The sequence below is a fragment of the Silurus meridionalis genome, chromosome 4, assembly GCF_014805685.1.
Source record: "Silurus meridionalis isolate SWU-2019-XX chromosome 4, ASM1480568v1, whole genome shotgun sequence".
In the NCBI taxonomy this organism is placed as follows: domain Eukaryota; kingdom Metazoa; phylum Chordata; class Actinopteri; order Siluriformes; family Siluridae; genus Silurus; species Silurus meridionalis.
In genome coordinates, this window is record NC_060887.1 from 21,630,266 (window position 1) to 21,774,444 (window position 144,179).

A 144,179-nucleotide genomic window follows, 5' to 3' on the forward strand; every position below is an offset into this window, starting at 1 on the left:
AAACTGTTCGAAATCACACATTGGAGACTTTTCTCTTTACGGATTACTGAATGGATCTGAGCAAAAGCACTTTCTCTTTAGTCACTGCTCGCAACTCAAGAAAAACAGGAACAGATGCATTGCTTATGTGGTTTTATATCTTGAAGATTGTGATGACCGCTTCAGAAAATTGTGTGTGTGTGTGAGGTGGTTGCTTCACAAAGCTGATTTGCTGCACTGAACCAGTGAATGTGGTATTTTGCCTTTGTCACTTGTGCTTTTTGCAGGTATGCGGCTAAAAAAAGTTGACGCAGAAAAATGGAGTATGTAAAATGCATAGAAGCCCAAGTCTCCATGCTGAAGCTGCAGAACAAAAAACTCAAGGAAATTATGAATATTTTAAAGGAAAATAAAGGGAATTTGTGCTGAGATGTCAAGTTCTGTCTTAACAGTTACTGCCTAATTGCTTATTTATAGATTTCTTTTATTTTTAATATTCATTATTCTGCATTTTAATCTTCTGCTTTAGTTTTTATATCTTTGTGATAAAAGAAAAATACCAGCAAATAAATGCTTTCCTGAGTTTTAACAAAAGAAATGTATCATCTATTGATTTATCAATATTTCAGTTTGACTATATAATAAAGAAGCTGTTTGTGTATGTTTGAATGTAACTATCTAACACGTATTAGGACTCAATGTTATGAGCCTACTGAATATTGAAGTATACGGAATATTGAATATTTACACAAACATCCCCGGTGCGTACTGTTCGGAGCCCCGCCCCCACCTCGGCTACTCAGACCACATCTGTCATGCTATTTCCAGTATACAGACCGCTCCTGAGGTGCTCTACACCAATTCTGAAACAGGTGAAAACCTGGCCAGCTGGAGCCACCTCTGCTCTTCTGGATTGTTTTCATTGCAATGACTGAAACATGTTTAGGGAAGCGGCAACCAACAGCGACTCAATCAACTTGGAGGAGCACACGACTATTGACCAGCTACATCAACAAGTCCATTGATGACATGACCATCTCCAAGTCCATCACCACACGTTCCAACCAGAAGCCATGGATGACCATAAAGGTGCATGTGCAATTAAAGTCCGCCTTCAGAGCAGGGGACAAGACGCCCGTAAGAACAGCAAGGGCCAGACTGTCCTATGGAATGCCAATGGAAGAAGAAATAGTATGTCAAATGTCTTGAGAATCGTCCTCGAAAATCAAAACAGGACACCCATTGAAGAATTTAAGGCCTTGAAAGATGTGTACTTTTGCAAATCTAAATTAGAAAAAAATGTTCGAAATCACACATTGGAGCCTTTTTTTTTTTTTGTTTTTTTTTGTTTTTTTTTTACGGATTACTGAATGGATCTGAGCAAAAGCACTTTCTCTTTAGTCACTGCTCACAACTCAAGAAAAACAGGCACAGATGCATTGCTTCTATAGTTTTATATCTTGAAGATTGTAAAGACCGCTTAAGAAAATTGTGTGTGTGTGTGTGTGTGTGTGTGTGTGTGTGTGTGTGTGTGTGTGTGTAAGGTGGTTGTCTTACAGAGCTGATTTGCTGCATTGAACTAGTGAATGTGGTATTTTGCCTTTGTCACTTTTTTTGTTGCTTTTTGCAGGTATGCGTCTAAAGAAAGTCGACACAGAAAAAATTAGTATGTTAAATGCATAGAAGACCAAGTCTCCATGCTGAATATGCAGAACAAAGAACTCAAAGAAATTATAAATATCTTAAAGGAAATTAAAGGGAATTTGTGCTGAGATGTCAAGTTCTGTCTTAACAGTTACTGCCTAATTGCTTGTTTATACTTTTTCTTTTCCTTTTTTTTCATTTTCTTGTTTTAGTTTTTATATCTTTGTGATAAAAGAAATACACCAGCAAATGTTCTGATTTTCTGAGTTTTAACAAAAGAACTGTATTATCTATTATTAATATTTCAGTTTGACTATATGATACAGAATGTGTATATTTGACTGTAACTATCTAACAGATGTATTCGAACTGAATGTCATCAGCCAACTAAATATTGAAGTGATGTTGGGTTTATGTAGTAAATTTCAATCCAGAATAAATATATTTTTGACACTTATCTTTTTCTGATTTGGTTGAAAGTCTTTTTAGTGTGTGTGTGTGTGTGTGTGTGTGTGTGAGAGAGAGAGATGTACAGTTTTGATACCTTAAAGATTATTGATTGAGATGCCATTCTATCACTGAGTTCAGAATACATCAATTTATCATTGCCATTCTAATTTATATTTTGGAAGAAACCAACATGTACATGTGGATAAGAAACCCCAAATATACAATAGTATGAGGTTAGGATTGACGCTGTGGGTTCATCTTTGGATGTGTTTTTGGTTCCAAAATGTATACAGCAGCACGCAGCGGCCTCTTCGGATACAAAATTGTGTTTTTCGCGTTTTTAGCCGGACTTTTCCCAAGTATATTTACATGGGCGTAAATTTTGGGCGCAAACAGTAGGGGGGACAATTAATATAAAATTTCTCATGAGCAATTCTTGAGTGGGGGACACAAATAATACAGTCAAATTGTACTTACAGTATAAAGACACAGTACATTATTATTGTAGCATGGAGACTGCGTCAATTACAATGGTAATTCAAACTGCTTTACACAAAGAAAGTAAAACTATCATAAAAAATAACCACAACAATAAAAACAAGTAATAATAAAAGTTTAACATTTTATTTACAAATTAATGAAGACACTTAAGAACAGAATATAAATTGATTATACAAAAAAATAAAGTGGGGTCAGTTCGGACGTAGCACAGTGATCATTTAGTAAATGCACAGATAAACAATATGCTCCTTGTGTGTTAATGTTAACATTATTCCAAGTCGTCCCAAATAAAACACTGCATGTGAAACGGCTTTGGTGTGTTAGTGTCACTGCACTATGCTACAAGCTATTGTACACAAGCTAACGTTCACTAGATAAGTAATATTTTAATCACTAATAGAGCAGATTCATGGAAAATTACATCCGTAATCAGCATTTTTGCCGCAACTAATTTATGAATGAGTCTGCATCAACTACATTAAAGAGAATTGCTTTATTTAGTGAATAAAATAAGTGAATAAAATACCCTACTTAATGGAGTTGAACATTAATTGAGCCGCAGTCACACACCTGACTCGTGTGTGTAGGTGAGATAAACTGAGAAAACAGGCAGTGGGTCAAACCACTGTGAGGAAGGGGAGGGGGAACTCAACTGTTTCTAAATGCATTTTTGCGGGTTTTTTTCTACTTACACAATTATTTTAGTTATACACACGTATTTTTTATATAATAGAGAATACATATGTGAGTGCGATATAGAGTGCGATTTTTTAAAATATTTTTATCCCTCGGATGGGGGGGGACATGTCCCCTCCGTCCCCCCCGGGATTTACGCCCATGTATATTTACACCAAAGACAGTTGTGATATTTTATACGACTGCCAGATGCTGTACAGAAAGCACGCAGCCACCAATCTGCATGATGACGTACTCGAGAAGTCCGGGGGGGCGGGGCGTCGGAAGCGGTGCACGAGAAAGGGGAAGTCCGTGCTTGGCTACAAACAAACCCAAACCGGCTGACTTTCATGTCCGCTCCCTGGGCAATAAATTGGACTACTCCGAATCCAGCGGACCACACGGCCATAGTTTAAAGACTGCAGCGTCTTAAAGGCTAAATAGTTTAAAGGCTCGCGGTGGTGGCGTGTGTGTTTACATCAACACGGAATTATGCAAGAGCTCTGTGCTTGTTTCCAGCTACTGCTCGTCGCTACTGCAGTTCGTAAGACGCAGGCCATTTTATTTAACACGGGAATTGACCACAGTGTTCATTGTCGAAGTGTACATTCTCACCAGTGCTAAGGACAAGGAGGCACTATGTGATCTCTACGGGGCTATTAGCGACCTGCAGAATGTTCACCCTGACGGACTGTTCATTATCGCCGGAGATTTCAAACATATAAATTTAAACCATTGGTCCGCAGATTCCATCAGCATGTGAACTTTGCTACGAAAGAGGCGAACACGCCGGATCTTGGATTTGCACTGAACCAGTGAATGTGGTATTTTGCCTTTGTCGCTTGTGCTTTTTGCAGGTATGCGGCTAAAGAAAGTCGACTCAGAAAAAACGAGTATGTAAAATGCATAGAAGCCCAAGTCTCCATGCTGAAGAGGCAGAACAAAGAACTTAAGGAAATTATAATCAAATCAAATTTTATTTGTCACATACATACAGGGTACGACATGCAGTGAAATTAAAGAGACGTGCTGAGTTCTGTCTTAAGTTACTGCCTATTTGCTTGTTTATACTTTTTCTTTTAATTTTGTTTTACTTTTTTATATCTTTGTGATAAAAATATACCAGCAAATTTTCTGAGTTTTAACAAAAGAACTGTATTATCTTTTGATTTATCAATATTTCAGTTTGACTATATAAAAAGAAGCTGTTTTATGTGATTGATTCTATTTGATTGTAACTATCTAACAGATGCAGTCAAACTGAATGTCATCAGCCAACTAAATATTGAAGTGATCAATCCAGAATAAATATTTTTTTGACACATCTTTTTCTGATTTTTGTGTGTGTGTGTGAGAGAGAGAGAGAGATTTACAGTTTTAATACCTTAAAAATTATTGATTAAGATGCCATTCTATTACTGGTGTTCAGAATACATCAATTTATCATTGCCATTCTAATTTATCTTGAAAGAAACCAACATGGGCATGTGGATAAGAAACACCAAATATACAATAATCTGAGGTTAGGATTGACGCTTCCTGGTTCCTGGACTGCACTTTTTTGTCTTCAGGAGGACATATCTTCCGATCAGCCTCCGCCGGACGTGCAGGTCCTCAGCCAGGTTAGCTTCGCGAGCCGCCCACGCTTGCACTCTCTTGTCTATAGGCTGCCCGCCTGCTTCTTTCTCCTTTTTCATGGCGTTTTCTAAAGCGGCTCCAGCTACACCGGTGGACTACCTATTGCGAGCCTGCCCGGCCGCGTGCGGTGCTCTCATTGCCGCCAGGGATGCCCATCCCTTCTGCGTTGTCTGTATGGGTCTCAAGCATGCACAAGATGCTATCGACCTCCCGGAGAACTGTAGCCACTGCCTGGCGCTCCCGGAAAAACTCCTGCGTCGAAAAAGGCGACGCCGCGGCGCACCCGGGGGCCTCCCACAGTGCGACTTCCTCTGACTGGGCCGACCTGTGTCCTTCCCCGTTCGAGGATTTGCTACCGGCCGACAACCGTTTCCCCGAAGGACTGACAGGTTCCGAGCTCTCAATGTCTCCTCGCTGTTGTCCCTGGGGTAAGATGTCCTTCGCCGCGGCGAGGAGACCCCCCTACTCCGCTCCTTCTGGTCCTGATAGGAAGCGGCCGACCTGATGCTCTTACACAGGATGTTTTTTGATCCGCGTTCATGGGCGGTCAGCCCTCCGGACTCCTGTTCTTCCCTCCATGTTCGCCCGTCCAAAAGACGGAGGTTATTTTTCAGTAAGGTCGGCCCCACCGGCGAGGATCATTCTCTGTTCCGCACAGGCTTTACAGTTCCCCGTGTCGCCCAGAGTTCGTTTCCCTGTTCTAGTTGGGAAAAATGTGGGATCAAGTGCAGAAGCAGTGTCACCAAACACTCCCCTTCACACTCCTCTCACAAATTTAATAAAGGCACTGCCTCAGTTTTCCATAATAAATAAATAAATGAATAAATAAATAAATAAATAAAATTAAAAGTAATCCAAAAAAGAAAAAAAAAAAAGAAAGAAACGTCATTAATCAAACGAATCTAATACAATAGTTTCTGGGAGAGTTTTTCCCCAGATCCCTGCATGTCGTCTCTGGTTTGACCACTAGATGGCGGCATTGCCCCATTAATGAGCGATCTGGCCGGTTCCGCTCTTGGCATTCCACCGCACTGTGTGGGGACCGCTCCGGGGTCACGTGACAGGCTGTCTGCCTGGCTCGGCCCGCGATTGGGTGATCCACACAGTCACGAGGGGTTACAGATTTCAGTTTGCCATAACACCCCCGCGGTTCAACGGAGTGGTAGGGTCCTATACGGACTAGAGCTCCGCTCACATTCTGAATGTCGTAATATCTTATTGCGAAGTGAGCGATTTGAGTTGTACCCTCTCGGGGCGATCATGCTGTGGAAAGTGGTAACCACAGATGCCTCCTTCACGGGGTGAAGGGCCTTCTGTCGAGGGGAAACCCACTCTACTAGAGTGGCAGATCCACCCTCGGATAGGGGGCTGCTATGTGAAAGGTTCGGCCAAGCACCCTTTGTGCGGAACCTTGGCCCCTCCCGTTGCGCACGGACCTTGCAGCCCGAGCGGTCGGGGAAATCTATTGTCCTCGCCCAGACAAAGTGTTTTTTCTGGGCTGGCCCCTATGAGGGCGTATTTGGACGCCTTGGGGCGTCCTTATCGCCACAATTCAGAATGCCAGGACCTCTTCCACGCGTTCTCTTTACGAGTGCGCGGGGCGTGTGTTTGAGGCGCGGTGCAGGTGACACCGGCTCGTTTCGTATCTGTGCGCGGTCTCTGACATTCTGTGTTTTTTGGCGGGACCTTATCGATCGCGGCGGAACTTCTTCCACAATCAAGGTCGATTTAGCGGCTATCGCTGCATGTCACGCCACTATGGCGGCGCCGCCCCATCCCGGTCTTCAAAGATGTAGTCCCAGATTGGGTTCTGGGGATATCTCCCTCAGGCTTGGTTTTTGGCTTCCGCCGGGCGTGCCTGTCATTTGCATGCGCTCTCGGTTCATTCCTCGTGCTCTAAATTCTCATTCCAAGGGGATAGGGTTTGCTTAGGCCTAACCCGGCCTTCATGCCAGAATGCTTTCCAGCCTTCGCTGGTGAGGTGTTTGTGCTCCACGCCTTTCATACTCTGCCTTTTCCTTTGCGGAGGACCTGGGGTTGGATGCTTTGTGCCCTGTGAGTGCCCTACAGGTTTACTTGGACAGGACAAACTCTTTTCTAAGAACGACCAGCTCTTCATCTCTTGGGCCCCACCGGGAACACGGGAACCCCTTTTCTTGAGACCCAGGTTGGTCCATTCACATGTCTATGGACATGTTTTTCCTTCCTACAGGCGGCCCACTTGTAGGCCATCATTAGGGTTCTGACATGCATGTTGCCACATGTCTTGTTTCGTTCCATGGCTGGGTTTTTATCCCGAGCAGTATATTGTGTATTCTGCTTTGTGACGTGCCGTGCACCACCTGTTTGGCCGTCCTCTGGCTTACAGAGCCTCGCTGTGAGTGTATTGGGCAACCGGGGAGTTGTCTATATCTCCCATAGGTGGATCTCGAACATGAGATGGTGAAAGAGAACAATAGGTTACTTTCATAACCCTGGTTCTCTGAATCATCGAGTGGAGAGATCCACCAAGTTTGCCCCGCTTGCTGCACGAGAAGCGAATATGCTCACTGAGGAGAGGGAGCGCGTGCAGGTGCCTTATGCACTCGGGTAAGGTGCGTTGCCTTACCTGCCATTGGCACGCGCTCCTGTCTGTCAAGCCAGACTTGGTGCAATTGGATGCTTCTGCAGAGGTCAGGTACGGATGTCCTTCCCATAGGTGGATCTCTCCACTCGATGATTCAGAGAACCGGGGTTACGAAAGTAACCTATTGGTTCCGGTAATTTCACGTTATCGTCTAATTGTAGTTTTTAGACTTTTAGAAATATCGCAACTGTTTTGTTTTAGCTAGACTATCATAGCATTTGTTATTGTTTACATTCTAGAATTGTAAACGTCACAGTAGTTTAAGTGGGCGGAGCTTACACAACCTAAATAATAGCGGTTAAACAAAATCTTATATTCCTTGCTGAACAATCCTCTGTGTCACGTTCAAGATTTTTCTCATACTGAGGAAGACAAATTCCCTTTTCACCACTGGTAACATCTGATATACTAAGGTGAGGTTAAGTCCTGATGAACCTGTTTGATCTTCATTTACAGTATCTAGCTACTCATTTTGATGCGTTCCCCTGGTTGCATAAAACTTTCCTGTATCATCAATTAAAAATCTTAGTATTTTTGTTGTTGTTTTAGTTTCTCTCTGAATTTCTTTTGCGTGCATCCATTAAGAAACAGGAAAATGACTTTTTATTCATTTATTTTTTTTAGTGCGGTCCTGGACCGTTAAAAAAAAAATAAATAAAATTTAAATGTAATGACCAGAGGGTATTGTTAGTTTTACTAATCGTACAGTATTACACTTATGGTAAGGTGTATAACTTTCTTTTTTTCCCCATGATTGTTTTCATAATAATATGAACTGTATCTTATTTATTTATATATATATATATATATATATATATAAAACTCTTCTAACAGGTGTTTAGTCAAATTTGGTTTTGAATCTTTGTTTTATTACGAATAATTTTTACTTTTAACACGATGAATAAAAATTTACAAAAAGCTTTTTTTATTGCCATTGTTAATTTAGTAGAATTTATATTACAATACTAAGCTAGCTTGCCAATTTAGTTACTGTTACCAATCACTTCTCTATTAGTCATATACTGTGGTAGACAAAACTTCATTATACATGAGCATTATTTGTTTTACTTTTAATTTACTAGATTTACTGTCCATATGTTTTCTTACAAAGCTTTTAAAAAATCAAGTCAATTCTGACGCACACACACACACACACACACACACACACACACACACACAGATGTATTAATCAGCTTAGTTTACATTATATGTACATGCAAACAAACTTGTCACACAATAATAATAATAATAATAATAATAATAATAATAATAATAATAATAATGTTTCTTGTCTTCTCTTTTATTATAGAAGAATACATCGATGAGTTCAAATATTTGTAGTGAACAAATTCGTATAGAAAGTCAATCTGCCATGGCTCAAGATCATCAGGTAATTTAAACCAAACACTTATTGCAGTTTGACATGGAAGTCAAATATTGGCAAATTTTCACTCTACAAACTAAATATTTAGGTTGCTTTAACATGAAGCTTTTTCTTCTACCTGAAACCTACAAGTTCAATAGGCAATCAGGTATATTTTCTGCTCTTTCCTATTAATAACTTCAGACTTTGTTGGCAGCCGACTCTGGGCTTTTAACTATACTTGTCCTCCTTGACTTGAGCGCTGCCTTTGATACTGTCTCACATAAGATACTTCTTGACAGGTTAGCTTCCATTGGTATTACTGGCACTGCTCTGTCTTGGTTTATGTCATATTTATCTGGACGCAGTCAGCGTATTCAATTAAAAGGTTTTAGTTCAAGATTATCAACAGTCACCACTGGTGTACCCCAGGGCTCTGTTTTGGGCCCGCTTCTTTTTATTATATATATATGCTCCCTCTTGGTTACATTTTAAGGAAATATGGTGTTAATTTTCACTGCTATGCGGATGACACCCAACTCTACCTGTCTGCCAAACCCACCGGTTCTTTTCCTTCACCATCCTTAACAAGCTGTCTATCTGAAATTAAAGACTGGCTTTCAGCGAACTTCTTAAAGGTAAATGGCAACAAAACTGAGGCTTTGCTGGTTGGCACTAAATCTGTTATGTCTAAACCTAACTGCTTCTCTCTCACCATTTATAATACCACAATCTGTCCTTCCTCTCAGGTTAAAAGCTTGGGTGTCATCATGGATAGTACACTGTCTTTTTAAGCACAAATTAATAATATCACGCGGACTGCATACTTTCATTTGCGGAATATTAACCGTCTTCGTCCCTTTCTTTCAAATAATAATACTGCTGTTCTTATTCACGCACTAGTCACTTCGCGTATAGACTACTGCAGTCTGAAGCCCGAGGTTAATAACAGTATTTTGGGGTTACTTTGGTAGCAAACAGATTACACCAAGTAAATTTAGATGTGCCTCTCACGTGTAAAATTACCTATACCGTAGACATAATTTGAGCCAGTGAATCAGTGAGAGGGCTACATTTGTGGGGGCTCGTCCGGGATTTCAGATCACTGTGTTTTTTTTCTTCTTTCTTGGTATATTATTTGAAGGGCAAAACCTATAAAGTCATTGTTTGTTTGATGCATGTCATTTTCTTTTGTTGAATAAGTGGGCAAGACAGTGAAGGTTGAGCAGTTATTATTCATTTAAGTTACCTAAAGATACAGATGAGCAATATGGATGTAAAAAAGGTCATCACGTGGTGTAGTGAAAAAAATGTTCAGCTTGAAAACACCCTCATTTTGAGCAATGTACCTTTGGATTGTGAAGATATGATGGTGTACAATGTGCTTGATACAGTCGAAGGTATGGGTAAATGTAAAGTGCGTGGGCGTCGTCCTGATCCGACTGAGCAGCAGCATTTTGTTTTGATAGAAACTGCTAGGAAGGTTTCTGAGATACCTCTCCCTGCTGAAATTGGAGGATCTGATGTAGGTACTTGGTATACCCAGATTGTAAATGTCACAACTCAGACACCTGAACAAAATAGGGGGGATGAGTTTCATACTAAACTGTTTTCTTTTCTAGAGAAAGAGGGTAAATCTTTAGCTGACGTTCAGAGTATGGTTTCTCCTTCACTTAGCCTGAGCACTGAGCTTGTTGGTGCCATTAACTCTTTGGTTCAGAAGTGTAATGTGGCTACGCCTGCTGAGGGCCCAAGCTATAGGAAACTGCGTACGTTTTCCGGGATAACACCTACACCCAGTGGTGAGGATGAGTATGAAGCATGAGCTGAACAGACCACTCACATTCTTGAAGAGTGGCAGTGTTCTGACAACATTAAGAAACAACGACTTGTTGAGTGTCTAAGGGGTCCTGCAGCCGATATAGTGAGATTTGAAAAGATGACAAATCCAACAGCTTCCTCCGGTGATTATCTCAGTGCATTAGAGACAGCCTTTGGTACCACGGAAAGTGCTGCAGATCTAATGGTGAGGTTTAGGAGTACTTTTCAGAATGAGGGTGAAAAACTCTCAGCATACATATTGAGGTTGGATAAATTGCTGCACAGTGTTTTACGCAAAAGGGGCATTAAACTCTCTGAAATGAATCAGCTTCGTATGCAGCAGATAATCAGAGGAGCACTTCCAACTGACATGGTAGCTTTACGGTTCAGGATGACACACAAGCTATGTGACCCACTTTCTTTCACGGATCTTTTGAAAGAGGTCAGAGAAGAAGAGAATATGATGCACAGCAGGAACTCAGTTCAGGTCAACGTGGCTTTGTCTGCTGCCTCCTCTGTCAAGAGTGAGACCTCGGTTAAAGCAAATCCTACTGAGTCTGAGATTGAGAGACTAAAGAAGGAAGTTAGGGGGTTAAAGAGTGAGATGTCTCGGTTATTGACTGCAACAACTGAAACTGTAACTCATGGTTCTTCTGAAAACCATAGCTCAGCAACTGTTGAGAGACGATCAACAAACAGAGCAGGGGGTAGCACAAACTATTTCTGCTATAGGTGTGGCGAAGACGGGCACTTAAAGCGGAATTGCGTAAATGAGGAAAATTTGAGAAAAGTAAATGAACGCTTCATTAAACTCAAACGCCAGACGGGAAACTTCCCCGGGGCTTGGTAGAGGAACGGACTGATGCTCCGGGTAGGAAACGTTCCAACAAGTGCAAGCAAGTAAAAATTGGAAAGGATGTTCTCCCAGCAGGGCTAGTTGGTCCTAGCTCTATCCTTCCCATTCAGATAGAAGGAATTTATGCCAAAGCCTTGCTTGACAGTGGGTCGCAAGTCACTCTGCTATACAGATCCTTTTATAACAAGTATCTTAAGCACCTGCCCTTAACGCCAATTGAGAATTTGGAAATATGGGGTCTAAGTTCCCAGCAGTATCCATATGACGGCTGTGTGTCGCTAAGGCTTGAATTTCCAGGGTCTGTAGCTGGAGTGTTTGAGACCATTGATGCGCTCGTGTTGGTTTGTCCTGATCCGGCTGTGAGAGGTGAAGTGAATATTTTGGTGGGAACAAACACCTCTGTGGTGAAAAGACTCGTTGAGGCATGTAAAAAGAAGATGGGGAATGATTTTCTTCATACCTTGACAGTGCATCCTGAAATCAAAGATGCATACGAACGGGTCGTTGCTGGTGCTGATGGTAAAGTTGACAACAGTCAAGGTACTGTGTGGTTTCCGGGGTTTAAGCCTGTGAAAATCTGTCCAGGTGAAAGTAGGCGAATTAGAGGAATCTTAAGATACCCAGGAGAGCTTTCTGCTAAAACATTCTTGGTGGATCAGCCCGAAGAGTTCTGTTTTCCAGAAGAGCTACTGGTAAGAGCAGAAGTGCAACCTGCTACAGCTGCACACTCTAAAAGACTTGGGGTCACAGTCAGAAACGTCTCCAGTCGCCCTGTCACTTTGAAACGAGGTATGCGCATTGCCCATGTGTTTCCAGTTGATGTTGTACACTCTGTTTCTTCATCTAAAGGAAGTAGCGCTGAAAAAGAATTGACTCTGGACTCTTTTGAATTTGGTGATTCTCCAGTACCTGAGGAGTGGAAAAGAAAGCTGGCTAAAGAGATGCTAAAAAGGAAAGATGTTTTCTCCTGTAGTGAGTTCGATGTAGGTTGTTCAAAAGCACCCAACATAACATTAGGGTTAACGATGATAGACCTTTTCGTGAAAGATCAAGACGACTTGCTCCAGCTGACATTGAAGATGTCAGACAACACTTGGAGAAGTTAAAGGAAGCTGGTATTATCTCCGAGTCCCGCAGTCCTTATGCCTCGCCGATTGTGGTAGTGAGGAAAAAGAACGGGCAGGTAAGGATGTGCGTGGACTACAGAACCCTGAATCGTCGCACCATCCCAGACCAATACACAGTCCCCAGAATTGAAGATGCTCTAGCCTGTCTGAATGGAAGTCAGTGGTTCAGTGTATTAGATCTCAGAAGTGGATACTATCAGATTCCACTGTGTGAAGCTGACAAAGAAAAGACAGCTTTTATCTGTCCAGTGGGGTTCTATCAATTTCAAAGGATGCCTCAGGGCATTTCTGGGGCTCCTGCGACCTTTCAAAGGGTCATGGAAAAGACGGTTGGTGATATGAACCTGTTGGAAGTGTTGGTATATTTGGATGACATCATTATTTTTGGAAGGACTCTGGAGGAACATGAGCAACGGCTCCTCAAAGTGATTGACCGTTTGCAAGGTGAAGGACTCAAATTGTCGTTAGACAAGTGCATCTTCTGTCAGCCTTCTGTTACTTACGTTGGTCACATTGTCTCTCAGGAAGGTGTGTCAACTGATCCCTCTAAGATAGAAGCAGTAAAGTCCTGGCCCAGACCGCAGAATGTTTCTGAACTTCGCTCTTTCTTAGGGTTCAGCGGTTATTACAGAAGGTTTGTAAAGGACTATTCTAAAGTATCTCACCCCTTGAACCAGTTGCTGCAGGGTTGTTTGCCAAACAAAAACCTAAAAAAGACCAGAATTGAAAATCCTGAAAAGGTATTTTACAAAGCATCAGACCCCTTTGGAACTAGGTGGAATGAAAGTTGTGAAACTGCGTTCAAGGAGTTGAAGGAAAGGCTTACCCAAGCTCCTGTGTTGGCGTTCAGAGATCCCAAGCTACCGTAGGTGTTACATGTAGACGCATGTTGCGAAGGTTTGGGAGGGGTGTTGTATCAAGATCAGGGTCAGGGACTGCGTCCTGTAGCATTTATCAGCAGAAGCCTTACACCTTCAGAAAAGAACTATCCTGTGCACAAACTTGAATTTTTGGCTCTAAAATGGGCTGTGGTAGACAAACTACATGACTATCTCTATGGGGCAAAGTTTGAGGTACAGACTGATAATAATCCGTTAACATATGTGTTGACCACTGCTAAACTAGACGCTGCAGGGCATAGGTGGTTGGCAGCTTTGTCATCATATGATTTCAGTCTGAAATATAGGCCTGGGAACCAAAACATAGATGCTGATGCTTTATCCCGCCGTCTTCACCCCAGAAAGGAAGAAGAGAATAGATGGGCAAACCTATCATCTTCTGGTGCTAAAGCCTTGTGCAACTTTCAAATGTTGGGTAATTCTGGTAAATTTGGGAACTGTAGCAGGGTTATTACTTTCTTGGGTGGGTCTCCAAAATCTGTCCCTGTAGCTTACTGTAATCCAGCTACCTTAGACCTTGCTCTTACTCCTAAAATGAGTTCCTCTGATCTGTCATGTGTTCAGCAGGATGATCCTTGTTTTGGTGAAGTGTGGAGGGCTTTTAAGGAAGGAGATCCAAGCAGGGTTAATAAGGGCATCCATAAGGACCTTCCCCTTGTCATGAGAGAGTGGGAAAGGTTAGAGATGGAGGATGGGGTGATGTTTCGTTGCACACAAGTTCCAAATAAACCCAGACGAAAACAGTTGCTACTGCAGAAATTTCAAGTGACCGTTCTCAAGTCATTGCATGATGACTCTGGGCACTTAGGGTTTGATAAAACCTATGGGTTCATTAGAGAGAGGTTTTATTGGCCTCGGATGAAGACCGGCGTGGAGCGGTATTGTCAGACATGTGCTCGGTGTGTCCAGAGGAAGACACTGCCTAAAACAGTTGCACCATTATCACACATGACTAGCAGTGGCCCAATGGACTTAGTGTGTATGGATTTTCTATCTATTGAACCTGACTCCAGTAACACCTGTAATGTTCTTGTCATCACTGATCATTACACCAGATACGCGCAGGCTTTTCCCACCAAGGACCAGAAGGCGTCCACTGTAGCTAAAGTATTGTGGGAGAAGTATTTTATGCACTATGGACTGCCGAGACGCATGCACTCAGATCAAGGGAGAGATTTTGAGAGTCGGCTCATACATGAGTTGTTGAATATGTTGGGGGTTCAGAAGTCCAGAACGACTCCATATCATCCCCAGGGGGACCCGCAACCAGAGCGGTTTAATCGAACGCTGCTGGACATGTTGGGGACCCTAGATCCAAAACAAAAGCAACATTGGAGCCGACACATTGCCCATCTTGTGCACGTTTATAACTGCAGCCAGAATGAAGCCACAGGGTTCTCTCCATACTTCCTAATGTTTGGACGGAAGCCAGATTGCCTATTGATCTAAATTTTGGTGTTTCTAGCGATGGTACCTCTACTAAGTCTTACCTGCGGTATGTTAAGAACATGCAGAGAGAATTAAAGGCTGCCTTTCAACTGGCTGAGGCCGCTGCTGAAAAAAAAAAATGATGGTAATAAGAGGAGGTATGACCAGAGAATTCACTACTCACATCTCACTCCAGGTGATCGAGTTCTAATAAGGAATTTGGGCCTGCAAGGGAAGCATAAATTGGCAGATAGATGGGGTTCTGTGCCATACATTGTCCAAAGTCAGATGCCAAACTTACCTGTGTTTCGGTTGAAGCCTGAATTCGGTGATGGGCCGGTCAAGATTCTCCATCGTAATCATCTTCTTCCTATTGGTCAAAAACTGAGACAGCAGCCTACGGCTGATGATGTTCTGGAGCCCAAGAGAAGGGTTTTGAGAAACCGAAGGCAAACAGAGCAAAATACGAACTTGAGACCTGAGGCTGGTAGTGCAATTAAGATACAGGAAGAGCAAACCACAGATATTCAGAGTTCTGATTCAGATAGCGATGACTATGTTTATGAAACTCCGATTTATATGCCTGAAGAACCTTCTCTGTTTCCTGAGAAAGAACTTTTTCAGACAGATGTTGATGTTCATGATAGTGTTGAGCTTTCTGATGATATGGTTGAAGTTGCTGATGCATCTAGAGAGTCTGATCTAGGTCCTTTACCTGAGAAACCTACTGATGATTTGCAGAATGTAGTTAAAGTTCCAGATATCTGTAATGATGTTGATGTACAAGAGCTCTCAGAGGAGCAAGTGAGTGTAACAAATCCAGAGGTTACTATTGAAGTGGATGAAAAGAATAGAAGGCCGCAGAGGATAAGAACAGTTCCTAAGCGTTTTACTTATGATACTTTTGGGGAGCCAAAGTTTGAACCTAACCTTGCTCAAGTAAAAGCTTCAAGTCCTGTTAGATACTGTTCTACTGTATTTTTATGGATGAATATGCCTTCATGTAGAAATACCTGTCCGGTTAGACAAACTGTACTATCTTAAATGTGGTCATTACCTGTGCAGATGGTTCTCTAGTGACAGTGTCTTATTTTATGTATGTGTTTCTTTTTGAAAATGTTACGATGAATGTATGCTGATGTCACAGTGTGTTACTTTAGTAATGTGACGTAACTTTTGTTTCGCTATTCCTTTCCCTCGTTATGAGGACATAACGAATTGTGGTGGGGGGAGAGTGTAGAGCCCTGTTAAATTAGGGTCTAATAATTATTTGGTTTTTATTTTCTTTTACACTACAGAGTTCAAACTTGTTCATTTAAAAAAAAAATATATATATAACTAAGGAAAAAAAACTGTTATAAAAATTGTTGTTTAAAGAATAAGGTGTTTTCTGACTGACCTCTGAGGTCAGAGGTGAGAGGGGGGGGAGGAAGTGAAGTGTGAGAGAGAAGGACGACACGAGGAGTCCGGGGAAAAAAAGAGGGGTGCGCTAATCGTTCGGTGCAGGTGTAAAGTCTGACTACTGGGTTGTGGACTATATACAGGAACACTGAACAGAGAAAAGACTGTTTAGAAACAATGTGGATGAACTCTATGTAGAGAGTGTGAGTTTAAGAGTGACGGGACTCAGGTGCACGCGTTAATGTGAAGGACAAACCTGACGCAGTTATCTTAATCACAGGACTACGTTAGCTTCACGTGAGTCGAACATTTTGCAAAGTCATAAAGTTTGAATGTTCAAACGTGTGGAACGATTTGCAACGCGAATGGTCATGCAGTGAGTGAGACCGAGGACACGTGGTGGCCTATGCTGCATCTCTTCCATGTTCAAATCATCAGATGTATGAGTCGTACAGTGCATGTTCGTGGATAAACACAAGGGAAAACTGAATCGAGTGAACGGATAATCCAAGTGTGTGTGTCGTGTACAAGTTTCACTGTTCCATTGGATTTCGTGAGTACTAGCAACTGCACACATTTTCACATGAGCTCCAACGTAGCGCGCCAACCAGAGACTTAAATCCCAGCTGTGTACTATTTCTTTTGTGGGGTTTTATTTTCTTTTGTCTTCTTTACATTTGTTTGTGTTAATAAATGTTTGTCCATACAATATATTCTCAAGTTATTTCTGAATGATATGTCTGTTATTTCTGAATGAAGAGAATGTCTAAAAGAAACACTGAAGTCTGAAGCCCGAGGTTAATAACAGTATTTTGGGGTTACTTTGGTAGCAAACAGATTACACCAAGTAAATTTAGATGTGCCTCTCACGTGTAAAATTACCTATACCTTAGACATAATTTGAGCCAGTGAATCAGTGAGAGGGCTACATGTGTATAATTGTTTGTACCTTTCTAATATGGCATCTCCAAAACAGCTGTTGTGGGATGTTCCCGGTCTGCAGCGGGCAGTATCTATCAAAAGTGGTCCAACGAAGAAAAAGTAGTAAACTCAGCAACAGGGTCATGGGTGGCCAAGGCTCACTGATCCATGTTCAAGTTCAAGTTTATTTCTAAAACACGTTTTACAATGGCCATTGCCTCAAAGCAGCTTTACAGAATGTAAAATTTTATGAGTTAATGATGCAATGTTTATCCCTGATGAGCAAGCAACTGTGGCAAGGAAAAACTCCCTTAGATCGTATGAGGACGAAACCTTGAGAGGAACCAGACTCAAAAGGGGAACCCATCCTCATTTGGGTGATATCAAGATTGTTATAAATCTTAAAACAATACAAAACACCAGAGAGAAAGAACGACCATGAGCACTGGAGTGTGTGATTATGAGCAATGCACTTTCTACAGTCTTATACAGTCAGTTGACGTTGTGGAACCAGGAGCTACAGAGCAACTCATAAAATAGCTAAACATCTGAGATCATCACAGATCCAACACCAGCTCCTCTATGCCAGAGCCTTTAAATGTTTAAAGAAGTCCAATGTCAAAGCTCATGATGTGGGATCCCAAGGAGGCTGGTTCATCTGTAGATGGTTCGGGATGTTTGCGGGCTCGGCTTCTACACTTTAAAGGCCTATAATCTTTATGAGGAGGGACACAACTGATGCTGGAGCAACTTCATGATGACTCTGAATGGGTAGAGCTCCGTGTGGGGCGTGAACGCTGGCCTGTGTGGTCAGATCCAACAGATGACTTAATCTAGCTAAAAAAAAAAAATCCTGTTAATGCTCGACAGGTCAGGACCAGTGTTGGGCAATAATGCGTTACTGTAACACAGTTACTTTTGAGAGTAACTAATACTGTAACACATTACTTTTTAAATAAACTAACTCCGTTACCGTTACCATATGGTATGTTGTCCATTACCTTTTTAAATAAATTGATTTTGGCTGAAGTGTAGCCTACAGTCTAACCTGTTTACAGCAGCGACGCATTGTAGGATTGGTGGATGGGAACCACTGTAAACATGAAGAAGACGCACTGTGTTCATGTTTCCATTTATTCAGGTCTGTGCGGCAGTAATGGCGAGTCAAGGAGAAAGCAAGACGAGTTTCTTAAAGTGGAAATATGCTCATTATTTCACTTTAGTTGAGCATAAAGACAAAAACATTTCGGTCAAATGTAAGCTGTGTCTTTCTGGTTCGAAGGTTGTATCTACTGCGACTGTAATAAGACATAAGTAATTTGACAATGTAACATGCAGCAGCAAGCCCAAAAATCATTTTATTCAATTGTAATTTTTATAATATTTTTTTTCCAAGTGATACCATAATCGTCCCTAAGCAGTTATTTTTACAGCACTGAAATTACAACACAAAAACAGCTGTTTCCTACTTTGTTAAATCATTGTTGTTACTTGATACTTAATTATTAGAAACCATTAACATGATCAGTGTCTTCACATAGATAAATATCATTAATTATTAATAATAACATATAATTAAAGGTAAATTGAGCAAATCTGTTATTTCAGATCAAACTGAAAACTGTGTCTATCAAACTGGTAGCCCTTCACATTAATGGTACCCAAGAAGTAGCTCTCAGTTTCAAAAAGGCTGGTGACCCCTGATTTAGGGCCTTGCTCAAGAGCCCAGCAGCTTGGTGATGGAAGTTAAATCTGTAACCTAATGATGCAAAGACCAATGCCTTAACCACTAAGCTACCACCTCCAACAGCTGCTTGCAAAGAAGCATTTATGGGTGATACTGTAAAGATTTTGATAATTTAACTGCCACTATGTTTTCTTTTACAGGATTCTTCTTTTATAAACGATAAAAGTTGGACGTACTGCTCATTAATGAACCACGGACGATTTTGCTTTAATTTGTCGCCTAAAATTATTGCAGGCAGAGCAAGACATGACTACACCTCTGCACTGAGACCTACTGCCAAACGCCCACAAAACATGCAGTCTGCACATATGCACTGTCAATTAGAGAATCTGCTCTGTGATTTGTGCTGAAATAAAGTACAAGATTTCCGAGACTGACAATGGGCAAAATACTCAGCATATTTTATCTTTCCATCCTCACAGCAGCAGTCGATTCACCATATTCGACATTCACCATAACAAAAAAGTGTGAAACAACTGAAAATATGTCATATTGTAGGTTCTTCAAAATAGCCACCTTTTGCTTAGATTACTGCTTTGCACATTCTTGGCATTCTCTTGATGCCTACTTTGAAGAACCTACAATATGACATATTTTCAGTTTTTTTACTTTTTTGTTATGTATATAATTCCACGTGTTAATTCATAGTTTTGATGCCTTCAGTGTGACTACAATTTTCATAGTCATGAAAATAAAGATAACTCTTTGAATGAGAAGGTGTGTCCAAACTTTTGGTCTGTACTGTATATATATATAATTTATATGATTTATTGATTGCTTATCATGCTTATTTTGTGTATCTGCTTTATGCAGTCCACCACCAGATATTTTTTATCTGTTTTGTATTTCACAGCACGAGTGGGATGTTTTCTTTTTTGGTTGTTGCATATGTGTGGTTATGTGTGTAATGCCTCCTACTTTCTACTGTATTAACAACTCACTCCCCAACTCCAGTAGCTCCCCGCCCAGTCACAGTGCCCACATATCAAACCCCTGGCACACCCACCCACAGCTATGTGCCCCCTCAGTGGTGAACAGAAAGCACTGTAAGTATAAACCCATATTTTAGTTCCCACTATTATACATGTGTTACATATGAAGCATTTTATCCTCTAACAGTCCCTGTGTTGTTCAGAGGTTAGATGATGATAGATATGCATTTGCACAGTCCAGTATTTTACATGCCACGTGTGTTCACGTGCACACAACATGACGCATGGATTACAGAAGTGAAGGCTGGATACTGATTAGCAACTCAGGGATATCTACTGTTATCTAAAACCAACAACACATGATGAATTACAATTTGATATTAATAAAATAATAAGACACGTTAGCCAGCATTGCATTGCACCTTCTTGTTTATTATTACACATAATCTGAGATGGAGAATTCAAACCCCCTTTCACACACTGGATCACACACACCACAAGGATCACAGCAGCATGGATACACACATACCCTGTTATATTTTTATCATGCCCAAACAAAACTTAATTCTTGGGGAGGTTTTCCATATGAACTGCGATGCCCGTAGTGCCTTTTTTTTGATCAGGGAAGAATCACACAGCACATGTTCTTCTTCGGTTTATTGCAGGCAGCAGACACGTGTATATATACACACATTGGAGAGAAAGCTGACCTAAAGTTGTTTCCTGTTTAGACAAGAGGATATACTAGCCGGAGATGTGTGAGACCAGATAAAGACCCCCCTGTATACCTTACATACGAACATCGTAAATATCCTATAGACACTGAACAGACAAAGGAATGTGTGCAAAGCAGTGTGAGAATCGTCTTAACAATAACAATGGCCACTTTAAATCATTTATGATTTAGCATCACACACACAAAACATAGGATGTTCTTCCTGGGAACAGAATCGGTGACATAAACTGCAAAATGAAAAGATAAAGATAAAGACATGGATTAAGATAAAGATAAAGATACTGATTCCATTTCATTTTGTCCCTACATGCATATAATCCTTCATCATCACCACTCCAATCGAGGCCTTTATGGCCTGTCTTTCCATCGTCATCAAACATGGCAACATACAAAGTACAATTCCAACAATCAATACAAGAATCAATCCTAAAATAAAATAGTGTTTAACAATAGTGAACACTTAATCTTTGTTCAGCAGTTTTTTCACGTTCTTAAAGACATCATTAAACAATTGTTTGTCAGTGCTTGTTCAATATGTCTATAAGCAGTATTATCAGGTATACATAACAGCTTCTTCTTTGAATTATGTGTTCAAAGAGAATAAAAAAAGATTCAGAGTCTAATTACAACTATGCACATATAGTTATAGAATTTAGACCTAGAGCAGGTATCAGGGAAAGCTAAATAAACAGTTAAGTGAGTCAGATCTTCACCCCGGAGGTGGCCCCCTTTCTACTATAAAGAAAGGATCTTTCCATGGGCTCTCAACTGTTTCAGCCCTGAATACTCACTTAGGTAGGCTTCTTAGGCCAACAGACCAATTAGTGCATAGAATAAGTGGGTGCTGATTTGATCCTGCTTGCGTGTATCCACTGTGGCTGATAATCAGTCAGAACTCCAGTTCTGGTTACAGCTAGAACAGTCGCTGGACCCAGATACTTCGGCTCACAGACCTTGGTAGGCTTCAGACTTCCTATCAGGACCTGCTGATTAGGCACAAAAGGGTGTGTTGGCTTATTTAAAGGCAGAGGAAGAGTTAGTGAGACATCAGCACTGATAGAATTCAATTTCTCAACCAGGGCAGAAACGTAGTCGTCCACCATCACTTCCAGGTTACCTAAGGAAGAAATGCCAGTGCATCCCCTGACCCATGGGGTTGGGAATGGTTAGAACATAAAACTTTCAAAAGGTTAGTTTTGTTGAAGATAGGGTCATTCTCACATGAAGTACTAACAGGAGAACAACAGTCCAATTTCAGCCTGTTTTAATGCAGGCTTTAGTAACACGTTCCTTAATGGTTCTGTTTGTTCTCTCTACCACTCCAGCTGACTGTGGGTGATAGGGAATATTAAAATGCCAGTCAATTGCTAAGCTTTTAGCCAAAAGTTGTGTTACCTTCGAAGCAAAAGGCGTGCCGTTATCACTTTCAATCACACAAGGAATACCAAACCCAGAGATGATCTCTTTCGTTAATATTTTGACAACCGTTTTAGCATTCTCTGTCGCACATGCAAATGCTTCTGGCCACTTACTGAATCTGTCAACTATAACCAACAGGTATCTCAAACTTCTTACAGGTGGCATATGTGTAAAATCTATCTGTAGGTGTTGGAAAGGGGCTTCAGGAAAAGTAAGCGTAGTATGTTGTACAGGTCTACTTTATCCGCTAACGTGTTTCCCTGAATTTCCTCTGAATCACCTACGGCATGTCCTTTAACCTTAACTATGGCCACTTTGGCAGGGAGTTAAACAGCTTTTAAAAGGGAGATTAAAATATGATATGGGCTTTCCATCAGCTGTTTTAAAGTCTCTTTGCTTCCATGTTTCGGCAAAATCATGCACAACACCATAAGCATACTTAGAATCAGTGTATATAGTTACTACTTTACCTTCAGACAACTGACATGCTCTTGTAAGCAGCTTGTGCTGATGTGTATGGTAATGATTTAGCTTCAACTATTACATCAGGTAATCTTACAACCGCATATCCACATAAATACACACCATCAGAAGGTTTTGAACATGAACCATCTACATATAGGCAATCCCCCTCTTCCAGGGCCGTATCTAAAAGATCGGGCCTACAAGAGGTCTCTTGTTCAATGTGTTTAAGGCAATCATGTGCATCGTCAAAACCATCTAAGTCAATATCGTCTAGCAGATCACGCAGAGCTACTACAGCTGAATGCGGCTGAGAAGAAGCCGTAATAGTCAAGTTGTCCGTTGCCAAGAGTGTGGTTTCATATCCAGATCTACGTTGTGCTGTCATATGTCGTGTGTTGAGGTTGTGTAAAATAGCTGTTACCTGATGTGAGGTGTACAGTACCAAAGGATGTGACAGCAACGTTTTCTCAGCATCCCGGACCATCAGAGCCACAGCAGCCACTGCACGCAAGCACGAGGGCAACCCTTGTGCTATGTTGTCTAAAGATTTGGAAAGATACACAACAGGGCGATATCTGTCACTGTGTTCCTGGGCCAGGGTCCCCGCAGCCGTACCACCACGTTCGTGCACATAAAAGTGAAAAGGCTTAGCATAATTCGGAAGACCTAGAGCTGGAGCAGACTTTATAGCCTTCTTGAGGGCAGCAAAACTGTCAGTCATTTCATGAGTCCACAGAATGAGATTTGATGGAGGAGCTTTGTGATCAATAGCACTACGCAAAACTTTATCATGCTGTACGCAGTCAGGGATCCATGCTCGGCAGTAGTAGGTCTTGAAAACCTAGTCACAAGCTGTACTCGGTCCTGCGATATCTTACGTTGGCCTTCTGAGATCACATGGCCCAGATATGAGACCTTTCTCTTCACCCACTGTAGTTTCTGGTGTGAAGCTTTAAATCCAGCCTGAGCCAGGACATTGCAGACAATCACTGACGCTTTGTGGCAGTCCTGCTCAGTCAGTCCTGTGACAAGGATGTCATCTGCGTATTGAAGAATGCAGGTTGTTTCTGGCAGTTGGATATCAGCCAGAGTTCTGTGCACTACAGCAGAGAATACGGCTGGCAAGTCAACAAAACCCTGAGACGTGTCCAGGTGAATTGACGTCCCCTATAAGTAAACACAAAAGCGACTGCGTCTCTGAGGCCAAAGGAACACTGAAACAAGCAAAACAAAGATCAATCACACTAAAAAAAATCTGTGAGTCGCTGGTATAGAGTTAACAATGGTAGCTACATCGGGCACTAAAAGAGCTAACGGAATAACTTTTATTAATCACATGTAAATCTTGTGTTAGCCTCCGGCATTTTTTAGTCTGCCTTTAAGACGGGATTAATCGGTGTGTTATAAGGTGAATGTGTCTCGATCAAAACACCTTGTGGCAATAAATTGTCAACAACTGGAGCAATGCCAACATTCTTCTCTTTCGACAATGGATATTGTTTAACAAAAATCGGATTGTGTGTTTTCATGAGTGCATGATACGGTTTTACCTGGATTAAACCTGCCTCGTCTTTGTGAGAGGCCCATAATTTAGGGTTAACTTTACCTAAATTTGGTTCATCAGGCAGATCTCTGTACTACCCTGGAAGAAATCTTCCAGATGTGGCTGTGGCTCAGTTGAGAGCATGAGGACAGAAGGAAAAGACAGTGAAACATTGATTTTAAAAAACAGAATTTCCATTCCCATCTTATGCATCATATCTCTTCCTTAAAGGTTTAAAGGCAGGTTTGGAAATATTGTAAAGCTATGATAACAATTTGTACCAGTCGGTGTCACCACAGGCAAAAGGTGAGTCACGGGACATGAAATTGGAACTCTATCTATTCCCTAATAGATTAACTTCAGCTTTCTCCTAGGACCTAATCCTTGAGTTCTGTGCTGAGGCTGGAATGCACCACTTCCTGTTGCAGTAAAGAGCATAACGGGTTAACTTAACCTGGAGCATAGTAGAAACCTCTAGCAGAATGTAAATCTCTAGGAAAACGTATCTAGATGTGACAATTTCACTCCATAATGCCAAATGATCTAAATAAGGATTAGTTCCATAACCAGCACAATTTCTATACATCCAATCTTTGGGATTTTCTTCCGGCAGTAAGCGAGAAATGTCATGACCCAACTTCTTAACACAGAACAAAGAACAGACACACAACACTTAACACACAGACAATACAGCTGCGCTAGGCACCAGGAGGATCGCAGTCTTCAAACAAAAAAGTAATCCAGTCCCCCAATTGAATCAAAAATTTTGTAAGTTAGGAGAAAAAAAAAGACTGTAAAGACAAAACAAGATTCAAGTCAATGTCCCTTTTTCTTTAGTTCCTTTTCTCTTTTCTCTCTATTTTAAATTCATTTATTCAATTTCTTATGAACAATTGTTGAAGGGGACACAAATAATAGTCAAATTGTACTTATAAAGACACAGTGTGAAAAGCATTTATTATTATTATTGTAGCATGGAGACTGCGTCACTATGGTTATTTTCAAAGTTTTTCTCAGGTTCAATCACAAAGCAAAACAAGGAAATAAGAGGTTTAAAATTGTATTTAAAATTAATGAAGACACTTAAGAGCAGAATAGAAATTGATTATCCATAAAAATACAGTGGGGTCAGTTCAGACGTAGCACAGTGATCATTTAGTAAATGCACAGAAACTATATGCTAATTGTGGCCGTTCATGTAAATTAACATTATGCCAAGTCCCAAACAAAACACTGCATGGGAAAATGAGGCGCAGCCACACACCTGACTCGTGTGTGTAGAGTAGGTGAGATGAACTGGGAACGCAGGCAGTGGGTCAAACCACTGTGAGGAAGGGGAGGGGGGAACTCAACGGTTTCTAAATGCATTTTTTGCGGGGGGTTTTTCTACTTACACAATTATTTAGGTATACATACATATTTTTCACAATAGAGTGCGCGATATTTTTTTTTATATTTTTTTTGGGGGGGTGGAAATGACAATCCTCGGACATATCCCCCCTGTCCCCCCCGTGATTTACGCCCATGGTAGGCACTCGGACTCAACCAGATAATAATACTCATCTGGATACGGTACTTCCGGTACATCTTTAATGTTCTGTGTAAAAAGTGTTTTCTCGTCTAATTGTAGTTTTTAGAATTTTAGAAATATCGTAACTGTTTTGTTTTAGCTAGACTATCATAGCATTTGTTATTGTTTACATCCTAGAATTGTAAACGTCACAGTAGTTTAAGTGGGCGGAGCTTACACAAACTATATAATAGCGTTCGGTTAAACAAAATCTTATATTCCTTGCTGAACAATCCACTGTGTGACGTACAAGATTTTTCTCATACTTAGGAAAACAAATTCCCTTTTCACCACTGGTAACATCTGATATACTAAGGTGAGGTTAAGTCCTGATGAACGTGTTTGATCTTCAGATACAGTATCTAGCTACTCATTTTGATGCGTTCCCCTGGTTGCATAAAAAGTCACTTTCCTGTATCATAAATTAAAAATCTTAGTATTTTTTTTTTTTAGTTTTTCTCTGAATTTCTTTTGCGTGCATCCATTAAGAAACAGGAAAATGACTTTTTATTTATTTTATTTTTTTTAGTGTGGTCCTGGACTATTAAAAACCCCCAAACAAATATAAATGTAATGACCAGAGGGTATTGTTAGTTTTACTAATTTTTCAGTATCACACATATGGTAATATGGTCTAGTATTTACTCGTTTACTGTCCATATGTTTTTACAAAGCTTTAAAAAAAAATCAAGTCAATTCTGACGCACACGCGCACCCACACACACACAGATGTACATGCAAACAAACTTGTCACAATATAATAATAAATGTTTGTCTTTTTTATTTTAGAGGAATAAAACGATGAATTCAAATATTTATAGTGAACAAATTCATATAGGAAGTCAGTCTGCCATGGCTCAAGATCATCAGGTAATTTAAACCAAACACTAATTGCAGTTTGACATGGAAGTCAAATATTGGCAAATTTTGTTTAAAACCATATTTTAATGTCAGAAGAATCCTAGGGTTCTTGATCACCTGATCATAACATCCAAATGTGCTTCTACCCCCAACTGTTGCCACAATGTTTGAAGCACACAGTGTCTTTGTATGTTGTATCAATTGGAATTAACCGGACAACTAACTACACCCAAGTCTTCAGAGGCACAGAGGCACAGACGTTTGGCCATGTAGTATTTCTAAGTTCACAGTTGTTTTCTTTAGATTCTCTTGAAACGAGAAAACAAATAACAATATATAATTAAATGCACTAATTTAGCCATATATTCATATCATAGTGTTTTTTAGGAATTAAACCCATGCTCATGAATTTGTTATTTGTCTTCATGGTTGTTGACATAATGACAAGAGAGAACTCAAATATTAATTGCCACACAGCCCTATTGTTGTCAGGCTGACGACCATGACGTGGAAGCGGAAGTAAGTCAATCATGGTTTATTGAAAACAGTTCAACCAAACAACACTCACATATGCCAAGGAGAGAAGCAAACTAAGATATCCGCTCGAGACGAGTAATCCACAACGGAAGTTAAAGTCCAACGGAAAGCAAAACGAAAGTAAACCTCCTATGGCCAAGAGTAGTCCACCACGGAACGGGGTTGGGGAAACGGAACCAGCGGGGAATGCTGGCGGTCGAGCAGCCACGGGGAATCACCAGCAAGACATTTAAGAACCGACAGCCTGTGACTCGAGAACGTGAGTCTATATAGTCTGATCCGTAACGAGCCACAGCTGTCGGTCGTTCAGGCAGGCACGGGATAACGAGGAACCATGAGAGATACTGGGGTGTGGCAGAGTGAATCTCTGACAGCTACTGAGGGGGCGTGGCAGGGTGGATCTCTGACAGCGGCCGAGAGGGGCGTGGCAGGGGAATCCCTGACAATTGTTTAGGTGAAGGAGAAAAGCCTACTGAACTTGTACTGTATTGTGAAATAAGGCTTTGATTTGAAAAGAAATTGCACAATTTTTGAGCAACTGATTTATTCAACTAATCAATAGTAAAATATGGAGAGACTGCAAAACATTTTATGTGCCAATTTCTGAGACTTAACACCAGATTTACTCCACACGAAAAAAAAATGTATGTGCATGTAAAAAGAATTAATAGAGACATTTTTAAATAGTGGTGAATAAAACTGATAAAGAATACAGATGTAATTATTTGTGAAGCTTTTAGATTTCGAAATTTCGAAATGTAATTTTAATTTAAAAAAAAAATATTTTAATTGGTTTTGCTCTGGTCATGCATTTTCATGTTCTAATAGCCTAACAATTAATTATAAATTTGAAGCATTATTACATTTTGTGTACATTTTATCAGGTGAAAGTATTTTGTATTTTGTGATTCTACAAAAGAAAAACTCATAAAGCATTAAATGTGTTTTTAGGCAGCATATGAGATGTGTTCTACCAACACCAGCCTGCAAAAGGATGCAGTGATGGCGAGCTCACCAGCCCCTCTGCACAACTCTCAGCAACCTTGTGAGAATGATTCACAGAAGAGGGAGCTCCGCCTGATGAAGAACAGGTAAGACTCGAGTACTAGTCTTAGCAACAAAATCAAAATACTGTTTTGAACCTGCCAAGAAGGCTTTGCTTACTCATATTGAGGCAGATGAACAATTAAAGCAGATCACATAGGATCCACTCCTGTGAGCCAAGAAATGAAAAAAAAAAAAAACCCTGACCTCCAACCAGCTTGCTAGAGACAAAAGTTCAAGCCACTGTAAAGTTCACTGAGATCACAGTTAAAGTTTGTTATGGGCATTAACAGAAGGTCATCTTCTGTATATAGAAGACATTATGCATTCTGCTGCTTCCACATAATTGACTGATCCACTGAAATTGTATATAATGTACAATATTGTAAAGTTTTTAAATTCCTGTCAGAGGCTAGGGTTTATTTTACTTAGTTAAATATATATTTAAACAATTATTATAATTCACCCGAGGTTCCTAGAAAATGCTCTATAAGTCAATGAAAAAAAAAATGGTCAAATCTGAAGTGAAACTCCCTCTTTAGTAAATTAGTTTTAAAGTACTGTGTATTTTTTAAAAGATACAGTACTTTTAAACCACTTACTAAAAGGAGTAAACGCACGGAATGCCACTGGAAGAAGAAAGAGCATGTCAAATGTCTCAAGAATCGTGTTGCCGTGCTCGAAAATGAAAACAAGTCACCCTTTGAAGAACTCAAAGCCTTAAAAGACTTGTAGTGTCGCAAAAAGAACAAACATTTAGAAATCACACATTGGAGACTTTTCTCTTTACAGATTACTGAATGGATCCGAGCAGAAGCACTTTTTGTTTAGTCACTGCTCGCAACTCCAGAAAAACAGGCACAGATGCATTGCTTATGTAGTTTAATATCTTCAACATTGTGAAGACAGTTTAAGAAAATTGTGTGTGTGTGTGTGTGTGTGTGTGTGTGTGTGTGTGTGTGTGTGTGTGTGTGCAAAGTGGTTGTCTTACAGAACTGATTTGCTGCATTGAAAGATGAATGTTGTATTTTACTTTTGTCACTTGTGCTTTTTGCAGGTATGCGGCTAAAGAAAGTCGACGCAGAAAAAAAGAGTATATAAAAAACTTAGAAGACCAAGTCGCCATGATGACAATGCAGATCAAAGAACTCAAAGAGATGATTAATTTCTTAAAGGGAAATGTAAAATTATAATAAACATCTATTTGGGTCTTAACATTTACTGCCTCATTGCTTGTCTATACTTTTTCTTTTTTATTCATTTGATTTTCATAAAGATTTTAATCTTCTGCTTTAGTTTTTATGTCTTTGCGATAATAGAAATATACAAGTAAATAAATGCTTCCCTGAGTTTTAACAAAAGAAATTTATTATCTATTTATTTACAAAAGTGTCAGTTTGACTATATAATAAAGAAGCTGTTTTATGTGTATATTTGATTGTACCTTTCTAATATGGCATCTCCAAAACAGCTGTTGTGGGATGTTCCCGGTCTGCAGCGGGCAGTATCTATCAAAAGTGGTCCAACGAAGAAAAAGTAGTAAACTTGGCAACAGGGTCATGGGTGGCCAAGGCTCACTGATCCATGTTCAAGTTCAAGTTTATTTCTATAACACTTTTTACAATGGCTAGTGCCTCAAAGCAGCTTTACAGAATGTAAAATTTTATATGAGTGAATGATGCGTGTTTATCCCTGATGAACAAGTAACTGTGGCAAGGAAAAACTCCCTTAGATCGTATGAGGAAGAAACCTTGAGAGAAACCAGACTCAAAAGGGGAACCCATCGTCATTTGGGTGATATCAAGAATGTGATTATAATTCTTAAAACAATACAAAACACCAGAGAGAAAGAAGACCATGAGCACTGGAGTCTTATACAGTCAGTTGACGTTGTGGAACCAGGAGCTACAGAGCAACTCATAAAATAGTTAAACAACTGAGATCATCACAGATCCAACACCAGCTCCCTTTATGCCAGAGCCTCTAAATGTTCAAAGAAGTCCAATGTCAAAGCTCATGATGTGGGATCCCAAGGAGGCTGGTTCATCTGTAGATGGTTCGGGATGTTTGCAGGCTCGGCTTCTACTCTTTAAAGGCCTATAATCTTTATGAGGTGGGACACAACTGATGCTGGCGCAACCTCATGATGCCTCTGGATGGGTAGAGCTCCATATGGGGCGTGAACGCTGGCCTGTGAGGTCAGATCCAACAGATGACTTACTCTAGCTAAAAAAAAAAAATCCTTTTAATGCTCGACAGGTCAGGACCAGTATTGGGCAATAACACGTTACTGTAACGCAATTTCTTTTGACAGTAACTAATATTGTAACGCATTACTTTTTAAATGAAGTAACTCTGTTACCGTTACCGTATGGTATGTTGTCCATTACTTTTTTCAATGAATTGATTTTGGCTGAAGTGTAGCCTACAGTCTAACCTGTTTACAGCAGTGACACATTGTAGGATTGGTGGATGAACCACTATAAACATGAAGAAGACGCACTGTGGGCGTGTTTCTGTTTATTCAGGTCTGTGCGGCAGTAATGGCAAGAGTCAATATGCTCATTATTTCACTTTAGTTGAGCATAAAGACAAAAACATTTAAGTCAAATGTAAGCTGTGTCTTTCTGGTTCGAAGGTCGTATCTACTGCGATAAAAAGCAACTCCAATCTGTCAAAGCTCCTCCAGAAACTCCATGCCTCGATGAAGCTAGAAGCTAACCCGGTGTTCTGTTCGACATTGTTTATAGTTTTCATACTTAAGCTGTGAAAGGAACATTTTTAGGAGCTCAACACAACAGCTTTTATGATGCAGAAGCCACTTTAGTTTTTGATTCTGAATATATTATTCAGCTTGTTTTGTTATTTATTTCAGAAATCCTTGTGATATATTCAGTAATTGAGTAATTGTAACTTTTTGAATTAAGTAACTAGTAATTGTAACTAGTTACTATTTCTTAGTAACTAGCACAACACTGGTCAGGACTGTTTTTACAGCAAAAGGGGGACCAGAACAATATTAAACAGGTGGTTATAATGTTATGCCTGTCTGTGAGATGTCATTGGTCAGTGAGATGCTATTCTAATACTGAGGTCAGAATATACCAGTCCAGGGGCAATTTATCATTCTACCTATCAGTATGTTTTGGTAAACAGGAGAACATGGAGGAAACCCACATGGATGACATGTTTAGAAACCCTAAATATACAATAATTTGTTCTTGAGACTAAACCTGGGATGTAATTGTGTCATGTTTTGTAAAATGCTGTTGTATAACAAATGTAATAAGACATAAGTACACTTGACATTGTAAAGTAGAGCCTTCAGAGGACTTTGCACAAAATATTTACTCGAGAGAGAAATAATGGGGAAAAGAACGATATACAGTAAACTATCAGGGATTCTATAGAGGATACGAAAAAATACACATTAACTATAAATGTACAGCTTATAAACAAATAATTTTATTATTTTTATTATTATATATAATTGCATTATTTGACAAACTGTTATAAGAAAATCATTGTACCATTACACTATTTTGCTTTAGTTTGTCAAGGATAATGACTGCCGGCCAGTGCTGGGGGAAGTACACAAAGCATTTACTAGAGTAAAAGTAGAGATACAGTAGGTAAAATATTACTCCAGTAAAAGTGCTCCTTTTAAAATTTCACGTGAGCAAAAATACAAAAGTATTTGCCTTCAAATGTACTTCAGTATTCAAGTACTATGATTTATTATGGCTATATGTTCCTATTATCATCATCACAAGACTCTTTCTTAATGTACTCAGTTCATGTGAAAAGACTCTGTTATTCTCAGCACACCAATCTATTAATTCTACTAATTTTATTAATATTAATCTAATAATATAATGATATTAATGAGTCAAACACTGATTGCTATCTAATAAATTATCATGAGCCCAAAACCTCTTTTTCCAGGACTTAAAAAAAATGGTTGTTGTGGCAAGTTAGAGTCAGGAGTTTATTTTATCATTTATTCCTCTCTAAATTTTAACTCACACTGAACTGTATGTTCGTGCTAAGTAGGTACCACCAAGCGGCAATTGTGGCTCTACCTTGAATGACGTCCTGGGTGAACCACGCCATGACCAAACGTCTTCCTCATTAATCAATTTCAGCTCTGAAAAGCTCCTCTCATTATTAGTGCTATTATTAGTATTAATATTGTTGTCATGTTTATTTATTTATTATGATATAGTTTCCCTGGACGATGTCTGATCCTGAAGTTGTACGGCTGCAAGGAGAGGTACCACCTGGTCACCCGAGCATTGTGGTCCTTCATGGTGTGGATCCAGGTTAATGCTCTGTGGTCTGTTTCCAGGGTGAATTCTCTCCCTAGCAGATAGTACTTCAGGCTCTCCAGGGCCCACTTGATTGCCAGGCATTCCTTTTTAATAGTGGAGTACCGGGTTTCACGTGGCAGCAGTTTCCGACTCAGAAAGGCGACTGGTCTCTGGTTGCCTTCCTCACCCTGGGTCAAGACTGCTCCAATGCCCACCGCAGATGCATCAACCTGGACGGTGAACCGCTTTGTGAAGTCTGGACTGCGTAGGACAGGCTCTGCACACATTCTTTCCTTCAGTGTGACGAAGGCTGTCTCACAGTCGTCAGTCCACCTTATAGGGTTCTTCACCGCCTTTCCCAGCAGGTTGGTCAGCGGTCCTGCAGTGGTGGAGAAATTTGGGATGAACCGTCGGTACCATCCCACCAGACCTAAAAAGGACCTGACCTCCTTCTTAGTTGTAGGCCTCGGGCTGTTGCGAATAGCTTCTACCTTGTCCACTTGCGGCCTCAGCTCTCCGTCACCCAAGCGGTAACCCAGGTAGTCTGCCTCAGCCTTGGCCCACACACATTTAGCCACGTTCAGTGTCAGGCCCGCCTCCTGGATCCTCCTCAGGGTCTGTTCGAGGTGGTTAAGGTGATCAGCCCAGGTCTCGCTGTGAACCACCACATCGTCCAGATACGCGGCCGACCATTCTTCCCCACCTTGCAGCACTTGGTCCATCAACCTCTGGAATGTTGCTGGTGCCCCATGTAGGCCGAAGGGAAGAACCGTGAACTGGAACAGTCCAAGTGGGGTCCTGAACGCTGTGTAAGGTCTGGACGTCTTTTTTTACTTGAGCAGTACCGGGTCTGCCTTTTCGCTGGGAGGCTCTTTCCACTCCTTCAGCAGGTTAATATGGTACGTTTGCTTTGCCTTGCCTTTGTCAGGATGATAGATCTCGTACGATGTCTGTCCCATCCGCCGTACCACACTGTAGGGCCCCTGCCACTTCATAAGGAGCTTACTCATGGACGTGGGCAGCAACAACAGTACTTTCTTTCCTGGTCGTAGCTCTCTGCTATGGGCTTGCTGGTCATACCACGTCTTCTGGTACTTTTGCGCCTTTTGGAGGTTCTCCGCTGCCAGCTTCCTGTAGTTTTCCAAACGATCCCTCATCTCTAGGCTGTACTGGACTATGCCCTTTTCAGCCTTATTTCCTGAACAAGGGTCCTCCCAGTTCCGATACTGCTGGGCAAGTTTTGCAGCAGCTAGCCCAGTTCTCGGCTCCCGTTCCTTTACCCATATCCTGATCTCGTATGGCAGGACACGGAGAAACTGCTCCAGGATGACCATCTCCCCAATCTCCTCCTTGGTGTGTAGTTCTGGCCGCACCCAACGGCGATACAGGTGCCTCAGCTGTTTATACGTCTCTGAGGGAGTCTCTGCAACTGGGGTCGTAGTCGCACGAAACCGCTGACGATAGGTTTCAGGAGAAACATTAAACTTCTCCAACAGCGCCTTCTTCAGCTCACTGTAGACCACTGCTTGGTCTTCATCCATCGCCAGGTAAGCCTCCAGTGCTTGCCCGGTCAACAGCGGAACCAGCTGGTAGCTCCATTCGTCCTCCGGCCACTTCCAGGTTCTGGCAAGCCACTCGAACCGATGCAGATAGTTCTCAATGTCTTCCCCATGCTGGAAGCTTGGCAACTTGGGCTCGGTTCTGAGCATTGGCTGACTGGTGGGCGTCGGTGTGCTCTGGGCCCTCAGTGCAGTAGCACTTCCACGGGGAGCTGGTGCAGGAAGCTTCAGTTGTGGGCTTCCTGTTGGAGTGTGCGGGACCCTTGGGGACAGGCTAATTCTCCGGGGTGCTGGTGTGGGCAGCTCGATTCGTGGGCTCTCCAGGCCCAGTAATGAAGAAGCTGGTTGGATGGCTTGCTGCATGGTCACCTGCAGAGTCTGCAGCGCTTGGAGGTAGCGTTGCTCTTGCTGCTCCTGTGCGTGCATAAACTGCCGGAACACCTCAGCCATCCCTTCTTCGAATGGTTTAATGGGCGGCCCTGCTCCAGTCCTGGATGCCGTACCCTTGGGTCGTACAGGAGGCAACCAATCCTCCTCTCTTTCTTCCTCAGTTGAATCCACTGTTCCCCAGGCTCCATCTTCATCAGTGGCTGCCTGGGTCTGGGAACGAAGCACCATCCTGGCCTTGCGTCCTTTTGGCACTGTCTTGCGAGTAGCCTATGGTCAGCATGACAATACACACAACACTTTCACTTCTCCTCTGGTTCTTGCTACAGCGCTGTGGGTGCACACGCATGCCAGCTAGCACGCCGCTCGCAAACACACACACACACACACACACACACACACACTCACTTTATTCTTTCATCTCTCATCCCGGACAATAAACGCACACACACACACACACCCCCACACACAAACGGAAGGACTTCCTAAAACTTTGTGTGCTCACCTGTTAGCTGCGTCGGTCTTCCGGGTTGGGTTTGGATGGCAGCCAACCGGAGCGCGCTGAATAGCGGCCGGCTTTAAAGGGCCAGCGCTGCGTCGCGCATGCGCAGTAAACCCGAAGTCGGCAGGCTTATGTTGAAGGACACTTTTTTGTGTGATTATTATTATTGTTATTATTATTAATTTCTTAATTTCTGTTATTAGCATTATTAGTGCTATTATTAGTATTAATATTGTTGTCATGTTTATTTATTTATTATAATATTCACAATGTTATTAAGCCATTTTGTGACTGGCTACAAAATACCAAACCCCTTTGGGTAAAATGGTTGAGTCCAAGGGGAGGGGTTTACACTATATAAACCAGCCTCCCACTATAATTCAGGGTGGAGTCGTAGGAGTGGTGCATTGTGGAGATAACAGAGGCTGAGAACTATTGTGGTGAATGCACATGAGCAGGTGCGCCTATTTGGTGGATAGTTTTCTTTACTTTCCCTGTAATTGTCTTTGTTTTGTTATTTTGCCACTTATTCTTTTCTGGGGTATTATATCTATGTTTTGGACTTTGCACTTGAGCACGCTGTAAATAAACACCACTTTACACGGAACATCACAGCGAGTATTGCCATCATTTGGGTAGAAGGCGAACCCGTAAGGCCGCTCTACCACAGATACATACAACATCTATATCCATAAAATATATATCTTTTTTAAATATGCCTTTTAAGCTGCACTAGAGATTCCCCCTTACTGAATTCAGTTCAGGACCTTCTCAGTACAACCACAGAAAACCTTTCTGAAATCACCTCAATTAAAGGTAACCAAATAAATAAATGCTATAAATCAGTTATGCAGCAAAACATATTGTTGCGAAATGCATAAAAGCATAGCAGTCACCACAGCATAACCTAAGTGATATACAGTTATTAGCCTGTTTCATTAATTGTATTAGATTATATAATCATTGACGCAAATGAGTGATAAAAAAAGCCTCAAAACCAAACCAAAACAATAATCTATTATTTTTGCGTGGAAGCCCTGTGCAGCCCCCTAGAAAGATTCACATGTTGCCTAAATCCACCACTGCCAAGTGCCAATCAAAACAAGTTTAAAACAGCGCGCTCTCTACTCTGATTGGTGGCTCGCTGTGCGCTTGACCTGTTACGTTTTTATTCACTCATAAATAAAAAGGAACGACTGATTTTGCTAAATGTATTTGAGTAAAAAGTAAAACATTTGAATTTGAAATGTAGTGGAGTAAAAGTAAAAGTCTGCCGGAATGGTAACCGTTGAGTAAAGTACAAATACGAGAAAAAAACTACTTAAGGACAGTAACAAATTACATTTACTTCATTACTGTCCACCAGTACACACACTCTTCACCCTCCTGCCATCGGGAAAGCGGTTCCGAAGCATTTGGGCCGTCACATCCAGACTGTGCAACAGCTTTTCCCCGCAAGTCATCAGGCTCCTCAACACAGAACTAAACTGAAGCCCACAAAGCATGTTGTCTGCGCATGTGTTCTATCAATAAGGGAGTCTGCTCTGTGAACAGGAAGTTGAAATCTTTTTCTTCAGAAAACAAAAACATTTACACTGATAATTAGTTAAGCAACTAGCTGCATCTTTAGTGTATTTATGTATTTAATAAGTGTGTTGAGTCAATATGATGAAAATAAATATTAACAATTTCATAATAATTAAGGTCATTGAGGCTGAGACTATGGTATGGAGCAAAGGGTTAGGGTAATGTGGTGCTGCATTATCATACTGGAAGACGCCAAATTCTGACCCTACCATCTGTGCCTCATCAGAAATCCAAAATCATCAGAACAAAATGTGCATTCTGAGTTGCTTTTCTGCTCACCACAGTTGTACAGAATGATTGTCTGAGTTAGTTTAGCTTTAATGCCAACTCAACATTCACATTTATTTCAGTGACTGTATGTATATAATATAGTTAAATTATGATTAATGATTTTTAAATGTTGGAGATATATATAGTTACATATGCATTTCTAATTTTTTAAATAATGTGCCAATTCTTGCAATACTTGACTCATTTATTGTCTAAATAAAAAATGAAAAGTGCCTCTTTTGATAAAACTGCTGCATACACATTAGCCAAAGGCCATAATACATTTGGCTCAGACGTTTTAATTGCATTTAATGCACTTAAAGATGCCTTTAATAAAGTGGTTGTTCAGTTGAGTTTTAATATATTACATGGATTAACTTTAATGTTCTTAAATGTGTTTCCACTAGAGCAGTTATTTCATTTTTCTTGCATTGATATTTTAACACTGTCCTTAATTGTGTCGCCATGGGAATGGTAGCAGGAACTACCATGGCAATGTCTTATGGGTAAGCGAACAAAATTGTGACATACTGTAATGCTCAGTAATGTTATACAACATCAACATTATAATCAATTGTACGATGTCACAAGTATTTTTCTTTTAAGATTTTTACTGCATGTTTAAGATTTGTAATTTTACAACATTTTTACACAATTAGTTTTATAATAGGCAACATTTTTGTTTTGCTGGTAGTTTGTAGGCAAACTCGTATCACTCCTAACATATGTAAAAAAACAACGTAGTTGACTAGCCTTTTTTCCCAGATGAAGCAAAGTCTGTTTCAGGAGATCAGAAGGCTTCAAATAACATTTACTGTTGTATATATGCCACACTGTTTAAGTACTAAAATAATGAATATGTATATGATACAATTATTTTTTAAACCCTCTGTAAGTGGGAACACTTTACTTGAGATGTACATTAGGAGTGAGATCCTGCACAATCCAGTAAAAAAGGGTGGAAAGGGAGAAAGAAAGACATGATTAAGACATTGATTTATATGCTTGTGTCCTGGATACAGTATGATGCTTGCAACTGGAACTGGAATTTACTCATTCGTTCAGTAGTTTGAGCATCTTAAATGAGTGCTTTGTCCAGGTCAGAGTCAATGTGTTTTGAATTATTTATTTAGTATCATTCAGAAAAAAATATGGTTTATTTCAAATAGACAAGTACCAACAAAAAGAAACAGGTAGAGTTGAAATTAAAATTCATAAACAAAATTAATATTAAAGCAAAAGGAAGGCTGTTTTCAGGATAATGCTAACCGGTGTGTAGTTCAATTCATTTTTATTTGTATAGCGCTTTTAACAATGAACATTGTCTCAAAGCAGCTTTACACAGATAATGTGTTGAAAAAAAAATAATATGTTCTTTATAAGTGTAAGTGTTATGCAGCGAAGAACGGAGGCAGAAGCCGGAGTACAGTTCACTTTGGTTTATTGCTGAGTGGCACACAAATATACACTCGACAGTCTTTAGAATTAGAGATGGCAATATCCATAGTACGCCCTGGAAGGGCGAGGTCCACACAGTCCAAGAATGAATATGAAGGATGAATGAGTAATCCGAGGCGCGCTTGGGAGAAGGCGCAGTCGTGGAGAGAATGTAGAGTCCAACCGAAGGGGAAGCATACAGTAACAATAACGGACGGTGAGTGAGAGCGAGTGAGAGGCAGAAGGAAGAAACCTTGAGAGGAACCAGACTCAAGAGGAACTCAAAATCCATCCTTAAAGCTCCTGTTCTTACTCTGGAATATAATGGAACCACCCAAAGCGTTGATGAGAAACCGTCCCCAGGTGCACAGCGTAGCCTCCAATCGAAGAGGACACTATACAGAGGCAGGCCTGGACAAAGTGGGAAGATCCGTGGAGGGAAGAGGGGCAGGAAAAGTGGTCACTGGAACCTCACGAGCATGTTTAACTCAACTGAGCGAGAGAGAGAGAGAGAGAGAGAGAGAAGAGGTGACAGGAAGAGAAGGATATGGATTAATATGTGTCATTGTTGTATGAAAGTTAAGGACACTGTAGTTGGGGACTCTGGCAAGACTCGCTATTGCAGCATAACTAAAAGGAGAACCAGAAGGTAACACAGGCATGAAGGATCGCTGGCTGGGATGAGACAACCCACCACACCACCGTCAACAAACCTGAGTGAACGTGTGAGAGTGAGTGGACAACAGCATACAAATATCCCAGTTCACTGAACACTCTATACCCATGATGAGATTTAATTGGGAGCCAGTGTAGACTGATTAAAACAGGAGTGATGTGGTCATATTATATATATCTAGTAAGGACCCTTGCTGCTGCATTCTGAAATAACTGGAGCCTATTTGTGCACTTAAACACCCAGACAGTAAAGCATAGTAGATTACAGTAGTCTAATCTAGATGTAACAAAAGCATCAACTAGTTTTTCTGCATCGTAACGATACCATCTTTCTAAATTTAGCAATATTTCTAAGGTGAAAGAAGGCGATCCTGGTAATATTATTCACGTGAGCCTCAAAGAAAGGTCAGTAATCACACCAAGGTCTTTGACTGCTGTACACACTGCAACAGAAACATCATCCAGAGATGCTACGTGATTGGAAAGTTTACTTCTAGCTGCATGTGGTCCTAGTAAAAGCACTTCTGTCTTATCCAAATTGAGCAAAAGGAGTCATCTGGCTTTGCTGAAATATACAGCTGTATATCATCAGCATAGCAATGGAAGCGAATACCATGTTTATGTATAATTTCATCTAGCGGCAACATATATAAAGAGAAAAGCAGTGGGCCTAAGACAGATCTTTGTGGAGCACTGAACTTTACCTCAGAGAGTGTGGAGAACTCACCATTTACATCAACAAACTGACAGCCAGTCAAAAAAGAGCTAACTCAGGAGAGAGCTGTTCCTTTATCCAACAACATTCAAGTCTAGCAAGCAGGATAGTATGATCAATGGTGTCAAAAGCTGCACTAAGGTCGAGCAAAACAAGTAAAGTGACAAAACCCTGATCAAAAGCCAATAACAGGTAATTTACCACCTTAACTGTGCTAAATTAATCGATAAAAATTATTATAATTATCAATCAGAACATTATTCCTAAGTAGGTGTGAGCATAACTGCTATGCTACAACCTTTTCTAAAATATTGGAGATACAGGGGAGGTTTGATATTGGCCTATAGTTGACATGGGTCAAGGTCAGGTTTCTTAATTAGGGGAAGGTTAACTGCCAGTTTGAAGGTTTTAGGTTCATAACCAGTGCTAATGGAAGAGTATCAATTTTAAAGCAGGTTCAATTACCTTTGGAATTATCTGTTTGAAGAATTCTAATTTCCGAGTGGTCTGTTTTAAGGTGATCATTTTGGTTTTAGGCGGAGCTACATCATCTAGAGTGTAACAGAACGTTAATTCTAGGTATTCTAGTTGACTGGCTTCTATAGTTATAATGTCTACCTTGTGGGGTTTTTTGTATTGTTTTTCCCCTTCAATAGGTAGATTACAGTTCTGTTTAGAAAACCACATGAAGTATTAAGTACATAGTCTGTGCAACTGAATATGCAAAAATATTTAATACTTTAGTTTTGAAAGTTTTTGAAATCTTAATATGTTGCTTTATTTTCTCCAGTGTTGAGAAGAAATCATTTTACTGACCATATGAAATCATTTAAACAAGTTCTAGTCATCACAAGTATGGAAGCTGCTATGTTTGTTCATGTTATGCGGAGAAATGGAGGCGGAAGCCGAAACGCCAGCAAACAGAGTTTTAATTCAAAGAAAAGGCAAAGCCAACTCAAAACACTCACACCGGATACGGAGAGTCACAAACCGAAAGTATATCCGCTCGGGACGAGTAATCCACAGACGCGCGTGGGAAGGCGCGGAGCTGGGCAGGAACATAGAAGCTGAATCCAAACAGAAACTATTTATTTGTATGATACAGCTGCAAATACTTGGGATGGAGTATTTTTAGTCAAATGTAAGAGCTTTTTAAGAGCTTAACACAACAGCAGAAGCCACTTTAGTTTTTGATTGTGCATATATTATTTAGCTTGTTTTGTTATTTATTTCAGAAATCCTTGAGATATATTCAGTTTGTGCTGGTCTGACTTAAATAAAATAGTGTTTAAAAATGACTTTGTGTTTAAGTCAGTTTTGTGTTTGTATAGATCATAACGCATAAAAGGGCATTAATGGGAACATTAAAGTACGTTCTTTAAAAAAAGTAAATATATATATATATATATACATACAAGTTTGGGTCAGTGTTGAATTTTTCTTTTTTTGTTTTGAAAATATAGGCTACTTTTTTCAACAAGGACATGTTCAATAAATACAAAGTGATTGTAAAGGCTTATAATTTTAGAAAAGATTTCCATTTCAGATAAATGCTGTTTTTTTTACATTCTTAAATGAATCCTAAAAAAAATCAGAGCAGCCTCTAAAAAAGGAGCACAACTGTTCATGATCACCATTCAGCAGTAAGAATGCCTGCCTCTTCTACACTTTACATTTCCTCCCTAGTCATTAACTGCACATCCTTCTTAATCACCACACATATCTGCCATCATCTTCACCAACTCATTTATCTACCTGCTTGTTTAGAAGAAATTTATCTGTACGTTTGGTTAAAATAGGATATATTTTCTTTTGCAATGTACATTTTAAATGTACATTCACTGACTGAACATTCAATGCAATTCATATAATGTCACTTGAACTGGTTATTTTAGATGACCTGAGTCAGCTGTGCCATGTCTGTGAGGAGAAAAGTGGTGATAATAATGGGGGGGGAATTCAGGCAGGGGGTTTACATTCAGCTTGCCGAAATAATACCCCCCTAAATAATACAGCTGTCCATGTTGTTAGATTAAATGTAGTATTTTACACATACATTATTACTTGTGTAGGTGTATCACAGCAAGGTAGGGGGGGGTCAGGTTATGTCCATGTTAATAACGTGGACGATAACGTAAAATTTTTTATTTGTGTATCCGAGTAATTTTAGTTACTCAGATACACAACATGCCGTGTTTTTAGTGCCATCTACAGGAAATACGATGGTACTGTCCGCGTGCACGCGAAGGGGGGTTGATTTCAGACCGGGGGTTTGAATTAGGCACAGCACCTGTTCATCTTTAATGTTCTGAGTAAAAAGTGTTTGCCTCAAAGTCAATTTAAAGGTTCCGGTAATTTTACGTTATCGTCTAATTGTAGTTTTTAGAATTTTAGAAATATCTTAACTGTTTTGTTTTAGCTAGACTATCATAGCATTTGTTATTGTTTACATCCTAGAATTGTAAACGTCACAGTAGTTTAAGTGGGCGGAGCTTACACAAACTATATAATAGCGTTCGGTTAAACAAAATCTTATATTCCTTGCTGAACAATCCACTGTGTGACGTACAAGATTTTTCTCATACTTAGGAAAACAAATTCCCTTTTCACCACTGGTAACATCTGATATACTAAGGTGAGGTTAAGTCCTGATGAACGTGTTTGATCTTCAGATACAGTATCTAGCTACTCATTTTGATGCGTTCCCCTGGTTGCATAAAAAGTCACTTTCCTGTATCATAAATTAAAAATCTTAGTATTTTTTTTTTTTTAGTTTTTCTCTGAATTTCTTTTGCGTGCATCCATTAAGAAACAGGAAAATGACTTTTTATTTATTTTATTTTTTTTAGTGTGGTCCTGGACTATTAAAAACCCCCAAACAAATATAAATGTAATGACCAGAGGGTATTGTTAGTTTTACTAATCTTTTACAGTATCACACTTTTGGTAAGGTGTCTAATGTTCTTTTTTTTCCCCATGAGTTTTTTCATAATAATATGAACTGTATCTTATATATATATATATATATATATATATATATATATATATATATATATATATATACACTCTATTCTCTACTCTACTCTAAACACCTATAACGGGTGTTTAGTCAACCTTGGTTTTAAATCTTTGTTTTATTATGAATAATTTTTACTTTTAACACGATGAATAACAATTTACAAAAAGTTTTTTTTTTATTGCCAGTGTTAATTTGGTAGAATTTATATCACAATACTAAGGTTGCCAATTTAGCTACTGTTACCAATCACTTCTCTATTAGTGATATACTGTGTTAAACAATACTTCATTATATATTATATTATATTATACTTAATTATACATTATTTGTTTTACTTTTTATTTACTAGTTTTACTGTCCATATGTTTTCTTACAAAGCTTTTAAAAAATCAAGTCAATTCTGACACACACACACACACACACACACACACACACACACACACACACACACACACACACACATGTATCAATCAGTTTAGTTTACATTATATGTACATGAAACAAACTTGTCACACAATAATATAATAATAATGTTTCTTGTCTTCTCTTTTATTATAGAAGAATACCTCGATGAATTCAATTATTTGTAGTGAACAAATTCGTATAGGAAGTCAGTCTGCCATCGCTCAAGATCATCAGGTAATTTAAACCAAACACTTATTGCAGTTTGACATGGAAGTCAAATATTGGCAAATTTTCACTCTACAAACTAAATATTTAGGCTGTTTTAACATGAAGCTTTTTCTTCTACCTGAAACCTACAAGTTCAATAGGCAATCAGTTATATTTTCTGCTCTTCCCTATTAATAACTTCAGACTTTGTGGTTTCCAGGGTAACCTGCTTTCACGTTAATCTTCATTACTCATTTTAGGATATCAGATACCATATTTTAATGTCAGAAGAATCCTAGGGTTCTTGATCACCTGATCATAACATCCAAATGTGCTTCTTCACCCAACTGTTGCCACAATGTTTGAAGCACACAGTGTCTTTGTATGTTGTATCCATAAACAAATTGGAATTAACCGGGGAACTAACTACACCCCAGTCTTCAGAGGCTACATCACTAAAGCTCTTGTGGATAAATGAGTACAATTTCCCACCACTACGCTCCAAAATTTAATGGAAAGCATTAACAGATGAGTGGAAATGATACCAGAAAAAGAGACTAAATCTGCAGTTCAATAATACATGATGTTTTGTTATGTGTTATGGGCAGGTGTCCACAGACTTTAGTCTGAAGTACTGTCTTGTGCTGTATTGTGAAATGAGGCTTTGACTTGAAAAAAAAAAGCACAATTTTTGAGCAACTGATTTATTCAACTAACCCATAGTGAAATATGGAGAGACTGCAAAACATTTTATGTGAAAATTTCTGAAACTTAACACCAGATTTACTCCACACGAAAATAAATTCATGTCCATGTAAAAAGAATTAATAGAGACATTTTTAAATAGTGGTGAATAAAACTGATAAAGAATACAGATGTAATTATTTGTGAAGCTTTTAGATTTAGAAATTCAGAAATGTAATTTTAATTTTAATTTTATTTAAATTAAAATTTTATTTTAATTGGTTTTGCTCTGGTCATGCATTGTCATGTTCTAATAGCCTAACAATTAATTATAAATTTGAATCATTACTACATTTTGTGTACATTTTATCAGGTGAAAGTATTTTGTATTTTGTGATTCTACAAAAGAAAAACTCATAAAGCATTAAATGTGTTTTTAGGCAGCATCTGAGATGTGTTCTACCAACACCAGCCTGCAAAAGGATGCAGTGATGGAGAACTCACCAGCCCCTCTGCACAACTCTCAGCAACCTTGTGAGAATGATTCACAGAAGAGGGAGCGCCGCCTGATGAAGAACAGGTAAGACTCGAGTACTAGTCTTAGCAACAAAATCAAAATACTGTTTTGAACCTGCCAAGAAGGATTTGCTTACTCATATTGAGGCAGATGAACAATTAAAGCAGATCACATAGGATCCACTCCTGTGAGCCAAGAAATGAAAAAAAAAAAACCCTGACCTCCAAGCAGCTTGCTAGAGACAAAAGTCCAAGCCACTGTAAAGTTCACTGAGATCACAGTTAAAGTTTGTTATGGGCATTAACAGAAGGTCATCTTCTGTATATAGAAGACATTATGCATTCTGCTGCTTCCACATAATTGACTGATCCACTGAAATTGGATATAATGTACAATATTGTAAAGTTTTTAAATTCCTGTCAGAGGCTAGGGTTTATTTTACTTAGTTAAATATATATTTAAACAATTATTATAATTCACCCGAGGGTTCTAGAAAATGCTCTATAAGTCAATGAAAAAAAAAAAAATGGTCAAATCTGAAGTGAAACTCCCTCTTTAGTAAATTCGTTTTAAAGTACTGTGTATTTTTTAAAAGATACAGTACTTTTAAACCACTTTACTAAAAAGGGAGTACACACACTGGAATGCGACTGGAAGAAGAAAGAGCATGTCAAATGTCTCAAGAATCGTGTTGCTGTGCTCGAAAATGAAAGTCACCCTTTGAAGAACTCAAAGCCTTAAAAGACTTGTAGTGTCGCAAAAAGAACAAACATTTAGAAATCACACATTGGAGACTTTTCTCTTTACTGATTACTGAATGGATCCGAGCAAAAGCACTTTTTGTTTAGTCACTGCTCGCAACTCCAGAAAAACAGGCACAGATGCATTGCTTATGTAGTTTTATATCTTCAACATTGTGAAGACAGCTTAAGAAAATTGTGTGTGTGTGTGTGTGTGTGTGTGTGTGTGTGTGTGTGTGTGTGTGTGTGTGTGTGCAAAGTGGTTGTCTTACAGAACTGATTGGCTGCATTGAAAGATGAATGTTGGTTTACCTTTGTCACTTGTGCTTTTTGCAGGTATGTGGCTAAAGAAAGTCGACGCAGAAAAAAAGAGTATATAAAATTCTTAGAACGTCAAGTCTCCATGCTGAAGATGGAGAACAATGAACTCAAGGAGATGATTAATTTCTTAAAGGGAACTTAAAAGTATAATAAACTATTTGGATCTTAACATTTACTGCCTCATTGCTTGTCTATACTTTTTCTTTTTTATTCATTTGATTTTCATAAAGATTTTAATCTTCTGCTTTAGTTTTTATGTCTTTGTGATAATAGAAATATACAAGTAAATCAATGCTTCCCTGAGTTTTAACAAAAGAAATTTATTATCTATTTATTTATAGAAGTGTCAGTTTGACTATATAATAAAGAAGCTGTTTTATGTGTATATTTGATTGTACCTTTCTAATATGGCATCTCAAAACAGCTCTTGTGGGATGTTCCCGGTCTGCAGCGGGCAGTATCTATCAAAAGTGGTCCAACGAAGAAAAAGTAGTAAACTCGGCAACAGGGTCATGGGCTGCCAAGGCTCACTGATCCATGTTCAAGTTCAAATTTATTTCTATAACACTTTTTACAATGGCTATTGCCTCAAAGCAGCTTTACAGAATGTAAAATTTTATTTGAGTGAATGATGCGTGTTTATTCCTGATGAGCAAGTAACTGTGGCAAGGAAAAACTCCCTTAGATCGTATGAGGACGAAACCTTGAGAGAAACCAGACTCAAAAGGGGAACCCGTCGTCATTTGGGTGATATCAAGAATGTGATTATAATTCTTAAAACAATACAAAACACCAGAGAGAAAGAACGACCATGAGCACTGGAGTGTGTGATTATGAGCAATGCACTTTCTACAGTCTTATACAGTCAGTTGACGTTGTGGAACCAGGAGCTACAGAGCAACTCATAAAATAGTTAAACAACTGAGATCATCACAGATCCAACACCAGCTCCTCTATGTCAGAGCCTTTAAATGTTCAAAGAAGTCCATTGTCAAAGCTCATGATGTGGGATCCCAAGGAGGCTGGTTCATCTGTAGATGGTTCGGGATGTTTGCGGGCTCGGCTTCTACTCTTTAAAGACCTATAATCTTTATGGGGTGGGACACAACTGATGCTGGAGCAACCTCATGATGCCTCTGAATGGGTAGAGCTCTGTGTGGGGCGTGAACGCTGGCCTGTGTGGTCAGATCCAACAGATGACTTAATCTAGCTAAAAAGAAAATAATCCTTTTAATGCTCGACAGGTCAGGACCAGTATTGGGCAATAACGCGTTACTGTAACGCAGTTACTTTTGAGAGTAACTAATACTGTAACGCATTACTTTTTAAATAAAGTAACTCTGTAACCGTTACCGTATGGTATGTTGTCCATTACTTTTTAAATGAATTGATTTTGGCTGAAGTGTAGCCTACAGTCTAATCTGTTTACAGCAGTGACACATTGAAGGATTGGTGGATGAGAACCACTGTAAACACAAAGAAGATGCACTGTGGGCGTGTTTCCGTTTATTCAGGTCTGTGCGGCAGTAATGGCGAGAGTCAATATGCTCATTATTTCACTTTAGTTGAGCATAAAGACAAAAACATTTAAGTCAAATGTAAGCTGTGTCTTTCTGGTTCAAGGTCGTGTCTACTACGATAAACAGCAACTCCAATCTGTCAAAGCTCCTCCAGAAACTCCATGCCTTCGATGAAGCTAGAAGCTAACCCGGTGTTATGTTGTACATTGTTGATAGTTTTCATACTTAAGCTGTGAAAGGAACATTTTTAAGCGCTCAACACAACAGCTTTTATGATGCAGAAGCCACTTTAGTTTTTGATTCTGAATATATTATTCAGCTTGTTTTGTTATTTATTTCAGAAATCCTTGTGATATATTCAGTAATTGAGTAATTGTAACTTTTTGAATTAAGTAACTAGTAATTGTAACTAGTTACTATTTCTTAGTAACTAGCACAACACTGGTCAGGACTGTTTTTACAGCAAAAGGGGGACCAGAACAATATTAAACAGGTGGTTATAATGTTATGCCTGTCTGTGAGATGTCATTGGTCAGTGAGATGCTATTCTAATACTGAGGTCAGAATATACCAGTCCAGGGGCAATTTATCATTCTACCTATCAGTATGTTTTGGTAAACAGGAGAACATGGAGGAAACCCACATGGATGACATGTTTAGAAACCCCAAATATACAATAATCTGAGCTTGAGACTGAACCTGGGATGTAATTGTGTCATGTTTTGTAAAATGCTGTTGTATAACAAATGTAATAAGACATAAGTACACTTGACATTGTAAAGTAGAGCCTTCAGAGGACTTTGCACTCAATATTTACTCGAGAGAGAAATAATGGGGAAAAGAGTGATATACAGTAATCTATCAGGAAATCTATAGAGGATACGAAAAGACACATTAACTATAAATGTACAGCTTATAAATAAATTTAAAAATGCATTATTTGACAAACTGTTATAAGAAAATCATTGTACCATTAAACTATTTTGCTTTAGTTTGAGATGGAAAATGACTGCTGGCCAGTGCTGGGGAAGTACACAAAGCATTTACTAGAGTAAAAGTAGAGATACAGTAGGTAAAATATTACTCCAGTAAAAGTGCTTCTTTTAAACTTTCACATGAGCAAAAATACAAAAGTATTTGCCTTCAAATGTACTTAAGTATTCAAGTACTATGATTTATTATGGCTATATGTTCCTATTATCATCATCACAAGACTCTTTCTTAATGTACTCAGTTTATGTGAAAAGACTCTGTTATTCTCAGCACACCAATCTATTAATTCTACTATTAATTCTAATAATGATATTAATGAGTCAAACACTGATTGATATCTAATAAATTATCATGAGCCCAAAACCTCCTTTTCCAGGACTTAAAACAAATAGTTGTTAGAGTCAGGAGTTTACTTTATCATTTATTCCTTTCTAAATTTTCTGCTTGCTGTTTAACTCACACTGAACTGTATGTTCGTGCTAAGTAGGTACCAACAAGCGGCAATGGTGGTTCTAGCTTGAATGACGTCCTGGGTGAACCATGCCATGACCAAAAGTCTTCCTCATTAATCAATTTTAGCTTCAGCTACCATCACTGGATGAGTAAGAAATATTTTCAGAGCAGTCCACAAATTTGGATACATTTCTGTAAGCTCATTTTCATGGAGAAATATCACCCTAAATGCCTTTATTGCTCAATTAATTTCATGTCATTGTGCAAAATTGATCAAACTCTTAGACCCAAGAATACATACAGTTCCTTGGCTAATTGTAGCCAAAAGATACATACAACATCTATATCCATAAAATATATATCTTTTTTAAATATGCCTTTTAAGCTGCACTAGAGATTCCCCATTACTTAACTCAGTTCAGGACCTTCTCAGTACAACCACAGAAAACCTTTCTGAAATCACCTCAATTAAAGGTAACCAAATAAATAAATGCTATAAATCAGTTATGCAGCAAAACATATTGTTGCGAAATGCATAAAAGCATAGCAGTCACCACAGCATAACCTAAGTGATATACAGTTATTAGCCTGTTTCATTAATTGTATTAGATTATATAATCATTGACGCGACCGTGCAAATGAGTGATAAAAAAAAGCCTCAAAACCAAAACAAAACAATGATTGATTATTTTTGCGTGGAAGCCCTGTGCAGCCCCCTAGAAAGATTCACATGTTGGCTAAGTTTAAAACAACACGCTCTGTTGCTCTCTACTCTGATTGGTGGCTCGCTGTGCGCTTGACCTGTTACGTTTTTATTCACTCATAAATTAAAAGGAACGACTGATTTTGCAAAATGTAGTTGAGTAAAAAGTAAAACATTTGAATTTGAAATGTAGTGAAGTACAAGTAAAAGTCTGCTGGAATGGTACCCGTTGAGTAAAGTACAGATACGAGAAAAAAACTACTTAAGGACAGTAACGAATTACATTTACTTCATTACTGTGCACCAGTACACACACTCTTCACCCTCCTGCCATCAGGAAAGCGGTTCCGAAGCATTTGGGCCGTCACATCCAGACTGTGCAACAGTTTTTCCCCGCAAGTCATCAGGCTCCTCAACACAGAACTAAACTGAAGCCCACAAAGCATGTTGTCTGCGCATGTGTTCTATCAATAAGGGAGTCTGCTCTGTGAACAGGAAGTTGAAATCTTTTCTTCAGAAAACAAAAACATTTACACTGATAATTAGTTAAGCAACTAGCTGCATCTTTAGTGTATTTATGTATTTAATAAGTGTGTTGAGTCAATATGATGAAAATAAACATTAACAATTTCATAATAATTAAGGTCATTGAGGCTGAGACTATGGTATGGAGCAAAGGGTTAGGGTTATGTGGTGCTGCATTATCATACTGGAAGACGCCAAATTCTGACCCTACCATCTGTGCCTCATCAGAAATCCAAAATCATCAGAACAAAATGTGCATTCTGAGTTGCTTTTCTGCTCACCACAGTTGTACAGAATGATTGTCTGAGTTACTTTAGCTTTAATGCCAACTCAACATTCACATTTATTTCAGTGACTGTATGTATATAATATAGTTAAATTATGATTAATGATTTTTAAATTTTGGAGATATATAGAGTTACATATGCATTTCTATTTTTTAAATCATGTGCCAATTCTTGCAATACTTGACTCATTTATTGTCTAAATAAAAATAAAAGTGCCTCTTTGATAAAACTGCTGTATACACATTAGCCAAAGGCCATAATACATTTGGCTCAGACGTTTTAATTGCATTTAATGCACTTAAAGATGCCTTTAATAAAGTGGTTGTTCAGTTGAGTTTTAATATATTACATGGATTAACTTTAATGTTCTTAAATGTGTTTCCACTAGAGCAGTTATTTCATTTTCTTGCATTGATATTTTAACACTGTCCTTAATTGTGTCGCCATGGGAATGGTAGCAGGAACTACCATGGCAATGTCTTATGGGTAAGCGAACAAAATTGTGACATACTGTAATGCTCAGTAATGTTACACAACATCAACATTATAATCAATTGTACGATGTCACAAGTATTTTTCTTTTAAGATTTTTACTGCATGTTTAAGATTTGTAATTTTACAACATTTTTACACAATTAGTTTTATAATAGGCAACATTTTGTTTTGCTGGTAGTTTGTAGGCAAACTCGTATCACTCTAACATATGTAAAAACAACGTAGTTGACTAGCCTTTTTCCCAGATGAAGCAAAGTCTGTTTCAGGAGATCAGAAGGCTTCAAATAACATTTACTGTTGTATATATGCCACACTGTTTAAGTACTAAAATAATGAATATGTATATGATACAATTATTTTTTAAACCCTCTGTAAGTGGGAACACTTTACTTGAGATGTACATTAGGAGTGAGATCCTGCACAATCCAGTAAAAAAGGGTGGAAAGGGAGAAAGAAAGACATGATTAAGACATTGATTTATATGCTTGTGTCCTGGATACAGTATGATGCTTGCAACTGGAACTGGAATTTACTCATTCGTTCAGTAGTTTGAGCATCTTAAATGAGTGCTTTGTCCAGGTCAGAGTCAATGTGTTTTGAATTATTTATTTAGTATCATTCAGAAAAAAATATGGTTTATTTCAAATAGACAAGTACCAACAAAAAGAAACAGGTAGAGTTGAAATTAAAATTCATAAACAAAATTAATATTAAAGCAAAAGGAAGGCTGTTTTCAGGATAATGCTAACCGGTGTGTAGTTCAATTCATTTTTATTTGTATAGCGCTTTTAACAATGAACATCGTCTCAAAGCAGCTTTACACAGATAATGTGTTGAAAAAAAATAATAAGATGTTCTTTATAAGTGTAAGTGTTATGCAGCGAAGAACGGAGGCAGAAGCCGGAGTACAGTTCACTTTGGTTTATTGCTGGAGTGGCACACAAATATACACTCTCGACAGTCTTTAGAATTAGAGATGGCAATATCCATAGTACGCCCTGGAAGGGCGAGGTCCACACAGTCCAAGAATGATTATGAAGGATGAATGAGTAATCCGAGGCGCGCTTGGGAGAAGGCGCAGTCGTGGAGAGAATGTAGAGTCCAACCGAAGGGGAAGCATACAGTAACAATAACGGACGGTGAGTGAGAGCGAGTGAGAGGCAGAAGGAAGAAACCTTGAGAGGAACCAGACTCAAGAGGGAACTCAAAATCCATCCTTAAAGCTCCTGTTCTTACTCTGGAATATAATGGAACCACCCAAAGCGTTGATGAGAAACCGTCCCCAGGTGCACAGCGTAGCCTCCAATCGAAGAGGACACTATACAGAGGCAGTCCTGGACAAAGTGGGAAGATCCGTGGAGGGAAGAGGGGCAGGAAAAGTGGTCACTGGAACCTCACGAGCATGTTTAACTCAACTGAGCGAGAGAGAGAGAGAGAGAGAGAGAGAGAGAGAGAGAGAGAGAGAGAGAAGAGGGGTGACAGGAAGAGAAGGATATGGATTAATATGTGTCATTGTTGTATGAAAGTTAAGGACACTGTAGTTGGGGACTCTGGCAAGACTCGCTATTGCAGCATAACTAAAAAGGAGAACCAGAAGGTAACACAGGCATGAAGGATCGCTGGCTGGGATAAGAGACAACCCACCACACCACCGTCAACAAACCTGAGTGAACGTGTGAGAGTGAGTGGACAACAGCATACAAATATCCCAGTTCACTGAACACTCTATACCCATGATGAGATTTAATTGGGAGCCAGTGTAGACTGATTAAAACAGGAGTGATGTGGTCATATTATATATATCTAGTAAGGACCCTTGCTGCTGCATTCTGAAATAACTGGAGCCTATTTGTGCACTTAAACACCCAGACAGTAAAGCATAGTAGATTACAGTAGTCTAATCTAGATGTAACAAAAGCATCAACTAGTTTTTCTGCATCGTGTAACGATACCATCTTTCTAAATTTAGCAATATTTCTAAAGTGAAAGAAGGCGATCCTGGTAATATTATTCACGTGAGCCTCAAAGAAAAGGTCAGTAATCACACCAAGGTCTTTGACTGCTGTACACACTGCAACAGAAACATCATCCAGAGATGCTACGTGATTGGAAAGTTTACTTCTAGCTGCATGTGGTCCTAGTAAAAGCACTTCTGTCTTATCCAAATTGAGCAAAAAGGAGTCATCTGGCTTTGCTGAAATATACAGCTGTATATCATCAGCATAGCAATGGAAGCGAATACCATGTTTATGTATAATTTCATCTAGCGGCAACATATATAAAGAGAAAAGCAGTGGGCCTAAGACAGATCTTTGTGGAGCACTGAACTTTACCTCAGAGAGTGTGGAGAACTCACCATTTACATCAACAAACTGACAGCCATCAGTCAAAAAAGAGCTAACTCAGGAGAGAGCTGTTCCCTTTATCCAACAACATTCAAGTCTAGCAAGCAGGATAGTATGATCAATGGTGTCAAAAGCTGCACTAAGGTCGAGCAAAACAAGTAAAGTGGCAAAACCCTGATCAAAAGCCAATAACAGGTAATTTACCACCTTAACTGTGCTAAATTAATCGATAAAAATTATTATTATAATTATCAATCAGAACATTATTCCTAAGTAGGTGTGAGCATAACTGCTATGCTACAACCTTTTCTAAAATATTGGAGATACAGGGGAGGTTTGATATTGGCCTATAGTTGACATGGGTCAAGGTCAGGTTTCTTAATTAGGGGAAGGTTAACTGCCAGTTTGAAGGTTTTAGGTTCATAACCAGTGCTAATGGAAGAGTATCAATTTTAAAGCAGGTTCAATTACCTTTGGAATTATCTGTTTGAAGAATTCTAATTTCCGAGTGGTCTGTTTTAAGGTGATCATTTTGGTTTTAGGCGGAGCTACATCATCTAGAGTGTAACAGAACGTTAATTCTAGGTATTCTAGTTGACTGGCTTCTATAGTTATAATGTCTACCTTGTGGGGGTTTTTGTATTGTTTTTCCCCTTCAATAGGTAGATTACAGTTCTGCTCAGAAAACCACATGAAGTATTAAGTACATAGTCTGTGCAACTGAATATGCAAAAATATTTAATACTTTAGTTTTGAAAGTTTTTGAAATCTTAATATGTTGCTTTATTTTCTCCAGTGTTGAGAAGAAATCATTTTACTGACCATATGAAATCATTTAAACAAGTTCTAGTCATCACAAGTATGGAAGCTGCTATGTTTGTTCATGTTATGCGGAGAAATGGAGGCGGAAGCCGAAACGCCAGCAAACAGTTTTAATTCAAAGAAAAGGCAAAGCCAACTCAAAACCGGATACGGAGAGTCACAAACCGAAAGTATATATCCGCTCGGGACGAGTAATCCACAGACGCGCGTGGGAAGGCGCGGAGCTGGGCAGGAACATAGAAGCTGAATCCAAACAGAAACTATTTATTTGTATGATACAGCTGCAAATACTTGGGATGGAGTATTTTTAGTCAAATGTAAGAGCTTTTTAAGAGCTTAACACAACAGCAGAAGCCACTTTAGTTTTTGATTGTGCATATATTATTTAGCTTGTTTTGTTATTTATTTCAGAAATCCTTGAGATATATTCAGTTTGTGCTGGTCTGACTTAAATAAAATAGTGTTTAAAAATGACTTTGTGTTTAAGTCAGTTTTGTGTTTGTATAGATCATAACGCATAAAAGGGCATTAATGGGAACATTAAAGTACGTTCTTTAAAAAAAGTAAATATATATATATATATATATATATATATATATATATATATATATATATATATATACATACAAGTTTGGGTCAATGTTGAATTTTTCTTTTTTTGTTTTGAAAATATAGGCTACTTTTTTCAACAAGGACATGTTCAATAAATACAAAGTGATTGTAAAGGCTTATAATTTTAGAAAAGATTTCCATTTCAGATAAATGCTGTTTTTTTTACATTCTTAAATGAATCCTAAAAAAAATCAGAGCAGCCTCTAAAAAAGGAGCACAACTGTTCATGATCACCATTCAGCAGTAAGAATGCCTGCCTCTTCTACACTCTACATTTCCTCCCTAGTCATTAACTGCACATCCTTCTTAATCACCACACATATCTGCCATCATCTTCACCAACTCATTTATCTACCTGCTTGTTTAGAAGAAATTTATCTGTACGTTTGGTTAAAATAGGATATATTTTCTTTTGCAATGTACATTTTAAATGTACATTCACTGACTGAACATTCAATGCAATTCATATAATGTCACTTGAACTGGTTATTTTAGATGACCTGAGTCAGCTGTGCCATGTCTGTGAGGAGAAAAGTGGTGATAATAATGGGGGAGAATTCAGGCAGGGGGTTTACATTCAGCTTGCCGAAATAATACCCCCCTAAATAATACAGCTGTCCATGTTGTTAGATTAAATGTAGTATTTTACACATACATTATTACTTGTGTAGGTGTATCACAGCAAGGTAGGGGGGAGTCAGGTTATGTCCATGTTAATAACGTGGACGATAACGTAAAATTTTTTATTTGTGTATCCGAGTAATTTTAGTTACTCGGATACACAACCTGCCGTGTTTTTAGTGCCATCTACAGGAAATACGATGGTACTGTCCGCGTGCACGCGAAGGGGGGTTGATTTCAGACCGGGGGTTTGAATTAGGCACAGCACTTGTTCATCTTTAATGTTCTGAGTAAAAAGTGTTTGCCTCAAAGTCAATTTAGAGGTTCCGGTAATTTTACGTTATCGTCTAATTGTAGGTTTTAGAATTTTAGAAATATCGTAACTGTTTTGTTTTAGCTAGACTATCATAGCATTTGTTATTGTTTACATCCTAGAATTGTAAACGTCACAGTAGTTTAAGTGGGCGGAGCTTACACAAACTATATAATAGCGTTCGGTTAAACAAAATCTTATATTCCTTGCTGAACAATCCACTGTGTGACGTACAAGATTTTTCTCATACTTAGGAAAACAAATTCCCTTTTCACCACTGGTAACATCTGATATACTAAGGTGAGGTTAAGTCCTGATGAACGTGTTTGATCTTCAGATACAGTATCTAGCTACTCATTTTGATGCGTTCCCCTGGTTGCATAAAAAGTCACTTTCCTGTATCATAAATTAAAAATCTTAGTATTTTTTTTTTTAGTTTTTCTCTGAATTTCTTTTGCGTGCATCCATTAAGAAACAGGAAAATGACTTTTTATTTATTTTATTTTTTTTAGTGTGGTCCTGGACTATTAAAACCCCAAACAAATATAAATGTAATGACCAGAGGGTATTGTTAGTTTTACTAATCTTTTACAGTATCACACTTATGGTAAGGTGTCTAATGTTCTTTTTTTTCCCCATGAGTTTTTTCATAATAATATGAACTGTATCTTATATATATATATATATATATATATATATATATATATATATATATATATATATATATATATATACACTCTATTCTCTACTCTACTCTAAACACCTATAACGGGTGTTTAGTCAACCTTGGTTTTAAATCTTTGTTTTATTATGAATAATTTTTACTTTTAACACGATGAATAACAATTTACAAAAGTTTTTTTATTGCCAGTGTTAATTTGGTAGAATTTATATCACAATACTAAGGTTGCCAATTTAGCTACTGTTACCAATCACTTCTCTATTAGTGATATACTGTGTTAAACAATACTTCATTATATATTATATTATATTATACTTAATTATACATTATTTGTTTTACTTTTTATTTACTAGTTTTACTGTCCATATGTTTTCTTACAAAGCTTTTAAAAAATCAAGTCAATTCTGACACACACACACACACACACACACACACACACACACACACACACACACACACACACATGTATCAATCAGTTTAGTTTACATTATATGTACATGAAACAAACTTGTCACACAATAATATAATAATAATGTTTCTTGTCTTCTCTTTTATTATAGAAGAATACCTCGATGAATTCAATTATTTGTAGTGAACAAATTCGTATAGGAAGTCAGTCTGCCATCGCTCAAGATCATCAGGTAATTTAAACCAAACACTTATTGCAGTTTGACATGGAAGTCAAATATTGGCAAATTTTCACTCTACAAACTAAATATTTAGGTTGTTTTAACATGAAGCTTTTTCTTCTACCTGAAACCTACAAGTTCAATAGGCAATCAGGTATATTTTCTGCTCTTCCTATTAATAACTTCAGACTTTGTGGTTTCCAGGGTAACCTGCTTTCACGTTAATCTTAATTACTCATTTTAGGATATCAGATACCATATTTTAATGTCAGAAGAATCCTAGGGTTCTTGATCACCTGATCATAACATCCAAATGTGCTTCTTCACCCAACTGTTGCCACAATGTTTGAAGCACACAGTGTCTTTGTATGTTGTATCCATAAACAAATTGGAATTAACCGGGGAACTAACTACACCCCAGTCTTCAGAGGCTACATCACTAAAGCTCTTGTGGATAAATGAGTACAATTTCCCACCACTACGCTCCAAAATTTAATGGAAAGCATTAACAGATGAGTGGAAATGATACCAGAAAAAGAGACTAAATCTGCAGTTCAATAATACATGATGTTTTGTTATGTGTTATGGGCAGGTGTCCACAGACTTTAGTCTGAAGTACTGTCTTGTGCTGTATTGTGAAATGAGGCTTTGACTTGAAAAAAAGCACAATTTTGAGCAACTGATTTATTCAACTAACCCATAGTGAAATATGGAGAGACTGCAAAACATTTTATGTAAAAATTTCTGAAACTTAACACCAGATTTACTCCACACGAAAAGAAATTCATGTCCATGTAAAAAGAATTAATAGAGACATTTTTAAATAGTTGTGAATAAAACTGATAAAGAATACAGATGTAATTATTTATGAAGCTTTTAGATTTAGAAATTCAGAAATGTAATTTTAATTTTATTTAAATTAAAATTTTATTTTAATTGGTTTTGCTCTAGTCATGCATTTTCATGTTCTAATAGGCTAACAATTAATTATAAATTTGAATCATTACTACATTTTGTGTACATTTTATCAGGTGAAAGTATTTTGTATTTTGTGATTCTACAAAAGAAAAACTCATAAAGCATTAAATGTGTTTTTAGGCAGCATCTGAGATGTGTTCTACCAACACCAGCCTGCAAAAGGATGCAGTGATGGAGAACTCACCAGCCCCTCTGCACAACTCTCAGCAACCTTGTGAGAATGATTCACAGAAGAGGGAGCGCCGCCTGATGAAGAACAGGTAAGACTCGAGTACTAGTCTTAGCAACAAAATCAAAATACTGTTTTGAACCTGCCAAGAAGGCTTTGCTTACTCATATTGAGGCAGATGAACAATTAAAGCAGATCACATAGGATCCACTCCTGTGAGCCAAGAAATGAAAAAAAAAACCCTGACCTCCAACCAGCTTGCTAGAGACAAAAGTTCAAGCCACTGTAAAGTTCACTGAGATCACAGTTAAAGTTTGTTATGGGCATTAACAGAAGGTCATCTTCTGTATATAGAAGACATTATGCATTCTGCTGCTTCCACATAATTGACTGATCCACTGAAATTGGATATAATGTACAATATTGTAAAGTTTTTAAATTCCTGTCAGAGGCTAGGGTTTATTTTACTTAGTTAAATATATATTTAAACAATTATTATAATTCACCCGAGGTTCCTAGAAAATGCTCTATAAGTCAATGAAAAAAAAAAATGGTCAAATCTGAAGTGAAACTCCCTCTTTAGTAAATTCGTTTTAAAGTACTGTGTATTTTTTAAAAGATACAGTACTTTTAAACCACTTTACTAAAAAGGGAGTAAACGCACGGGAATGCCACTGGAAGAAGAAAGAGCATGTCAAATGTCTCAAGAATCGTGTTGCCGTGCTCGAAAATGAAAACAAGTCACCCTTTGAAGAACTCAAAGCCTTAAAAGACTTGTAGTGTCGCAAAAAGAACAAACATTTAGAAATCACACATTGGAGACTTTTCTCTTTACAGATTACTGAATGGATCCGAGCAAAAGCACTTTTTGTTTAGTCACTGCTCGCAACTCCAGAAAAACAGGCACAGATGCATTGCTTATGTAGTTTAATATCTTCAACATTGTGAAGACAGCTTAAGAAAATTGTGTGTGTGTGTGTGTGTGTGTGTGTGTGTGTGTGTGTGTGTGTGTGTGTGCAAAGTGGTTGTCTTACAGAACTGATTTGCTGCATTGAAAGATGAATGTTGTATTTTACCTTTGTCACTTGTGCTTTTTGCAGGTATGTGGCTAAAGAAAGTCGACGCAGAAAAAAAGAGTATATAAAATTCTTAGAACGTCAAGTCTCCATGCTGAAGATGGAGAACAATGAACTCAAGGAGATGATTAATTTCTTAAAGGGAACTTAAAAGTATAATAAACTATTTGGATCTTAACATTTACTGCCTCATTGCTTGTCTATACTTTTTCTTTTTTATTCATTTGATTTTCATAAAGATTTTAATCTTCTGCTTTAGTTTTTATGTCTTTGTGATAATAGAAATATACAAGTAAATAAATAATTCCCTGAGTTTTAACAAAAGAAATTTATTATCTATTTATTTATAGAAGTGTCAGTTTGACTATATAATAAAGAAGCTGTTTTATGTGTATATTTGATTGTACCTTTCTAATATGGCATCTCCAAAACAGCTCTTGTGGGATGTTCCCGGTCTGCAGCGGGCAGTATCTATCAAAAGTGGTCCAACGAAGAAAAAGTAGTAAACTCTGCAACAGGGTCATGGGCGGCCAAGGCTCACTGATCCATGTTCAAGTTCAAGTTCATTTCTATAACACTTTTTACAATGGCCATTGCCTCAAAGCAGCTTTACAGAATGTAAAATTTTATTTGAGTGAATGATGCGTGTTTATTCCTGATGAGCAAGTAACTGTGGCAAGGAAAAACTCCCTTAGATCGTATGAGGACGAAACCTTGAGAGAAACCAGACTCAAAAGGGGAACCCGTCGTCATTTGGGTGATATCAAGAATGTGATTATAATTCTTAAAACAATACAAAACACCAGAGAGAAAGAACGACCATGAGCACTGGAGTGTGTGATTATGAGCAATTCACTTTCTACAGTCTTATACAGTCAGTTGACGTTGTGGAACCAGGAGCTACAGAGCAACTCATAAAATAGTTAAACAACTGAGATCATCACAGATCCAACACCAGCTCCTCTATGTCAGAGCCTTTAAATGTTCAAGGAAGTCCAATGTCAAAGCTCATGATGTGGGATCCCAAGGAGGCTGGTTCATCTGTAGATGGTTCGGGATGTTTGCGGGCTCGGCTTCTACTCTTTAAAGACCTATAATCTTTATGGGTGGGACACAACTGATGCTGGAGCAACCTCATGATGCCTCTGAATGGGTAGAGCTCTGTGTGGGGCGTGAACGCTGGCCTGTGTGGTCAGATCCAACAGATGACTTAATCTAGCTAAAAAGAAAATAATCCTTTTAATGCTCGACAGGTCAGGACCAGTATTGGGCAATAACGCGTTACTGTAACGCAGTTACTTTTGAGAGTAACTAATACTGTAACGCATTACTTTTTAAATAAAGTAACTTCGTTACCGTTACCATATGGTACGTTGTCCATTACTTTTTTAAATGAATTGATTTTGGCTGAAGTGTAGCCTACAGTCTAATCTGTTTACAGCAGTGACACATTGAAGGATTGGTGGATGAGAACCACTGTAAACACAAAGAAGATGCACTGTGGGCGTGTTTCCGTTTATTCAGGTCTGTGCGGCAGTAATGGCGAGGCGAGGCGAGAGCAAGACGAGTTTCTTAAAGTGGAATTATGCTCATTATTTTACTTTAGTTGTGCATAAAGACAAAAACATTTTAGTCAAATGTAAGTTGTGTCTTTCTGGTTCGAAGGTCGTGTCTACTACGATAAACAGCAACTCCAATCTGTCAAAGCTCCTCCAGAAACTCCATGCCTTCAACGAAGCTAAAAGCTAACCCGGTGTTATGTTGTACATTGTTGATAGTTTTCATACTTAAGCTGTGAAAGGAACATTTTTAAGCGCTCAACACAACAGCTTTTATGATGCAGAAGCCACTTTAGTTTTTGATTCTGAATATATTATTCAGCTTGTTTTGTTATTTATTTCAGAAATCCTTGTGATATATTCAGTAATTGAGTAATTGTAACTTTTTGAATTAAGTAACTAGTAATTGTAACTAGTTACTATTTCTTAGTAACTAGCACAACACTGGTCAGGACTGTTTTTACAGCAAAAGGGGGACCAGAACAATATTAAACAGGTGGTTATAATGTTATGCCTGTCTGTGAGATGTCATTGGTCAGTGAGATGCTATTCTAATACTGAGGTCAGAATATACCAGTCCAGGGGCAATTTATCATTCTACCTATCAGTATGTTTTGGTAAACAGGAGAACATGGAGGAAACCCACATGGATGACATGTTTAGAAACCCTAAATATACAATAATTTGTTCTTGAGACTAAACCTGGGATGTAATTGTGTCATGTTTTGTAAAATGCTGTTGTATAACAAATGTAATAAGACATAAGTACACTTGACATTGTAAAGTAGAGCCTTCAGAGGACTTTGCACTCAATATTTACTCGAGAGAGAAATAATGGGGAAAAGAGCGATATACAGTAAACTATCAGGGATTCTATAGAGGATACAAAAAAATACACATTAACTATAAATGTACAGCTTATAAACAAATAATTTTATTATTTTTATTATTATATATAATTGCATTATTTGACAAACTGTTATAAGAAAATCATTGTACCATTACACTATTTTGCTTTTGTTTGTCAAGGATAATGACTGCTGGCCAGTGCTGGGGGAAGTACACAAAGCATTTACTAGAGTAAAAGTAGAGATACAGTAGGTAAAATATTACTCCAGTAAAAGTGCTCCTTTTAAACTTTCACGTGAGCAAAAATACAAAAGTATTTGCCTTCAAATGTACTTCAGTATTCAAGTACTATGATTTATTATGGCTATATGTTCCTATTATCATCATCACAAGACTCTTTCTTAATGTACTCAGTTCATGTGAAAAGACTCTGTTATTCTCAGCACACCAATCTATTAATTCTACTAATTTTATTAATATTAATCTAATAATATAATGATATTAATGAGTCAAACACTGATTGCTATCTAATAAATTATCATGAGCCCAAAACCTCTTTTTCCAGGACTTAAAAAAAATGGTTGTTGTGGCAAGTTAGAGTCAGGAGTTTATTTTATCATTTATTCCTCTCTAAATTTTAACTCACACTGAACTGTATGTTCGTGCTAAGTAGGTACCACCAAGCGGCAATTGTGGCTCTAGCTTGAATGACGTCCTGGGTGAACCACGCCATGACCAAACGTCTTCCTCATTAATCAATTTCAGCTCTGAAAAGCTCCTCTCATTATTAGTGCTACTATTAGTATTAATATTGTTGTCATGTTTATTTATTTATTATGATATAGTTTCCCTGGACGATGTCTGATCCTGAAGTTGTACGGCTGCAAGGAGAGGTACCACCTGGTCACCCGACCATTGTGGTCCTTCATGGTGTTGATCCAGGTTAATGCTCTGTGGTCTGTTTCCAGGGTGAATTCTCTCCCTAGCAGATAGTACTTTAGGCTCTCCAGGGCCCACTTGATTGCCAGGCATTCCTTTTCAATAGTGGAGTACCGGGTTTCACGTGGCAGCAGTTTCCGACTCAGAAAGGCGACTGGTTTCTGGTTGCCTTCCTCACCCTGGGTCAAGACTGCTCCAATGCCCACCGCAGATGCATCAACCTGGACGGTGAACCGCTTTGTGAAGTCTGGACTGCGTAGGACAGGCTCTGCACACATTCTTTCCTTCAGTGTGACGAAGGCTGTCTCACAGTCGTCAGTCCACCTTATAGGGTTCTTCACCGCCTTTCCCAGCAGGTTGGTCAGCGGTCCTGCAGTGGTGGAGAAATTTGGGATGAACCGTCGGTACCATCCCACCAGACCTAAAAAGGACCTGACCTCCTTCTTAGTTGTAGGCCTCGGGCTGTTGCGAATAGCTTCTACCTTGTCCACTTGCGGCCTCAGCTCTCCGTCACCCAAGCGGTAACCCAGGTAGTCTGCCTCAGCCTTGGCCCACACATTTAGCCACGTTCAGTGTCAGGCCCGCCTCCTGGATCCTCCTCAGGGTCTGTTCGAGGTGGTTAAGGTGATCAGCCCAGGTCTCGCTGTGAACCACCACATCGTCCAGATCTGTGACCGACCATTCTTCCCGCCTTGCAGCACTTGGTCCATCAACCTCTGGAATGTTGCTGGTGCCCCATGTAGGCCGAAGGGAAGAACCGTGAACTGGAACAGTCCAAGTGGGGTCCTGAACGCTGTGTAAGGTCTGGACGTCTTTTCCAGAGGCACCTGCCAATATCCCTTACACAGGTCTAATGTGGTCACGTACTTGGCTCCCCCGATCTTTTCCAGCAGGTCATCAATGCGTGGCATTAATCGACGGAAGTCAATGCAGATGCGGAGGGTGTTGTCCTTCTTGGGTACGATGACCACCGGACTACTCCATTCACTGCTTGACGGCTCGATTACTCCCATCTCCAGCATCGTCCTAACTTCTGCCTTTAGTGGTGCCACCAGCCTCTCAGGCACCCGATACGGTCTCTGTCGAGATGGGGTTGTATTGGTCAGGCGGATCTTGTGGTGTACCAGGTTGGTCCGTCCAGGCCTCTGACGAAACAACGCTGGGTATCGACCAAAGAGCGTTTGCAGCTCAGCCTGTTTGGGTGCCTCCAGGTGTCCGAGGTCTACCTCTGCTGGCTGTGTCTGTCCGCTAGCCTTTGGTTCCGGATGATCCTCCTCCCGATCTTCCTCCACCTTCTGAATGAGCAGTACCGGGTCTGCCTTTTCGCTGGGAGGCTCTTTCCACTCCTTCAGCAGGTTAATATGGTACGTTTGCTTTGCCTTGCCTTTGTCAGGATGATAGATCTCTTACGATGTCTGCCCCATCCGCCGTACCACACTGTAGGGCCCCTGCCACTTCATAAGGAGCTTACTCGTGGACGTGGGCAGCAACAACAGTACTTTCTGTCCTGGTCGTAGCTCTCTGCTACGGGCTTGCTGGTCATACCACGTCTTCTGGTACTTTTGCGCCTTTTGGAGGTTCTCCGCTGCCAGCTTCCTGTAGTTTTCCAAACGATCCCTCATCTCTAGGATGTACTGAACTATGCCCTTTTCAGCCTTATTTCCTGAACAAGGGTCCTCCCAGTTTCTCCGGAGAAGATCCAGAGGTCCTTGGACCTGCCAACCATACAGGAGCTCGAAGGGTGAGAAGCCGGTCGATGCTTGTGGCACCTCCCGGTAGGCAAACAGCAAGAAAGGTAGCCATTTGTCCCAGTCCCTTCCAGTATCCGACACAAACTTCCGCAGCATGCCTTTGAGCATTTTATTAAAACGCTCCACCAGTCCATCTGTCTGCGGGTGGTATGGACTGGTCTTGATAGCGGTGATCCCCAGCTGTCGGTGTAACTGTTTCATCAGTCCTGAGGTGAAGTTGGTCCCTTGGTCCGTGAGGATCTCTTCTGGGATTCCCACCCGAGAAAACAGCTGGATGAGAGCATTTATTATCTTCGGGGTGGTGATGGAGCGGAGAGGAAACGCCTCTGGGTACCTAGTGGCATAGTCGCTGATGACGAGGATATACTGATATCCTGTACTGCTCTTTTCCAGTGGCCCTACTATGTCCATAGCAATGCGTTGGAATGGAACGGAGATTACAGGCAATGGTTGTAGAGGGGGCCTGTCTCATTGCCGCACAGCACTAGTCTGCTGACAGGTGGGGCATGTGGTGCAGTACTTTTGTACATCCGTGTACAACGCCGGCCAGACGAATCGTGAGCTGATACGGGCGTAGGTCTTCTGCAGAGCCAGATGTCCCGCCCAGGGAACTGTATGTGCTAGATGCAGCACCACGGGGCGACAACATCTCGGCACCACCAACCTGGTTACGTCTGAGGCTTGCATATACAGTATATTGTTGTTAATGACGTACTGCTCCCCACACACGTCCGCTTGCTTGCCTTGCCTCGCTTTCTCAAACAAAGGGGTTAGCGACTCGTCTGCACGCTGCAGCTCCACGATGTTCACCGGTACAGTCCATCCACTGACCTCCAGTCCTTCGGTTTTAATCTCCGGCACTGGGGTACCGAGTCCTTTCTCCAGCCGATGTTGGCGACGTGATTTTCTGGGCCCCTTGGTCCCGCCCTGCAACAAGCTACTGTCCATGTCAGGCAATGGCTGCAGTCCCATCTTAGCTTGGGCCCGAGTGACGACTGGACAGGCTAGCTGGACATTGGATCTCGCTCGTTCTTCCTCCCAGTTTGCTTGTACCAGTTCGGGTAATACCGGTACATCACGTCCCAAAATAACATCTGCCGGTAGGGTTTCCACAACAGCCACAGTGAGTAGGTATGTCTGCCCGTTTATGGACACATTCACCTCGGTTTGGGGGTACTGTTTCACCTCTCCGTGCACACATTGTAACTTTGTGTGCTGCGTGAAAGACACCCTGGTCACGTGACATCTCTTCACCAGTGACATTGAACTCCCAGTGTCCAACAAAGCCTTCAACTCCTTCCCATTAACGGTCACTGGAACGAGTCGGGGGTTCCCGATACAGTTCACTGTACTGTCCTCCTTCCTTGGGACATAACAGAACCCCGTCAGCTTGGCCTTTCTTGCTTTGTGTCCTGGCTGTTGGCAATAGTAGCAGATGAGTTTTGGTTCTCTGGTGTCTTTGTCCCCCTTGCTGGCTTGAAGGTGGCGGCGAGATTCTCCAGCGCTCGATCCACTGGTAGAACTCTTCTGGTCACCTGTCACCAGTTGGAAACGACGACTCTCCTGGTGAGCGTTCCGATACTGCTGGGCAAGTTTGGCAGCAGCTAGCCCAGTTCTCGGCTCCCGTTCCTTTACCCATATCCTGATCTCGTATGGCAGGACACGGAGAAACTGCTCCAGGATGACCATCTCCCCAATCTCCTCCTTGGTGTGTAGTTCCGGCCGCACCCAACGGCGATACAGGTGCCTCAGTCGATTATACGTCTCTGAGGGAGTCTCTGCAACTGGGGTCGTAGTCACACGAAACCGCTGACGATAGGTTTCAGGAGAAACATTAAACTTCTCCAACAGCGCCTTCTTCAGCTCACTGTAGACCACTGCTTGGTCTTCATCCATCGCCAGGTAGGCCTCCAGTGCTTGCCCGGTCAACAGCGGAACCAGCTGGTAGCTCCATTCGTCCTCCGGCCACTTCCAGGTTCTGGCAAGCCACTCGAACCGATGCAGATAGTTCTCAATGTCTTCCCCATGCTGGAAGCTTGGCAACTTGGGCTCGGTTCTGAGCATTGGCTGACTGGTGGGCGTCGGTGTGCTCTGGGCCCTCAGTGCAGTAGCACTTCCACGGGGAGCTGGTGCAGGAAGCTCCAGTTGTGGGCTTCCTGTTGGAGTGTGCGGGACCCTTGGGGACAGGCTAATTCTCCGGGGTGCTGGTGTGGGCAGCTCCATTCGTGGGCTCTCCAGGCCCAGTGATGAAGAAGCTGGTTGGATGGCTTGCTGCATGGTCACCTGCAGAGTCTGCAGCGCTTGGAGGTAGCGTTGCTCTTGCTGCTCCTGTGCGTGCATAAACTGCCGGAACACCTCAGCCATCCCTTCTTCGAATGGTTTAATGGGCGGCCCTGCTCCAGTCCTGGATGCCGTACCCTTGGGTCGTACAGGAGGCAACCAATCCTCCTCTCTTTCTTCCTCAGTTGAATCCACTGTTCCCCAGGCTCCATCTTCATCAGTGGCTGCCTGGGTCTGGGAACGAAGCACCATCCTGGCCTTGCGTCCTTTTGGCACTGTCTTGCGAGTAGCCTATGGTCGGCATGACAATACACACAACACTTTCACTTCTCCTCTGGTTCTTGCTACAGCGCTGTGGGTGCACACGCACGCCAGCTAGCACGCCGCTCGCAAACACACACACACACACTCACTTCATTCTTTCATCTCTCATCCCGGACAATAAGCGCACACACACACACACACACCCACACACAAACGGAAGGACTTCCTAAAACTTTGTGTGCTCACCTGTTAGCTGCGTCGGTCTTCCGGGTTGGGTTTGGATGGCAGCCAACCGGAGCGCGCTGAATAGCGGCCGGCTTTAAAGGGCCAGCGCTGCGTCGCGCATGCGCAGTAAACCCGAAGTCGGCAGGCTTATGTTGAAGGACACTTTTTGTGTGATTATTATTATTGTTATTATTATTAATTTCTTAATTTCTGTTATTAGCATTATTAGTGCTATTATTAGTATTAATATTGTCATGTTTATTAATTTATTATAATATTCACAATGTTATTAAGCCAAATGGTTGAGTCCAAGGGGAGGGGTTTACACTATATAAACCAGCCTCCCACTATAATTCAGGGTGGAGTCGTAGGAGTGGTGCATTGTGGAGATAACAGAGGCTGAGAACTATTGTGGTGAATGCACATGAGCAGGTGCGCCTATTTGGTGGATAGTTTTCTTTACTTTCCCTGTAATTGTCTTTGTTTTGTTATTTTGCCACTTATTCTTTTCTGGGGTATTATATCTATGTTTTGGACTTTGCACTTGAGCACGCTGTAAATAAACACCACTTTACACGGAACATCACAGCGAGTATTGCCATCATTTGGGTAGAAGGCGAACCCGTAAGGCCGCTCTACCACAGATACATACAACATCTATATCCATAAAATATATATCTTTTTTAAATATGCCTTTTAAGCTGCACTAGAGATTCCCCCTTACTGAACTCAGTTCAGGACCTTCTCAGTACAACCACAGAAAACCTTTCTGAAATCACCTCAATTAAAGGTAACCAAATAAATAAATGCTATAAATCAGTTATGCAGCAAAACATATTGTTGCGAAATGCATAAAAGCATAGCAGTCACCACAGCATAACCTAAGTGATATACAGTTATTAGCCTGTTTCATTAATTGTATTAGATTATATAATCATTGACGCAAATGAGTGATAAAAAAAGCCTCAAAACCAAACCAAAACAATAATCTATTATTTTTGCGTGGAAGCCCTGTGCAGCCCCCTAGAAAGATTCACATGTTGCCTAAATCCACCACTGCCAAGTGCCAATCAAAACAAGTTTAAAACAGCGCGCTCTCTACTCTGATTGGTGGCTCGCTGTGCGCTTGACCTGTTACGTTTTTATTCACTCATAAATAAAAAGGAACGACTGATTTTGCTAAATGTATTTGAGTAAAAAGTAAAACATTTGAATTTGAAATGTAGTGGAGTAAAAGTAAAAGTCTGCCGGAATGGTAACCGTTGAGTAAAGTACAAATACGAGAAAAAAACTACTTAAGGACAGTAACGAATTACATTTACTTCATTACTGTCCACCAGTACACACACTCTTCACCCTCCTGCCATCGGGAAAGCGGTTCCGAAGCATTTGGGCCGTCACATCCAGACTGTGCAACAGCTTTTCCCCGCAAGTCATCAGGCTCCTCAACACAGAACTAAACTGAAGCCCACAAAGCATGTTGTCTGCGCATGTGTTCTATCAATAAGGGAGTCTGCTCTGTGAACAGGAAGTTGAAATCTTTTTTTTTCAGAAAACAAAAACATTTACACTGATAATTAGTTAAGCAACTAGCTGCATCTTTAGTGTATTTATGTATTTAATAAGTGTGTTGAGTCAATATGATGAAAATAAATATTAACAATTTCATAATAATTAAGGTCATTGAGGCTGAGACTATGGAATGGAGCAAAGGGTTAGGGTTATGTGGTGCTGCATTATCATACTGGAAGACGCCAAATTCTGACCCTACCATCTGTGCCTCATCAGAAATCCAAAATCATCAGAACAAAATGTGCATTCTGAGTTGCTTTTCTGCTCACCACAGTTGTACAGAATGATTGTCTGAGTTACTTTAGCTTTAATGCCAACTCAACATTCACATTTATTTCAGTGACTGTATGTATATAATATAGTTAAATTATGATTAATGATTTTTAAATGTTGGAGATATATATAGTTACATATGCATTTCTATTTTTTTAAATCATGTGCCAATTCTTGCAATACTTGACTCATTTATTGTCTAAATAAAAAATGAAAAGTGCCTCTTTTGATAAAACTGCTGTATACACATTAGCCAAAGGCCATAATACATTTGGCTCAGACGTTTTAATTGCATTTAATGCACTTAAAGATGCCTTTAATAAAGTGGTTGTTCAGTTGAGTTTTAATATATTACATGGATTAACTTTAATGTTCTTAAATGTGTTTCCACTAGAGCAGTTATTTCATTTTTCTTGCATTGATATTTTAACACTGTCCTTAATTGTGTCGCCATGGGAATGGTAGCAGGAACTACCATGGCAATGTCTTATGGGTAAGCGAACAAAATTGTGACATACTGTAATGCTCAGTAATGTTATACAACATCAACATTATAATCAATTGTACGATGTCACAAGTATTTTTCTTTTAAGATTTTTACTGCATGTTTAAGATTTGTAATTTTACAACATTTGTACACAATTTGTTTTATAATAGGCAACATTTTTGTTTTGCTGGTAGTTTGTAGGCAAACTCGTATCACTCCTAACATATGTAAAAAAACAACGTAGTTGACTAGCCTTTTTTCCCCAGATGAAGCAAAGTCTGTTTCAGGAGATCAGAAGGCTTCAAATAACATTTACTGTTGTATATATGCCACACTGTTTAAGTACTAAAATAATGAATATGTATATGATACAATTATTTTTTAAACCCTCTGTAAGTGGGAACACTTTACTTGAGATGTACATTAGGAGTGAGATCCTGCACAATCCAGTAAAAAAGGGTGGAAAGGGAGAAAGAAAGACATGATTAAGACATTGATTTATATGCTTGTGTCCTGGATACAGTATGATGCTTGCAACTGGAACTGGAATTTACTCATTCGTTCAGTAGTTTGAGCATCTTAAATGAGTGCTTTGTCCAGGTCAGAGTCAATGAGTTTTGAATTATTTATTTAGTATCATTCAGAAAAAAAGTTTATTTCAAATAGACAAGTACCAACAAAAAGAAACAGGTAGAGTTGAAATAAAAATTCATAAACAAAATTAATATTAAAGCAAAAGGAAGGCTGTTTTCAGGATAATGCTAACCGGTGTGTAGTTCAATTCATTTTTATTTGTATAGCGCTTTTAACAATGAACATTGTCTCAAAGCAGCTTTACACAGATAATGTGTTGAAAAAAAAATAATATGTTCTTTATAAGTGTAAGTGTTATGCAGCGAAGAACGGAGGCAGAAGCCGGAGTACAGTTCACTTTGGTTTATTGCTGGAGTGGCACACAAATATACACTCTCGACAGTCTTTAGAATTAGAGATGGCAATATCCATAGTACGCCCTGGAAGGCGAGGTCCACAGTCCAAGAATGAATATGAAGGATGAATGAGTAATCCGAGCGCTTGGGAGAAGGCGCAGTCGTGGAGAGAATGTAGAGTCCAACGAAGGAAGCATACAGTAACAATAACGGACGGTGAGTGAGAGCGAGTGAGAGGCAGAAGGAAAAAACCTTGAGAGGAACCAGACTCAAGAGGGAACTCAAAATCCATCCTTAAAGCTCCTGTTCTTACTCTGGAATATAATGGAACCACCCAAAGCGTTGATGAGAAACCGTCCCCAGGTGCACAGCGTAGCCTCCAATCGAAGAGGACACTATACAGAGGCAGGCCTGGACAAAGTGGGAAGATCCGTGGAGGGAAGAGGGGCAGGAAAAGTGGTCACTGGAACCTCACGAGCATGTTTAACTCAACTGAGCGACAGAGAGAGCGAGAGCGAGAAAGAGAAGAGGGGTGACAGGAAGAGAAGGATATGGATTATTATGTGTCATTGTTGTATGAAAGTTAAGGACACTGTAGTTGGGGACTCCGGCAAGACTCGCTATGGCAGCATAACTAAAAAGGAGAACCAGAAGGTAACACAGGCATGAAGGATCGCTGGCTGGGATAAGAGACAACCCACCACACCACCGTCAACAAACCTGAGTGAACGACAGCATACAAATATCCCAGTTCACTGAACACTCTATACCCATGATGAGATTTAATTGGGAGCCAGTGTAGACTGATTAAAACAGGAGTGATGTGGTCATATTATATATATCTAGTAAGGACCCTTGCTGCTGCATTCTGAAATAACTGGAGCCTATTTGTGCACTTAAACACCCAGACAGTAAAGCATAGTAGATTACAGTAGTCTAATCTAGATGTAACAAAAGCAGCAACTAGTTTTTCTGCATCGTGTAACGATACCATGTTTCTAAATTTAGCAATATTTCTAAAGTGAAAGAAGGCGATCCTGGTAATATTATTCACGTGAGCCTCAAAGGAAAGGTCAGTAATCACACCAAGGTCTTTGACTGCTGTACACACTGCAACAGAAACATCATCCAGAGATGCTACGTGATTGGAAAGTTTACTTCTAGCTGCATGTGGTCCTAGTAAAAGCACTTCTGTCTTATCCAGATTGAGCAAAAAGGAGTCATCTGGCTTTGCTGAAATATACAGCTGTATATCATCAGCATAGCAATGGAAGCGAATACCATGTTTATGTATAATTTCATCTAGTGGCAACATATGAAGAGAAAAGCAGTGGGCCTAAGACAGATCTTTGTGGAGCACTGAACTTTACCTCAGAGAGTGTGGAGAACTCACCATTTACATCAACAAACTGACAGCCAGTCAAAAAAGAGCTAACCCAGGAGAGAGCTGTTCCCTTTATCCAACAACATTCAAGTCTAGCAAGCAGGATAGTATGATCAATGGTGTCAAAAGCTGCACTAAGGTCGAGCAAAACAAGTAAAGTGACAAAACCCTGATCAAAAGCCAATAACAGGTAATTTACCACCTTAACTGTGCTAAATTAATCGATAAAAATTATAATTATCAATCAGAACATTATTCCTAAGTAGGTGTGAGCATAACTGATATGCTACAAACCTTTCTAAAATATGGGAGATACAGGGGAGGTTTGATATTGGCCTATAGTTGACATGGGTCAAGGTCAGGTTTCTTAATTAGGGGAAGGTTAACTGCCAGTTTGAAGGTTTTAGGTTCATAACCAGTGCTAATGGAAGAGTATCAATTTTAAAGCAGGTTCAATTACCTTTGGAATTATCTGTTTGAAGAATTCTAATTTCTGAGTGGTCCGTTTTAAGGTGATCATTTTGGTTTTAGGCGGAGCTACATCATCTAGAGTGTAACAGAACGTTAATTCTAGGTATTCTAGTTGACTGGCTTCTATAGTTATAATGTCTATCTTGTGGGGTTTTTTGCATTGTTTTTCCCCTTCAATAGGTAGATTACAGTTCTGCTCAGAAAACCACATGAAGTATTAATTACAGTCTGTGCAACTGATAATATGCAAAAATATTTAATACTTTCTAGTTTTTAAAGTTTTTGAAATCTTAATATGTTGCTTTATTTTCTCCAGTGTTGAGAAGAAATCATTTTACTGATCATATGAAATCATTTAAACAAGTTCTAGTCATCACAAGTATGGAAGCTGCTATGTTTGTTCATGTTATGCGGAGAAATGGAGGCGGAAGCCGAAACGCCAGCAAACAGTTTTAATTCAAAGAAAAGGCAAAGCCAACTCAAAAAACTCACACCGGATACGGAGAGTCACAAACCGAAAGTATATATCCGCTCGGGACGAGTAATCCACAGACGCGCGTGGGAAGGCGCGGAGCTGGGCAGGAACATAGAAGCTGAATCCAAACAGAGAACACAAATGCAGCCGTACCAGGAGGATCAGGGTAATCCAGGGTGCGCTCTGGAAGGGCAAGCGCAGCCGTGGAGAGAGAGGAGTCCGAGAACACGTATACGACGAATAAACACGCACATGAACGTACAATAACCGACCCGGAGTGTGGGTGAATGTGGGGTCTTTATAGGAGCTGGGAATGAGTGCGTGAAACGAGCCCCAGCTGTTCCCCATGAAGCCCGATTGCGAGCAGATCCGTGTGGGCGGGGCACACTTGGAAGAAGGAGCGAGGTGCTTTGGGGAAACCCGAGGTTTAACAGCCGCCGAAGGGGGCGTGGCAGGGGGATTCCTGACAGTTCACAAATATTAGTTGCTTTCTCTTGAGTGTTTTAATTTCAGAACTGTATCACTATCAGTTGATACTACCCGCCCGTATTTTATGCTATATATATATATATATATATATATATATATATATATATATATATATATATATATATATAGCATAAAGCAGATTCACAAAATAAGCATGATAAGCATCAATAAATCATAGATTCAGTCAAATTGATAGATTCAGTTATATATATATATATATATATATATATATATATATATATATATATATATATATATATATATATATATATATATACAGTGAGGAAAATAAGTATTTAAACACCCTGCTATTTTGCAAGTTCTCCCACTTAGAAATCATGGAGGGGTCTGAAATTGTCATCGTAGGTGCATGTCCACTGTGAGAGACATAATCTAAAAAAAAAATCCAGAAATCACAATGTTTGATTTTTAAACTATTTATTTGTATGATACAGCTGCAAATACTTGGGATGGAGTATTTTTAGTCAAATGTAAGAGCTTTTTAAGAGCTTAACACAACAGCAGAAGCCACTTTAGTTTTTGATTGTGAATATATTATTCAGCTTGTTTTGTTATTTATTTCAGAAATCCTTGAGATATATTCAGTTTGTGCTGGTCTGACTTAAATAAAATAGTGTTTAAAAATGACTTTGTGTTTAAGTCAGTTTTGTGTTTGTATAGATCATAACGCATAAAAGGGCATTAATGGGAACATTAAAGTACGTTCTTTAAAAAGTAAATATATATATATATATATATATATATATATATATATATATATATATATATATATATATATATATATACATACAAGTTTGGGTCAGTGTTGTTTTTTTTTTTTTTTGTTTTGAAAATATAGGCTACTTTTTTCAACAAGGACATGTTTAATAAATACAAAGTGATTGTAAAGGCTTATAATTTTAGAAAAGATTTCCATTTCAGATAAATGCTGTTTTTTACATTCTTAAATGAATCCTAAAAAATCAGAGCAGCCTCTAAAAAAGGAGCACAACTGTTCATGATCACCATTCAGCAGTAAGAATGCCTGCCTCTTCTACACTCTACATTTCCTCCCTAGTCATTAACTGCACATCCTTCTTAATCACCACACATATCTGCCATCATCTTCACCAACTCATTTATCTACCTGCTTGTTTAGAAGAAATTTATCTGTACGTTTGGTTAAAATAGGATATATTTTCTTTTGCAATGTACATTTTAAATGTACATTCACTGACTGAACATTCAATGCAATTCATATAATGTCACTTGAACTGGTTATTTTAGATGACCTGAGTCAGCTGTGCCATGTCTGTGAGGAGAAAAGTGGTGATAATAATGGGGGGGGGTTTACATTCAGCTTGCCGAAATAATACCCCCCTAAATAATACAGCTGTCCATGTTGTTAGATTAAATGTAGTATTTTACACATACATTATTACTTGTGTAGGTGTATCACAGCAAGGTAGGGGGGGGTCAGGTTATGTCCATGTTAATAACGTGGACGATAACGTAAAATATTTTATTTGTGTATCCGAGTAATTTTAGTTACTCAGATACACAACATGCCGTGTTTTTAGTGCCATCTACAGGAAATACGATGGTACTGTCCGCGTGCACGCGAAGGGGGGTTGATTTCAGACCGGGGGTTTGAATTAGGCACAGCACCTGTTCATCTTTAATGTTCTGAGTAAAAAGTGTTTGCCTCAAAGTCAATTTGAAGGTTCCGGTAATTTTACGTTATCGTCTAATTGTAGTTTTTAGAATTTTAGAAATATCGTAACTGTTTTGTTTTAGCTAGACTATCATAGCATTTGTTATTGTTTACATCCTAGAATGTAAACGTCACAGTAGTTTAAGTGGGCGGAGCTTACACAAACTATATAATAGCGTTCGGTTAAACAAAATCTTATATTCCTTGCTGAACAATCCACTGTGTGACGTACAAGATTTTTCTCATACTTAGGAAAACAAATTCCCTTTTCACCACTGGTAACATCTGATATACTAAGGTGAGGTTAAGTCCTGATGAACGTGTTTGATCTTCAGATACAGTATCTAGCTACTCATTTTGATGCGTTCCCTGGTTGCATAAAAGTCACTTTCCTGTATCATAAATTAAAAATCTTAGTATTTTTTTTTAGTTTTCTCTGAATTTCTTTTGCGTGCATCCATTAAGAAACAGGAAAATGACTTTTATTTTATTTTATTTTTTTTAGTGTGGTCCTGGACTATTAAAAACCCCCAAACAAATATAAATGTAATGACCAGAGGGTATTGTTAGTTTTACTAATCTTTTACAGTATCACACTTATGGTAAGGTGTCTAATGTTCTTTTTTTTCCCCATGAGTTTTTTCATAATAATATGAACTGTATCTTATATATATATATATATATATATATATATATATATATATATATATATATATATATATATATATATATACACTCTATTCTCTACTCTACTCTAAACACCTATAACGGGTGTTTAGTCAACCTTGGTTTTAAATCTTTGTTTTATTATGAATAATTTTTACTTTTAACACGATGAATAACAATTTACAAAAAGTTTTTTTTTTTTATTGCTAGTGTTAATTTGGTAGAATTTATATCACAATACTAAGGTTGCCAATTTAGCTACTGTTACCAATCACTTCTCTATTAGTGATATACTGTGTTAAACAATACTTCATTATATATTATATTATATTATACTTAATTATACATTATTTGTTTTACTTTTTATTTACTAGTTTTACTGTCCATATGTTTTCTTACAAAGCTTTTAAAAAATCAAGTCAATTCTGACACACACACACACACACACACACACACACACACACACACACACACACACACACACACACACACACGTATCAATCAGTTTAGTTTACATTATATGTACATGAAACAAACTTGTCACACAATAATATAATAATAATGTTTCTTGTCTTCTCTTTTATTATAGAAGAATACCTCGATGAATTCAATTATTTGTAGTGAACAAATTCGTATAGGAAGTCAGTCTGCCATCGCTCAAGATCATCAGGTAATTTAAACCAAACACTTATTGCAGTTTGACATGGAAGTCAAATATTGGCAAATTTTCACTCTACAAACTAAATATTTAGGTTGTTTTAACATGAAGCTTTTTCTTCTACCTGAAACCTACAAGTTCAATAGGCAATCCGGTATATTTTTTGCTCTTTCCTATTAATAACTTCAGACTTTGTGGTTTCCAGGGTAACCTGCTTTCACGTTAATCTTAATTACTCATTTTAGGATATCAGATACCATATTTTAATGTCAGAAGAATCCTAGGGTTCTTGATCACCTGATCATAACATCCAAATGTGCTTCTTCACCCAACTGTTGCCACAATGTTTGAAGCACACGGTTTCTTTGTATGTTGTATCCATAAACAAATTGGAATTAACCAGACAACTAACTACACCCCAGTCTTCAGAGGCTACATCACTAAAGCTCTTGTGGATAAATGAGTACAATTTCCCACCACTACGCTCCAAAATTTAATGGAAAGCATTAACAGATGAGTGGAAATGATACCAGCAAAAGAGACTAAATCTGCAGTTCAATAATACATAATGTTTTGTTATGTGTTATGGTCAGGTGTCCACAGACTTTAGTCTGAAGTACTGTCTTGTGCTGTATTGTGAAATGAGGATTTGACTTGAAAAAAAGCACAATTTTTGAGCAACTGATTTATTCAACTAACCCATAGTGAAATATGGAGAGACTGCAAAACATTTTATGTGAAAATTTCTGAAACTTAACACCAGATTTACTCCACACGAAAAGAAATTCATGTCCATGTAAAAAGAATTAATAGAGACATTTTTAAATAGTGGTGAATAAAACTGATAAAGAATACAGATGTAATTATTTGTGAAGCTTTTAGATTTAGAAATTCAGAAATGTAATTTTAATTTTAATTTTATTTAAATTAAAATTTTATTTTAATTGGTTTTGCTCTGGTCATGCATTTTCATGTTCTAATAGCCTAACAATTAATTATAAATTTGAATCATTATTACATTTTGTGTACATTTTATCAGGTGAAAGTATTTTGTATTTTGTGATTCTACAAAAGAAAAACTCATAAAGCATTAAATGTGTTTTTAGGCAGCATCTGAGATGTGTTCTACCAACACCAGCCTGCAAAAGGATGCAGTGATGGCGAGCTCACCAGCCCCTCTGCACAACTCTCAGCAACCTTGTGAGAATGATTCACAGAAGAGGGAGCTCCGCCTGATGAAGAACAGGTAAGACTCGAGTACTAGTCTTAGCAACAAAATCAAAATACTGTTTTGAACCTGCCAAGAAGGATTTGCTTACTCATATTGAGGCAGATAAACAATTAAAGCAGATCACATAGGATCCACTCCTGTGAGCCAAGAAATGAAAAAAAAAAAAACCCTGACCTCCAACCAGCTTGCTAGAGACAAAAGTCCAAGCCACTGTAAAGTTCACTGAGATCACAGTTAAAGTTTGTTATGGGCATTAACAGAAGGTCATCTTCTGTATATAGAAGACATTATGCATTCTGTTGCTTTCACATAATTGACTGATCCACTGAAATTGGATATAATGTACAATATTGTAAAGTTTTTAAATTCCTGTCAGAGGCTAGGGTTTATTTTAGTTAAAATATATTTAAACAATTATTATAATTCACCCGAGGTGCCTAGAAAATGCTCTATAAGTCAATGAAAAAAAAAAATGGTCAAATCTGAAGTGAAACTCCCTCTTTAGTAAATTTGTTTTAAAGTACTGTGTATTTTTAGAAGATACAGTACTTGTAAACCACCCTCTGAAAAACTCAAAGCCTTAAAAGACTTGTAGTGTCGAAAAAAGAACAAACATTTAGAAATCACACATTGGAGACTTTTCTCTTTACAGATTACTGAATGGATCCTTTTGTTTAGTCACTGCTCGCAACTCCAGAAAAACAGGCACAGATGCATTGCTTATGTAGTTTAATATCTTCAACATTGTGAAGACAGCTTAAGAAAATTGTGTGTGTGTGTGTGTGTGTGTGTGTGTGTGTGTGTGTGTGTGTGTGTGTGTGTGCAAAGTGGTTGTCTTACAGAACCGATTTGCTGCATTGAAAGATGAATGTGGTATTTTACCTTTGTCACTTGTGCTTTTTGCAGGTATGCGGCAAAAGAAAGTCGACGCAGAAAAAAAGAGTATATAAAAAACTTAGAAGACCAAGTCGCCATGATGACAATGCAGATCAAAGAACTCAAAGAGATGATTAATTTCTTAAAGGGAAATGTAAAATTATAATAAACATCTATTTGGGTCTTAACATTTACTGCCTCATTGCTTGTCTATACTTTTTCTTTTTTATTCATTTGATTTTCATAAAGATTTTAATCTTCTGCTTTAGTTTTTATGTCTTTGCGATAATAGAAATATACAAGTAAATCAATGCTTCCCTGAGATTTAACAAAAGAAATGTATTATCTATTTATTTACAAAAGTGTCAGTTTGACTATATAATAAAGAAGCTGTTTTATGTGTATATTTGATTGTACCTTTCTAATACGGCATCCTCAAAACAGCTGTTGTGGGATGTTCCCAGTCTGCAGCGGGCAGTATCTATCAAAAGTGGTCCAAGGAAGAAAAAGTAGTAAACTTGGCAACAGGGTCATGGGCGGCCAAGGCTCACTGATCCATGTTCAAGTTCAAGTTTATTTCTATAACACTTTTTACAATGGCTATTGCCTCAAAGCAGCTTTACAGAATGTAAAATTTTATATGAGTGAATGATGCGTGTTTATTCCTGATGAGCAAGTAACTGTGGCAAGGAAAAACTCCCTTAGATCGTATGAGGAAGAAACCTTGAGAGAAACCAGACTCAAAAGGGGAACCCATCCTCATTTGGGTGATATCAAGAATGTGATTATAATTCTTAAAACAATACAAAACACCAGAGAGAAATTACGACCATGAGCACTGGAGTGTGTGATTATGAGCAATGCACTTTCTACAGTCTTATACAGTCAGTTGACGTTGTGGAACCAGGAGCTACAGAGCAACTCATAAAATAGTTAAACAACTGAGATCATCACAGATCCAACACCAGCTCCTCTATGCCAGAGCCTCTAAATGTTCAAAGAATTCCAATGTCAAAGCTCATGATGTGGGATCCCAAGGAGGCTGGTTCATCTGTAGATGGTTCGGGATGTTTGCGTGCTCGTTAAAGGCCTATAATCTTTATGAGGTGGGACACAACTGATGCTGGAGCAACCTCATGATGCCTCTGGATGGGTAGAGCTCCGTATGGGGCGTGAACGCTGGCCTGTGAGGTCAGATCCATCAGATGACTTACTCTAGCTAAAAAAAAAAATCCTTTTAATGCTCGACAGGTCAGGACCAGTATTGGGCAATAACACGTTACTGTAACGCAGTTTCTTTTGACAGTAACTAATATTGTAACGCATTACTTTTTAAATGAAGTAACTCTGTAACCGTTACCGTATGGTATGTTGTCCATTACTTTTTTCAATGAATTGATTTTGGCTGAAGTGTAGCCTACAGTCTAACCTGTTTACAGCAGTGACACATTGTAGGATTGGTGGATGAACCACTATAAACATGAAGAAGACACACTGTGGGCGTGTTTCTGTTTATTCAGGTCTGTGCGGCAGTAATGGCGAGAGTCAATATGCTCATTATTTCACTTTAGTTGAGCATAAAGACAAAAACATTTAAGTCAAATGTAAGCTGTGTCTTTCTGGTTCGAAGGTCGTGTCTACTGCGATAAAAAGCAACTCCAATCTGTCAAAGCTCCTCCAGAAACTCCATGCCTCGATGAAGCTAGAAGCTAACCCGGTGTTCTGTTCGACATTGTTTATAGTTTTCATACTTAAGATGTGAAAGGAACATTTTTAAGCGCTCAACACAACAGCTTTTATGATGCAGAAGCCACTTTAGTTTTTGATTCTGAATATATTATTCAGCTTGTTTTGTTATTTATTTCAGAAATCCTTGTGATATATTCAGTAATTGAGTAATTGTAACTTTTTGAATTAAGTAACTAGTAATTGTAACTAGTTACTATTTCTTAGTAACTAGCACAACACTGGTCAGGACTGTTTTTACAGCAAAAGGGGGACCAGAACAATATTAAACAGGTGGTTATAATGTTATGCCTGTCTGTGAGATGTCATTGGTCAGTGAGATGCTATTCTAATACTGAGGTCAGAATATACCAGTCCAGGGGCAATTTATCATTCTACCTATCAGTGTGTTTTGGTAAACAGGAGAACATGGAGGAAACCCACATGGATGACATGTTTAGAAACCCCAAATATACAATAATCTGAGCTTGAGACTGAACCTGGGATGTAATTGTGTCATGTTTTGTAAAATGCTGTTGTATAACAAATGTAATAAGACATAAGTACACTTGACATTGTAAAGTAGAGCCTTCAGAGGACTTTGCACTCAATATTTACTCGAGAGAGAAATAATGGGGAAAAGAGTGATATACAGTAATCTATCAGGAAATCTATAGAGGATACGAAAAAGACACATTAACTATAAATGTACAGCTTATAAATAAATTTAAAAAATGCATTATTTGACAAACTGTTATAAGAAAATCATTGTACCATTAAACTATTTTGCTTTAGTTTGAGATGGAAAATGACTGCCGGCCAGTGCTGGGGGAAGTACACAAAGCATTTACTAGAGTAAAAGTAGAGATACAGTAGGTAAAATATTACTCCAGTAAAAGTGCTCCTTTTAAAATTTCACATGAGCAAAAATACAAAAGTATTTGCCTTCAAATGTACTTAAGTATTCAAGTACTATGATTTATTATGGCTATATGTTCCTATTATCATCATCACAAGACTCTTTCTTAATGTACTCAGTTTATGTGAAAAGACTCTGTTACTCTCAGCACACCAATTTATTAATTTGACTAATTAATTCTACTATTAACTACTATCTACTATTAATTCTACTATTAATTCTAATAATGATATTAATGAGTCAAACACTGATTGATATCTAATAAATTATCATGAGCCCAAAACCTCTTTTTCCAGGACTTAAAACAAATAGTTGTTAGAGTCAGGAGTTTACTTTATCATTTATTCCTTTCTAAATTTTCTGCTTGCTGTTTAACTCACACTGAACTGTATGTTCGTGCTAAGTAGGTACCAACAAGCGGCAATGGTGGTTCTAGCTTGAATGACGTCCTGGGTGAACCATGCCATGACCAAAAGTCTTCCTCATTAATCAATTTTAGCTTCAGCTACCATCACTGGATGAGTAAGAAATATTTTCAAAGCAGTCCACAAATTTGGATACATTTCTGTAAGCTCATTTTCATGTAGAAATATCACCCTAAATGCCTTTATTGCTCAATTAATTTCATGTCATTGTGCAAAATTGATCAAACTCTTAGACCCAAGAATACATACAATTCCTTGGCTAATTGTAGCCAAAAGATACATACAACATCTATATCCATAAAATATATGTCTTTTTTAAATATGCCTTTTAAGCTGCACTAGAGATTCCCCATTACTTAACTCAGTTCAGGACCTTCTCAGTACAACCACAGAAAACCTTTCTGAAATCACCTCAATTAAAGGTAACCAAATAAATAAATGCTATAAATCAGTTATGCAGCAAAACATATTGTTGCGATATGCATAAAAGCATAGCAGTCACCACAGCATAACCTAAGTGATATACAGTTATTATTATTTCAATAATTGTTTGAGATTATATAATCATTGACGCGACCGTGCAAATGAGTGATAAAAAAAAGCTTTAAAACCAAAACAAAACAATGATTGATTATTTTTGCGTGGAAGCCCTGTGCAGCCCCCTAGAAAGATTCACATGTTGGCTAAGTTTAAAACAACACGCTCTGTTGCTCTCTACTCTGATTGGTGGCTCGCTGTGCGCTTGACCTGTTACGTTTTTATTCACTCATAAATTAAAAGGAACGACTGATTTTGCAAAATGTAGTTGAGTAAAAAGTAAAACATTTGAATTTGAAATGTAGTGAAGTACAAGTAAAAGTCTGCTGGAATGGTAACCGTTGAGTAAAGTACAGATACGAGAAAAAAACTACTTAAGGACAGTAACGAATTACATTTACTTCATTACTGTGCACCAGTACACACACTCTTCACCCTCCTGCCATCAGGAAAGCGGTTCCGAAGCATTTGGGCCGTCACATCCAGACTGTGCAACAGTTTTTCCCATAAGTCATCAGGCTCCTCAACACAGAACTAAACTGAAGCCCACAAAGCATGTTGTCTGCGCATGTGTTCTATCAATATGGGAGTCTGCTCTGTGAACAGGAAGTTGAAATCTTTTTCTTCAGAAAACAAAAACATTTACACTGATAATTAGTTAAGCAACTAGCTGCATCTTTAGTGTATTTATGTATTTAATAAGTGTGTTGAGTCAATATGATGAAAATAAACATTAACAATTTCATAATAATTAAGGTCATTAAGGCTGAGACTATGGTATGGAGCAAAGGGTTAGGGTTATGTGGTGCTGCATTATCATACTGGAAGACGCCAAATTCTGACCCTACCATCTGTGCCTCATCAGAAATCCAAAATCATCAGAACAAAATGTGCATTCTGAGTTGCTTTTCTGCTCACCACAGTTGTACAGAATGATTGTCTGAGTTACTTTAGCTTTAATGCCAACTCAACATTTTTATTTTTTAGTGACTGTTCGTATGTAATATAGTTAAATTATGATTTATGTTTTTTTAAATTTTGGAGATATATATAGTCACATGTGCATTTCTATTTTTTCATCATGTGCCAATTCTTGCAAGACTTGACTCATTTATTGTCTAAATAAAAAATAAAAAGTGCCTCTTTGATAAAACTGCTGTATACACATTAACAGCATGTTAACAGCCTGTTTTTTTCTGGCTTATTTGGCAGTGAGTTATAAACCTTGAACTTCTTTTATGTTACCAAATTAATGCATGCAGTTGTTAATGATGCAGCTGTTTTTAATTTGTCCAGTAATAGTTATTTTTCTTGTTTTATTTCCAAACGTTTTAAAAAGAAAAGATGCCTGTGATAAAGTCATTGTTCGGTTGAGTTTTAATATATTACATGCATTAACTTCAATGTTCTTAAATGTGTTTCCACTAGAGCAGTTATTTCATTTTTCTTGCATTGACATTTTAACACTGTCCTGAATTGTGTCGCCATGGGAATGGTAGCAGGAACTACTATGGCAATGTCTTATGGGTAAGCGAACAAAATGGTGACATACTGTAATGCTCAGTAATGTTATACAACATCAACATTATAATCAATTTTACGATGTCACAAGTATTTGTCTTTAAGATTTTTTACTGTATGTTTAAGATTTGTAAAAAAAAAAAATATTTAAAGATCAGAAGGCTTCAATTAACATTTACTGTTGTATATATGCCACACTGTCCACAAGAGGGAACTCAAAATCCATCCTCAAAGCTCCTGTCTTACTCTGGAATATAATGGAACCACCCAAAGTGTTGATGAGAAACCATCACCAGGTGCACAGAGTAGCCTCCAATCGAAGAGGACACTATACAGAGGCAGGCCTGGATGAAGTGGGAAGATCCGTGGAGGGAAGAGGGGCAGGAATATGGATTATTATGTGTCCTTATTGTTGTATGAAAGTTAAATTGTAGTTGGGAACTCCGGCAAGACTCCCTATGGCAGCATAAATAAAAGGAAGAACCAGAAGGCAACACATAAAATCATTTAAACAAGTTCTAGTCATCTCATGTATGGAGGCTGCTGTGTTTGTGAACTGTTCCCAAATATTAGTTGCTTTCTCTTGAGTGTTTTTATTTCAGAACTGTATCACTATCAGTATGTGCCACCTCAGTGGTGAACAGAAAGCACTGTAAGTATAAACCCATATTTAAGTTCCCACTATTATACATGTGTTACATATAACGCATTTTATCCTCTAACTGTCCCTGTGTTCTTCACAGGTTAGATGATGATAGATATGCATTTGCACAGTCCAGTATTTTACAGCTACAGTTGCGGCTGATGCCACGTGCCTTCAGGTGCACACAACATGATGCATGGATTACAGAAGTGAAGGCTGGATAGTGATTAGCAACTCGGGGATATCTACTGTTATCTAAAACCAACAACACATGATGAGCTCGAGTTTAATATTAATATCAATTTAATAGAGTTCAGTTAGCAATGTGATTATTATTAGCCTAGACATACACACTTACCCGGCCATGCAAGAGCAATGCGCACTAATAAACTCTCCGGTTACATTTGACTCGCTCCAACCTTCACCAAACACAAGATAAACATCATCTTTCTTCTTCTTCTTTCGGCTGCTCCCATTAGGGGTGGCCACAGCGGATCATCCGTCTCCATACCAGTCCTCTACATCTGCCTCTTTCACACCAACTACCTGCATGTCTTCCCTCACCACATCCCTAAACCTCCTCCTTGGCCTTCCTCTTTTCCTCCTTCCTAGTGGCTCAATCCTCAGCATTCTTCTACCAATATAACTCATGTCCCTGCTCTGCACATGTCCAAACCATCTCAATCTCGCCTCCCTCACCTTGTCACCAAAACATCCTACATGGGCTGTCCCTCTAATAAACTAATTTCTAATCTTGTCCATCCTCGTCACTCCCAACGAAAACCTTAACATCTTCAGCTCTGCTACTTCCAGCTCCGCCTCCTGTCTTTTACTCAATGCCACAGTCTCTAATCCATACAACATCGCAGGTTTCACCACAGTCCTATAAACTTTCCCTTTCATTTTTGCAGATACCCTACTATTACAAATCACTCCTGTCACTCTTCTCCACCCACTCCACCCTGCCTGCACCCTTTTCTTCACTTCCCTAACACACTCTCCATTACTTTGCACTGTTGAACCCAGGTACCTGAACTCCTCCACCTTCTCCACCTCTTCTCCCTGCAACCGCACCACTCCACTGCCCTTCCTCTCATTCATACACATGTACTCTGTCTTACTCCTACTGACTTTCATTCCCTTTCTCTCCAGTGCATACATCCACCTCTCCAGGCTCTCCTCAACCTGCACTACTCTCACCACAAATCACAATATCTTCCACAAACATCATAGTCCAGGGAGACTCCTGTCTGACCTTGTCCATAAACCTGTCCATCACCACTGCAAACAGGAAAGGGCTCAGGGCCGATCCTTGATGCAGTCCAATCTTCACCTTGAACCAGTCTGTCGTTCCTACTGCACACTTCACTGCTGTCACACTGTCCTCATACATGTCCAGCACCCCCTCACATACTTCTCTGACACACCTGACTTCCTCATACAATACCACAAATCCTCTCTTGGCACTCTGTCGTACGCTTTCTCTAAATCCACAAATACGCAATGCAATTCCTTCTGTCCTTCTCTATACTTCTCTATCAACATTCTCAAAGCAAATAAGGCATCTGTGGTGCTCTTCCTCGGCATAAAACCATACTGCTGCTCACAGATAGTCACCTCTTCCTTCAGCCTGGCTTCCACTACTCTTTCCCATAACTTCATGAGATATTCTATAACTTAATTCCCCTGTAGTTACTGCAGGTCTGCACATCTCCCTTATTCTTAAAGATCATTAAAGCCTGCCCCAATCACCAATCATTCATTCCTAGGTACACCATCTACTACTTCATCTAATTCACTCCAGAATCTTTCCTTCTCCTCCATCTCACAACACACTTGTGGAGCATAGGCACTGATGACATTTATCATCATCCTTTCAACCTCCAGCTTCACATTTATCACCCTATCAGAAACTCTCTTCACCTCCACTACACTCTTACTGTACTCCTCCTTCAGAATCACCCCTACACCATTTCTTTTTTAATCCACACCATGATAGAACAGTTTAAACCCACCTCCAATGTTCCTGGCCTTACTCCTTTTCCACTTGGTCTCCTGAACACACAACATATCTACCTTTCTCCTCTCCATAATATCAGCTATCTCTCTCCCTTTACCCGCCATAGTACCAACATTAAAAGTACCAACGGGAACCTCCACTCTCCCTGCCATCTCTGTAGACGTCTTCCTCCTCTCCTTCTCCTCCTTTGGCCAACAGTAGCCCAATTTCCACCGGTACCCTGTTGGCCAACGATACCTGTGGCGGTTGTTGTTAACAAGGCCTCGACCGGTCCGGTATGAAATTATTATTTGTGATCCGCATATTTGATTTGGCGCATGTTTTACGCTGGATGCCCCCCTAATGGCTGGGTTAAGATAAACATCCTCCACATTGTATAAATAAATGTTTCCTACTTTGCCGCTAAGGAAGTAGTTGTAGGCATTCAGATTCTGATAAGTCTTTACACACTCGGTCTTAACCAGATAATAATACACATCTGGATACGGTACTTCCGGTACACCTTTAATTTCACGTTATTGTCCAATTTTAGTTTTTAGAATTTTAGAAATATTTTAACTGTTCTGTTTTAGCTAGACTTAAAATGAATGTGTTGATCGGTTGTTTTGACAGCTCCGAGCTTTAAAAATGGCATCACCAGAAATGCTTTAGGACCAGACATGTACAGTATCATAGCAACGCGTTTGTCTACATCTTAGAAATGTAAACGTCACAGTAGTTTAAGTGGCCGGAGCTTATACAGTCTATATAATAGCGTTCAACTAAAAAAATCTTATATTGCTTGCTGAACAATCCACTGTTTCACATGCAAAGTTAAGAAAAAAAGTTATATTTCAAAAGACAATATAACAATAATTTATTCTCATTACAAACTTTTTTTCTTTAACTTATGCTTTTGTACATTTTAACTTAATACTTCTACATTTAATTGATATTTTTACATAGTGTCTATACTTTTAAGAATAATGTCTCATTACTTTTCTACCACTGACATGTAAAATCTGACACACACACACACACACACACACACACACACACACACACACACACACACACACACAGATGTATCAATCAATTTCACTTATATTTACATGCAAACAAAATTGTCACACAATAATGTATTCCTTGTCTTCTCTTTTATTATAGAAGAATACATCCATGGATACAAATATTTATTGTGAACAAATTCATCTAGGAAGTCAGCATCCAAGACATCAGAGGCTACATCACTAAAGCTCTTGTGGAAAAATCAGTACAATTTCCCACCACTACGCTCCAAAGTCTAATGGAAAGCATTAACAAATGAGTGGAAATTATACCAGCAAAAGAGAAAATAAATCTGCAGTTCAATAATACATGTTGTTTTGTTATGTGTTATGGTCAGGTGTTGTAGTGTTGCTTTGTTCACAGTTGTTTTCTTTAAATTCTCCCAAAATGAGAAAACGAATAAAACAATATATAATTAAATTAAATGCACTAATTTAGCCATATATTCATATCATATTGTGTTTTTCAGGAATTAAAGCCACGCTCATGAATTTGTTATTTGTCTTCATTGTTGTTGGCATAATGACATAAGAGAGAAATAAATGTGCATGTAAAAATAATTAATAGAGACATTTTTAAATAGTGGTGAATAAAACTGATAAAGAATACAGATGTAATTATTTGTGAAGCTTTTAGATTTAGAAATTCAGAAATGTAATTTTAATTTAGAAAATTTTAATTTCATTTTAATTGGTTTTGCTCTGGTCATGCATTTTCATTTTCTGGCCAACAATTAATTATAAATTTGAATCATTACTAATATGTTGTACATTTTGTGTACATTTTATCAGGTGAAAGTATTTTGTATTTTGTGATTCTACAAAAGAAAAACTCATAAAGCAATAAATGTTTTTTTTTTTTTTTTAGGCAGCAGCGATTGAGAGAGGCAAAGAGGATAGTATTGTTCCAGGTTGCTCCAACAGGTAACAGCTTTTTTTTTTGTTTTGTTTTTTAATAATTTTTTGAGGTAAATTTAGAAAACATCATGTAAAACAGAAATGTTTTTGTGTTGTAGGCAAAATCTGAATCAGCATGGTTCCATTTTACCTGCGCTCAGAAGAGTCACAGAAAAGTGTTTGGGTAAGCAAACTGCTCCCTCTAGTGTTTATGCACCTGCCTACTGCAGCACCAATAATAATAATAATAATAAAAAAAAGAGTTATACCAAGTATTTAATTATAAAAAATAAAAATAATCTGTTATTTTTTATCCAATGTATTTGTGGTAGGAATGAATTTCTTTGCCTCTAGAGACCATAAATCCTGTGGGTGGGATCCAGATTGGCAGCAGTGAGCCTCATTATCAGAATCTCACTGTGTCCTCTCCAGATGCCTCCATCATGGCCCTGCTTTTGTCCTGTGCCACACACAGTGAGACACATTTATAGCAGGGGCAGTGTGTCCAAATACTATACACTGTAAGAGAGACAAGGGAAAAAAATTATGGTACACACTTACCGTTTATTCAGTTAAATGAAAAGCACATTAGCTATTTTATGTTTATGTACAACTCTCTCTCTCTCTCTCTCTCTCTCTCTCTCTCTCTCTGGTTCAGTTACTTTTCTATCATATCATTTTACATGTGAAGGGAGCGTTTACTCTGAAAGTTATTGTGGTGATTTAATATTTGTTTATGAACTGGCATGTTCTTGGTTTGTTTAAGCTAATAACAATAATTAACAATTTAAATATTCTGTAAAAAACAGACTCCTTACCATGATCAGTGAGTACTTTTGTACTCCTGTTTTGTACAGTTGTTTTGGTCCATCAGTATAAAAAACCCTCACTGCTTATTAACAAGGCAGAGCTCAATAAACTTTCTGACAGTTTCATTTTCGCACAAAATAAATAATCATGTTTAAATTAATTTGAAAATTATATATAGAACATGCTCCTGACTGTAGTTTCATTTGTTTGTGTGTGGGTTACTTTAGCTGCTACTGGAGACGTGTCGACATATCAGATCTGTTCTACCAACGCCAGCCTGCAGCAGGATGTAGTGATGGCGAGCTCACCAGCCCCACTGCACAACTCTCAGAAACTTTGTGAGGATGCCTCATGGAAGAAGGATCTCCGCCTGATGAAGAACAGGTAAGACTCGAGTTCTAGAAATTGCTCTAGGTCAATGAAAAGAAAAACAAAAAACAAAAAGAAAAGGGTCAAATCTGAAGTAAAAGTCCTTGCTTAGCAAAGTGGTTTTTAAACTACTGTATCTTAAAAATATTTGCGATACATAGTAAACTAGAACAAGCATATCGCTTCCAGGGAAGCTGCACAGGAATGTCACTGGAAGAAGAAAGAGTACAGTATGTAAAATGTCTTGAGAATCGTGTTGCCGTTTCAGAAAATCAAAACAAGACACCCATCGAAGAACTCAAGGCCTTGAGAGACCTGTAGTGTCACAAAATGAACAGTTAGAAATCATACATTGGAGACTTTTCTCTTTTACTGAATGGATCTGAGTCACTGATGAATGTTTAGTCACTGCTCGCACCTCCAGAAAAGGCTCAGATGTGTTGCTTCTATAGTTTTATATCTTAAACATTGTAAAGATAGCTTAAAAACATTGTGTGTGTGTGTAAGGTTGTTTTCTTACAGAGCTGATTTGCTGCACTGAACCAGTGAATGTGATATTTTACCTTTTTCACTTATGCTTTTTGCAGGTATGCGGCTAAAGAAAGTCGAAGCAAAAGGAATCTGTTAAATATTTAGAAAACCGAGTCTCCATGCTGAGGATGCAAAACAAAGAACTTAAAGAAATTTTAAATATCTTAAAGGGAAATTTTAAGTGAAAATGAACATCAATTTGGGTCTTAACATTTACTATCTCATTGCTCGTCTATACTTTTTCTTTTTTTTTTATTCATGTGATCTCTTTTTAATGTTATGCTTTAGTATTTATCTCTTTGTGATAAAAGAAATATACAAGAAAATAAATACTTACCTGAGTTTTACCAAAAGACATTTATTATCTATTTATTTATTGAAGTTTTAGTTTGACTATATAATAAAGAAGCTGTTTTATGTGTATATTTGAACATACTTATCTAACATAGCATCTACAAAACTGCAGCACTGTGGCAAGGACAAACTCCCTTAGATTGTATAAGGAAAAAAACTTGAGAGGAACCAGATTTAAAAGGGGAACCCATCCTTGTTTGGATGACATCAAGATTGTGATTATAAATATTAAAAATGATACAAAACACCAGAGAGAAAGAACTATTATGAGCACTGGAGTGTGTGATTATGAGCAATGTACTTTCCACAGTCTTATACAGTCAGTTGTCTGTATGAGTTGAGCAAATCATAAAATAGCTCAACATCTGAGATCATCACAGATCCAACAGCGAATACTCCATGCCAGAGCCTTTAAATGTCAAAACTCGACATGATGTGGGATACAAAGGGTGCTAGTACATTTGTAGATGGTTCGGGATCTATGCGGGCTCAGCATTTACTCTTTAAATGTCCATAATCTTCATTAGGTGGGATACAACTGGAGCCGGAACAACCTCATGATACCTCGGGACGGGTAGAGCTCCATGTGAGGAGTGAAGGCTGGCCTGTGTGGTCAGATCTAACAGATGATGTACTGTAAATAAAAAAATCTGGTCTGCATGGTCTGTGAAATACTAGTGGTCAGTGATATGCCATTCTAATACTGAGGTCACAATACACCAGTCCTGGGGCAATTTATCATTCTACCTATCAGTATGTTTTTGGAAACGGGAGAACATGGAAGAAACCCAAAATGACGACATCTTTAGAAATCCCAAATATACAATAATCTGGGATGTAATTGTATATCATGTTCTTTTAAATGCTGTTGTATAACAAATGTAATAAGACAAAAGTACACTTGACATTGTAAAGTACAGCTGCAAGCCAGAAAATCATTTTATTAAGCTGTCATTTTTATAGTGATTTATCTTATCGTCCCTAAGGATTTATTTTCACAGCACTGACTACTATTACTAACATGCTGGTCACATTCCCCTGATGACACCTACAGCTGAAATTGCACCAATATATACATGATTAAAAGAATGTAATTTTTTTATATATATAATAGAAACTTAGGATCTAAAGAACAGCGGTTATTATTTCATCATTTCTATAAGAGCATGGCTCTGAAAATAGTTCTGGCTCTTATCTAAAAGAGATGTTCGTAGCAATGACGTATTAGGTGTTATCACGTCATCGTTTCTATAGTAACATCTGCTTACAAAGAAACATACATGGGTGATAATGTGAATATTTTTTATAATTTAACTGCCACTGTTTTCTTTTACAGGATTCTTCAGAGGACTTTGCACTCAATATTTACTCTAGACAGAAATGGGGGAGGGGGGGCAATATACAGTGAACTATTAAAAATTCTAAAGAGGATAAGAAAAAAAGACAACATTAACTATAAACGATAAACATGCGACGTGCAGGTCATTGCTAATTTAAAAAACGCATTCTTTGGCACACACTGTTATGAGAAAGTCATTCAAAAACGGACTATTTTGCTTTAGTTTGTCGCGGAAAATGACCGCGGGCAGAGCACCACGTCACTACACCTCTGCACTGAGACTTATTTCCAAACGCCCATAAAGCAAGCGGTCTGCGCATGCGCACTGTCAATAGGGGAGTCTGCTCTGTGAACAGGGAGTGGAGCTGAAATCTTTCTCTTCAGAAAACAGAAACACTGGTAAGTTTAAGGAACTAGCTGCATTTTTAGTGTATTTATCCAGCCATTCCCTAGCCTTCGATTGAATCTATCTGAGCTGAAAAAAGGTAAGCGTAAATGTCTAAACACAAATTTGAGGTTAGCCACTTTAACCTATATTCAGTACATTTAGAAGTTTTGAAGTGAAAGCTGAGGGAGGCGTTAGCAAAACATGTTTATTTTAACTGCAAGCTGATAATAAACGATTCTGCAATTATTTGTGCTGAATTATTCACTTAGGTCGATAAGTAAAAGATTTTCGAGACTCACAATGGCCAGAATACTCCGCATATTTAATCCTCACAGCAGCAGTCGCTAATGTTCGTATACTGACATTCACCCATCTGTGTCAAATCAGCTGCTTCAGCTCCAACTACTATCTGAGCTAAAACATCAAACTAATCAATTATTTGACTTTGAAACAAGTGTGTTAGGAGTCAATATGATGAATATTAACATAATTAACAATATGTTGTTATGAACCAGCTGTCGTTGCGCACTATAAGACTGGGCAAAATATGAGCCAAGCATACTAGTGCATCACATTGAATATGTTTAATGCAAATAAAAAAAACCGAAAATTTTTCAAAGTCATTTATTTATTATGGTCAGGTTTTACAAGTGGATCTTGTAAATATATACTATGCACAATCAGGACACAACACACAAATTGATTTATTCCTAGTGACAATGTAGAGTAGCTGATCATTAACAAACAATAGCGCCATGTTTTTGAGAATTGAGAGGAAATTCTTTAAACCTCAAGCAAACACTAGGAGAAGATGTGAAATACCACAAGGTAACCTGAGTTTAGCAGCTCAGGAAGTTGAGGTAAACTTTCAGGCAGCATTTTGCACATAGAAGAGTCAGTGTTTTGTTTATATTTAATATGACAGTCAATAGGCAGGTTGTCAGGCGGGTGTGTTATGCGTATAAACAATTGCATCTTAATTTTGAATGATTTGCATCCAAAGGCACTGGAATATAACTGAAAGCTAAGGATTGTTAGTGCAACCTCTGTGTAAGCACCAGTACCTGGAGATAAAACCTAAGTTGTGTGATTAAGGAAGATGATAAACTGTTTCAGTGTTGTGTAACTTCCCAAATTACTACACAACTCCTAGGGAGGTATAGGAGGTAGACTTTGGTTATTGAAACCAGAAGCTATGTAATATACTTACGAACTAAACATTTTCCATTCAACTATTAATTGCTGCATGTTGTTTCAAAGCTTCCTTCAATGGCGACGCAGTGTGTGACCAAAGTGGAACTCACAGTCTCCTGTGAAAACCTTTTGGACAAGGATGTGACCTCGAAGTCTGACCCCCTGTGTGTTCTGCTAGTGAATTCATCAGGAAATCACTGGTTTGAGGTAAGTGTGTAAGACCTGGCATACTTTAAGGCCAGACATTAGGCAAACAGCACTTTTTATAACCATTTTATAACAAATGAAATGCTTTTGGCTTCTTAGGTGGGACGCACAGAGAAAATTCAAAATTGCCTGAATCCTAAATTTGCCAAGAAGTTCCTCATCGATTATCAATTTGAAATTGTACAGAAACTTAGATTTGGTATTTATGATATTGACAACAAAACCATTGATCTGAGCGACGATGACTTTCTTGGGGAGTTGGAGTGTACCTTGGGTCAGGTGAGAAAATCTGCTGTTTACTGTTGATTTAGCATAAATCCCTAAATAATACTCCACTGCTTTGTAATTTTTGATTTTACATTGTCTACTCGTATCCATTTAACTCGGTTTCATTGATGTTTGTGTAGTTATGTATAGTTACTTTCACTTTCACTCAGGAAAAACATTAATTGAAGAATGCATGCATGCACTGATCTACAGTCTCTGTCTAAAAATAGTAAAGACTGGATTTGACTTATAGGCAACTTAAAATTCAAGCAATATAACATGTTTGTGCCCATGCCTGAGTGTAACAGACACCACAAGAGCTAGTGCTTATGCTCAATTACTTGTGCCTGTAACTTATTAGCACAAATGTTTCCCTGGTTCACTTTAGGAAGTTTTTTTTTTGTTCAGAAAGAAAATAGAGGAGTACCACAGAGCGGTCACCTCAGTTGTTGAATTGCCATTATTCAGTAGGGTTTATAAAAATGAAGAGATGAAAAGTAATATATAAAGGAAACGTTTACAGGAAAGTTGTAAAGTATTATGTTCAACTCTATTTGCAGAGAAATGACTAAGGTGCTAACCTCCAAATACAATCCCCACCCCAGAGATAATTTAACTAACCGGTTGAGCTTCTCCCTCAAAGACATATTTGTCTCAAAATATCGTGTGTGTGTGTGTGTGTGTGTGTGTGTAAATACAAATATTTTCTTCTAAAATTATTTATTTATTTATTTATTTATTTTTTGTATTTGTTGTTTAAACACAGATTGTGTCCAGTGGAAAGCTGACCAGACCACTGATCTTGAAGAATAAAAGACCAGCAGGAAAAGGAACTATTACGGTAAATATTAGCTTATTATACTGCACTAATATGACATAAAGAAATCTATGATCGGTTGGTATTTGTATGTACATGCCATTGATGAACTTGTTTGATGACTCATGGTGTAATTAATTATGGTGAAGTTACTCACTGGCGTAAATAATAATGGAGGAACCTTTACGCTGCAGGTTGTTTTGCTATATTTGCTTGCTCATTATCTGATTCGGTTTCATTTGAGAAATTAAAGCTGTGTGTGTGTGTGTGTGTGTGTGTGTGTGTGTGTGTGTGTGTGTGTGTGTGTGTGTGTGTGTGTGTGTGTGTGTATCTTTGTCTGATCTGACCAATTGTGTTGTTCTTTTTCACCTCCTTAATTGTTCAACTTTAAATTTTTACCTGCACCATCATATTTCATAATTTTTCATCCAGAAACCAGTTTTATACATTACCTTAAAGATGAAGTCTACCAAACATAATCTTTGTACACCATGTTACATGAGATGTATTTGTAAGAAAAGATTTTTAGTTTCAAATTTCTTCTAATGTAATGTAAATATAGTCTTAATCTGATGTGGCAGAAGGACAGCACTGCTGAAAACTTGTGGGTTTTACCCTATTGTTGGAAAGTTCAGATCCCACAAACCCTACAGCCATCCATAACCAGGAGTTTGGGATGGAATGTGTCTTCCTGTCAGAGATTAAAAAATGTGGCAATTGACTTAACATGTCTCTGAGCAAGCATTTAAAAGCCTTTAGAGCCCTTCCTAGAGTTAAGTAGTAAGTACGAACTGGCAAAAGACCAAACTGGGAATAAAACGAGAGACTAGAATGCTAGGTTATGTTGCAGGATTTGTAGAGACCAGGCAGTTTTATCTCATCCAGGTTTAAGCTTATCTTGTTTTTCTTCTGTTGAAAATGTTTTGGTTCAAGATCATTGCAGAGGAAATCAAGGATAATAGGGTGGTGAATTTTGAAGTTGAGGCCAGAAAACTGGATAAAAAGGTAAGATATAACTTTAATGCTTTAACTTTAAACATTTTAATCTTTAATTTAACATTTTTTTTGCATTAGAGTGAAGGCTAGTTATTAAAATGTATTTCATTATTTAAATTCTAAAGTTTCAAGAATAATAAATTCACTCTTGAATCCAGAGAGTGCCTAATGTATATGTTTTATTGGCATTAATTTATTAGAGGCATTTTAAATGTTATGTGAAATTGTATCACAGCATCAATTTTCTATTAAAGTGAAGTTAATTTTCATTTTTAATCAACAAAGCTGTAAAAGTTTTATGATTAAAAAAAATTGATGTTTGCAGGATTTCTTTGGAAAATCTGACCCCTACCTGGAATTCTTCAGGCAATCGGACTCAGGGTGGCAGCTTGCCCACAGAACTGAGGTATAATTCGCTGCAGGAAATGGAAAAAATGGCATTTTACATTGACTGAGCACTTTATTAGAAACACTAAACTAATACTGGGTAGGGCATCCTTTTGCTCTCAAAATAGCCTCATTTGTGGTGTGGATTCCACAAGCTAAATGAAACATTAATTTTAGATTCAGATCTATGTTGACATTATTTCATCAAACAAAACGGCAAATATTTCAAGTGTGCTTTCATCCTATGATTCTCTCATTCTATCACATTCCAAACATGTTCTATTCGATTCAGATCTTGTGACTGGAAAGGCCTTTGAAGAACCCTGAACTGATTGTGATGTTCACAAAACCGATTTGAGATTACATTTGATTTGTGACATTGTGCATTATCATACTGAAAGTAGCCATTAGATGATGCAGTTAATTGGACATTGTGGTCATGAAAAGATGCACATAACCAGCGAAGATTTAAATAGAATACTGGATTCAAGTAGTAATTTATTAATATTAATGGTGAAAAGAAAACATTCCCTACACCATTACACTAATTCATTCAGAGTGAACTGTTTATCGAAGACAGGTTGGGTCTTTGGATTCCTACAGTGGGGACCAAATTCTGACCCTACCATCTGTGCCTCAGCAGAAATCCATAATCATCAGAACAAAATGTGGATTCTGAGGTGCTTTTCTGCTCACCACAGTTGTACAGAATGATTGAGTTACTTTATCTTTAATGTCAACTCAACATTCCCATTTATTTCAGTGACTGTACGCATATAATATAGTTAAATTATGATTTTTTATATATATATATATGTGTGTGTGTGTGTGTGTGTGTGTGTGTGTGTATATATATATATATATATATATATATATATATATATATATATATATATATATCAATATTTTATATTATATAATTATATTATATAATTAGTATCTGGATACTTGCTAAATAAATATTCTGGTGACTAAAGAAGACGAATCTAACTTTCATTGTGTTATCCTAGGTGGTGAAGAATAACCTTAACCCTTGCTGGAGACCATTTAAAATCCCTCTGCGGTCTCTCTGTGGAGGAGATATGGAGAAACCCATCAAGGTAGTGTATCCTTACATTAGCCAAAGACCATAATGTATTTTGTTCAGACATTTTAATTGGATTTAATGCACTTAATCTGGTTTGTTCTGGTTGGTTATAAACCTTGAACTCATTTTAAGTTAATGAATGAATGCATGCAGTTGTTAATAATTCAGATGTTTATTGTTTGTCCGGTAATACTTTGTTGTTTTTCTTTGTTTATTTCCAAACGTCTCAAAAAGGAAAGACGCCTGTGATAAAGTGGTTGTTCAGTTGAGTTTAAATATATCACATGCAATAAATTTAATGTTCCTAAATGTTTCCACTAGAGTAGTGCAGTTATTTCATTTTTCTTGCATTGATATTTTAACACTGTCCTGAATTGGTGTGCTTCATTTTATTAATTCAGTTGGTTTATACACCCAACACTATTCCAGTTCTCATTGGGTATTCATATCGGATATCTGTATACTGTGCTTAATATGGTGCCTTTTTTGTTATAATTTCAAATCATGTATCATATGTTATTAAATATATACATTACATTGCTGATGTCATAACTAATATTACCCTGTCTTGTGCTACTGTTTATACTCCTGTGAAATTGTCCTGCTGTTGCTTATTAAGCATCATAATAAATTTTCAATCCATTACTACTTGTACACATGTACATCATAGAAAGAATCATAGATATTTGTGTCAATCATAGATATCTATGGTTCTTAGTTTGGTGCTGATGCATGCCTTCTTATTGACTGGCTTACTGTTTCAGTGTGACGTGAGAAAGTGAGATTTAGATGGTCACACTGTTACTTTGATTTCTCCATAGGTGGAATGTTATGACTATGACAACGACGGGTCACATGACCTTATTGGGATTTTCGAGACCAATATGAAACGCCTACAGGAAGCTACACGCATGTCTCCGGTAAAAGCATCCTTGAAAATGCTTTTACCTTCGCAGATGTTAAATATGATTATGTTCTGTTTCTGTTTGTCAAACCGGATATGTCTTGCCCTACAGGCAGAGTTTGACTGTGTGAACATAAAGAAACAACAGAAGAAGAAGAACTATAAGAATTCTGGTGTTGTGAGTGTAAAACTCTGCCAGGTATTGTATCTGTCGTCTCTTCTTCTTCTTAAACTAGCTGCTTTTATTCACAGTATTTATGCACTGCTGTTGCTGTGTTTTAAATGTATTTTCACTATTGTATTAAAATAGTTTCCTCGTTTATGGCTTAGGTTGTGAAGGAGTACACATTTTTGGATTATATCATGGGTGGCTGCCAGATTAATTTCATTGTAAGTCTGTTTCAGTCATAAATAAAGACTTTTATTGGAATATAGCAAGTTTGGATCTTAACTATCAGGCTAGCATCTCTCATGCTTTCTCTGTTGCAGGTTGGAGTGGACTTCACAGGGTCAAATGGTGATCCAAAGTCTCCTGACTCTTTGCATTACATCAGTCCCAATGGGGTCAATGAGTACCTTTCTGCTATCTGGTCTGTTGGCTTGGTAATTCAGGATTATGACAGGTGAATTGCAAGAATTAAATCTAATACATTGAAACTATTTTAGTTCCAAAAACAACACATCTGGGATCTCGTTTATCACCATTACATAGAAAAGATACTGACTTATATAGTTCAGTAGGTTGTGAGTCTTGCTGGGTGAACAATTCACACATTTTCACAATAACACTGGTACAGAGCTAAAACAGAAAGCACAACTAAAGCTTTTTTGTTTATAGAAAACATAGTTCTAATCTAATCTAATATTATATAATATAATATAATATAATATAAGAAAATGTCTGAAAGGTTCCACTAAGTGTTTTGAACTTTTCCATCCCCAAAATCAAGTGCAAATTTCATTAAAAAAACTTGATGGAGGGTTGTTTTGTATTTTATTTAAAAAATGCTATCTTTTTTTTTTTTTCAGTGACAAATTGTTCCCAGCTTTTGGGTTTGGAGCACAGGTCCCCCCAAATTGGCAGGTCAATATGAAAATATTCTCATTTTAGCCATCTTAATTAAGGTAATCAAATATTAACAAATTATTCATAATGTGTTTTACAGGTGTCTCACGAGTTTCCACTTAACTTTAACCCAGCTAATCCATTCTGTGTTGGTACGTAATAGAAATAATTCTTACATAGATATCAGGAAAATAAACTCCTGTAGATATAGAGTAATAAAGCAGAAGGGAAAATGGTAGATGATGATGATGATGTTTGGTGTATGTGTGTGATGTTACTACTGTAGGAGTAGAGGGCATGGTGGAAGCTTACAGGTCATGTCTGCCCCAGGTCAAACTGTATGGGCCCACAAATTTTGCTCCCATTATCAGACATGTGAGCAACTTTGCCCAGCAGGCAAAACAGCAGAACACAGCTAATGTGAGTATCAATTCAGAACCACTACTACTCCTAATTCACTTTAAAAGCACTTTTCCCATTTAAATGAAAATCTCGTGCACAAATCCAGTACGTCATGATATCATAATAGTTATTATGTCAGACTCAGAATCAGTAAAACAAACTCATCATGCACCATCATGCATAACTTGGTTACTTCATTACATACAAGATTCTTCACTGTATGTATTATTATTATATTATACATGCAGAATAATCAGTCATGTAGTGGTTAAATAAGTCCCAACATAAACCAGGCCATTTCCATCCTGAAGTTGATTTTTCATCAGTGTGTGAGTAGGGTATGAGTGTGTGGGTTGGGTATGTGTGTGAAAGTAGGGTATGAGTGTATGAGAAGGGTGAGATATGAGCGTGTGTGTAGGGTAGGGTATGAGCGTGTGTGTAGGGTAGGGTATGAGCGTGTGGGTAGGGTAGGGTATGAGCGTGTGTGGGTAGGGTAGGGTATGAGCGTGGGTAGGGTAGGGTATGAGTGTGTGGGTAGGGTAGGGTATGAGTGTGTGAATAGGGTAGGGTATGAGTGTGGGTAGGGTAGGGTATGAGTGTGTGGGTAGGGTAGGGTATGAGTGTGTGGGTAGGTTAGGGACTGAGTGGTTGGGTAGGGTAGGGTATAAGTGTGTGAATAGGGTGGGGTATGAGTGTGTGGGTAGGGTATAAGTGTGTGGGTAGGGTAGGGTATGAGTGTGTGGGTAGGGTGGGGTATGAGCGTGTGAATAGGGTAGGGTAGGGTATGGCGTGTGTGGGTAGGGTAGGGTATGAGTGTGTGAATAGGGTAGGGTATGGCGTGTGTGGGTAGGGTAGGGACTGAGTGTGTGGGTGGGGTAGGGTATGGTGTGTGGGTAGGGTATGAGTGTGTGTGGGTAGGGTATGAGGTGTGGGTAGGGTATGGTGTGTGGGTAGGGTATGAGTGTGTGGGTAGGGTGGGGTATGAGTGTGTGGGTAGGTAGGGGTATGAGCGTGTGGGTAGGGTAGGGTATGAGCGTGTGGGTAGGGTAGGTATGAGCGTGTGGGTAGGGTAGGGTATGAGTGTGGGTAGGGTAGGGTATGAGTGTGCGGGTAGGGTAGGGTATGAGCGTGAATAGGGTAGGGTATGGTGTGTGGGTAGGGTAGGGTATGAGTGTGTGGGTAGGTTAGGGACTGAGTGGTTGGGTAGGGTAGGGTATAAGTGTGTGAATAGGGTAGGGTATGAGCGTGTGGGTGGGGTAGGGTATAAGTGTGTGGGTAGGGTAGGGTATGAGTGTGTGGGTGGGGTATGAGTGTGGGTAGGGTATGAGCGTGTGAATAGGGTAGGGTATGGCGTGTGTGGGTAGGGTAGGGTATGAGTGTGTGGGTAGGTAGGGGTATGAGTGTGGGTAGGGTAGGGACTGAGTGGTTGGGTAGGGTAGGGTATGAGTGTGTGAATAGGATAGGGTATGAGTATGTGGGTAGGGTATAAGTGTGTGGGTAGGGTAGGGTATGAGTATGTGGGTAGGGTATGAGCGTGTGGGTAGGGTAGGGTATGAGCGTGTGGGTGGGGTAGGGTATGAGTGTGGGTAGGGTAGGGTATGAGCGTGTGGGTAGGGTAGGGTATAAGTGTGTGGGTAGGGTATGAGCGTGTGTGGGTAGGGTATGGCGTGTGTGGGTAGGGTATGAGCGTGCGGGTAGGGTATGAGCGTGCGGGTAGGGTATGAGCGTGCGGGTAGGGTATGAGCGTGTGGGTAGGGTTGGGTATGAGTGTGTGGGTAGGGTGTGTGAGTGTTTAAGGAAGAAATTGGTCACAGCAACCGCTCTCTCGCTTTATCTTGAACTTTTATAATAATAATATGAAATAATATGAAAATTAATTCCAAATAAATATTACTGATTTAATTACAGAACACTACTATTTCGGCAGAGTGTGAGAGTAGTAAGGGAGTAATGTGTGATTGTGAGAGTAGTGGGAGAGTAGTGCATGTTTGTGTGGGTAGTGGGAGAGTAGTGTGTGATTTATGAGAGTAGAGTGATTATGAGAGTGGTGTATGCGAATAGTATGTGATTGTGTGGGTAGTGGGAATGTAGTGTATGATTTGTGAGAGTAGTGTGTGAGAGTAGTATGTGATTGTGTGGTTAGTGGGAGAGTAGTGTATGAGTAGTGTGTGACTATGAGAGTAGTGTGTGATTGTGTGGGTAGTGGGAGAGTAGTGTGAGAGTAGTATGTGATTGTGTGGTTAGTGGGAGAGTAGTGTATGAGTAGTGTGTGACTATGAGAGTAGTGTGTGATTGTGTGGGTAGTGTATGAGAGTAGTATGTGATTGTGTGGGTAGTGGGAGAGTAGTGTGTGATTATGAGAGTAGTGTGTGATTATGAGAGTAGTGTGTGATTATGAGAGTAGTGTGTGAGAGTAGTATGTGATTGTGTGGGTAGTGGGAGAGTAGTGTGTGATTATGAGAGTAGTGTGTGATTATGAGAGTGTGTGATTATGAGAGTAGTGTGTGATTATGAGAGTAGTGTATGAGAGTAGTATGTGATTGTGTGGGTAGTGGGAGAGTAGTGTGTGAGAGTAGTATGTGATTATGAGAGTAGTGTGTGATTATGAGAGTAGTGTATGAGAGTAATGTGTGAGTTTTTAAGGAAGAAATTAGTAACAGCAAATGCTCTATTACTTGATCTTGATTTATAATAATTAAAATTATAATAAGAAAAATATTTAATGAATGACATAAAAATGCATCTTGTTGCACTGTGAGCTGTAAAGCGTTACATATTCCATGCTTTTCTGTTTTGGAAAGCTTTTACTTTGACTGCTATGAAAATTCATTCCAAATAAATATTAATGATTAAATTACAGAACACTACTATTTCAGCACGGAAAGTTTTTTTTTTATTAGCTTTAGATTATGTGTAGTGTCTGCAATAGAAATCTAATTTCTGTTATTAGCCTAAGAGTATGTGGCATGTCTGTGATAGAAATCTCATTATACAGTTCTTTACTGTTATACATTAAATCAGAGTAAACCTTTTCTGTTTTAAATCAATGAATATTAAAATTTTTTGCATTTGTTAAATGTCAGAATCGAGCGAGGGAGAATTTTTATGTATTTTTATTATCACTTTCATCAAAGTCAGAAGTATACATACACTTCCTTAGTATTTGGTGGAATTGCCCCGAAACTGTTTCACTTGGGCCAAACGTTTTGCGTTTCCTTCCACAAGCTTTCTACAATAGTTTGCTGGAATTTTGGCCCACTCCTCTTAACAGAACTGGTGTAACTGGGTCAGGTTTGTAGGCCTTCTTGCTCGCACTCGCCTTTTCAGTGCCGCCCACAAATTTTCTATAGGATTGAGATCAGGGCTTTGTGATGGCTACTCCAATACCTTGACTTTGTTGTCCTTAAGCCACTTTGTAACTAATTTGGAGGTATGCTTGGGGTCATTGTCCATTTGGAAAACCAATTTGCACCCAAGCTTTAACTTCCTGGCTGATGTCTTCAGATGTTGCTTTAATATATCCACATAATTTTCTTTTCTCATGATGCCATCTATTTTGTAAAGTGCACCAGTCCTGTCTGCAGCAAAGCAGCCCCACAACATTATATTACCAACCCCATACTTGACAGTTGGGATGGTGTTCTGAGGCTTCAAAGCTTCGCCGTTTTTCCTCCAAATATACCGTTTATCATTATGGCTGAACAGTTTAATTTTTGTTTCGTCAGACCACAGGACATGTCTCCAGAAATAAAGATTTTTTTTCCCTCATGTGCAGTTGCAAACTGTAGTCTGGCTTTTTTTTATGGTGGTTTTGAAGTAATGGCTTTCTCCTCCCAGAGTAACCTTTTAGCTCATGGCGGTACAGTATTCGTTTTACTGTGGATAATGACACTGTCTTACCAGTTTCAGCCAGCATCTTCACAAGATCTTTTGCTGTTGTGCTGGGGTTGATTTGCACATTTCACAACAAAAAACGTTCCTCTCTGGGACTCAGAATCCCTCTCCTTCCTGAGCGGTATGATGGTTGTACATTCCCATGTTTTTTATACTTCCGTATTATTGTCTGAACGGATGAACGTGGGACCTTCAGGCATCTGGAAATTGCACCTAAGGATGAGCCATACTTGTGGAGGTCAACAATTATTTTTCTGATGTCTTGGTGGATTTCTCTTGATTTCCCCATGATGTCAAAGAAAAAGGCTCTGTGTTTGAGGTGTGCCTTTATATGCATCCACAGGTGTGTCACCAATTAACTCAAATGGAATCTATTTAACCTATTAGAGGCTTCTTAAGCTCAGAATGGAATCATCTGGAGTTTTTTTTTGTTGTTTTGTTTTGTTTAAAGGCACGATAAACTTAGTGTATGTATACTTCTGATTTTGATGAAAGTGATAATAAAAATACATAAAAATTCTCCCTCGCTCGATTCTGACATTTAACAAATGCAAAAAATATGTTAATATTTATTGATTTAAAACAGAAAAAGTTTACTCTCATTTAATGTATGACAGTAAAGAAATAAAGGTTTTTTTCTGAAGTGTATGTAAATATCTGGTTTTAACTGTAGCTACATGCATGTTATGGAATGTTTAAGACAGAATCTTTTTTTAATTTCATTAGTGCTTTGGTAAAACAGTCATTCCTCACCACCAGCTGTTACTATAGAAATAGGAAGGTATTAAAACGAGCATTAAAATATTCATGTTCATGTTAAAGCCGGAAGTTCCTGTGCTGTTAATAATGCGATTGTATTTGAATTTTCTACTATGCAGTTATGCAAATAAAATTTTAATAATGAAACCAAATACAGTCATATAAATAAATTAGATATTGGAACTGAATTGAACATTTTGTCATTGTATTCCATGAACATAAAATAAATCCTTGAATTTTACAGAGTTTTGCATTTATTCTCTCTGTGATTCTTTGTGAGACAGCAATACTTTGTTCTGCTCATTATCACGGACGGCGTGATCACAGACATGGATCAGACCCGAGCTGCCATTGTAGCTGCTTCCCATTTACCCATGTCCATCATAATTGTGGGCGTGGGCGGGGCTGACTTCACTGATATGGAGATCCTGGATGGTGACGATGGACGTTTAAAATCTCCATCTGGAGAGCCAGCCATACGGGACATTGTGCAGTTTGTGCCTTACAGAAAGTTCCAGAATGTAAGTTAACTTGGAGTTCTGACAGCTGGATTGGTCTGGCGGTATGCCTGTCATTCAAGCTGCTGTTGTTTTGTGCATTAGTGCATTGCTTTCAAAACAAAACCAATCTCTTGAACCATTTTCCCTCTGATTTTCAGTGTACCTTCAATTGGAGATAGTACATAGAAAATAAACCTGACATTGAATATGAATTTTAGTAACTTAGTATTATGTAAAGATATTTACATAATGCTCTCTTCACTGTGTGGTTTGCTTTGCCAGCTTTTTCCTTTTTTCCATCTCATTTCAGGCTCCCCGGGAAGCACTTGCCCAGTGTGTATTGGCAGAGTTGCCTCAACAACTTGTGTCCTACTTCACATTTAAAAAACTACATCCTCCCCATGATCCAACCCCTTCATAGACATGTAGGGCCATTGTAGTCTTCTTCTTTGAACTCTCTGCTGACTAAACCTTGCTTTTCTATGCACTACAAGTTGCATAGAGTGGAGAAATGCAAAATGTACCATTAATAATGATTTAAGGCCTCACATCTCTTGGTGCCTACAATGACTTTCTCTCCTTATGAGCACTAACATTCTAATCATGCTATTTACACATTTAACACCACTTTCTCATTTTCTCTCTGTCTCTGTGTGTTTGCAGGGTCCTAAAGAGGCATTGGCACAAAGTGTTCTGGCAGAGGTTCCTGGTCAGGTTGTTAATTTCTTCAACATGCTGAAGCTCAGCCCTCTTAATTCAAGTACCCCTGTAGCTGATTCTGCTGAGCAAAAATTAAGCTAAATGCTTCATGCTGCTTTTGCATCAACCTGTAAGAGACCTCATCAGCTACAGTCCATGCTTTAGTCCTGTACAGCATGCTGGACTCTTGCTAAATGAGTTACTCTAAGAATGTATATTATTAGATCTATAGTCTATGCTAACTTACCATTTTAAAAGAGCAGCTCTTTACACATTATTTGGTGTAAAGCATTTTAATATCTATTGGTAACAGGTGTTTATATTAATTGGATAGTCCACTTCATAGATTTACACTTTAGATTTACTAAAAAAAAAAAAAAGTATACTTCATGCTTAATGGAAATCAATAGTAGTTGCAAGCTTCAGGCAGTGCAATTTGAAAAGAACAGACTGCACAATACATAAAAATTACCACTCCAAAATGGATCTGAATGACTTTCCTACTTTTTGAAGCATTTTATTTTAGGAAAGCAAATAAAAACTGTGGAAAGATTCGTCTCTGCTGCAGAAAAAAGATTTGGAAATCTGCACTGTTATTTTTTTTTTTATTATTATTTGTTTTTATTTTCCTCTCTCCTCAATTTTTCATTTATACCAGATAACTTTCCACCACTACAAGCACCTGAAAACAATAGTTACGTGTGCTTTCAGTCATGTGAATGAACACAATGGAAGTTTATTTAAAACAGAATATGTTTTTGCAGCAATCAAATGCTCTGAGTTGCTCTTTAATGAACCAGACACAGAATCAGTAGTATCCTGTAACCAAGGTAATGTTCACATTACAGAATTGAAGTGTCCCAAGTGCTACTTTTGCGTAAACCTGACACAGAAATTTGTGTAACCCAAAAGACAGATGTTTTTACTCTGATTTGGTCACATTTTGTTTTCAGGTATGTGCTGCAGTTTGCTATTCCTAGTTTACACCCTTGCATACAAATGCAAATGTGAACTGAAAGGAAAAAGAAAAATCTGAATTGAGGACTAAAATTCCTAATGTGAACAAAGCCTAAGCGCATGTTTACACATACTGGTTTAAATGTGTATATTTTTTTTTATCTATTTTTGGTTACCTTGAATACTGTTTTCTGCCTTATACATCAGGTTGCAGCAATGCTACAACAATTATTATTCAGACTGGGTATATTTTTTATATGTTATAAATTAATTTAGAAGATTTTCTTTAATTTGTCACAGTTTACAAAGTTGCTTTAATGAAAAAATACTTTAATTGTTAAATGTTGCTTTTAAATAGTTAGACTAACCAAGTGCCATAATGTTAATCTCACAGTTTGCTGTAATTGTTTATAGCATGTGATTGGGCATAGAGTGGCATAATTGGCAGTGTTGCCCCCCTCACAACAGGATTCCTGGTTTGATTCTATGCTTAGGTTAATATTTGTTTGTCTGCTGGGTTTGTTCCAGTTTCCTTTTAACGACCAACAGATATACCACTATGTCAATTGGCTATGCTTATTTGCCTCTAGATACAAATAAGTGTAACTGTTGATTACTCTTAAAAATAATTTCTGCACTTTCTCATTTTGACTTTACAGTGCAAGGAATTATTAGATTTCAAATGGGTCGTATTTGTCTTTGGATGGTCACTGTGGTAAAACAAGGTTTAACAATTATGCCTGTATTCCAGTTTAATGACTGGCAATCTTTAACCGATTTTAAAGGATTTAGGATTTTTTGAATAAGCCATATAGTGACTCTAAGCCATATTACAGTATTAATGAACTGATACCAGTTTTAATAATCGCTATTTAAATTTAACTATGCATACCTCCATGTTTAGTTGTGATTCAATCACTTTGCTTAGATACTTAGATAGTCGGGTTTTTTGTGTTGTTTAATGTTTTTAAAACATGGAGTTTGGTCTAAAAAATGTCAAAGCAATTGTTAGAAAACAATAATGCAAATTCTGATTAATTTTGATTGATGCAAAAGATGGCCAACACTAAAAGAATTGATTTACACAGTGTGACTTTATCTGTTGTGTTGCTTCATTATATGTTGCTTGCATTTTGTACCTGACTGTCTCACTGTGTATGGAAACTGTGTATGTTTTTAGTTCATTGTCAAATTAAGAATCCATATTAGATTACCATAATATTAAGCTTATATCAACACATTTTATTGCTTCTCTTAAATTTTGAGTTTGTTTTGTTGCATGTAATTTGGTAAATGCCTAAATCTGTGTTCTGTCCTAAATTCCATTAAGATATTTACAATCTCAGGAGTGATTGAACTGGAATGGTGCCAACTATATTGTTATTGCACAATGCTGTTATTCCGCCACAGACATAACCGGAATGTACATGACTGTTTGAACAGAAATACTCTATGCATGTGTTGTGATCAATGCATAAACTGTTAAATGTATGTTGTCTGTTGTTTTTTGTTGGATGCATGATAATAATAATCAGAATGAGAAAAAGCTTTATTTCCAAGTGTGTTTGCACTTACAAGGAATTATTTTTTGCTGACAGAATCTTCCAATTTCCCATTAAAAAAAAAAATCCTAAATAAAATAGAAATAGCACTGTTGCCATTGGCTCGATCATTAGGGATAAACTTATGAAGGATAAACCTTTAGGCACTATCATATAAAAATATATAACCTATTTATTTATTATGAATTTAATTAAATATCATCCTCTAAACGAAAAGTGGAAAATGACTCGGAAGTCGGAAGCTCAGGCCAATCAAGCAAAGGTGAAAATATATTAATTTTACTACGCTTCAGATGAAACCCATGTTCCTTATACAGAATCCCCTACAATAATAATACAATTATCTGCTTATCAAGTCAAGTTTATTTATATAGCGCTTTTCATAACAGACATTGTCTTAAAGCAGCTTTACAGAAATGCTTATTGCATTAAATGTCTCAAATCATTTCACTGATTTTGCAGCCGTTTGCTAATGTTGAAACAATAAGAGACTGAATAAATAGAGCTCCAAATCCAGCACATTTTGTAGTACCTGCTATCCTGTTGACTATTCACTATAATACAGGTTATCAGACTTTTTTCCAGACATGACTTTAACTGTGAATACATTTAACAAACACCCTCATATTTACTTCATAATACCCATAGTAAAATATAGAATCATATCATGCCTATTTATTGGGGCCACAGAAAAGTTTTTACCATCCTAAATTAATCACTTGTAGTGCACATTAGACTTCTAACATACATTTCCTATTTTAATAGTTTTAGAGTTTGTGCATGCTGCTTCTGATTGAAGGTTTGTGTTAATGCATGGCTGCAGTCTGTGTTGTACATATAATTATTACACATACATTTCTATTTAAAACTTAACATGTATAAAACTGCATTTTGCTTCAGAGGAGACCCAGACTGTTAAGAGCTTATAAAAAGTGGCAGCATTGAGACAGCAAAGACATTCAAACTCACTGATAAGGAAGAAACGTATCGGATGCAGAAGTAATAAAGATGTTACCTTTTTTTTTTTAAAAAACATTGAATTATTTTGAATACTAGTTGCCATAAAGTGTACAATAGTTATCATGGTTACTTAGGTTAGTAAGTATGTTGGTCTGTGTTATTGGTGAGTACTATACCAAAAATGAAAAAAAATGTTCTTGTTTTTCCTACTGACATCAATATCATGAAAGTAACAGATATAAACTCAGTACCAGTAAAGTTTTTTTTTTTGAGAGAATGTGGCTTGTGGTCTTGCAGCTTATCACTTTCTCACCGTTGAGCACATTCAGTTAGTGTATCTTTCAGGGGAACATTTTTTTGGTAGCTAGACTGATGGACTGAATTTCACTCCAGTTTTAGGAGATTTATTGAACAGCAAAACAGTTTATTGTGCCAAAATAAAACATAAATCCATACATAATGTGGTGGTTACAGCAGTTCACAAAAACACACAAAACCCCAAACCTGCTAAATCAGAATGTTTTTGCTATGGACAAATTCTGGTAGACATGCAGATTTAAATTTTATAAAACATATCCTATTGCCTTATTATGCATTATTGCTAATAACCCCAAAACAAAATGGAAAAAAAAACAGAAAGGGGGATTTTTTAAATGATTTTTTTTTATTATAATCATTATTAGACCAGATTAGTCATTTATTTGTTTTGGCAAACTTTAAATCAAATTCATAATTTAGATGCTTAGGATGTCAACACTATTTTGTGTAATATGATTTACATTTATTTTGGTAGCTTTATTTGAAGATCTGGTCTCCTGAACAATGGCAAACTGTAGGGTCAAGCATTAAACATTGATCAGCATGAGTCAGGACCATAAGTTGGTTTCTGCTCTGAAATTTCTGGACTTCCAGTGCTTTGCATTTTGATAAGTTATTTTAAGCATGCATCTCCAACCAGACTTTTCAGTTATCCTTAAATCATTATCGTAGTGTATTCACATTTCTCAATTTTAATGGACTATTTTTCTTGAGTAATCACACCTTATATATAACCATTATTTGTCCTTTTTTATACCAGACATGGGTAGACTGCGCTTTCTTTAACTGTCTCACATGCAACTGCACTTAATACTGGTTGACAATGTTGTGCGAATCTTAATCATTTTGCCCAATTATTCTTAATTCCTCTAATCTTTTCAACAATTACTTTATTTTCTTATGCAAGCTATAAAAATGTTTTTAACTAGAACGGAATGAAATAGTGTTTTAATCATGAATAGTTGATTTAATGTTGCTATTTCTGTAGGTTTCTGACCACACATAAAGACACCACTTACTTAATGAATCCTCTTGGCTAGGCTAAAGTGATTAGATAAGGGATTTCACTGATGCTTAGCTTGTCTCAGGACCATCAGTACATTTGACAAATTAATGAAGAAAAGATTAACTCAATTTGACTATTTTATACAATGTATTTTAAAATACAATCATTGGCTGCACACAATGTTTAAAAAATATCTGCTTTATTATGTTTTGGTACAAAACATCTATTCATGATAATCGTATATTAAGTAGTGAATTTGTTGTTTGTCTCACTTGTCAGCCATTTGTAGAGGTCTAGAAAAGAGAGGGAATACAAAGTTAGGATGTGATGTATTAAAAATGTCAAGTGAACCAGGAATCTGTAATCTGTTTTAGGGCGATTCCTGCTTATCATGTTTAGCGTTCCTTTAAATAAAAAAATAAATAAATGCTTTTCTACCTTGAGTTTTTCCATAAATGCTTTTTTGTTGAACCTTCCAAATGCCCGAAGCATTTGAGGCGTGGGAGGTTTGGGTGCAAACAGCTCTATGCCTTTCTTTTTCTCTTCTTCTTTTAAGGCTACAGCTGGACCCTTGGCCTTCATCAGTTTCCTATCATGAGAAGAGGGAAAAACAATGTTAGTAATGCATTATTTAATACTGCAAAACAACTACAAAGTAGCAGTTGTATTAGATTTTCCCATCACTTGAACTGGGAGACCAAACCTGTTCAAGCATTACAATGCCCCTGTGCACAAAACAAGCACCAGAAAACAACTGAAGTATCAGTGATGAAGTAGTAAATATTCCTACTATTTAAAATGTATTTGTATTTGTTTAGAACACATTGTACATTTATTCTGAATAATAGAGATATAAATAGAGTTATGTCCGTAATATAACCCATAATGCTCAAATGGCTTAAAACTCACCTTCCTTTTCTGGCTAGAACTTTCTGGGATTCTGGGTAGTGAACCAGGATGTCATTAAGTTCTTTCTTATCGAGCACAAAGAGGTTAGCAAATCCATGAGCTGCCACATTCGCTGTTCTTCTGTTGCCTCCATTTGCTGAAGACTGCAGAAGACTAGAAGACCAGGTCCATTGTAGCATCACAGTCCTACATTAACACTTTAGCTGAACTGTATATTTGTATGCAGGGTAGAGAAAACTTTAATATTATAACCTCACCTGATCTCACCAAACACACAGCCTGCCTTTAATGTCACAAAAACAATCTTGTTGTCAGGCCCACCAACAACTTGCACCTCTCCAGCTTTGATGATATACATCTCTTTACCAATATCACCCTGTTAAACAAAAATGGGTAAAATCTCTTTTCATTCTGTTCCTCTTTGTTAAATATGAGCTGACAGTAACAGTGAACTTACCTTTTTGCACACAAAATCCCCTGGCAAATACACAATAGACTTCAGCCTCAGCAACATGTCCACAAGCATTTGGTTATCACATCCCTGTTGCAGCACATCAGCATCAATTGTATTATTTTTTTTGTTTGTTTGTTTCTGTCCTGATCTTTTGAACCTCAGCTAGAATAAACCAGCCTCACCTTAAACAGGTCAATTTTCTGGAAGATGGCGAGATTAATGTCCACAGCAATGGCTGTTCTCATTACCAGTGGCATTTGTTCCAGCAACTCTGACTCATCTGAGGTAAAAGTAGCAAAAAGACATTGTGCACATCAATAGGCCTCCAGATACATACTTTCAGTGTCATGGTTCTTACAGAAAGGTAAGTCTTTACAGTTAGATGTAGTTCTATGCATATTCAAATGCTCTTCTAATGTTCAGTAATTCAAAATACCAAAGCAAAAACAATTTTGTTCTCAGCCAGAAGGGGTCTCAAACTGATGAAAATATATTTTCTTACAGTCATACTGTATTCTGCACTCCAAACATGATAGATCATGGTAGCATATATTGAGTTATGAATGTATTTTGGTCATTTGGATTAGATTTGGATGCAATAATTAAAGACATAGTTGCAGTTATATTTTTATGCTAGGGACAAGAATGGTGTAAGTCCAGATCCCATGACTGTCAGAAAACTACTGCTTGACTTTAGAGCAAAGCATAAAGCTTTCAATTTCTCAGCTGTATGCTTGTATTAGATTCTCATTCATTTGTAAGTCACTTTTGGCACAAGTATCTGATTTATAAATGTAAATGGTAATGGGAAAGTACACAAAAGAGAGGTTACTGTTTTCATCTGTAATTCTCCACAATATTTGCTAATGAATGTAGGTGATTTATATTTTTCAATAAATAAATACTAAGTTAGTCAAACCACAGTGACCCTCAAGAGGATAGAGCAGTTAGGATGGACAGATGGATGGATGGATGGATGGATGGATGGATGGATGGATGGATGGATGGATACATGCAAAACCTCAATTGCAAGACAAATTCTGGACCTTTGCATAGTTAGAATTATACAAGCAGTTCCCTTTCAGGAACTCAAGCTGCGTCTGAGTGCTTTGGGAATGCGACTGCGTTGTCCATGCTCTGAATAATGAGTCTAATCAGTCAAAATGGAAGGCAGGCTGTCACTGGCAGGGTGATGTCTTGAACAGGAAGTATAAAACGCCCACGGAAAGAAGTTAGCTTCAGCTTCTGTTTGTTCATGAAGAGCTCTGTGTAAATGTAATGTTTGTCTGTCTTTTAAAAAAAAGAAAAAAATATAAAGAAGGCATTAAAGAAAACCAAGCACACTTTTTCGGCTGTGTGCTTCTTCCTGCCCCCGTTTTATTACGGGAAGGGATACACACAGCCTGTGTGTGGCGCTCTGGTTCCTGGGGTTCGCTCATGGATCTCGCAGAAGGTTTGGAGACGGGCTTGTCACTTTCTCCTTCCTCCTCTGTTTGGTCTAGCTCTCGTTCGGCTTCAGAGGCATGCCTCTCAGCAATGTCTTTCCCCATCACGAGAGCACGCAGCTCCGCCTCTCTGCCTCGTGGAGGGGGTCTTGCGAACCTGATAGTTGAGGAGCTCCTGGTGGTTGTGACGTGCCGTTCAGAAGCTGGATATAGCTTGTCCGGCCAGTAAGCATAAAGACCATCCCTCGGGCAAGCTCGTTTAGCGTTTTTTGCTCCCGGCGTCACAGCCTCCGTGTCGGGGCTTGCCATTTATCCCTGACCTGCACACCAAAGTGTCCAGGTCCTGGGCGCAGCCTTTCTTATTCTGCCCTTCAGCCCAAAGAATGCGGTTTATTCCAAGGTCCTGGGGCTTGGGGATCATGGCTATTGTGTCATGCCACGGGTTGAAGAGACGCCGGCTCACTATCTTACCCCCGGGTGTGGCATCCTCCCTTAAACCCCCGACATTACCCACCAAGCCCCTGCACACTACCTCGGCGCTGGTGGGTAAGGCTTACGCCTCAGCAGGTCAGGGCGCTGGATTTCGGTGCTACAGGCATACCAAGCCGACCTGCTGCGGGAGCTGGATAAGGGAGACCCTTTGGGCGGCCAGTTTTCTGCTGTATGGCGGATCTGAGGCCGCAAAAGAGACTGCTAAACATAACCCACCCTAATAGCCACCGAGAGACATCTGTGGTTTACCCTGTCCAAAATATCTGACAGGGACAAGGTGATGTTACACTGTCCCCTGTGGTTCACCCTATATCCCTCCTATATCACCCTATATCCCTCTTGATGTCACTCCCTGGTCATGACAGCCTGCCTGCAATTTTGACTGATTAGACTAATTATTCAGAGCATGGACAATGCAGTCACGTTCCCAAAGTGTTCCGACGCAGCGTCTCGTTCCCTCAGGAAACAAGGGTTACAGACGTAACCTAGAGACGTTCTTACCTAGCATACCCTGTGAGTCCCAGGTATAATTGTACCATGTACGGACTCTGTGCTGTACCAGCTTTGGAATACGATTTGTCACCATATAGGCTACACATGTGTCCATAGAGGCACGGAAGTATGTCTCACCAGCAGTGGCAGCCCCGATGACATCTCTCATCTGTAATATGCCATATTCACAAAAACATTGTCTGTGATTCTTCCATATTCAAAAACATTAAATTTATTTTTGGAATGCCAACCTAACAGCTGTACTATATGAGCTATAGGTTTGTTTACTGGTGAACAATTTATTCTGTGAAGTCCACAAAATAAATCTTGAGGAAAGATTTTTTAGTCAGCTTTGGAGAACATTGGGGATATTGATGACTGGATGATCCTCTGGGAATTCTACATCATCTATCTTTTACCTGTCCAATTAAACTTGAGAAGACAAAGACACCAACAAAAAAGTTTGCCAATTGAAATGTGATCTCAAAAACAGTATAAGGCTCAGGTAGTCCACCAATGTTGATTAGGGTCCGTACAGCAAAATAGTAACAGCGCAAGTACCTGCAGAAAAGAAAATGACTTTTATTCATATTTCACAAGCTATAGCATTTTCATAGTTGAAAAAGAATAAATTGGTCTTCATTTCTGTACATAAGTTACTGAATAAATCAACACTAAAGCTGTAAAAAAAAAAAGAACAAAAAACAGAGAGACAAAATGTCTACCTGGCCAAGAATGATGGACAAAAAAAATGCACCAAAAAAATAGCTGGTCATCTGAAAGATTTGACCAAATAAGGTGTCGGGAAAAGGTAGCTCTGCAATCATCAGCAGGGTTTTCTCTGAGTAGAAGAAACACCTCAGGTAGCTATTAGAATACAAAAATCCAAAAACGGCTAATGCTATTAAATTGTTTATTACGATATTTTGAATGAGAATTATTCAACACCAGATCTGGATTCATCATGATGTTTTAAAGCAGTTAAAAGTAGCATTGTTGAAAAAATACACCCTTAAAAAAATAGTCTTTGATAAAAAAATGATTGGATATGCATGCTTAAAATTCAAAAGCCTGCATGAACTATAGGTACAATGAAGTGCTCATATTTTTCGTAAGGCACATGAAAAAATTAAAAAGTATACTGACGTACGCATTGCCCTGGCCACTGTAGACCCACTTGGTTGTACCAATGCCTTGGTATGCAGATGCCACATAGTAAAGGCAAGAGTTGATATGAAGAGCGAACAGGAGATACCCAATAGTACGAATTACTCTGATAAGGAAACCAGATAGAATTAAAAGCATTATCAAAAACTTAAATGTATGTGATTGTGATTCCGTACCTCCAGATGTATGCCTTTGTCATGATGCCCTCAAGCCGATCACTGAACTCAAAAAAAGCCTCAAACTTAAAAGAGATAGGATCAGTGATTATTCCAAAAAAGAAAACAATAACACTAACAAAACAGAATGATTTTAGGTATAACAAACCCTCATGATGCGATTGATTCTAAAAATGGACTGGAATCCAAATGGAAAATACAACAAATCCAGGGGTATGACTGATATTACAGCATTCTGAGCAGAGAAAATGAAGATCAATTAAAGTATTTTAAAATATTATTAAGTTTCTCACTGAATTTTTTTTTTTAATGTTGTTTTTTTAATACCTGAAACTTTGTGGAGGCTCTGTAATTCTTTTTAATAACAGCTTGGTCATACTGACAAAATGAAACAAATTTAATTTTAACAAGTAAATGATACAAAGTGAATGCAATTTGTGTTGAGACACAAATAATTGTAGGAAGATACTTTAATTTATGCTTACAATGATATCTCCAGCTTTGCAGAACTGCAGCCTTGGTTGGAAAATGATCATATCGATGATGTATATCAGGTCAGCTATAACATCAACAGTAAACCACAGCGGTACTGAGGTAGGAGTGTGACAGGGGAAGGTCATACGAACTGGTATGAACCAAAGATTGTAGCTGAAGGCGATAGTCACCAGGCTAAGCCAAGTGATGTAGCGCCGATCTAGAGATGGTCAGGTAGATCAGTGAACATTTTGGGAGAATCAGAAATAGCAACTATTAAATATACTGCATTTGTATGTAAAGTGGATTTACATTAGTTTATTGATGATGTGTATAACCTGTGAATGAATCTATGGATGTGCCCAATACTTTATCCATTCTGTCTTCAATAGGTTTCAGGACTGTATCTATACAGGTGCATCTGATTATCGGACAAAGAGAAAGCATTTTTTCCTTGGCTTCTTCAACTTGTCCTTTCCCTTCTTCCTTCTTCACTTCTTTCTTCTCTTTCTTTTCCTCAGCATTTGTGGCTGCTTTCTTTGCCTCCTCCTCCTCCTTTTTGATTCTCTCTGCCTCTTCTTTTCTTTTTCTCTCTTCCTCTTGCTTTTTAAAGAAATCCTTTTTTCTCATAACAGGTGCTAGTTTAAGCAAAATAGCCAGCAATAGTGAGAGTAGATAATGGTAGTGCTAAAATATTTAAACAATGATTAAAATAAATAAATAAATAAATAAATAAATAATAATTAAAATAGATAGATAGATAGATAGATAGATAGATAGATAGATAGATAGATAGATAGATAGATAGATAGATAGATAGATAGATAGATAGATAGATAGATAGATAGATCTTTAAAACATTTATTCATGTGAAATGTTTTTGTACTCACTGACTGGAGGGCTGTGCTCAGGTGATGAGGTGTAGGGGTCTATGACTTTTTCTTTGTACAGTTGTGTACGTTGTCGCATCTGGTTGATTATCTTTCGAAGCTGGGCATCGGAGTACCTATTTATTACAACTGGACATGGTGCAGATGGCTGTGGTTCTTGCCTAAATTAGACAAGAAAGGAAAACAATTCTGTTAAGCTAAAAAACCTTGTTAATTTTTTTTTTGCTTTTAGGATTTAAATGTATATTTATCCTTCTCCAGCTGAACGAGACTGTTGGTGACACTGAAGGATAAATGTGGGGATAGATTCTTCATTACAGTAACAATCACTGCAGCATTCCCATCACTTTAATTTAGGCTTTTCTTTTCTTTTTTATCCTCTTGTCTTGTTGCTTAAAATGTAAGTAGCTCCCCCAGCAGCTACTTAAGTCCCTTAAAGCTGCAAATCTCATAATCTCCTCTTTGCTCCTCACCTTAGTAATCCTTCTGCTTTCTGGTAAACAGATAGAGACCCTGAGGGTAATGTTTGTGTTTGCTGAATACAAGATTGCTGAACTATTTGAAATCACTTAACAAATATATTTACTCATTAAATCATAATGGGCAGAGGAATACACCAGTCTATGGCAGTACACATTTCACACACACACACACACACACACACACACACACACACACACACACACACACACACACACACACACACCATCTACCTGCTGGCATGTTTTTGAAAGCCAAGAGTAAACCTTAGAATTTGGAGACCTTGACATATGTGGAGGGCATGTGGAATGCCACAGAGACTATAAGATCACTGGAAAAGGCTTAAGATTATTGTGCATGGCTGTGTGTTGCATGTGCAGGGAAATAACTGCTACAAGTTTTCCAGTCTTACTCTTCAGCATGTGGCTGCTCTTTTTCAGTCTTGGAGAGTTTCTCTTCTGGTTTTGGCGAAGCAGCAGGTGCAGGTGTCAGGGCTGGAGCTGGTTAAACACAGAAATAGGACACATGAGCCAGAGAGGGGTTTTCCTCCACTGTGTGATTACTGGCAGTGCTCCGTCAGGCAGTGTTTTCACCTCCACAGATGGAACACAGATGGAAAAATGTTTAACAGGAATGCCTATACCTGAATCTGACCACGTTATCAACACTACCACAGAACAATATGAAGAACAAAAGAAACACATTGGTTTAAGTTTAACTTCTTTTTTTTAAGATAGCTAGCGGGAAAAATCCTTTAGATGTTTTGTTGGGTTTATGGAGCAGTATTCCGAGTTTAATAGCAGTTGACTCACCAGGGGTTTCTTCTTCTTTCTTGGCTTCAGTTTCTTTGACTGCAGGCTTTTCATCCTAAAAGTTGCAAACACCAACTTTTCTGATTCGGACCATTTTGAAATTAATTCTTTTTTATCATTTTTATAGTATTCATTAGGGTCATTATAAAGGAGAGATAATGATGAACTCACACAAGACATTAATACAGGACAGACACTTGAGACAAAAAAAAATGCCATGATTAAGGCATATTCATTCTCAGCAACTAATTAGTTAATGCACATAACTATAACATTATGGCATACCAAGTTACATATATCAGTAGTCGTGAAGTTGGTGCGTCCTACCTTAATTGGCTGAGTTTGTAAAGGTGGTTTAGGAGTTAGGTTAGGCGCTGGTGTTACAGAAGCTGGGGTGGGTGCTGGTGGTCCAGGCGCTGGGGTAGGTGCTGGTGTTGTGTCTGATGAAGGAGCTAGCACAGGGCCCCTTATTAGCTTTTTGAATTTGCGAAACATATCAGTAACCAACTGCTTCTGTTGCTGTCTGAAGGTCCTTTAAACACTTATCCTTTAGCTGCTGAATAAAGCTACAGTCCTCCTTACACAAGGGCCTGATTAGTGCTTTTAGACCTCTAATCCTCACTCATACTTACTCCTCCTACAATGTCAACTAAGGCTATATGCATGCGTTTCTTGTTTGGTAAATTGCATAGTTCTCCGTAGCCTTTTTGGTTTATTTTCAATATGTTATGTTTAAATAAGTTATGAAACAGGTTATTAAAAACCCAGATGGTTGGCACACAACCCAAAAAAAAAAGGGTTTTGTTAGCACTAATTACAGCTAATTATATAAGGAGACCATAATCAATATTACATTTAGACATGGTTTAGACTTTTAAATTGAATTACATTTAATGGAGGGATGTGACAAATTCTGCCATTTTCTTTATTGTGATACACTGGCGGTGTATATGGTGAAAAAATGAAGCACAGATGGGATGCTAATCCATCACAGGGCATTATGAACACATTTTGACACTATTATTTCTAATAGGTAATTAGACATAGCTAATCAGGCATGCTTAGGACCAAACCACCTTCAACCCTAACCCTGGTCAGCCTTTGCATTTATACGCAACTTATGAAAAGATTTGATTTGTTTGTTGATTTGTTCAGCATTATTTGATGGTTCATGATTTGATCAATAAAAATGGAAGAAAATTACATTACCTTGTTCCCCTGGAGTGTTGTGACGCAAAGAGTGCTGCTGTCTGTCACTTAGAGCTGCTCCATAACAGCACTAGTCATACAGACTGAGTAATGTTTACAGTAGAGGAACAGGCTGGCCGGCTTGTAAAAATGATTTTTTTTTGTGCAAATTGCCATGAGTCATGCCTTTAATTGGCTTGAATATATTTCCGCTTTCTGTTGGTGCTTGGGCATTTTGTGAAAAGCTTGCCAAAGAGTTATTTTTAAGCTGGTTTAAATGGCAACCACAACAATGATTACAAATAAAACTATGTCAGAATCTCCAGTGAAGGTAATTTGAGATCCATTTGACACAATATAACATAAAATCTTTTTCCTGGATAATATGTAAGAGACTGTTCAATTTAATCCCACATCTCTCTCTCTCTCGCTCTCACACACACACTCTCTAATGTATATTTTATATGTCCATCTTAGAAGTAAAAATAAATAAATAAATAAATAAATATGTAAAAACGTGCCAAATCGAACATCTGGATCATGAATACGTTTGATCCGCTGTGGCGAACACTAATTGGAGAAGCCGAAAGAAAGTTTATATATATATATATATATATATATATATATATATATATATATATATATATATATATAAACTTTCTTTCGGCTTCTCCACTAATATATATATATATATATATATATATATATATATATATATATATATATATATATAGAGAGAGAGAGAGAGAGAGAGAGAGAGAGAGAGAGTGGAACCTCAGAGCTCGCGAGGGTTAGGGACCAAGACCGGTCGCGAGTTCCGAATTTTCGCGACCTTTTGATACGCCCCTTCCAACCCAGTAAAAACCCAAAGAACACTATACGAAATCGATTTAAATGAGTAAATAACACTATTTCACTCCATAACACTTAATTATTAGACTATTTTAACAATACTTTATGTAAATTAACAGCAATTACAATGCTTAATTAAAAAAAATAAAGTACAGGTACAGTAAAGTATGCAGTAGAGAAGTACAGAAAATACAGTAATGGGTACTCACTTTATATAGTATGCTGAAGTGTGTTTTAATAAGATAAACCTTGATTAGAAATGTTAAAACTAGCGTTTTGAGCAGCTCGCGGTTGCTCACGAGCCGGTCGGAATGAAAGTCGCGAGCATGCGAGGTCGCGAGCGCTGAGGCCGCGAGCTCCGAGGTTCCACTATATATATATATATATATATATATATATATATATATATATATATATATATACAGTGGGTACGGAAAGTATTCAGACCCCCTTAAATTGTTCACTCTGTTATATTGCTGCCATTTGCTAAAATCATTTAAGTTAATTTCTTTTCGTCATTAATGTACACATAGCAGCCCATATTGACAGAAAAACACAGAATTGTTGACATTTTTGCAGATTTATTAAAAAAGTAAAACCTAAATATTACATAGTCCTAAGTATTTAGACCCTTTGCTGTGACACTCATATATTTAACTCAGGTGCTATCCATTTCTTCTGATCACCCTTGAGATGGTTCTACACCTTCATTTGAGTCCAGGTGTGTTTGATTATACTGATTGGACTTGATTAGGAAAGCCACACACCTGTCTATATAAGACCTTACAGATCACAATGCATGTCAGAGCAAATGAGAAGTCATGAGGTCAAAGGAACTGCCTGAAGAGCTCAGAGACAGAATTGTGGCAAGGTGCAGATCTAGGTCTAATTTTTTTGCTGCACTTAAGGTTCCTCAGAGCACAGTGGCCTCCATAATCCTTAAATGGAAGACTTTTGGGACGACCAGAACCCTTCCTACAGCTGGCCGTCTGGCCAAACTGAGCTATCGGGGGGAGAAGAGCCTTGGTGAGAGAGGTAAAGGAGAACCCAAAGATCACTGTGGCTATATATATATATATATATATATATATATATATAAAAACAAAGATAAAGGATGTAGTGAGAAAGTTATCCAGTTGAGGGCAGTCTAACACTAATTTTGGTTTCCAACTTGCTTCTGTGTAATCTATATCGTACAGTTTCTTCGGTTTTTTGGGGGGTCTAAAATAAATGATACATTTATACAGTACCCTGAACCATGCACATCTTCCCACATTCCCAGTAGGGCCAAAAAACACAACACCCCTACACATGTAGAAAAAGAAAAATACGGACTGCCACTATCTTGGTACAGTATTTCTGGACGAAAATCAGTGGGAGGTTATCCTTCGCCAAACTGTTTCATAATCATAAGTCATAAGTGTATCACAAGTGTTATCCTGATATATTTTGATAACGAGGTTTATTTTACTGCTAGCTCTTTTCATCACTGTTTGAAAGAGAGAGAGAGAGAGAGAGAGAGAGAGAGAGAGAGAGAACTAGCTGTTTTTATCTTGTGTAATCTCTGTTTGAACTATAATTTGTGACAAAAACATTGTTTGTATTTATTTATATAATCTATATACTAATGTACACAATATTCCAGTCTTATGGCTTTATTCGTTTTTCTCAGACAGAAATGTCTTGTGAGCAATCTGAATAAAGCCTTTACATCTGTGTATGTTGCTCTGTCTTCAAAATAATGTCACACTGACTTATTGTAATAAAGCTCCGAGCTGGCAAAACATCATGCCATGTGTATTATGTCAAGCAGCAAGAGACTTACTTGCCTTTTACTGAATGCACTATGTAATAGGTTGATTGCACAAGTTGTACATACACACATTCATGTACTTGTTCACACTGAGGGGTAATTTAGTCTTGCCATTTCACAGAGGAAATCTACATGATAGAACATGCACAGAAATCAAAGAGGTAAATCGAACTGACGACCCTGGTGCTGTTATACCAACATAAAAAAAAAAATTATAAAAACATTTTTATCAACTTTCCTACAATAAAAATGTTGTAGCACTGCTATAGGAAGATACCAGTTTTCTCCAAAAAAAAAAAAAAAAAATTTTATAAATAAAATAAAACATTTTATATAAAAAAACCCAAATATTTTAAGAAACTGTTCTGCTTACATAATATTGCTGGATTTGGATTGAAAGATGCTTAACACAATCCTTACAGAACTGAACAAGTGCACAGGGAATTTTTCGATATTTACAGTACATAGTGACTTCTACTATGATGTGTATTCAATTCTACCTCAAGAATCTTACAGTGAAAACAATTATTATTCTTTTTTTTATGCTCCTTGCTCAGCTTGATGCTTGGCTTTTTGCTACAGCAATGGAAGAAAAACCCAAGCCACATTGTACAGGGCATTTGGGTTACTTTCACACTTCCATGATTTTTATAGTAACAGTTTTTAAATATATTCAGACAAGTACAAAAATTGCCTGTACCAAAATCTAAACCATGTATCCAACAAATTGTATATCAACTGGGAATTTCAGGATTAATTTAAAAACACATTTTCTAACAGATCACCACCTCAGAGATGTGTTAACCCATAGAGATCGTGATTAACCAGTTGGCTTAAAGCCAGTTAGTCTCATTGTTTACAGTCTTGCAAACACCTTATCACAATTTCTCTAAAAATGCAGATATTAAAAAATGTTTAGAAAGTTGAAGGGCATTAAAATTTGGTCCTTGTGTGTGGCTTTCATGCCATGTCAGAGATCTGAGATAATCTTCTCTGGTAATTTAACTTCTATGATCTGTTTTTTCACCTTTATTCTTTTTCGCAGCTTTCTATGTGGCCTTAAGGATTAAAGACACCAATTGCAACTCATCAGCTGCTAGTTAAAGAAATGTGCTGGAAACAGGGTTAGAATTACCCTTTAAAGAAAATGGAAAGAGGATTGTCTACTTTGCCTCAAGTGTTAAAGCAGGAGCACAGTATCTTTTTCCACAACCTGGAAACGTTATTATAAGACTTCATAAATAGAAGTAGAACTCAAAAGATGTTTATTGGCCTCTTGGTTGCTTCTTTGTCAAATCCCAAAGTTTTTCTTGATTTAGTCACAATTGTGCCATATATTTTCCATTTTTCAATAATGGAGTGAATAGTGCTCCACAGAATGTTCAAATTTAAAGCATTTTTTTTCAAATCCAAAGACCTGGTTCACACTTTTAAAAGACATTTGTATTGTGACTCGTTTGATACCTTGGTTTTTATGATGTTTGCTTGGGTATAACTTCTCACACATTATGGCCTTTCAGGAACAGATGTATTTACTGTATATGAGGCTCAATTGACATTTTTATTGAACATGGAAAAGCACAATTCAGCTAATTATGTGACTTCTGACAGCTCAAGAATGAATTTACACTTGCAAATAGTTGCTTGCAATCACGACTTGCATTTCTTTCTAGCTACTTTTTCCAAAAAAGTCATGTTTAGTTTTAGGGTTTAACACAAAATACAAGGCACTGTAAAAACAAAGTTATGCAGACACCCAGTGTAGATAAGTAGATAATAGCAGCTTCATTGTGGATTATATCATGAGCTGTTTTTATGAGATTGTGGTAGGATTGTTTGTTGTATGTGTGTGCTCATCTGTGTCACTTACTTCATGCTGTCTTTTCTCATCTTTTTAAAGTATAATCATCTGCTGAGTAGGTCATCTGATGATGTGATCTTTGATCTCCTGCCATGGATCACTCTGTGTATGACTGTGTGTGTGACTGTGTGTGTGACTGTGTGTGACTGTGTGTGTGTGAGTGTGTGTGTGTTTTAGATTTTGTTGGCCATGTAAATATATGTGTCCTTGCATGTTTTTACATCTGTTACTGTCATGATGCCATATTTCCATTGAGGATCATGGGCAGTGGGATTCCAACTGTGCCTGCCTGGCGCAAACACACACACACACACACACACACACACACACACACACACACACACACACACACACACACACACACACACACTTCCTGCTCCTATGCCCTGTTCCCGTGAGAGTCTTTCTGTGTGCCAGGACTGTGGCAGGAAGTTCTTGGCTTCTCCCCATACTGTGATTCGTCCTGTGTCCCCCTTGGTAAAGAAAAGGCCCTTGATGCATGAACCAGTTAAAGACAATTGCATTGTTTTGTGAAGGAAGACATGCTGTTTGGTCTGCATTTTTTTCTTTTTTCCTTGTATATTATATATTTTCTATATGAACCTTTGCCATATCCTCTCTCCTCACTGCTTTACAATCCATCTGCCTTTCCTCTTTCCGTCATTTCTTGTATCTGGAATGCTGTAACATTGTGGAAAAACATTTAACCTACTTTTGCCATTGAGTGCTGCCAGACACATCAGTGGCAGAGAACACTGTATAGTGTTCCAATACAAATTGTCTTTGCCTGCTAAGATATACTTTGAGTACACACGCATGATAGTAGATGTTTGCATGACTTCTTGACAGTACGCAGATCTTCTTAGCCTGATCATTATGCATGTGTTTACTTTTATATAGACCTCATGTCTGTGTAATTACTGCATAGATGTTTTTACATACCAGGATTTGGCAAAAGCCTGTCTGACACTGTTTTTGAACTGCAGTGGCATTACTCTATACTCATACATATATAGACAAGAAACTGCTATATAGGTATAAACGTGTGAGGTGATCATAAAAATGAGACATAATGACACCCTCAACACTCTTTTTTTGCCTCCTTGCTGGTGAGTATACTGCTGAGCAACTGTCTAAACTGAATCATCACCTTGTCTGTGCTACACACATTATCCGGCATTACACCTTTAATCTGTATATTCTGCAGCATGTCTAAGTTTTATGCTGTTTATGCTCTGGCACACACTCTTCAAACTGGGTAATTTATAATGATTTGGGAGCTGCTTCCAGGATATGAATACCAGCATAATTGTGGTTGCCAATTCATCAAACTAATGTATCAAGAGCACATATCTACTCTAAATGTTTTTACTTTGTCATGATGACATTAGAGGTTAGCTGCAAAGTTAGCTGCAAACTTAAGTGATTGCAGTGCTAGCTTAAAGACTTGATTTCCATGTGCAATGTGGTCTTTGCTTATTGCACGCATTCATTTGTGTTTCATTAGTTTTAAATGATTTTTAAAAGCATAATACTTTAATGCTTTGCATGCATTAATTATTGGATATGTAACAAAACAAGAGATTTGTGTCTGTATGATATTTTATGCCCATGAAATGGCGTGTGAGAAAGACACACACGCATACACACAAAAGATGCATATTTATCCCTATTTCACTTAAGAAGTCAAAAAGAATATCCCAGAGTCACTAGTGCAATTCCAGCTGTTAATAAGTGCAATGAAACAGCCTGTTCCCACAGCTCACATTAAAGACACACATCTGCAACTTGTTCAGCTTTTGATCATCAGACAGGTGACTTTGAACAGATGCTTACCACTGGAAAGTCAGATTTGAGCAATGAACAATGGAAAATCTGGATCGCTTTTATTTTTTTGCTTTCAATTAATTCCCTCATAGTTGAAAAAAGAATTATAAATGGATCAAATCAATAGTCAGCCGTGATGTTAAATAAGTATCAGCAAGGTACCAAGAACAATTACTGGCTGTGTCCTGACTGACTCCTTGCAGTAAATCCCCTTTTCTGATGCTTGCAGGTTACTCAGGGCTTGAGTTTATTAAGGAGGAGCTGTGAATGCTAAAGCAGCTGCTTTGGAAAATCCACTGTCAGACAAAAGAAAGGGTGTAGGTTTGTAAGTAAGGTCTAAAGCAGCACAGGATAAAGCTGGCTGCAGAATTCTGGAGCCTCAATATGTCTCCTTAGACCAGAATAAAGAATACCAACATCTGGAACAGCTAACTGTATCAAAACTAAACCTATGTACTCATTGTTTTTGACTTAATTAGGCCATGTGTAATGTCTGATTATTCTAGATTAAACCACCTATATTTCTCCCTGGCCCTAGCAATTGTTTTGGGTCACTTTCATATAAAGATGCTGTTATAATAGCAATGCAGTAGTGCTACTGATAATTGGGCCATGTGTAAGCTTACCCTGCAATGTATAGTCAATATACCTTAAAACTACTTCACTTTTTATATGACTTTGTATTAAAATGACATCTATTAAACTGGATCAGTTATCAGCACGTTTTTTTTATAAGTTGTAAAGCTATTACATATCATTAACATGACTGTGCAGATAAGTGGATTCAAATGCAGAATGAGTCCTCAGTTATTATGACATATTCTTTAAGGCTTTGGGGTCTCATTTAAATATGATCATTATAATCTCTGTTTTGAGCGGTGTTTTATTAAGATTTAAGGCTTGTGCAGCAAGCACTAAATCTGCTATGATGGAGCTCAATCTTCCTAACAGGAAAAGTAAGCTAAAATAATTACTTTGCAATCTCTTTCTGTTTTCTGTGTTTTCTCTAATGTATATCTTCTGTACCTCTGTATCTGTATCTTATTCTCTCACAATTTTCTTAAAAATAATTGCAACTTCCAGAGCAACAATGTTGCCTGCTGTGGCTAGATGCTCAGATCAACTGTTGGCTCCTCAGCAATATAATTACATATAATTAACTTCATACTGAATGATCAAGGTCATCAAAGCCTGGCCAATTCAACAGTGTGCACATTTGAATTAAAGGGAAGCGAACAGGAGGAGCATCAGGGCAGTCTCAGCTGTGCTACATTGCACAGTGCACTGTTGTACAGTGGGTGCAGAAAAGAATGCATGAAACTAACATATACAATAGTTGCTTCTGTTTTGTGTTTTTTACAATTTTATAAATAATAGTAAACTAGTACAAACTAATACCTGATGGAGAATATGATAAAAACAACTGTTAAAGCCATAGTTTACACACTATTGCTGTATATGCTGGAGAAAACCTTTTGGAATCCTGAGCCCCTTTTTTCAATTATGGTATTTGCCAGGGTGAAGTACAATTCTCTAATTTATACAAATGAGCATTTTAGGACAATGGCAGGGATTTGGACTCACAACCTCCAAATTAAAAATCCAACACATTTACATTCAGCCATCATCTTCACCTGTTTTGTGCACACGCACCCAACAACCTTTTTCTTCATCCCCATTTCAGTCTGTTAATAAATAAAAAGGCATGGCTAAAGATAACTAGAGCTTATACAGTAATGGGACAGAGAAGGCACTTTTTTTTACCACTGTCATAATCCAGTAGAAGCCGAATGTTATGTATTTATAGAATTATAATTTAGCTTCCAAGCAGCTAAATTATGCCAAATGGGCAAAAAAACAACACCTGAAATGTTACAAGACAGCTTGCACACAGGAGACAAAAGAATCTGATGCCCACCACTGTAACAAGTAGCTTGTGTAATTTGATTAGAAAAACTCACACATGACAAGTGGAATGCAATTGCCATAAATTGCCAAATGCAATAAATCCACACCTGTCAAGGAGAGGTGCTTACATAAGAGCATCCAATTCGATTTTTAAAAGCACAGCTATCTATAATATGGGGTTAAAAAAAAATATATATATTTTTTCTTTTCTTTGATCTCACTATGTACAAACTTTAACCTAACAATTTGGTAGATATATTTGTCAAAACAGTCAAGTCAAGTCAAGTTTATTTCTATAGCGCTTTTCACAACAGACATTGTCTCAAAGCAGCTTTACAGAATTTTAAGAGTTAAGGTGAATGGTGTGCATTTATCCCTGATGAGCAGCCATGGCGACTGTGGCAAGAAAAAACTCCCTTAGATGTAATGAGGAAGAAACCTTAAGAGGAACCAGACTCAAAAGGGGAACCCATCCTCATTTGTGTGAAATCAAGAGTCTGATTATAGTCTTTAAACAATACAGAACACTGGAGAGTGAGAACTAACATGAGCACGGGAATGTAAGATTATGAGTAATGTTCTTTCTACAGTCTTTTACAGTCATTTGTGCTTTTAGAACTAGGAGCTACTGAGCAACTCAGAAAATAGCTCAACATTTGCAATTATCATCGATCCAACACCAGCTTCTCAAGGAGGTCCAAACTCCACATGAAGTGGGATCTAATTGGCACTGGTACATCTCTAGATGGTTCGGGATGTTTGCGGGGTCGGCATCTACTTCTTTAAAGGTCCACAATCTTCATGAGGTTGGACATGACTGGGGCTGGCGCAACCTTAGGATGCCTCGGGATGGGCAGAGAATGAGAAGCAGTAGAAAGGAATTAGTGTAGCTGCTGTTCATGATATTAACAAGCACAAGTAATGTGCATTTGATCAAATGTAATGGAGCACAAGGTTATGATATGTGATGTGTTATGTGTAAGCCTTGCTAAAAAGATAAGTTTTAAATCTGCACTTAAACTGGGAGAGTGTGTCTGAGCCACGAACACTGTCAGGAAGACTACTCCAAAGCTTAGAAGCTGAACGTGAGAATGCTCTACCACTTTTAGTGGACTTTGCTATTCTAGGAACTACTAGAAGTCCCGAGTGTTGAGATCTAAGGGAGCGTGATGGATTGGAACGTTAGAAAAACGTGTTGTAAAGATACATGGAAGCTAAACCATTTAGGGCTTTGTAAGTAAGTAGCAGTAGTTTGTAGTCGATTCAAAACTTAACAGGAAGCCAGCGTAGGGATTATAAGATTGGGGTTACATTTACATTTACATTTGTGGCATTTAGCAGACGCCCTTGTCCAGAGCGACGTACAAAAGTGCTTTGATTCTCTAGCAATTAATAAATCTACACTGGTATGCTAGATTACAAACTTAATATAAATATAACTCTTGAATTCTAGAAGGCAAACTTGGAAAGTGCTAATTTGAGTGTTTCAAGAAGCCGTTCAGCCGTTGCTTAAAGATAGCCAGGGACTGTACGGACATCTAGGGGAAGTTCATTCCACCATCTTGGTGCCAGAACCAAGAAGAGCCTTGAAGTGTACTTACCTCTCATTCTGAGAGAAGGTGGTACCAGTCGGGCAGTGCTGGAGGATCTCAGACAGCATTGTGCAGTTCGTGGTGTGATGAGGTCTCTGAGGTGAGATAGTGCTGGTCCATTTTCGGCCTTGTAGGCAAACATCAGTGTTTTAAATCTGATATGTGCAGCTATTGGAAGCCAGTGAAGGGAGTGCAACAGTGGGGTGGTGTGGGAAAACTTGGGCAGATTGAACACAAGTCATGCAGCTGCGTTTTGGATCATCTTCAGTGGATGAATTACGTTCAGAGGAGAATGTGCCAGTCTTCAAATGACAAAAGACTGAACAAGCACCTGGGCAGCCTGTGTGGACAGAAATGGTCGAATCCTTCAGATATTGTGGAGAAGAAATTGACATGTGAGAAGAAGGACAGTTGATTGTCCATAGTTACCCTAAGGTTTCAAGCAGTGGCTGAAGGGGAGAGCAGAGAGTCATGAAGTGTTATACGGAGATCTTGACCTGGAGATGAATCACCTGGGATGACCAGCAGTTCTGTTTTGCTGTGGTTGAGTTTTAGTTGATAAGCACTCATCCATGAAGATATGTCTGTCAAACATGCTGGAATCCAAGCGGAAGCTGTGGTATCTGATGGTGGGAAAGAAAAGATGAGTTGAGTGTCATCTGCATAGCAGTGGTAAGAAAACCCATGTGAGGATATAACTTCACCAATGGAATGGGTATAGAGGGAGAAAAGGAGGGGACTAAGTACCCAGCCTTGTGGGACACCAGTGGCGAGTCTGCACGTAGCAGATGTAGATCCCCTCCATGTTACCTGGTATGAGCGACCTTCCTGGTAGGAAGCAAACCATTCCCATGCTGTTCCTCGAATACAGAGGCTCTTGAGGGTAGACAAGAGAGTCTTGTGGTTGATTGTGTCAGATGCTGCTGAAAGGTCCAGGAAGATAAGTACAGATGACAGCTTGGCTGATATGGCTGATATTATATGATCATATTGTCTCGAAATTCTGGCTGCTGCATTCTGGACAAACTGTAGCTTGTTTATTAATAATGCAGGACAACCACCTAGTAATGCATTACAATAGTCCAGTCTGGAGGTCATGAATGCGTGGACGAGCTTCTCTGCATCAGATATAGACAACATGTTTTTTTAGTTTAGCAATATTTTTAAGTTGAAAGAAAGCTGTTTTTGTAATATGGTTGATATGATTTTTAAAAGACAAGTTGCTATCAAAAATAACATTCACAGACCTTTCAGCCTCTAACTTTTTTGGATAGGCACAAAAAAAGTCAAACATTTTTTGAAATGTAATTTTAAAAAGAATAAATAGTGCTACAGCTATTTACTGTATGTTGTATATTAAGATATATATATATATATATATATATATATATATATATATATATATATATATATATATATATATATATGTATATATATATATATATATATATATATATATATATATATATATATATATATATATATATATATATATATACGTATATATGTATATATATATATATATATATATATATATATATATATATATATATATATATATATATATATATATATATATAATTAATTAATTATTTTTACATTCATTTCATTTTATTATGAAAGGACAATGGCACATAAATTCAATTACTTTTTACAAAATGTACTTTGGAGGATTTAAGTTCAAGGGAGAGATTATTACTTCTCTTCTTCCTTTATAATTTATGTTAGAAATTATTACCTGCTTAGTAGCAGTTTTCCCAAATGGATGAGGAGATATTCTGCAAGAAATTATTTTGTAGGTAATAAGATAATGTTAGCAGGATACACCAGCCTCTAGATAATTCTGATTATAGTTATTTGTCAGGAGACAAAGCTCTTTGTGTTCAGGTTCTAATATCAGAAATGGAGTCATTTATATTGGCTATAATATTATATTAATTAATTTTCTCCTTTTATAAACCATTACTTACAAATACTTACAAATGGGCACTACATTTGTGTATTATATTATTTTAGAAACATTATCTCTCGGTAATATAAAAATGTTTCCTTTTTAATTTTCATGCATAACTTGATTGCCAAAAAGATTGGTGTCAGCTGAATGGTGAGTTTCATAGACTTAAAGCTTTATTCAAGTGAAACAGTGATTTACTGTAACTGTCTTCAATTGAAGTCATGAATATTAAACACATGGACCTGTGTGTGTGTGTGTGTGTGTGTGTGTGTGTGTGTGTGTGTGTGTGTGTGTGTGTGTGTGTGTGAGAGAGAGAGAGAGAGAGAGAGAGAGAGAGAGAGAGAGAGAGAGAGAAAACAGTTCATCAGAGGCTAGGCACACAGCCCAAAATCTAATGTAGTTTTTCTCAGTGCTCAGAAACATTAGTGATCTTTCTCTCCTGAGAACAAAGGCAACAGTCAGTCAGAGAAAGGTGGCTCTCTCTCTCATGAGACAACAAATTCTGTAACAGCTACTTTTTGCTCCCTGAGGGGCTGGTGTTCATCTGCTTGTTGGAGAAGACAGAACTCTTTCTGCCTGAAACAGAAAAATGAAAGCTTAGAACTGCACATTAGATTTTGAAACCTAGCAAGCTATTTTACTACATTAGCATTTTACTACACTACATTTAACCTTTTGATCTGAAACTAAACATCACAAGGCAGCAATTTTAGGAGAAAAACAGGGAATACTACTCATACAAAAGTTTACATTATTTGTGCTACCTTATGGTGGAAAATGTTCTGTACTTTATATGAGGTGAGCTTTAGACGCAGACAACATCTCGTATCTCACTACATTGATATCTCACTCAAGATCTTAATATCTAGACACTAAATTATTATAGCTTTGCCTTAAAATCAATACAAAGCCAGCATGTATGAGTTCATAGTGATATTTATGAACTCAGGCTATAAAAAACCCATTTAGGTGTTTACAAGTATTGGTTTTACATAGCAGATAAAAGGAAAATCTGCCAACTGTGTTTGCTAGAATAATTGTGCAAAAAAAATAGTCACTATAAAGAAATACAATAAAATTGACCATGATTTACTCTAAAAACAGTGAGGTTTTAGCTGTAGTTGCAAAATAATTCTCTAAATAAAAAATCCAATAAAACATAACCAACTTTACAGTTTAAACCTGTACATCTTTGCATAAAGCTGCTGTAATTTTCAAAAAAGCTAAATAAAAAAAAAAACATCAATTTTCTATAGAATTTGCACAACCACACTGTTATGAAAACTAATTATTTTACTAAGATGATCAATATAAGTGAAACTCATTGTGTATTGAATTCCATCTAATTTTTTATGGCACAAAAACTTAATGCCTCTGTTCCCTTAACACTTTTCAGTTTGTCATGGGTATTCTGTGGATTATAATTATATGGGTTATCATGCTGTAACTCACTTTTGCTACAAGGATGGAAATGGCAGTGGAGCACACTAATTTTAAGAAAAAGGAGGTGCATAGGTTGACATATAAGATTGGAGGAAGGTCCACACAGGTGGACTATGTTCTATGTAGTAGATGCAACCTGAAGGAGACTGGAGACTGTAAGGTGTTGGCAGGGGACAGTGTAGCTAGACAGCATCGGATGGTGGTCTGTAGGATGGCTTTGGAGGTAAAGAAGAAGAAGAAGAGTGAGGACTGAAAGAAGAAAAAGATGATGGAAACTGAAGGAGGAAGACTGTAGTGTGAGATTCAGGGAAGAGGTCAGACAGGGGCTCGGTGGTGGTGAAGAGGTGCTGGATGATTGGGCAACTACTGCAGAAGTGATTAGGGAGCAGCCAGAGAGGTACTTGGTGTTACATCTAGAAATGGAAAGGAAGACAAAGAGACGTGGTGGTATTAGGAAGTACAGAAAAGCATAAGGAAAAAGAGGTTGGCGAAACAGAATTGGCTTTAACAAAGAGATAAGAAAAGTAGGCAGGAGTACAAGGAGATGAGGCAGCAAGTAAAGTGGGATGTGGCGAAAGCCAAGGAAAAGGCATATGAGGAGCTGTATGAAAAGTGACATTAAGGATGAGAAAAATATTTGCACCGATTTGCCAGGCAGAGGGAGAAGAAGTGAAGAAAAGAGTGCAGGCAGGGTGGAGTGGGTGGAGAAGAGTGTCAGGGTGATTTGTGATAGTAGGGTATCTGCAAGAGTGAAAGGGAAAGTTTATAGGACTGTGGTGAGACCTGCGATGTTGTATGGTTTAGAGACAGTGGCATTGAGTGAAAGACAGGAGGTGGAGCTGAAGGTAGCAGAGCTGAAGATGATTAGATTTTCAGTGGGAGTGACGAGGATGGAAAGGATTAGAAATGAGTTAATTAGAGGGACTGCGCATGTAGGACATTTTGGGGACAAGGTGAGGGAGGCATGATTGAGATGGTTTGGACATGTGCAGAGGAGGGACATGGAGTATATCGGTAGGAGAATGCTGAGGATGGAGCCTCCAGAAAAGAGGAAAAGAGAAAGGCCAAGGAGGAGGTTTATGGATGTGGTGAGGAAAGACATGCAGGTAGTTGGGTTGTAAAGAGACAGATGTAGAGGACAGGGTGGTATGGAGACAGATGATCCACTGTGGTGACCGCTAACGGGAGAAGACGAAAGAACAAGATGCTGTAACTCACTTGCATGATTTTACAATACTTGCAATAGTACTGAGAACAATTAAAATTTCACTTGTTTGGCCATGCTTTCCAAACCAAAATTAACACCATGCTTTGGAAAACTTATAGCATCAAAATCATAACAAGATGGCTGTAAAACTGAATCCCTCTATAATTCTGCTTATAATAAGCTACTTAACAATTGTTTTAGATATGTAGTTTACAATCTAATGTACAGCGAAATGGCACATTTAAAATCTGTAACAAAGGTTATAGCAGAAACAAAGAGTGCAAGCACACTGTGAACTTAAAATTATATTTTAAAAAGCTGCATTAGTACAAAATATATATCTGCAAACAGTGCCAATAAATGTGATATTTGTTTATTTCTATGTACTCCACAATGCAACACATAACCCGTCAGTGTCTCTTTACTCTATTTAGATGATGACTTCATTATCATGATGGTAAAATAATGTTCTTATACCAGTGCTATAAATCAAGATTTTTACATTATTTCAGTAACAAACCTGTGTCAGGATGGCTTCTTCTTAGAATATATATATTTTTTAAATCACCTCCACTGCTGAAAAAAGTAGATAAAGAAATTCAAACACAGACTTTTATAATTAAATATACATTAAATATACACTGTTATTGTGCCATGCAATTTCACCTATGTATGTCCAATATTACCTATGTGCAATATGTCTAAAAGCGTAACTACTTATTGGAGGTATTTTTCTTTTGTATTTATACACTGTAATGTACACTCACTGGCCACTTTATTAGGTACACCTGTCCAACTGCTCGTTAACGCAAATTTCTAATCAGCCAATCACATGGCAGCAACTCAATGCATTTAGGCATGTAGACATGGTCAAGACGATCTGCTGCAGTTTAAACCGAGCGTTAGAATGAGGAAGAAATGTGATTTAAGTGACTTTAAACGTGGCATGGTTGTTGGTGCCAGACAGGCTGGTCTGAGTATTTCAGAAACTGCTGATCTACTGGGGGTTTTATGCACAACTATCTCTAGGGTTTACAGAGAATGGTACGAAAAAGAGAAAATATCCAGTGAGCGGCAGTTCTGTGTGCGCAAATGCCTTGTTGATGCCAGAGGTCAGAGGAGAATGGCCAGACTGGTTTGAGCTGATAGAAAGGCAACAGTAACTCAAATAACCACTTGTTACAACCGAAGTAGAAGAGCATCTCTGAAGGCACAACACGTCGGACCTTGAGGCGGATGGGCTACAGCAGCAGAAGACCACACCGGGTGCCACTCCTGACAGCTAGGAATGGGAAACTGAGGCTACAATTCGCACAGGTTCACCAAAATGGACAATAGAAGATTGGAAAAACGTTGCCTGGTCTAATGAGTCTCGATTTCTGCTGCGACATTCGGATGGTAGGGTCAGAATTTGGCGTCAACAACATGAAAGCATGGATCCATCCTGCCTTGTATCAATGGTTCAGGCTGGTGGTGGTGGTATAATGGTGTGGGGGATATTTTCTTGGCACACTGACCATGTCCATCCCTTTATGACCACAGTGTACCTATCTTCTAAAGGCTACTTCCAGCAGGAAAACGCGCCATGTCGAATGACGAATCATCTCAGAGTGGTTTCTTGAACATGACAATGAGTTCACTGTATTCAAATGTCCTCCACAGTCACAGTTTTGTCTGAAGGCAAAAGGGGGTCCAAGCCGGTACTAGTAAGGTGTACAGTGAGTATATATACTTTTATTATGTCTCTACTTTTATATATATATATATATATATATATATATATATATATATATATATATATATTTACACATTTCTTTTTCTTTGATGCTGTAACACAAATTTCCCCACTCTGGAATGAATTATCTTATCTTATCTTATCTTATCTTATCTTATCTTATCTTATCTTATCTTATGCAGGAATGTTAATTTTACATTGAGCGTAACTGGTTTTAACTCAGCTGGCACATGACTGACATTCAGCAGTGATATGTGGTTGAAAATTGGTTGAAAAATGTTAGTTATTTAAATTTTAATTTTGAAACAAACATAAATGCTAAATGGTTGGAAAAATTTCAACATATATACAATAATAATTTGTTGTTGTAACAACATACAAAAAATATCTGCCTTTTAAAATATAATTATCATTATACAGTGGAATCCGCTTATCTCGACCTCGGTTACCTCGACAACCCTATTAAGTCGACGTTTTTGAAGTGGAACCGCCAAATTCTCATTTTTTATCGGTTATGTCGGGATACGCATGCGCGATAATGACCGCCGTGAACCAACATATACCAACAATAACGGACAGTGAGAGTGTGGAAGTTTAAATAGGAGCTGGTGATGATGATAAACGAGCACCATATGTGCGCGATTGAAGCCGAGAGCTTCAGAGAAAGCGGCCGAGGAAAGCACCTGACACGCTGAAGGGGGCCAAATGGGGCGTGGCAGGTGGATTCCTGACAGATAAACATGTACTGTATGTATTTTTATAGCATGCCTTCATCAAACAAATCGCGGCAACGCTGTTGTGTAAAAAAAACCTTCAAAAACACGTGCATGCACATTCTCATTTAATAACGCATATCATGTACATAAAGAAATTTAAAGCACGTTAATATATTGCCACTATTTTGATTTTCGTTTATCTCGATCATCGGTTACCTCGATGCTTTTTGGCAACCCCCTAGGACATCGACATAACCGGGTTCCACTGTATTATTATATTAGCATCTCCAGTTGCTCTTGGTTTCTCATCAAATTATCTTAAATTAATTATTCCTCTCTTCCTTATGATGTTTTGCGGTATTCTGGAGTTTTATGATGTTCTGGAGCTGTATGCCATTCCTCTTCCCCATTTTCTGCTTTATCTACTCTTTTTCCAGCTAATGTATTTTCAGTGCTGAAGTCTAGTCAGCACATGCCATGCAATCGTCATCGTCCTTTTTTTTAGCCTCAGCTGCAATCTTTTGTTCTTTCTCAAATCATTTCAAAGTAGGCTTGATATCCAAGTGAAGAAAGAGGCTTTTGGCATGCCAAGGAAGGCTGAAGCTTGTTGATTTTCTGTACAGTATGTGTGCATTATTCCAGCACTTCCACCTTCCTCTTAAATCCCTCTATTTCTTTTTCTACTTTCTGCACCACTTCCTGCAACTCCTTTACTAATAGATCCTCCTAAGACTGAAATAGTTCTCTTCGTCTTCTTTTTGTTAGGGGTTACTACAGTGGATCATCTGTCTCGATACTACCATGTCCTTTACATATGCCTCTTACCAAGATTGAAATAGTTCCAATAACGGCATCATAGCCATCTTCTCTGCCGATCTACAAATTCGCTAATTTGTCTGTGAGTGAGTGTGTGTAAAGAACTGTAGCATTATTGGTCAGTTGTGACAAAACGCTCCAAAATAAGTATGCTTTCAAAAATGAAAGGATTAATTATAAATTGTTTTGCAATTAACAAAATGTTAAGTAAATGAACAGAAAAGAAATATGACCAGTATTTGGCTTCCACTTCTTTTGCACACTTTGTACACTTGCACAAAGACAGGAATCTTGTAGGATCTAGAGCTAGAAGAATTGATGCTGTTTTGCAGACACAAGGTGGTCAAATTTTGCTTACTCGGAAACCCACTTCATGGGTTCTAATTGTATGAAACATGAAATATTAAAATATATATTTTTACTGCTTTCATAACATTTGTAATTTAACATTAATAAATCAATGTAATTTTGCCATGAAAAACAGTTCAAATTTGAAAGCAAATTACTCTAATGTACATTTCTCTTCAGAATGATATACTGCAAAAAATGGAGTGCAGGCTGTTTGATTGATTTTGATTGGATGTATGTTCTGATCGGATAGGCCACTTTGTGTGTGAACAAGATTGGTAGAACTACTGATCTTGAATGAGATTGAATGAATTGACGCTTAATGAGAAGTCTTGCATGGGATTTTGGTAATTTCTTTTCCGTTTATCTGTTTGGCATATTACATGGACTCTCTTGAGGGGTTACAACTATCATGCGTCAATGAGGTAAAATGTGACAGATTATTAGCAAGCAAGACTTGTCTTTTGATTATAAAAAATAACTTTCCTTTTAATGGTGTCTCTCTAAGTGATGCAGTTGTGCTACTCCAGAAATGACAGAGTGAAGATTCAATATCCCATTATCCTCCAGCATAATATGCTGTGCATGTGTATGGCATTCTTAAAAAGAATTTCATGGTTGTTGGCTGAAAATAAAAGGTGCTCTGTAGGCTTTTTTAAGGATTGCTAAAAGAAAGGGCATCATAATGTTTTTCTACTCTTTTATCATTACTATAAATAAATAAAAAAAATCGACTGATGTTACATACTGTGTCGTTTTATATGCCTCATAGTCATTTAAGAACGTAGTGTGAGATAGTACTGTACGTACATTGGTTCTGTACAGGTACCCTGCACAATGTCTCTAAAGTTGAATCTGTCCATAAGTATTAGGACAGCTACACAATTTAAAAATGTTCTCTTTAAAATGTACTATCGAGATATATATATATATATATATATATATACAGTACAGACCAAAAGTTTGGACACACCTTCTCATTCAAAGAGTTTTCTTTATTTTCATGACTATGAAAATTGTAGAGTCACACTGAAGGCATCAAAACTATGAATTAACACATGTGGAATTATATACATAACAAAAAAGTGTGAAACAACTGAAAAAGTCATATTGTAGGTTCTTCAAAGTAGCCACCTTTTGCTTAGATTACTGCTTTGCACACTCTTGACATTCTCTTGATGCCTACTTTGAAGAACCTACAATATGACATATTTTCAGTTCACTTTTTTGTTATGTATATAATTCCACATGTGTTAATTCATAGTTTTGATGCCTTCAGTGTGACTCTACAATTTTCATAGTCATGAAAATAAAGAAAACTCTTTGAATGAGCAGGTGTGTCCAAACTTTTGGTCTGTACTGTATATATAATACCAGTACAGACAGTATAATAAAAATATTGGAAAATAGACTTTTGGAAATGATATGTTACATAGTCCTTGCATTTTCATAGGCTCTAAAGTAATTGGACAAACTAAGAAAAATGATGCAGTCAATAACAACTTGAAGTTTCAAAACCATGGGCATAACCAAGTGATCAGTTTTCTTCCATTAGAAGCTTTGCCTGGCCTTTAGTGCAGCTGCCTTCAGTTGTTGCTTGATTGTATGTCTTTCTGCCTTCAGTTTTGTCCTATACAGTGTGATTAGGGCAGGTTTTACAAAACAATTCTTAAAAAAATAATACTAATAAAATAAAAAAGAACGGATTCTACACAATTTGCAAGGAACACAATGTGAGGTAAGTATGTAATAATTTACACATGTAATTTGAACAGTTCTAAAGAATCTCTCACTTTTAAGCTACATTGGCCCCAGTGCAAAAATAAAAAAACAGGCTTTAGATACCAAATAAGGATGTGCTGAGAAACAACATGCCGAGGTGCAAATACAAAATTTCAATCAGATGTTGTAAAAAAACAAAAAACAAAAAAAATATATATATAGTATTGCAGATACATTCTTTAATTCTAATGTGTTTGCATAATGTTTCCCTCTGTTTGGAGGGAATCTCTGAGGAAATGTGGGCATTATGCCTGATTTGGGAAATAATCAATCCCCATATCAAATACAAGATATTGGTACTTCCTTTATATCTGCTAGTCATTTGAAACTAAAGTATATTTATCTAGTTTCTGACATTGCATGTCTAAAGGTCAAAGTTTATCAATCACACTCCATGTGATTTTAGCATGTGCTTCAGGGTGTACATCCACATCAGCTTTAAACTACAGGTTTATTCATGACAATTAAAAATGACTCATTACATTATAACTTTATAACATTTAATTGCAAGGTAAGAAAATGTAATTGCTAAGCCTCCAAAAAAGCATTAGAATAGCACGAAGCCATTACAATACTGCAATACCAGAAATAAGTTTTCTAAATAAAATGTAATTAAATGTTACTTATAAAATTTCGACTGTGAGCATAGTAGATTTGCATTTTAATGTAAAATCATTTTCATAAGTATTAAGACAGTGACACAATTTGGGTAAGTTTGCCCCTATTTACCCCCAGAACAAATTTAAACTAAAGGAATTTGGATGTGATTAAAGTGTAGACTCTCAGTTTTAATTCAAGGGTGTCATGTTAAAGGAATAAAGAGGGCTGAGATAGAGGCAAAAGCAGAAAAAGGATTTTATTGTATATACGTATGGTATACATGTACAGGTATACAAAGAGTTAAACAAACATGATATGAAAGGTTAAATCAGGAATTGAGAAATGAGAGCAAAACAGGTCAAACACATTGAAGCATAAACAGGAAGAAAGATTTACAGCAACATGTTCCTTTAGGAAAAACATCAGAAACACAATTGTATAACTACACAGAATAATCAAGGACAAACAAAATTTAGGTGCAGTTAATATGGACATGAGTCAATGCAAGGCTATCATCAGGCTAAAAAAAAAAGCACAGAACAAACTCAACAGTGAATTAAATTTTGAAGTGGTCAAATCAACAGTTTGGTGCATTCATGAAAACAAAGACAAGTAGTGACAAGTAACCGAGGACTATAAGATCACAAACAACTCTAAAGTAGATAATTACATGGTTCAATTCTTGGTGAAGAAAAACACTTTTCCAAACATCTAACCAAGTCAAGAACACTGTTGCATGCAAGCCAGCTCAACTCTGCAACAATATCTTTTAACAAGTTGAAACTAGATAATTTCTGTTTACCAAAGTTAAGGAAATATTATAGAGAAGGGAATAAAAGGCTCAAAATCCAAATTATTTACATTTTCAGGATTTAGCAGATGCCATTATCCAGAGCAACATACAAAAGTGCATTACTGTATACAGAACCCTCTGTCAAACATGGATGCAGTGTTATAGCACTTTTGTACGTCGCTCTGGATAAGGGCATCTGCTAAATGCCGCAAATGTAAATGCAAATGTAAATGTATGGCATAGGTATACGTGGCTGCCAGTGGAACTGGGTCTTTGGATTTGTTAATGATGTGGCTGCTGACAGACATAGCAGAATACATTCTAAAGTTTACATAGTAAACCTGGCTACCAACCCAAACCATATAAAAGAAGCAACCTAAGAGCTTCTTAAGGCAAACTTCAACTAAAATAAGCATTCTACTAACTTATTTTGCATCGTAATTAATTACTACATGTTCATTACTTACTGCATGCTTATTACTTACTGAAGACAAAACTGAAGGCAGAAAGACATACAATCAAGCAACAACTGAAGGCAGCTGCACTAAAGGCCAGACAAAGCTTCTAATGGAAGAAAACTGAGCACTTGGTTATGCCCATGGTTTTGAAACTTCAAGTTGTTATTGACTGCATCATTTTTTTAAGTTTGTCCAATTACTTTAGAGCCTATGAAAATGCAAGGACTATGTAACATATCATTTCCAAAAGTCTATTTTCCAATATTTTTATTATACTGTTTGCTTTAAAGCTGAAAGTGTATATTTAGATCACACACACACACGCACACACACACACACACACACACACACACACACACACATTATATTATATATTATATATATATATATATATATATATATATATATATATATATATATGTATATATATATATGTGTGTGCGTGTGCGTGTGCGTGTGTGTGTGTGTGTGTATGTGTGTTTAGCGATGTACAAAAGTGCTATAACACTGCATCCATGTTTGACAGAGGGTTCTGTATACAGTAATGCACTTTTGTATGTTGCTCTGGATAATGGCATCTGCTAAATCCTGAAAATGTAAATAATTTGGATTTTGAGCCTTTTATTCCCTTCTCTATAATATTTCCTTAACTTTGGTAAACAGAAATTATCTAGTTTCAACTTGTTAAAAGATATTGTTGCAGAGTTGAGCTGGCTTGCATGCAACAGTGTTCTTGACTTGGTTAGATGTTTGGAAAAGTGTTTTTCTTCACCAAGAATTTAACCATGAAATTATCTACTTTAGAGTTGTTTGTGATCTTATAGTCCTTGGTTACTTGTCACTGCATTCTTTGTTTTCATGAATGCACCAAACTGTTGATTTGGCCACTTCAAAATTTAATTCACTGTTGAGTTTGTTCTGTGCTTTTTTTTTTAGCCTGATGATAGCCTTGCATTGACTCATGTCCATATTAACTGCACCTAAATTTTGTTTGTCCTTGATTATTCTGTGTAGTTATACAATTGTGTTTCTGATGTTTTTCCTAAAGGAACATGTTGCTGTAAATCTTTCTTCCTGTTTATGCTTCAATGTGTTTGACCTGTTTTGCTCTCATTTCTCAATTCCTGATTTAACCTTTCATATCATGTTTGTTTAACTCGTTGTATACCTGTACATGTATACCATACGTATATACAATAAAATCCTTTTTCTGCTTTTGCCTCTATCTCAGCCCTCTTTATTCCTTTAACATGACACCCTTGAATTAAAACTGAGAGTCTACACTTTAATCACATCCAAATTCCTTTAGTTTAAATTTGTTCTGGGGGTAAATAGGGGCAAACTTACCCAAATTGTGTCACTGTCTTAATACTTATGAAAATGATTTTACATTAAAATGCAAATCTACTATGCTCACAGTCGAAATTTTATAAGTAACATTTAATTAAATTTTATTTAGAAAACTTATTTCTGGTATTGCAGTATTGTAATTGCTTCGTGCTATTCTAATGCTTTTTCCGAGGCTTAGCAATTACATTTTCTCACCTTGCAATCAAATGTTATAAAGTTATAATGTAATGAGTCATTTTTAATTGTCATGAATAAACCTGTAGTTTAAAGCTGATGTGGATGTACACCCTGAAGCACATGCTAAAATCACATGGAGTGTGATTGATAAACTTTGACCTTTAGACATGCAATGTCAGAAACTAGATAAATATACTTTAGTTTCAAATGACTAGCAGATATAAAGGAAGCACCACTATCTTGTATTTGATATGGGGATTGATTATTTCCCAAATCAGGCATAATGCCCACATTTCCTCAGAGATTTCCTGAGGAAACATTATGCAAACAGATTAGAATTAAAGAATGTATCTGCAATACTTTGCTATTCTGGGTTTTTTTTTTTTTTTGTTTTGTTTTTACAACATCTGATTGAAATTTTGTATTTGCTCCTCGGCATGTTGTTTCTCAGCACATCTTTATTTGGTATCTAAAGCCTGTTTTTTTATTTTTGCACTGGGGCCAATGTAGCTTAGAAGTGAAAGATTCTTTAGAACTGTTCAAATTACATGTGTAAATTATTACATACTTACCTCACATTGTGTTCCTTGCAAATTGTGTAGAATCCGTTCTTTTTTATTTTATAAGTATTATTTTTTTTTTAATTGTTTTGTAAAACCTGCTATTACCTGAACAAACTTTTGAAGCAAGTGTGTCAAGATTTATGCCAGTCATTTGTTAGTTGCTTATAGTCAAGTTTTGGTTGTGTTTCCCATTGTAATAAACCTGGGTGTCTTGTCTTTTTACTTTAATCAATGTAGATTTTGCCTGAAGCAATTGTTTCTGTATTTTAATCTTCAGAATTTGCCCTATAGACTATTACTGTTTTCAGTTAATAACTAAGATTTTCAATGATTCATGAATTAATGTGTTATGCCTTTGTAATTTTAATAAGCAAACATGATTGGTGTGATTTTAATGATAATATGTGCAAAACGTGCTTCTGATCTAAAGTTTGTGGGTTAAAATCATAGTGCCACCCTGTGACCACTGTTGGGCCCTTGAGCAAGGCCCTTATCAGTCTTGCCAACAATAGGGATTGTGGCAAGAAAACTCCCTGAGATGGATTGAGGAAGAAACCTTGAGTGGAACAAGACACAAAAGGGAATCCATCCTAATTTGGGTGGCAAGGAATATCCATTTATTAAAGTTCTATCATTGTTGAGGTGTACTGTTCAGTGATAGGTGCTTAAATGCAGAACGGTTTATGAAACTGTGGTCCTAAGCCATTGTAGTAGACTGTTGATGGTAAATACAGTCCAAAGCCATCCTTAAAGTTTTTTATTTGTTAAGTAACTAAATGGCTATTATTGCTGTTCATTATGAACCAAAGCTGCACAGAGTCTTTTCCAATTGAAGAGAACTCCATTGAGTGGTAGGGCGTTGGGCTGAATCAGGCAGATGCGAAGAAAAAAAAGAGACAGAAAATCAATTCAATTCAATTCATTTTTATTTGTATAGCGCTTTTAACAATGAACATTGTCTCAAAGCAGCTTTACATAGATAATGTGGTGATTAAAAGTGAATATGTTCTTTATAAGTAAATTTGTCCCTGATGAGCAAGCCGGTGGCGACTGTGGCAAGGAAAAGCTCCCCGAGATGGCATAAGGAAGAAAGCTTGAGAGGAACCAGACTCAAGAGGAAACCCAACAAAATCTGGGTTGCAGTGAATGTCCAAAGAAATGCAGGCCACTGGTAGCTCAGGAGCAAGTTTAACGCAACAGAGAGAAAGAGAGAAAGAAAAAGAGATAGAGAAGAGGGGTGACAGGGAGAGAGAAATAAGAATTGTTGAGAATTCTGAGTGCTTCATGATGTTTTAAGACACTATACAGTGTGATTAGGGTGCATTATGGCAGCATAACAAGTCATATATAGGAGAGCCAAAAGGTAACACAGACATGAGGAATCTCTGGGATACGATATGGCCTGCACCACCAACAACAAACATGAGTGAATCCGTGAGTGGAGGAACAGCGTCCAAATATCCCAGTTCACAAAAAAACACTCTACATCCACGATACCGCCAGATCTGTTCCTTTCCTTACAAAAAACCTACTGACAAAATATTAGAATACATAAATATGTTTACAGCCCAGACTTGAACACTGGGACTGTGTCTGAGATCTGAACGCTAATTGGAAAGCTGTTCCATAACTGTAGGGCTTTGTAAAAAACATCTGCCCCTTGCTGTAGTCTTCATTTGAGCTACCAACAAATAGCCTGCACATTTTGATCGAAGTAGGTGTGGTGGATCATTCTGGAACAAAGGATCTCTCATATACTGTGGTGAGAAGATTCTGCTCGGAGGTTGTCGCTCAGTGTTTAAGGCATTGGACTTTTGGTTTGGAAGGTCACAGGTTCAAATCCCACCACCACTGAGCTGCCACTGCTGGGCATTTTGTGCAAGTCCCTTAACCCTCCCCTACTCAGTTGTAAGTAGCTACTCTGTGTAAGTAAAGGCATTTGCCAAATGCCATAAATGTAAATGATTCAGTACTTTACATGTCTGTAGCAGTGTTTTGTAATAAATAGATTTACTTTGGTCAAATGCCATGAATGAATTGTTTGTACCCATGCACTTGATGTGTAT

At 37.9% G+C, this 144,179-nt stretch overlaps 7 protein-coding genes and 1 pseudogene across 11 annotated transcripts in view; 7 read left to right on the forward strand and 1 right to left on the reverse strand.

The window, feature by feature from the left end:
- LOC124384968 (cAMP-responsive element modulator-like) overlaps nucleotides 1-2,080 on the forward strand; it is a 7,454-nt gene extending 5,374 nt beyond the window's left edge. Inside the window, exon 3 of the mRNA XM_046847997.1 lies at nucleotides 1-2,080. This exon is cut by the window's left edge and continues 150 nt beyond it. The gene's annotated coding sequence lies outside the window, so the exon portion shown is untranslated.
- A 23,721-nt stretch (nucleotides 2,081-25,801) lies between these two features.
- On the forward strand, nucleotides 25,802-29,398 carry LOC124384822 (cAMP-responsive element modulator-like). Its single transcript, XM_046847749.1, has 4 exons — nucleotides 25,802-26,057; nucleotides 26,531-26,611; nucleotides 28,091-28,230; nucleotides 29,241-29,398. Exons 2-4 carry the CDS (start codon nucleotides 26,543-26,545, stop codon nucleotides 29,374-29,376), a joined length of 345 nt encoding a protein of 114 aa, XP_046703705.1. The 5' UTR covers nucleotides 25,802-26,057; nucleotides 26,531-26,542; the 3' UTR covers nucleotides 29,377-29,398.
- Nucleotides 29,399-42,074: 12,676 nt separating this feature from the next.
- LOC124383801 (cAMP-responsive element modulator-like) lies at nucleotides 42,075-45,687 on the forward strand. Its single transcript, XM_046846110.1, has 4 exons — nucleotides 42,075-42,260; nucleotides 43,203-43,283; nucleotides 44,381-44,520; nucleotides 45,534-45,687. The coding sequence occupies exons 2-4, from the start codon at nucleotides 43,215-43,217 to the stop codon at nucleotides 45,658-45,660; spliced, it is 336 nt and encodes a 111-aa protein (XP_046702066.1). The 5' UTR covers nucleotides 42,075-42,260; nucleotides 43,203-43,214; the 3' UTR covers nucleotides 45,661-45,687.
- A 9,633-nt stretch (nucleotides 45,688-55,320) lies between these two features.
- Nucleotides 55,321-58,919, forward strand: LOC124383800 (cAMP-responsive element modulator-like). The gene is made up of 4 exons (XM_046846108.1): nucleotides 55,321-55,507; nucleotides 56,450-56,530; nucleotides 57,617-57,756; nucleotides 58,766-58,919. The coding sequence occupies exons 2-4, from the start codon at nucleotides 56,462-56,464 to the stop codon at nucleotides 58,890-58,892; spliced, it is 336 nt and encodes a 111-aa protein (XP_046702064.1). The 5' UTR covers nucleotides 55,321-55,507; nucleotides 56,450-56,461; the 3' UTR covers nucleotides 58,893-58,919.
- A 15,618-nt stretch (nucleotides 58,920-74,537) lies between these two features.
- Nucleotides 74,538-78,021, forward strand: LOC124384124 (cAMP-responsive element modulator-like). The gene is made up of 4 exons (XM_046846692.1): nucleotides 74,538-74,700; nucleotides 75,658-75,738; nucleotides 76,833-76,972; nucleotides 77,864-78,021. Exons 2-4 carry the CDS (start codon nucleotides 75,670-75,672, stop codon nucleotides 77,997-77,999), a joined length of 345 nt encoding a protein of 114 aa, XP_046702648.1. The 5' UTR covers nucleotides 74,538-74,700; nucleotides 75,658-75,669; the 3' UTR covers nucleotides 78,000-78,021.
- A 9,681-nt stretch (nucleotides 78,022-87,702) lies between these two features.
- On the forward strand, nucleotides 87,703-89,087 carry LOC124383794 (annotated as a pseudogene).
- A 2,176-nt stretch (nucleotides 89,088-91,263) lies between these two features.
- LOC124384123 (copine-3-like) lies at nucleotides 91,264-106,984 on the forward strand. Of its 3 annotated transcripts, XM_046846691.1 has the most exons (17): nucleotides 91,264-91,368; nucleotides 92,618-92,758; nucleotides 92,858-93,037; nucleotides 93,792-93,866; nucleotides 94,776-94,847; nucleotides 95,164-95,244; nucleotides 96,236-96,325; nucleotides 97,134-97,232; nucleotides 97,329-97,415; nucleotides 97,547-97,606; nucleotides 97,706-97,839; nucleotides 98,246-98,300; nucleotides 98,383-98,434; nucleotides 98,569-98,702; nucleotides 103,622-103,858; nucleotides 104,148-104,262; nucleotides 104,501-104,641. In XM_046846691.1, the coding sequence occupies exons 2-16, from the start codon at nucleotides 92,627-92,629 to the stop codon at nucleotides 104,256-104,258; spliced, it is 1,599 nt and encodes a 532-aa protein (XP_046702647.1). In that variant the 5' UTR covers nucleotides 91,264-91,368; nucleotides 92,618-92,626; the 3' UTR covers nucleotides 104,259-104,262; nucleotides 104,501-104,641. The 3 variants fall into 3 exon arrangements, with proteins under 3 accessions (XP_046702647.1, XP_046702644.1, XP_046702646.1); XM_046846688.1 differs by lacking the exon at nucleotides 104,148-104,262 and having other exon boundaries at nucleotides 104,501-106,984; XM_046846690.1 differs by lacking the exon at nucleotides 104,148-104,262 and having other exon boundaries at nucleotides 91,328-91,454; nucleotides 104,501-106,984.
- Nucleotides 106,985-109,516: 2,532 nt separating this feature from the next.
- LOC124384122 (cyclic nucleotide-gated cation channel beta-3) lies at nucleotides 109,517-117,726 on the reverse strand. 3 transcript variants are annotated; one of them, XM_046846686.1, is made up of 18 exons: nucleotides 117,458-117,726; nucleotides 117,131-117,185; nucleotides 116,731-116,818; nucleotides 115,839-115,999; nucleotides 115,287-115,586; nucleotides 114,960-115,168; nucleotides 114,802-114,852; nucleotides 114,623-114,709; nucleotides 114,475-114,539; nucleotides 114,282-114,404; nucleotides 113,857-113,998; nucleotides 113,141-113,300; nucleotides 110,885-110,982; nucleotides 110,706-110,789; nucleotides 110,506-110,624; nucleotides 110,249-110,434; nucleotides 109,778-109,928; nucleotides 109,517-109,632 (listed from the first exon to the last, which is right to left on the reverse strand). In XM_046846686.1, exons 1-18 carry the CDS (start codon nucleotides 117,623-117,625, stop codon nucleotides 109,615-109,617), a joined length of 2,265 nt encoding a protein of 754 aa, XP_046702642.1. In that variant the 5' UTR covers nucleotides 117,626-117,726; the 3' UTR covers nucleotides 109,517-109,614. The 3 variants fall into 3 exon arrangements, with proteins under 3 accessions (XP_046702642.1, XP_046702641.1, XP_046702643.1); XM_046846685.1 differs by lacking the exon at nucleotides 113,857-113,998 and adding an exon at nucleotides 113,551-113,692 and having other exon boundaries at nucleotides 117,458-117,724; XM_046846687.1 differs by lacking the exon at nucleotides 113,857-113,998 and adding an exon at nucleotides 113,551-113,692 and having other exon boundaries at nucleotides 110,249-110,401; nucleotides 117,458-117,720.
- Nucleotides 117,727-144,179: the final 26,453 nt, after the last annotated feature.

Coding starts and splice junctions, on each gene's coding strand:
- LOC124384822 (XM_046847749.1), top strand. CDS start 26,543: ATGAATTCAAATATTTATAGTGAACAAATTCATATAGGAAGTCAGTCT. Junction 26,612..28,090: donor CCATGGCTCAAGATCATCAG/GTAATTTAAACC, acceptor ATGTGTTTTTAG/GCAGCATATGAGATGTGTTC. Junction 28,231..29,240: donor CTCCGCCTGATGAAGAACAG/GTAAGACTCGAG, acceptor TGCTTTTTGCAG/GTATGCGGCTAAAGAAAGTC.
- LOC124383801 (XM_046846110.1), top strand. CDS start 43,215: ATGAATTCAATTATTTGTAGTGAACAAATTCGTATAGGAAGTCAGTCT. Junction 43,284..44,380: donor CCATCGCTCAAGATCATCAG/GTAATTTAAACC, acceptor ATGTGTTTTTAG/GCAGCATCTGAGATGTGTTC. Junction 44,521..45,533: donor CGCCGCCTGATGAAGAACAG/GTAAGACTCGAG, acceptor TGCTTTTTGCAG/GTATGTGGCTAAAGAAAGTC.
- LOC124383800 (XM_046846108.1), top strand. CDS start 56,462: ATGAATTCAATTATTTGTAGTGAACAAATTCGTATAGGAAGTCAGTCT. Junction 56,531..57,616: donor CCATCGCTCAAGATCATCAG/GTAATTTAAACC, acceptor ATGTGTTTTTAG/GCAGCATCTGAGATGTGTTC. Junction 57,757..58,765: donor CGCCGCCTGATGAAGAACAG/GTAAGACTCGAG, acceptor TGCTTTTTGCAG/GTATGTGGCTAAAGAAAGTC.
- LOC124384124 (XM_046846692.1), top strand. CDS start 75,670: ATGAATTCAATTATTTGTAGTGAACAAATTCGTATAGGAAGTCAGTCT. Junction 75,739..76,832: donor CCATCGCTCAAGATCATCAG/GTAATTTAAACC, acceptor ATGTGTTTTTAG/GCAGCATCTGAGATGTGTTC. Junction 76,973..77,863: donor CTCCGCCTGATGAAGAACAG/GTAAGACTCGAG, acceptor TGCTTTTTGCAG/GTATGCGGCAAAAGAAAGTC.
- LOC124384123 (XM_046846688.1), top strand. CDS start 92,627: ATGGCGACGCAGTGTGTGACCAAAGTGGAACTCACAGTCTCCTGTGAA. Junction 92,759..92,857: donor CAGGAAATCACTGGTTTGAG/GTAAGTGTGTAA, acceptor TTGGCTTCTTAG/GTGGGACGCACAGAGAAAAT. Junction 97,607..97,705: donor GCTGCCAGATTAATTTCATT/GTAAGTCTGTTT, acceptor TCTCTGTTGCAG/GTTGGAGTGGACTTCACAGG.
- LOC124384122 (XM_046846686.1), bottom strand. CDS start 117,625: ATGTTTCGCAAATTCAAAAAGCTAATAAGGGGCCCTGTGCTAGCTCCT. Junction 115,587..115,838: donor TGAGCACAGCCCTCCAGTCA/GTGAGTACAAAA, acceptor TGCTTAAACTAG/CACCTGTTATGAGAAAAAAG. Junction 114,853..114,959: donor GCAAAGCTGGAGATATCATT/GTAAGCATAAAT, acceptor TCATTTTGTCAG/TATGACCAAGCTGTTATTAA.